This window comes from Eleutherodactylus coqui, chromosome 7 (assembly GCF_035609145.1).
Source record: "Eleutherodactylus coqui strain aEleCoq1 chromosome 7, aEleCoq1.hap1, whole genome shotgun sequence".
Taxonomy (NCBI): domain Eukaryota; kingdom Metazoa; phylum Chordata; class Amphibia; order Anura; family Eleutherodactylidae; genus Eleutherodactylus; species Eleutherodactylus coqui.
The window spans coordinates 139,413,341-139,557,519 of record NC_089843.1 but is presented as its reverse complement, the minus strand read 5'-3'; the positions used below and the strand labels follow the sequence as shown (position 1 = coordinate 139,557,519).

Here is a 144,179-nt window from a genome sequence, read left to right as displayed (position 1 = left end):
ACCTAACTGTATATTCATATGAGGCTCCAAAATATGTAAAGCAGGCTTTAATAATACACTGTTATACGTAACAGCTGTGCCTGCACTAGTGAGAACAGTGCAGGCACAGCTGGAGCGTCCTCTTCTGCTATGCAGTTAGGTAAAGACAAATTTGTCAGCTCCATCTTTAGCTAGCTGTATATCTGAAGAGGGGTCTTATACAAAAAAAATGTACAGAATAGACTTATAAAACCCTTTGCAGAAATGCTTAGAATCTCTAATCCTGTACGTTAAAAAGTGTAGTTACCCTTTAATTTTTAATAGATAGATGGCTGAGTCTGTTTTATGTATCTAGCTATGTGCTTTTTAATTACTGGTAAATCTTAGAAAAGAGCTTGGGATTATTTGGCAGTCTTGAGACGTAACACAATTCAGTTGAACAATTCGTGTTCTCCTTAGCTGTTACAGATTGCTCCCAATTTGTCTGCATCATTTACTTGCCATTGAAAACATTCTGGTTGTTACTCTGGTCGACCTGTTTTTTAGATCTACTAACACCTGAATTGTTTAAATTTACTAACCCAACTGTAGCATCCTTGCCTTGTCTCGACTGCAATTATCAAGAAAACCCACAGGGAACATAGAAAGCAATGTCCTCTATCACAAATAACCCTAATCAGGATACGTAATTAATCTGCAAGATTGTTCCTTATTGACGTTAATGTTTGATGGAGGATTTTTTGCCGTAAGCCCATCAGTAAGACTCACACATTTTCCTGTTAGTATTGGAGACTGCTTTTAATGGCAACGTCTTGTACTTCTTATTTACAATCCTAATCACATCATTGATTTCAGTAATCTTTTCTTCAAGAAGAGTGGTTATTAATTCTCTCAAAGTCAAGATCTCTCCTTTTTAATGTTGTAAACCAAGATAAAGAATATTAAGCTGAGTAATCCTTCTCCAGAGATCCTTTAGGGTGGCTAAACCCTCAATGAGTTTTTTGATAGAAGATCCAAACTTGTCACAATGCCCAGCAATGACTGATGATATGAAACTAAGTACTTTCATGTGAGATTTTACTATATTAGACTTAACAGGATGACACCAGCTGAAAATATATTTGATATATGCATTACAAATTATTCCATGACCAATATATCACAGTATAACATCATGTTCTATTGCTTAATTATTTGAAAAGTTGCCTAATTAAACTGTGCTTGAGGTTTATAAATATAAACCAGGAAAATGAAAAGCCCCGTCACTGTTTGAAAAGGACAACATATTTTGTGTAGGACAGTGATGATCTAGTGTTTTAATGTTTAATAAGACATTTCTATTTATCATAGGCCGGCCAGTGAAAAACTTGCTTTATTTATGTAGCAGTACTCCATTTTAGGGATCCTTCACACCGGCGAGGGTGATATCGGGGCGTGAATTATAGCCCGATATCCGCTTCGCCATCCATGTGAAAGCATTGGGATGTGAGGTGCTTTTACATGAAAACAGCCTTGCATCACTGTGGTGCCAAAGAAATCCCTCAGCACAGCTGTCACAGCGGTGGCAGAGAATCGCTGAGTTCTCCCATTAGTTTCAATGGGCCGGGTGCTGCTGCCACCTGCTCCATTGAAAACAATGAGTGACATTGCAGAAAGTTAGGACATACTGCAATTTTTTTTTTCCTGCATAGCATTGCAATGCGGTGCATGCAGGAAAATATCTCAAACATGAATAAACCCATTTAAAAGTAGTCATTGAAATGAATGGGCAGCATTAGCAGTGCTGCTGAAAACACGGTACAACTTGGTGCTGCGTTTTGGGCAGCACTAAACGCCAGTGCTAGCTGCACTACCAAAAGAAAAGTTACACTCACCGATGCTGCCACCGTCGAGTCCCTGGCACTGTTTTCTGGGGCTCCGGGAACTTGTAAGAGGATCTTTTGCTAGTGACGGGGTTTGAAGCCTCCAGCAAGAGATTGCTCTAATTGGCTAATCCAGCGGCAATCACAGCCAGCGCTGGATGCACCAATCCACCTGTAAGTGGATTACAAACAGCAGAAACATAGGAAAATCTACATGTAAAACTGAATTGATAGAGCTCAAACTGGATACAAGGAGCAGCAAAGCGGCAGCCAATAAAGACCTAGACTGCTTCAGAGAACAACCTGAAACCTGACCTGCAGCTATATGATTAAAGGGGTTATCCAAAGAAACTTTTTTTTTTCAAATCTACTTAGTGGTGTATTAACAAAGGCCATACTCGCCTCATCCACACCCTGGCTCTTCCCATTCTGCCTATGCCCAGTCCCCTTTTGGTCTTTACTTCATGATGCACACCATTGATGTCCTCAAACAGGAACATGTGATTGATGCAGCTAATCATCAGCTAAAGTGAACCAGTGACTCACTGCAGCGGTTACATGTCCATGGTTATCACTGTCTTACCGCAGCCCAAGATTAAGAGGACCAGCTGGGCTCAGGTAGAATGGTCATGGCGAGGAGCGTGTTAGGTAAATTGCAATCCTTTCATGTTGGTACATCACTGTGTGAAGCTTTGAAAACAATTTATTGCCCCTGGGTAACTTATAAACCTGCTGAGTTGGGAGGCTCTGAGAATCATCAACTGATTGGCAAGGCTTTGATCAGTCAGACCTTGTAATACATGCTGTATTAATAAAACTTAATAACTCACAACTTCAGTAATGATAAGCAATGATATTAACCTCTACAGTACTGTACTAAATGTATTAATCCATTCCATACTAACTGATGCCATACACTATATTCTGTTTTGTTAACCTTTATGCGCAAATTTAAAATGTATCTATGGAAATACTAAATGTCTACATTTCCTGAAATGAGAGCTTATCTTATTTTGTATAACCTGAGTATCCCAGTATACATTAATTTCCAATTAAGCAATGTTTACTAGATATAACCCCAAGCACACTGTCGGCTTTTATATTAAAGTATCTCTCGAAATGGCTATTGAAAACAAGACAGTGGTAAACAAAATTCTGCTGAACAGTATACCTCAGAGGAGAAATACGACTTGCAGAATAGTTGCTATTAATAAATGATTGTTGACCTTCAATCAGCCATATTTAGTAATCAAGAAAATTGAAAAGCATGACAAGTACTATTCACCTCACACAGAGAACACAAGAGGTGACTGGTGAGGATAAATATTTCAAGACAAGAGTGGTATATGGAAATGCTCCTGTGAGATAATAACATGCTAATCCATTAATGGGAGAGGTAGGATGGCATTATTTAAAGTCATTTACTCAAAATCCTAAAGAAGGTTTTAATGCAAAAGTCACATAAGCAGAAAAGAAATAAAAATGCAAAGCACTGCAGGAGTTACTGAAAATAAATGTGTCCGTTTTCAATAAAATCTAGGACAATACTATGCTTTCATATGACACAAATAATATCAGTGGTGGCCATTAGTAGGCAAACTACTGACTTTATACCATTTCCGGGATTTATTTCTCAAGAGTGTGTGTAATAGAACATGCTCTTAAGGTTTGCTTTCAATCAATGAACTGATTGCACTTGTGTAGACAGCACAGATTGAACTCTCCCCAGGGATGGTACGAGCTTGACCTACCTTGTAAACTTTAGTGACAGAGATCATACATTTGAAGTAATGTGTACTCTAGGTCTTTTCCACATTTGCAGTAGGTGTTTTATATGTGCTTCAAATGGAAATTAAAAAGAAAAAAAAAGTCTTTAGACCACTTTATGGTTATCTCATAAAATTGTGGTCCAATTAGACATTTTTTCCTGCTCCATCCGTCATACCTTGAATTGACACGCTTCCATCCTTCAATAATTGCTTCTATATTTAGCAGCACATCGAGGATAGTGGATAGACAGAAGCACAAATACCGAAGATAAAGGCCAAAATGAGTATAAATGTAGAGCGACTTACTGAGACATAGTAGAGGGAAATCAGTCAATGCCTCAAAATCATATTCTGGCAGTCATTTACTTCCCCTCCTAAAGCCTTATTCACACGAATGACTTATCGCGGCTATTTTGCCACAATAAAATGCCATCCGAAAATTTCGACCATCTGAAGCATTAAATTCCAATGCATTTGTTCATATGGGCGATTTTCCAGAGTGTACAATTGGCCGGTCGTAAAAGACAGCACTTACTCTGCTGATTACACATGGCTGGAAAAGATAGGTCTTGCCCTATCTTTTGGTCGCAATCAGCCAGCAGCTACCATAGAAGTCCATGGGAGATACTGGCAAGGGGAGGGGGAGGGAGTTTAGCACAACTAGAGCTGCTAAACTCTCTTCCCCTCTCTTTGTGAACAGCTCCAATAGGCTTTTATGGGAGCTTCTATTTCCATGATCAGCCGACAAAGGGCGGGGGAGGAGGGTAAGTGAGAGAGGGAAAGTTTAGCATCGCTAAACTCTCTCCCCCTTGGCTGTTGCAAAATGCTAAACTTAGCCACGACTTGGTTGCGGCTTTCTCTCGCTCATACGATTTTCGTCTGCCTGTATCACAGACAAAAATAGTAATGCCTGTGTGAATAATGCTTTGGCTAACTTCCCACAAGTGATCACAATAAGGGGCCATGAATTCCACCCACATATGACGCCCCCAACCATTTGAATTCCCTCAGGATGAGAGGCATTTTCATGTGAAAACAGCCTTGCATCACTTCAGAGATGAAAGAAATCCTCCACTGCGGCTGTCAACTGCTACGGAGGATAGCAGTGATTCTCCCGTTGCTGTCAATGGGAGACTTCACATCGCATTGCATGCACCTATCTCATGGTGCGATGCTGCCGCTGGCCCCATTGAAAACAATGAGCAGTGTGATGCAAGAGCAAGCAAAAGAATATGCCGCAATTAGTTTCCCTCTTAGCATCACATGGCCATGCAAGAAAACATCACTCATGTGTATGACCCCATCCAAAGGAATGGGTTTCATGTTTGTGCAAGATTTTTACATCTTGCAACGCACAAATTTCGCACGATTTTATCGCCTGTGTAAATTTGGCCTTAAGGCTCCTGCACACTGGTGACTTTGCGCACCAAATTGCTCATGCAAACCAGTGACAGTATTCATATTGTTAATTGATACACCTGAGACTATTTATGCTGCTGAGCCAGCTAAAAACAGCAGGCCCGGGAGCGCAAAAAAGTGCAGTAAAATGTGTGGGCATGCGCGCAATCACATCATCCTCTTGCAAGCGTATATGCGCATACGCTCGTGTGCAGGAGCCCTTAATAATTTTTTTTCATATGTACTAAGGCAGTTTTCTATTGACATCTCAGAAAATGATAGAAGACTATGCGGCTTTTTACACTTGTACCCAGTACACCTTGGTCCATGGTTGGCCAGATTCACACAAGCATAGGCGTATTTGCGCATGCATTTGCGCTGCATTTTTGTGCATCGGATGTTGCACAATAGTGCTCACAAATAAATATGCAAAGATGCTCTTAGCCATTGAAGTGGCCAATTAGTTTTATTACATCAAAATGCTCTTTCCCTGTGCAAATGTGCTGGAAAACAGAACATGCTGCATGCTAAATATTCGCTTGTGAACATACCCATTGAAATCAATCTTTTTGGCATGCAAATTTTTTGTGCACAAATGCGTGTGCAAATAAGTCTGTGCGAACAAGCCCTTACTCTTCCCAAATAGGTTAGTTCTGCAGCCTTGTGCTGTTATATGGTCTTAGGCCTCATGTCCACGGGCCTGTACAGTTTCCCCATGCAGAATCCTGCAGCGGAGTCCACCCGGCCCACAGACATGAGGCCAAAAAATACAGTATACTCACCTCCCTGTCCTGACAGCGCCTTCTGCACATGCGCACCAGACATCATACGTTGGTCGCATGCACAGAAGGGCTCACGCCGTGGGAAATTTAAAATCTCTCTGGCTCCTGACTAACATGTGTAGCCCAGAGCAGAGAGATACCATTGGAAGCTGCTGTATGTGGTTCCCGGTCACATGTTCGCTGTTATCGAATGGATAATAGTAAAAAAAAAAGTAGAAAAATAAGTTTAGAAAAAAATGTTTAAGTTTCATCTCCCCTCATGGATCATATCCATGAGGGGAGATGAAATTACGTACCTAAGGCCCCCCGGTTTTATCCACAGACCTCGCCAGCCGCCAAAATGGTGGACGCATGTGCAAAAGCCGTGGATTGCCAGGGTAATTTAAAATCTCCCTGCTCCTGGCTACCAAATATAGCTAAGAGCCTGAAGATTTAACGGGGGACCACAGTACATGGTCCCTGGTCACATGATCGCTATTTACTAATATAAAACAGCAATCATATAAAAGTAAAAAAGCTAAAGTTTCATCTCCCATCACAGATCTGCCTCTCTCCTCCCATCCGGCTGTTTGCAATGGGAGGGTCGGCTCCCACACCCTCCCTACCCCTTGTCTGCAGCCAGCAATGGGAGGGACGGGCAAAGCTTAGCCCTGTCCCCATCCCACCCCCTCCCATTGCAAACAGCCAGAGGGCAGGAGAAAGCCAGCAAGGGGGAGAATAAGGGGAAGACAGCTCAGATGGTAGCATATATAAGCTTGTGTAAGTAAGCCCTTTATCTGTGACAATTGTTAGATTATCATACAACCACCGCTGTGCTTTTACATTAAATGTTTAGATTGCTATCATTTGACTAAGGATTGATCTCTGACCTATCTGGATATGGTATATTACAGAACATGCTGGATCTTATAGCATTTTAAGAGCTGTTTTCCATCCAGGACTTTACAGAGAAACTTTTCATTGAAAACAAAATGCTTAAAGCTTTAGTTTATTGTTTTCTGTGCAAAAGTTGTATGATAGCACAACATAATTCCTGACAGTGTTGGTTTCACTCTTGATAAAGCCGCTCATGAAAAGTCACTCACAACGGCAATTAATGTGCACTTTCCTTTTTACGGCACAAAAGCACTAACACTAATGGATTTCTGTCCAAGTGTCTACTGAACATTTCTCATGAAAATATGGGAAATAGATCTAATTTCAAGCTGCTCACAAAGAAGTTATTTTATTGTAAACTGCAGCCTTCCTGCAACAAGTTGCCCTCCGACTAATTTCTATACAGTCCAGGAATTACAGTATTTCAGAGTTGGGTATTATCTGATTCCAAGCCGGCCAATAGCTATACATGTCAGTATGCCCTCACAGACACTTGCAGCTAAAAGTTCCCACCCTTTTAGCTCTTGTTGTTTTTTTTTAGAACTGATTATCTTATATACACTTAACTTCATATTTGATGTACATATTATGTAGTTTCAGAACAAACCAGTATGGTACATGCAAGTTATGGACACACAGTTGTATAGTGAATCTTCATCAAAACCTCTTTCAGGTTATTCCAGTACAAGTTGTACACACAAAGTCTTTATTTCTAGTCTTTAATGTGATGGTAAAGGAAACTAATTCTGTATTATCTTTCCTGCGACATTCGAGACAGTAGATCACCAACTCCTCCTCAGTATGCTCCACTCTATTGGCTTTCAGGATACTGCTCTTCTGGCTTTCCTCCTATCCCTCTGAAAGCTCAGCACTTATTCACATCAGCATATATCGGACTGTGTTTTCACGGGGGGGAAAGGGTGGGGAGGGGGGGGGGGTTGATATACGCTACCATGTGATGCACAGGTTCAGCGTATATGCCGTCTGGCGGGGTAAGACAACTTAGCTCTCCTAAGCTGTCTCCCCCTTCCCTCCCCCTCGCTGGTTCACCTCCTCTCTCCTCCGGCTGTTAGCAATGGGAGGGGTGGGGGGCCGAGCTAAGCTCCTGCCCTTTTCCCATCCCTTGTTCACAGCCAGCAATGGAGGGGGTAGGGAGGAGCTTAGCTCTGCCTCGTCCCACCCCCTCCCTTTGCAAGGGGCAGAGAGGAGAAGAGAAGGGGAGGGAACTTAGCAGTCACACTACTAAACTCCCTCCTGCCTCCCTTCTCCGGTAGCTGTCATAGGCTCCCATAGGAGTCTATGCAGCTGCCGCCGGCGTAAAAGTGCCCAGCCAAAATGCACTATCTTGGCCAGCCGGGCGCTTATAAAAATGCTCCCATGTGCACTGATACATTGTAAACTAATGCATCAGAGGGGCAGCGTGTATCGTCCGGGCGTGAAAACACGGCCAATATACAACCATGTGAATCCAGCCTAAATCCGATATTACCATTTCAGTGGCACAATCATAATACTTTAGCACTGTGCCTGCTGTATTGGAATCATACTGAACTCTGATCTTTGCTCCCTTTATTCAATCACTTTCCCACTCATGTCAACTGTACCTCAAAACACACCTCTAAAATCCATATTTTTCTTACTGTGAATCAAAAAGTCTTATCTTTGCTCTGCCTTATTCTCAACTAGGTTACTGCAACTTGCTACTGATAGGTCTTCCCCTTACTAAACTCTCCAATCTACGCTGAGTGCAGCAGCCAGGCTCATCTTCCTGTCCAGCCACTACACTGATGTCCACTATAGAATACAATTTATGCCGTTTCCACACAGGCGACAGTGATTTGGATGCGATAAAATGGCGTCGCTGCTATGATCTTGCAATTTTCTTGCGCAAAAGATGTAATTTTCTCGTGAAAAATCTCACATCACATCATATGAAGCTGCGATTTTCTCCTTTGAGATAATTAATTATCAGGCAGGTGTGCAATGAAATGGCTCTAATCCAGGCTATTCACAAGTCTCATTTAAGCAACACACCTGTATACCTTTACCTTTGGGTGTGTCAGTTGGAAACTTTCCCTGTGTGAGTGCATTTTGCAGTGTCGCACATTTAATAGTGTTGGAAATGTCGTTCAGAGGCAAGGAACTTCTGTTCCATTGGCTGCTTTCTCGATTCGGAGTCCATCGCAAACTGCGCTACAATTCTCTGCAAAATGCGAGGTGTATGTGGGTGCACCCGATCTTAGAGCAGCGCCTGGAGTATGGCCATTTCACGGCCCTCCATAATGACCATAATGACCTGAGGTGATTCCCCAAGAAGTTTCTGGCATTTACCAGGCTTACAATCGTCTCTTTTGATACCCTGCTGGAATAGGTGCGTGCTGACCTGACCTTTCAAGATACTAATATGCAGAAGTGTATTCCTCGAATGAGCGGCTATTGCTTATCTTATGGTATGTTACAAAAACTACCCAAAAAATCAAGTTTTCACGTGTCCATGTGGAAAAGTAATGGTAGTGGATAATTTTTTTTTCCACTTACATTCAGGACTATATAGAGCAATTGTCTTAGTTGAGGAAAGACATGTTTCTACTTTATTCAGGCCTTTTTTCTTTGGCCCATATTTGAATAATGCTGGCCCCATGTTACGCATGGACATTCACAGTGGATTTTGCCAGTAGCTATTGGTTTGTGCTGTGGAAATGTTTTTCCATTCTAAAGTATATTTCGGTACTGCTGCCAATACTTTAGGCTACTGCCCTACTGAGGTTACACAGTCCACAGGGTCACGTTTTGCATTGGCGGGTCGTAGTTCTTTCAATTATTGCACAACAACACAAACGTATAGTGTGGAAGCCATTCAATGTGCCGCCATAGTTCATTAGTGTTAATTGTCACTGAAATGCCTGTCACTACCTTTATCTTCCCACACCATTATGAAGAGTTTGTGTCTTTTTAAACGTTATTTGTTCGTTGACTGCTATTTTCCCTATTCTTTTTTTTTTTTTTTAATGGTGTCTTAATTATTTTCTTTTTTTTAGATTTCTTGCGATGGGAGAGCCCTATGTTCCTCTCCAATTCCAGTGTAGGATTGGCATATCCACAATTATGGAGATAGTCCCCCATACGTGCTTGGTACTTTGGTGCAAACTGATTCCAAAGGTAATGCCCTTCCCCACTACAGAGCAATGGAAATCAATAGCTGAGGGATTTATGGACAGAACATTCTTTTCAAATTGCTTGGGAGTCCTGGATGGGAAACATGTGCGGGTCCGTAAGTCTGAACATTCGGGTTCACGTTTTTTTAATTTAAATTTTTTTTTCCTGTGGTGCTATTAGCGATTGTTGACAGCCGATGCCAATTTGTCTTAGTAGACATTGGCATATATGGCAGCATGGTGGATGCACAGGCCTTTATGTGCTCCAAAATGCGGCAACGCCTTCAGGCCAGTGATTTAGGCATCCCTCCACCATGCCCCCTTCCGGGCACCAATAGCCTGTTGGTGCCGTACTGCCTAGTGGCAGATAAAGGTTTTTGACTTAGCCGCAATGTGATGCGACCTTACGTGCGAAGACAGATGATGGACTCCAGAAAAAGACTTAACTTCCGGTTGGCACGAGCTCGGCACACAGCCGATTGCGCATTTGGTCAGTTGGTATCCAGTTGGCGTGTCCTACAGGGAACGATACAACTTACTCCTGACAATGCAGTTGCACTTGTCCAAGCATGCGTAGTGCTGCATAATTTTTGTTTTCTGCAGATTACTCTAATTGGTTCCTTGAGTGCTGGCTGGATGAACCATTCACAGCCATTCAATTGCTACTGATTGGCAGGGTCTCTTCTAAGGGAGGGGGGAAAAAGGTTTTTAAAAAACTCCCCATACCACATTATAGCAGAAAAGCCTACTTCTCAAAAAATGGCCAAGAAACTTCTCCAAGAAAAAGGTGAACCACACTGTAAAAGGGCAAATTACATCTAGGCTGCACCTTTACATCGGTCGCTTGTTTTACAAACATTTTGCCGGGCAATTAATGAATAGCTAAGCGCTGCCTGTAATTGGCTGAGCCAATCAGCCAATCAGCACAGCCCTTTCAGGAGATGGGGATGTTTAAATCCCCGCTTGCTCAAAGTGCTGGACAGCAGTGCAGGGGAGCCAGCCGGAGGATGCGCCGGAACGGCGGAGAGGTGAGTAAAGTCTTTTTTTGTTTTTCTCACCAGCTAGGGATGAATTTGAGGGAAGGGCTTATATTTCAAGCCCTTCCCCGAAAATCATACTGCAGGGGTTGCCTAAAAACCACTGCTTTCAATGGGGCCGGCATCAGCGCCGACCCCATTGAAAGCAATGGGATAGCATCCTGGACTTCTGCCACAGCTGTCACAGCTGTGGCAGAAGTCTGCGGCATACTCCCTATGTTTTCAATAGGGCTAGCGCTGCAGACACTGGCCCCACTGAAAACACTGGCGATATTGCAGCATTTTTTTAGCGCTGTGAGGCGAGTGTTTTCACTTACTCTCATAGTGCAAGAAATAAAAACGCCAGTGGGTGTCCACCCTTACGCTTAGAACATAGAGACATGAAGCCTCCTCCACCCCGCGTTGCATATCAACTCCACACGCAATTTAGGATTTTGAGATATAAATCCTTTTTATTCTTGACTTTGAATGAGGGCGCCTACCCACTGGCGATTTTTTTTTCCTTTGCGTTTTGCGTTTTTTCTGAAGAGCAGTTAGTATAGAATGTGTTCTTGTCCATTTGCGTGTTTTTTTTTCGGTCCGTTGCAATTTTTCACATAGGAACTGTCAGTTGCATATGTGTCCTTATTTTTCTCTTAATGCACCCATGAATGTCAATGGCAATTAACGGAAAAGGCGTGAAAAACGCGCAGAAAACGCTCCAAAAAACGCTGCGTTTTTCACGCACGAAAATCGTCAATGCCAGTGGGTAGGCACCCTAAAAGTTACGTTTTAGAGACTACAATAGAACCCTCACTGTGACAAATTAGTTATACATCCAGGTGTTCTTCCTGCAACTGTGAAATCTAAGGTTCAAAAATGACATCTGCATGAAGTTTGTATGTTCTCCTTGTGTTTCATAATAATCACCTTTATTTAGATAGCATATACAATACTTTACATCACTTGATGCATTCTATATTTTCCTATTAGTATTTTTTTGGAGTGTGAGGGGAAATCCACACATGCAAAGTGCATACAGATATGGTTCTTGGTCAGATTTGAACCTAGAAACCCTGCACTGCAAAACAGTGCTAACCAGTGAGCCGACATGCATCTTCTTCCTCATCCCTATGGTGGATGCTATGGAGCTCTACGCAAGTTCTCCAGGGCAAGTTTTTAAGCCTCTCAGCTGGAAAGAGTGATTTCCCAGCAGCATGGGGTAAGGCCTGGAGACCTAAACAAACAGTGTGAGGAGAAGCAGCAGCCATTTTGTGTAAATGCCATCTCCAGGTGTTAACAAACAGCTAATGACTGGTCAGCTGCGCACCCAAATTGCTATCATAGCTATCATAGCTACCTGTCCACCACAGAGGCTGGTGCTGCCATTTTTTTATTTTGTTCCTGCAACTTCATTCTGGGGGAATCTGGGTTTATCTGTTTTGCCTAGTGATAGGATCGTCTATCTCCCCTTTTGATGAGGGGTATCTCCCTTTTTTGGGATTTACCGGTCACTTTGAAGCTGACCTTTTGAAATAGAATTTTTGTGGTTCCTGATGAGGCTACGCTATCCGTAGCGGAAACGCGTTGAACCCATCTATGAACTTATTTCGCAGTTTGATGCACTGCATTTAGGCTTTTGTTTGCTACCAGCCCACTAAGGTTTTGTTGAGCTGTAGCAATTTTTAGATGTCAGCTTTACATCTGTTATTCCCTGATATTCCCTAACTAGCCGTAAAAAGTGTGGAGATTCCCAACCTTTATACACACCTATGGCTCTTGATGAAATAGACAGCATTTATCAATAGTAGGAAGTTTGCACCTGCTCTAACGCTGGAGCCCTATATTTGTTACCTACTTATTGAATAGCTGCAGTATCTTTTCACTGAGGTGGGAACACTATTCCTATTGAGCCGACCTATACTTTATTTTCAACCTCAAGACATGTATGATTGGATTTTTGGAATAAAAAATTGGGATCTCCCTATTCCGATATTGTTGATATAAATACCTATCTAAAGGCGGCTCATATATCAGTTTCCCCATTATATGATAGGGGTTAGATTTTATTATTTTTTTGTTCGTGTGTCTACAAATTTAGGATTTTGAGATATAAATCCTTTTTATTCTTGACTTTGAATAAAAGTTACGTTTTAGAGACTACAATAGAACCATCACTGTGACAAAATCATTTTTGAACCTTGGACCCAAGCACTGCTGGGCAATAGCACTAACTGCTGAACCACAGAAACACTTCCTCCTTTTAGGTTCAGATTCGCTCCAAATCAAACTTTTAGCAGAGTCGACTGGTTCAGTTCACTCAACAATAGCCATTAGTGCAGCCCCTCTCTTCTCTACATTAAGGGGTTCAGAGTTAGAAAAGGATGGCTGCTTTCTTCCAAACGTAGTGCCACCATTGTCCATAGAATTATGTATAGTATTGCAGCTCAGCTCCATGGAAGTCAATGTAGGCTGACCTGCTTTATCATATAAAACCCACATACAATGGTGGTGCTATGTTTGGAAGAAAGTAGCCATGTTTTTCTAACCTTGGACAACCCCTTTAATAGAAAATATGCACAGAAAATGTTTTTTTTGTTTATTTGGGAAAAGGATTTCCTGTTCCCCACATAGGATTCAGTAATGCATGTGACCTTCATATAGGCTTTATTCATATAAACATATTAGAACTAAGGAAAGAGCAGTTTACACAGAAATCAGTATAAGCGGCTCCACCTTTCTAGTATGAGGATAGATGAAGCTGCACAGAGTATGTGCTTCTTATCAGCTTCTTTCCTCTCTGCTGCTTCTTCACAGCTGCTAGGAAATTGAATTTTAATACAGCTTATATAGCAAAGCATGAGCTCTGGAATGTAGGTTTACAACCTTTGTAATATAACCTCATACACCCTCTTCAGATTTACCTCCTTGTCATACAGAACAAACATAAGAATGGGTCATTGTATTTCTTAGTCAATCAACTGATGAATTTTTCAATACTTTCTTGAAGATAATGTTGAAATAATGTACCAGTTCACTATAAGGCTGGGTTCACATTTTGCTATAGTCTATACCTAGGAGGATTTCTATCATAGTTTTACTACACTATTGGGTACTAAAAAAATTATAGAAACTAACAGAAACCAAAGTTGACACCTGTGTTCTCCATTTGTCTTGTTGCTGTCAATTGTTTTGTCATGTTTCTTATTGAATACCATTTTTTGCCATTCCAAAGGAAACTGAAAACCATGGACGTAGACAACAATGAAGTGTGAACTCAACCTAAGTTAAGGCTGATTTACACGCAACGATTATTGCTCAAAATTCATCCAAAAGACAACTTTTGAGCGATAGTCGTTGCGTGTAAATGTATGCCCATCATGCACTTACCAAGCACTCCTTGGCCATCACTGAGTTCAGCTCAGCATACAAGCTGTCCGCCCTGATAAGAGGGACGGCATGCTGTGTTTTCCGCGGGCAGCGTTGATAACATTGTATGATTCCTGCTGCCCGCGGCAGAACAAAAGTGATGCATTTAGAGAACAGACCACTCGCTGTTCACTAAATAAATACAAATGAAGATAGTTAGTTACTTATGAGCTAATTAGCTCATTAGTACCTAATGCAAAATGATAACCCAAAACTGTCAGTTTCTGATGAATTTTCAGCTATCATCTTTGCGTGTAAATGGACCTTTAGAAATGCAGGTATACAATGTGATTTTATGAACTGTCTTGTTTACAGCATGTTTGCATTTTCACGCTGTATTGCATATTACCCCCGCAGCTTGGAAGAAAAGGGCAAATGTTCCCTTGAGCTGTTAACTGAACATGACAGTTGATTTGTATAAGGAAGTTACAGGTAACGTTCATAAGTTTTAACACAAAGATTAAGGAGATTTTGAGAACAGAGATATTTGATATTAGGCTTTGATCATTAGGGAGGCATATTTCATAAGCAGATCAAGCTTCCTGTCAGTAAACCTAGTGAAGGACACAGCAGGGAGCCTTTCTCTGCCAGAAATAGCCAACAATAGAGATCTTAACTTGTGGTATATTGGATAACAAGGTTCTCTTTACAACATTTAGAAAAGTCTTAAGTCCTACGATGTAGTGAGAATATTTACATATTCGAATCCTATATTTTTAGTTTAATGAGTGCTTCGTATAGGTGGATAATATGATGTATGTGGGAAATACAATTCCAAATTGTGAAATATTAATATAAAAATAATCGCAAAAATATATTGAAACATGTTAATATTAAATCGTAACTAGAGATGAGCAAGCATACTCGCTAAGGCAAACTACTCGAGCGAGCATTGTCCTTAGCGAGTACCTGCCTGCTCGTCTCTAAAGAGTCGGGTGCCGGTGGGGGAGAGTGGTGAGTTGCGGGAGTGAGCAGGGGGGAGCGGGGGGGGAGAGAGTGATCTCCCCCCCCCCCCCGTTCCTCCCCGCCCCCGCCGGCACCCGAATCTTTAGAGACGAGCGGGCAGGTACTCGCATAAGGCACTACTCGCTTGAGTAGTTTGCCTTAGCGAGTATGCTCGCTCATCTCTGATCGTAACACATCAATTTTCTGCAGCAGGAAATGTTGCAAAGTGTTGCAAGTTTAAAGTGCTTCCATTTTCTTAAGAATTGAAATGGATACGTTTTTATATAAAATGTTCACGGTACAGTTTTCCGTGAATGACAATTACAAATGTCCTTGTTGTAATTTGTGAGGAGGCCTTGAAAATAGAGAGCATCATAGCTCAAAAGTGGCTCAAACGTGCCCTTCCTATCTCTAGCTAATAATCAAGCAATGTTTTATGTATCCAGGTTGTTTAAGGAAAACCTAAGGGCCTGCTAAGGACAGAAAATAAATGTTTTTATTGGTCTTAATTATGGCCTATAATTGACACTGTTATAAAAAGTATTTACATAAAAATCATATGCAGTTTAAAGGCAAGTGAAAATTTCTTGGTTTTACCCACTACTAGAGATGAGCGAATATACTTGTTTCGAGTAATTACTCGATCGAGCACCGCGATTTTCAAGTACTTCCGTACTCGGGTGAAAAGATTCGGGGGCGCCGGGGGGCGGGGGGACGCGTGGCGGAGTGGTATGTAGCAGCGGGGAACAGGGGGGAGCCCTCTCTTTCTCCCTCCCCCCCACTCCCCGCTGCAACCCCCCACTCACCCACAGCGCCCCCTGAATCTTTTCGCCTGAGTACGAAAGTACTCGAAAATCGTGGCGATCGGGCAAAAAAGGGGCGTGGCCGAGTAGGTTTGCTCATCTCTACCCACTACCCTTTACCCTTTATAAACATAATTTTGTTTGTGTATTTAATTATTACTAGATTGGCCTGATATTCACAACGTAAACAAAAAATGTTTGGAAAAATGGTTGTAAATGTTTTAAGAATGGCTAAGCCAAGGATTTGGTTAGAACTGTTTACCATCTACGGCTTGGTCTTCAACATTTTGGGGACATGGCAACAGTCAAACTGGTAAGCACTTGATATGAACATCGCTTAGCAAGGCTTGACTCTCCCTAGCGGCGCTGTGGGCTGAAGCACAATAGCACTGCTAGACTTAACATAGGAACTTTGACCAGGCCTGACAGGTCACTCAATGTATCAAACTCAAATTTTATGATTTTACGGCGGTGGTGAAGATGTCACAAATCTAATGACACCAAAATCATCCACCAAAGGTCATGCAAAAGGGGTCAAAGTGTGGTACAGGAAAAAGCCTGTAGGTTTTTTTTTATATTAGATGAGCAGTTTACTGCATTCAGGCACTTATTCACAAACTGGTCATTAACATTTGGTAGCACTCTCATGTTCCTTCACAAGAAGTAGATGGAAGTAAACTTACTGAGATCTATGTTGTACTAATTATGTCACTGTTTCTGTAACTCTCATATAGTTGTATGGTGAGGCAGCTGATGTTCTTCACCAATGCTCTCAGGTCCTTACAAACTCTTCCTCACCATGGAGGTGCTAATATTGATAGCTGTAAAACTCAAGATCCTCAAACTAGTGATCGTGGAATTCCCCAGTAGTATATCTAATATCTTTGGTGGAAAAAATCCACAAAACTACCTGAATAATGTTTTTTTTATTTTTCAGCCTACATGTATTTTCATGCTAACATAACTGACTTATGTATGGGTTCGGTTGTACATCTTATAATGTCTTTGTTTAGAGTTGATTTGATTTAACACACTACAAACTATCCACTTTTGGCCAGGTCCAATGTTGAGTTGTACATGGGAAAAAATAAAACCTTTTATTAGATGTAAGTAGTATTTCTCTAGCAGATGGTTTTCATGTAGCTAACAGTAAACTTAGAACAGTCACAGTTCACTCTTGTAACTAATGAAATATTATTTTGAAGGCAAATTCAACTAAAATCTAACACGTTTCAAATTGTAATAGAAGGGACGAGTAGAAAAAAACAGAGAGGGCAGAGGAAATACGTCTGGCTCAGTGTAATTTTCACAGTTGGTAAAGTTCAGTATAATTAGCTTGGAATGGTGAAAAGATACAACAGGGCTGTGATGAGTGCTGGTGGCCTAGTATTTTTATCAGCCAAGGGACAAAAAAACATCCAAGACTAAAACAAAATGTAAACAAAAACCACTAGGGCTATGATGCAACCCACCCAATCGTGCTTGAAGTGAAAAAATGACTATATTGAAAGCCAGCATGTAATAGGATAGGGCTTAACGTAATAATTGGTGGAGGTCTGACCACTGGGACGTCCATTGACCACCAGAATGGGGAGTCCATGTCTCCCAGAGACGCTAGCAAATGAATGAAGCAGCAGCATGCATACTCTGCCACTGATCCATTCATTTCAATAGGAGTACTGAAAATAGCTGAATTCAAGCATGTCTCTGGCACTCTCATTAAAATGAATTGGCGCACTGGAGGTAGCCAATTGCTTGAACTCATCAATTTTCAGTGCTCCCACTGAAATGAATGGAGCAGTGGCTGAGCATGTGCCCTATGTTTTCCACACTCTGAGCATGCTCATAATGCAATGATGAACATGCCCTCTGTCTTCCTGCTTGCAGCTGGCAAGGACATGTGACTGCTGCAGCCAATCAGTGGCTAACGGACACTTTTGAGACAAGTCATTGGCTGCAATAGTCACAGGTCCTGGTCAGCTGCAATCAGGAAGATCAGAGTGGTCGTGAAGCAATTTTAAATTGTGGGGAAACGCCTTTATACTCAACATGCAGTCAATGTTGCAACTGTTAAACTTCTGATTTGATTTTTTTTTCAAGGTTAAGCAGCTTTAAGGCAGCTGTAATTTGGGAGCATTTTAGCAACTTTATTATGGCTATGATACCCAGGCCTCCTAGTGTTTTACTGACACAGAGCTTGGTGATTTAGATCAGCAGAAAAATGGAAGCTATGGATATTCAGACCATAACATGGACACATTGCAGTCACATTAAATAAAAAAAAATCAATATCAAATGAAGAAGTCCATTCTACACAATATAAAAGTCTACAGGCGATTCCATCATGTTCTAGAAGTTTCAGGATGTTCAATGTATCAGGGTGACTGTGTGGATTTTCCTTTTATTCTTCTTGACGTGTCACAGTGACATTAAAAGATTTAAATGGTGAGGAGATCTGTAAAGTACCAACACCTCTACAGTGTTAGAGATTTCCATAGATGGAAATCTCTGCAAATTACAGTGTAGTTCAAAGGCATCGTAGTTTGCGAACTGAGTAACTGAATACGTTTTGGCAATTTATACAGTGACACTGAATTTCCAATTTTAGTGTATCATTAGTTTTGGCAAAGCTGAGAGTGGCACAAAACAGAAGAGACAAAGGGTTTAAATATAAAGCTTTTAATTATATGTATCTGCCTTTTAGGATCAACACATACAGAAACTACACTAGACATACAAAAAGGTGAACATGATAACTAAAAGACACACATCAATCAAGCACAACTAAACTTAAGTGTAACTTCAATTACTCACCATATAGAATCTTTTATGACAGTTGTAAAGACACTTATGACTTATTTCTCCATAAAGAACACATAATTGATATGCGATTATAGTTGTCAGTATACCAGTAGTTTCAGGTGACTTTTCAGAATATGCTATTGTGTGTACACAAGGAGTAACACTATTTCAGGCCACTATATGACTTGTAGCTTGCATTTACCAACATCCCCCCCCCCTCCCCGCATGCTTCATCTCTAAATGCCTGTTTTTCTCAAGATAATGGACAGTAACTAGTTACTATGATGTCTCCTACGTACAATCAACATACAGAAGGGGAGATTTTGCTCCCCTAGCTCTTTGTAGCATTCCCTTAAAAGCAGCAGCCGTATGGAAGACATTAGATAGCAGTACTGAGCAGTGTAGCTGTGAATCCAGCACTGGCATGAGATAAAACACTTACTAGAGCCTTCAGCAGTGTCCCTCTGTGTCCTTCCTTCTCTCCCTAATTCAGCAGAGGTTTCCTTCTCCCCCTCACTTCTCCCATAGACTTCTGTAGGAAGCATTTAATAAGCTGATAATCTGAATTGAGTGCTGGATCACTGCAGGATGCAATGGGAGGACATAAAGTGACTGATAAGTGAAAAATGAGGCATTTTTACTCTTCGCCATATTACAAAGTTAAAAAACAATACACTTTCCATTGCAGTCTCAGGCCTCGGTCACACGGGCGTTTTTTCCCGCGATTTGAGGATCGCATAACGGATGCGCATCCGCAAATCACGAAATCACGTGACCGGGGCCGACGATTCGCTGAAAAACGCTGCACCTAGCAGCGTTTTCAGTGAAACTGCCCCGCACTGCCCGCTATCCTCTGCCACAGCTGTGGCACAGGTGTGGCAGAGGAGAACGATGTTTGCCCATTGAATTCCATGGAGCCGGCAATACAGCCAGCGAGCGCGGGATGAATTTTCGGGAAGGGCTTAAAAATATAAGCCCTTCCCTGAAAAACATTCTAAAATGTGTAAAAATAAAAAAATTTACTCACATTTCCCTGCAGACAGAGTTCAGCAGCAGCCGGCCGGCAGTTCTCCTGAACTGCTCTGTGTAGTATTCAGCCGGCCCCATTGAGCGCATATATAGAACACAGCGATGCGCAGAACGCAGATAGGTGCATTCTGCGAATCGTTGTGTCCTATAATTGATCGCACATCCGCATAAAAAGCGACATGTGACCGATCCCATTGGGATGCATTTGATCTATAGATCTGCAGATTGCAAGCGCGTCTGCCAATCGGACCAAAAATGGGTCGTGTGACTGAGGCCTCAATCTGATGGCTACATAATCTGAATGTGGCCAGTAGGAATAAATAGTTATTCAAAAATTCAAAGTGGTACTTTTGAATGACACTATTTGTGGTGCATGTTGAGAAGATTGAGTATACTGCAATAGTCAGAAATATGCAATAAATCCCAATAATCAATTTGTATCTTCATTCAAGTAACTTAAAACATACATTGCTTGAATACAGAAGCAAAAGAAGCTGACTGAGTAGTGACATTTCTAAAATATTTCAGAATAACTAATTTTGTGAATCATTTACCACAGTATTTGATTTAGGCCCAATGCACAAGGCCGGATTTGCATTGCGGAATCCGGAGCAGGCATGAGCCTCCGAATTCTGCAGTAAATTCCTAACATAAGCTGGTTTTCATGCCCAGAGGAGAAATAAATTGCGATTTTTCCACTCACAGGGGGAAAAAAATGGCAGCACGTCTATATTGAGCAGGATTCCGTGTGGACAGTTTCCAATTGAATTGACGATAGGACGCGAATTCCCCGGAAAAGCAGGAGTTTAAAGAAAGAAAGTCCACTGCGCATGTGCGGTGGTGCACCAGCGCTTCTGCACACATCCGAAGTGAAGAAAAGAGAAGACCTGGACGGGTACGCAGGGGTCCCTGGCTGGGCATCGGTCGGATTCTGCGGCAGGATCCCACATGCGGAATCCGACATGGCTGTGTGTATTAGAAAGAAAGTTTTTGGCAATGTGGCACGAGTAAAAAATTAATGCTGTGTCCAATTTTTAATAGCACTACAGTAACATGCAAATACTAAAATCCATTCAATTGAGATTAAAAATATATTAAAATCGTCATTACACAATAACATGAAAAGGTACTTTTCAAAGTTAAACTATACTTTTTTTTGTCTTGATTGTTCATTAAATGAAATTAAAGCAAAATTTTGAAAGGTATTTGACAAGAAATGTCTCAACAACACTTTTCATAAATCTTAACTATTAATCTCTTTTCATAATTGTAATGGAAATTTGTATTGTTCTGACATAGATGAAGTCTAAAACTAAAGTTCCTGTTACTTGTGAGCAGATGCATGACATTTATAGTGCTTGTAAAACATGTAATAAAGCATTTTGCTGTTTCTTAGGTTATTTAATATACATGTAAAGTTATTATAACGTTTATTACCTTCCAAGTCTTGTTTTCCCAATATAACTGGAGTAAGGCCGGGCTCACAAGGCAAGTCCGTATTCTGGCTGCGGAATCCCGCACGGAATCATACTCTGACCGCGGCAGGTGACCCTGCGTACCTGTTGTCTTTGCCCATATCTGTGCGAACATATCTTCTTTTGGCTTCTCTGTACTGCGGGGGGTCCGCACGGCTCACCGGCTCAATTGCGGACGGGCCACGGGTCCGTTTAATTCAATGGAAGCTGTCGCTGGAGGAAAATGGATCATGTTGCAATTTTTCAACCGCGAGCAGAAACCACAAATTGGTTTCCGCTCATGTGCATGAAGAATCATTTTTCCATAGCATGCTATACAGGGTTATTGTCAACCCAGAGGTGGACGACATCCGGGATTCCGCAACAAGAATCCACCTGTGTGCATGAGACTTAAGTAGGACAAGAGTAAACACTAAGGGCAGATTTAGATGCCAATCTAAGTGAAGGCTGTTCTGGTGTGAAGTATAGTAAGTGAATTACAGATCCAACAGAACGGCCTCTACATGGACATGCACAACATTGACAAGGTCCCACAAGCCTTGTTTAGAATGGATTAATTAAAGATGCATGCATTGTTGAATAAGGCCATATTCAGACAAGCTAGATTTCTCAGTGAATTTACAGTGCATAATTCCACAACAAATTACAGTAGAATACATGTAAATGAGCTTATAAATATTCAACAATGCACAGCAGGAAAAGCCTGCACTAATTACACTGAATAGTGTAGATTTTTTTTTAATTCACTGCATAGCTATTACTTTGTGGAATTGCTACAGGTTACAACGCAAAGGGTCGAGTCCACAGCAAATTTGCTGCAAATTCTACATGTCACACGTGAAATTATTTTTCTCTGCTGCATCAGCATGTGGCCTAATTACACAATCAATTGAAGTGAATATGCAGATGAGGGCAAGGAATCAAGCCCAAAACTTAGTCAATATATACAAGTTGCACAAAGTGATTCTGCTCAAATAAAGGAGAGTACAATAGATTAAGTATTACTAATATCAGTTGTTATTGCAACGTGTTATGGAGCTAATGATGAGAAATGGATTCGGGGGCAGGAATAATGCTTTGTATTGTATAAATTGCACTGGGACAGGAGGGTAAATGAACTTTATTAATGCAGCTGTCCAGTCAGAAGCTCAGAAATGACCTACAGGTAATACTTATCTATTTACTTTTCTCAGTGCTTGATCCTTGGCAGTTTTTCAGGTCAACTCCAATTAGAGCAGAGCTGCAATCTGTAACTACAGTTTGTGTACATGATCTACAGGGAGCGTCTGAGACACCCCCCCTCTTTTATCATTGGTTCAGGCTGCTGTTCTCTCTTCCCCCCTCTCCAGCTCTGCCTGCTCTGATTGGCTGCTGTGTATAAGAGCAGAAACTCAAATCTATCATGGACTCACCAGCAAGTCAGTGTATGGAGAGTATATTTATATTACAGCCCGGTCAGAATTATTAGTAATTAACAGATTACTAATCCACAGAAACAGCTAATTACCTGGAGACTGTGGGAGATATACTGAGGTAAGGGTGACATCATTTATGTGTGCAAAATTTGCACAGAGAATAGAGCCCATTGAATTCAATGGGTACATTCTCATTATTTGTTTTTGTGCACACATTTTGCACTGCAGCATCCTTAATTTTTGTGCGTATTTGCACACCAAATGCCCCATAGAAGTCTGTGGGAGGTGTACAATTTAATACCTGCACAATTGCGCAATTTCATAAGAAAAAGAAAACATCTGAAACTAATTAAGCCAAATAGCCTTTTAATTCACGGTGCAGGTATGTCCCGTGCTCATTTGAAATGGCCCTGCAAGCGCAAGAAGTATAGTAATATGCACAAAAATGCATCGTTCAGCATGCAAAGGCACTGCGCTTATGTGAGCATTTTTGTGCATACACTTGTGTGAGGTCGCCCTAAATGAGACTTAACAAGGGAGAGACTGGATAGATATTTAAGTATCATTAGAATTAACTACATGTAGGAAAGATAGGGCAAGTCCTATCTTTTCTGGGGTGCAGTATTCACACCTGAGAAAAAAGCTAGTGAAAATGAAACCATTGAAATCAATGGTTTTGTTTTGTCCCATTATGCGGCCGTGATTATCACGGACGCATAACAGGACTAAAACAAATCCATGTGTTTAAGCCCTAAGGGCCCGTTCAGACGAGTGTGTTTTTGCGCGCATATACGCGCGCACAAAACTGCGCTCCTATATAAAACTATGGAGTTCCTATGAAGTGTTCACATGGGCGTATTTTTAGCGCGTGCGAACGTGCGCAGCAACGAATAAAGGACATGCGTACCAGTTTGCTCCGTACTGCGCTGCTCTTAACATTGGCTCCTATGGGACACGCTGCATGCAGCGAACATCACATTTGCTAACACGCATATGTAAAGCACGGACCTTCGTTCACGCGCATTTTTGCGCGCACATTCAAACGCGCGCATGTGCGCGCGCATTAGCGCATACGCATACGCTCGTCTGAAAGGGCCCTAAGGGTTTAAACAGACGAGCGTTATGAAGCGAACCCATTGATATCAATGGGTTTGTTCTCTGAGCGGGTTTCTTGTGACAAATCCTGCATGCAAGATAAGATGAGTCCTATCTTTTTGCATGTTACGCAGAAAGTTACCATACAAGTCTATGGCAGGTTTAAAAAAATCAAGGTGAATGATGTGACTCTGCGAACAACCCTTGCTTATGTGTCAATACGCTTCATTGCGGCAAGAGTATTTGTATATATGCGCGAATCTGTGGAAGGCCTTACATTTTGCTTTGTAGCCCAACAATTTGCTAGTTAGGCCCCTATATAAGCTTGGTGACATCCTTTGGCTCTGTAATTAGTGGTTGTCCCTTATACAAAACCAGGAATTGTCATAGGTTTGGTCCAAAAAGAGTAAAGTTTACAATTAAATACAGCCAAGAATAATATATTTTTTTTATTTACACACATTTAAAAAATGCCTAAATCCCCAGATACTCCAGGAATAATATTAGAATAGCACCACCTACTGTTTCTGTTGAAGAGCCTTTCTGTGTCCCGACCACTTCAATAAATTTTCGTAGGTGGTCACACCTTCCTCAGCCTTGCTTCTCTCTCTGTTCCATTGGGTATGCGGATCGATCCCTGGTGGCATATATCTATATTACTCCCCAAATGCACACCATTTGCAACCTGATTGCTTGTTTGGATTTACTCATTCCCGGTGATTGGTTATTTGGGTTGCCTGATTCACAGTGATTGGTTATTTGAATTGCCTGCTTCATGGTGATTGGTTATTTGGTTTGGCTGGTTCAGGGTGATTGGTTGTTTAGGTTGGCTCGTGTAGAAGTGGGGAGTAAAAGGCTAATATGCTCCCTGGTGTGGCGAGTCAGCTGCTTCAGAGGCTGCAGTGTCTTCTCTGCTTGCCGGGGAGATTCTGAGCAAGTGATAATAGAGTGAAACAGTGTTTCTGCATTTGCACTTGCTCAGCATGTCTTCTAACAAGCAAAGAAAATACTGCAGCTTCTGAAGCTGCAAATGCAGATTTTGATGAGAATTTATCTCGCATTTTGTTAAAAACTCCATTGCAAATCCACTGTGGATTTTTTCATGGGCGACGCAATATCACAGCGAGAAAATCACAGTAATATTGCATCTGTGGTCTGTGCGATATCGCTGCTTTCTCTCGTGGCGATATTGCGATTTTGTGTTGCTACAAAGTCGCACATGATGCTATAAAGTCGAGTGACTTTGTAGCACCACGTGCAAGCATTTTCGAGAGGGGGAAATTGAAATATAAGCCCTACCCTGAAAACAAGCCCTAGCCGCATTAAAAGAAAAAAAGAATACATCATCTTTCAGGCACTGTCAGCTCCACGTGAGTTTTTTCTGAAGCTGCGGCAGACTTGCTAGAGGTCTTCTGTCATCACTTCCTGGATTGGAGGTTCAAATTCCCCGCCTCTAGGAAGCGCTGACTGTGATTGCGCTCTCCTGCACGAATGTAACCTAACATATGCAGATTTTGACACAGAATTTAATGCAAATCCATAGCAAACTTTGCAGCAGATCCACAACATGTGAACATGCCCTTCAGGTTAAAGCACTACCAAAGTCTAGATGCTTTTTATCACTTCTGTAGACTTTTTTAAAAGTGTGTATGACCTGCACATGAAGAAGAAAGCCATGCCAGGCTGTAACTCTTCTTCAGTGTTGCTGGAAGAACCTCGAACATTTATTATAAAAGAGTCACTAATGGGTATGGTTTCCTTCCTAACCCCCCCCCCCCCTGTCCACTGTTTAACCCTCTGTGGCCATCTTAAAGATGTCTGTATTGAAAGGTGCCATTATCTTAAGTCAATTGTGCTTTAAAAGAATTGATTTACAAGAAGCAATATCCCAGCTTACACCCCCAAACAAACTTTATTGCAGCTTATTACAACCTTTCAGAATTGTTACACTACTTCATACTACTTATACAAAGAGAAAAAATGAACAGGAATATGAATAGGTTTCTGTTATATGCGAAGCAACTCTCATTTACTGGGATAAGTCATTTCATGTTTGAGCATCACTGAACCTGTCACTTTCTTTCCTTTTACTGTCAGGTAAATATTTTTTCACCCACCATGAAGCTGCTTTCCCATTCCCAGTTAGATGTGATGGCTCAATAGTTCCTTACTTTTTTATAGCTGGTTTCCTGGTTTTACAGTATTCTGCTGCCTGCTAGAAAAAAATATTGGGAGAAAACCTGTGTTTCGCATTGAGACATCATGTACAACATTTTTCAATACCACAAATGACCTAGAGCTAACATATACAACATGTTCATGTATATACAGTGTTTATGGCAGCCATTATGTACACAGTGTATAGGTCTTGACAATTAGTGACATATACAGCGGGCATGTAGTGTACAGTTATTGATGATCATTGACACTACACAATATGCATGCAGTTCTTGATGATCATTGAAAATATGCAGGAGGCAAACACTGTACAGTTCTTGATGATCACTTCTATACAATATGCATACAGTGCACAGTTCCTGATAATCAATGATACATATAATGTATACATAGAATCTACAGTTTTGTTGATCAGTGGTAGATATGTAAGAATCCTTTTACATGGTTGATCATTGTTCAGATTCTCGCTGGATTGCAGGAATCGATGATTGTTTAGTGTAAATGCCCGCATTGACTGAACAAGGAAAAGTGGCAAATTCCCCTCTCAAGGCTTAAACGTGTTCAGTAGCTTAGGTGATTGTTTTTTTCTAACAGTAGTGTGATGATTGTGATTGCAGGAAGGGGGTTACTGCTACCAATCCCAGAGTAAAAGGAGACCCGTACGAAGAAGGATGTATTATGTATGAGAGCAGCATAAGAGGACGGGGGGGGGGGGGGGGGGGTTGTATGTAAGGAAGCACAAAGGGAACATTACAAAGTATGGAGGGCATAAAGGGGGACAAAGGGGGATTATTACTGTGTCGAGGCTCTACCGTGTTTCCGTGAAAATAAGACCCTGCCTGATTTTAATGTTTGCACCAAAAGAGGCACTAGGTCTTATTTTTGGAGGGTGTCTTATTATACTTACCTAGCAGGCTAAGTCCGGATCCTACCGCTACTCTCCGGAGCTCCACCGCATGTCCTGCAGTCTTCGGACACCCACAAAAGACCACTTCCTGGTTACGGGATTCATAAATCCCGCCTCCAGGAAATGATGGCTCTGATTGGTTCTCAAGTGCTGCTCAGCCAATCAATGCAGCACTCAATGAACCAATGCAATGGCTGTAATCGGTTCACCGAGATTTATGAATTGGCTGAGCCGCGGTAATTGATTGTCTAATTCATAAATCCCACCTCCACAATGCGATGGCTGTGATTGGTTCTTCAACCGCTACTCAGCCAATTAATGAAGTGCTCATTGAACCAATCACAGCCATCACATTGGTTCATTGAGCACTGCATTCATTGGCTGAGCAGCACTCGAGAAAAAATCATTGCTTCCTGGAGGTTAGGTTTATGAATCCCAGAAACCAGGAAGTGATCCTCTGTGGGTGGTTGAAGACTGCAAGAAGTGTGTCGGAGCTCGGGAGAGCAGAGGGAGGGACCTGGACTGAGCCTGCTAGGTAATTTATTTCTTTTTGTTATGTAATGCATTTAGGGCTTATTTTTGGGTTAGGGCATATATTTGAAGCCTCTCAGAAAGATCTGAAAAGGGTAGGGCTTGTTTTCTGGGAAACAAGGTAATACTGTTTGGGAGACACTATTACTGTGAGTGGAGTTCTGTATTGGCAAACTAGTGAAGCCATCATAGCATGCAGGTGGCTTTGAAGGTAGACACCATTTCACTGCGAGTGGGAGGTATTAGAGAGGTGTACAAAAAGGGTTTCTGTCTGTTTAGCATGGTTGTTCTTGACATTGTAAATGTAGTCAATATCAGTAACCAGCCACAGCTGAATGTAACGCATGAATTTTTCCATTAATTTACCTTTACAAATCATTAGAATGGGAGGCCATAGGCCTTCAATAGTCATGTATTTATCACTTAACTTCTGGTTAAAAAATACATGTGTTTGCATAAAGCAAGAAAGAATACATAGTGTTAGATGATTGCCTAGTAGCTATATGTGGTACTGTATAGCTATATAGATGGATGCATGGCTACACAAACCCTCAATAGATAGATGATAGATATAACCCCAATTCCAAAATAAGATGCTGTGTATAATGTATAGAGATGAAAAGAAAAGAATGCAATGATGTTGAAATCTCATATACTTCCCTGGCCCTGTCCTTTTTTATAGGGCTGATTTACAGCAAACATTAATTATGTTGTTTATCTATCTACCTACAACCCTAAGGCCTAATGCCCATGGTCGTGATGGGCTCCGCAAGCAGAATACCACAGCAGAGCCCGTCACGACGCCCCCCCAGAGACCCCATACTTACCTCCGGATCCGCTGCCCTTCGTCCCGCAAGACGCTCCGGCGCGCATGCGCAGTAGAGTGCACGATGCTCCGGCAGTGTCATGTGACGCGCTGGTCACGTCATATGACACGCCCACAGCATCACATGACGCACCGGCTGGTCACATGACGCACCGGCGGGGAAGCGTTTTCACGCTATCTTCCGCAGTGCTACAGCGGAAGATAGCGTGACGGACGGCTTCCATTGACTGCAATGGAAGCCGTCCGCGCGTATACCACGGGTGAGTACGGAAGAATTCACGGGGTGGAATTCCGTGGTGGAATTACGCACCGTGAGCATTGCGGCTCTGCAATTTATCATTTTTGGTTTCACACCTGTGTCAGGGGTTGTCTTTTCCTGCTCCGTTCAGGGAGCGGGAAAAGGGAATCCCTATGGCCAAACGGCTCAGTTTAAGGACATAAATGAACAGTGCCGAACGGACCCCATTGACTATAATGGAGTCCATTTGCTTTCTAGTCAGCTGCCCAGCTTTTAGCCAGAGGAAAAAGCGCTGTATGCAGTGCTTTTTCTTCTGACATTTTGTGCCCGATCTGCAATGGAACCTCTGACCAGATGTTCAACCACATATGTGAAACCACCCAAAGTGAGACATTTTCCATTTCATTTAAAAAAAATTAACTCATTTAGAAAATGAAGGCAGCAACACATCTCCAAAAAGTTGGGCTAGGGCCATGTCTGGGAAGTGAGGAAAATTGTTGGAGTTTTGGGAGAGGAATGTTGTCCCATAACAGGTTTGATTGTCCCTCTCCCCTTGAGTCTGCAGGACATGACATCCACCGTTTCCAAACAGAATTTCTAATTTTGATTCATCTGACCACATAGGTTTTCCATTTTGCTATAAATGAGCTTTGGCCCAGAGAAGACGCCAACATTTCTGTGTTGTGTTAATATATGGCTTCTTCTTTGTATGATACAGCTTTAGGGCTTATTCAGACGACTGTATATCAGACGGGTTTTCACGCCCGATCGATATACAGTGTCCCTCTCTGCAGGGGGAGAAGGCTGCAAGAGCCGGGAGCAGTGCACTGAGCTCCCGCCCCCTCTCCGCCCCTCGCCACTATTTGCAATAGTAGAGGGCGGAGCTAAGTCCCACCTCTTCCAGCCTCCTCCCCGTGCAGAGAGGGCCACCGTATATCGGCCAGGCATGAAAACCCAGACGATATACGGTCGTCTGAATAAGCCCTTAACCTGTACTTGGGGATTGTATGGTGAATTGTGTTAACAGACAATGATTTCTGGAAGTATTCCTGATACTATGCAGTGATTTGCATTACAAAATTAGGGATTTTTTTAATGCCGTGGCGCCTGAAGGCCAATAGATCTTGAGCATTCAATACTGACTTTCAGCCTTATCTCTTGTGTACATGTATTTTTCTAGATTATCTGAATATTTTGTACTGTAGGTGGTGGGATATTCAAAGTCTTCACCATTTAACATTGAGGAACATTTTTCTGAAATTATCCACAATTTTTAGACACAGTTTTTGACAGATTAGTGAATCTTTGGCCATCTTTGCTTCTGAGATCACCTGCCTCTCTAACGCACCCTTTTTTTTACAAAGTCATGTGACTTAGTAGGAAATTAACCCTCCAGCTATTTTTCATTAGTACCACTTACTTTTCCAGCCTTTTATTAACCCTGTCCCAATTATTTTGAGATGTGTAGCTGCCATCAAGTTCTAAATTAGTTATTTTTCAGATGAAATGGCAAAATGTCTCACTCTCAACTTCTAATATGTATTCTACATTCTATTGTGAATAAACTATGGCTATATTTCAAAATTATTGCACTTTTTTTGAAGATAGACAGATGGATAGATAGATAGATGATAGATAGATAGATAGATAGATAGATAGATAGATAGATAGATAGATAGATAGATAGATAGATAGATAGATAGATAGATATGAGATAGATAGATAGATAGATAGATAGATATGAGATAGATAGATAGATAGATATGAGATAGAGAGATAGATAGATAGATAGATAGATAGATAGATAGATAGATAGATAGATATGAGATAGATAGATAGATATGAGATAGATAGATAGATAGATATGAGATAGAGAGATAGATAGATAGATAGATATGAGATAGATAGATAGATAGATAGATATGAGATAGATAGATAGATATGAGATAGAGAGATAGATAGATAGATAGATAGATAGATAGATAGATAGATAGATAGATAGATATGAGACAGATAGATAGATAGATAGATAGATAGATAGATAGATAGATAGATAGATAGATATGAGATAGATAGATAGATAGATAGATAGATATGAGATAGAGAGATAGATAGAGAGATAGATAGATAGATATGAGATAGATAGATAGATAGATAGATAGATAGATATGAGATAGATAGATAGATAGATAGATAGATAGATAGATAGATAGATAGATAGATAGATAGATAGATAGATATGAAATAGAGAGATAGATAGATAGATAGATAGATAGATAGATAGATAGATAGATAGATAGATAGATAGATATGAGATAGATAGATAGATGGATAGATAGATAGATAGATAGATAGATAGATAGATAGACAACATTAATGTGTGTTATAAATCAGCTCTTGAATAAAGGACAGGACTAAGGAAATATTCATTGCTTTCCAATAACACCTATCATATTATAGTTTAATTCTGGGAATGCCAGACATTTAAAACTTTCTCTGCTAAATGATCCTGCAGAGATGATAGTTTCTAAAGGATTAAAGTGTGTAGGTATGCCCCCCGAAGGTGACTTCTAATTGAAATATCATTGTTTGTTGTCGCTGCCCCCTGCTTGCCTGATATGTGAACACAGCATGGCTGCTACACTTCAAGTCAAGATCCTTAGAATGGCTGAATGCTTGTAGCAGTGAAAAAACTATTGCAAGATTTGAACCTCTATTCCACCTCCTATATCTAGCAAACACAGGAAAAAAACCCGCCTATTCCCAAGCTCTGTGCACACAGTGTAATAATAAGAGGATTTAGAGTTAGATTGCTTTCAAGTCATTTTAAACCACTGCAAGCAGTCAGTTACCCATGCGTAGATAGGTTAACAAACCGTTCTCTTATCACAGGGCATAAAGAACAGCAATTGCATTATCTTATTTGTGGTAATGAATTCACAGAACATTTGCCAGCCTTGGTAATTTCAAGAAAAAATGATAATGGCATATAAAGCAGCATGGGTGGGTCATTTTAGGCTAACTTTTCTTAAACACAGAAAACTGTGAATTTGGAACAGCAAAGACCAGAACTGTAATCTGACATTTCTTTTAGAATGTACAAACAATATCAACGTGAAACTGAACATGAGAGAAGGGATCATGCAGGGGTGGGCTTACCATTCTGGGTGCCATTAATGTACCTTGTGGTCACAAATCACTGAGTCTTAACATGAATTGCATCAGCTTTATGATGCAGTTTTTAGATGCATGGTTTTTATACTTGAAACACGTGATTTTAACATGTTTTGTCTGTAAAAACGACGTCATGCAGAACACTAAGGGCTCTTCACATGACCGTATTTGCGGATGTTATTGCGCACGTAAAATATACACATGCAAAACACAGAGAATAGAATCCATTGACATCAATTAGTTTGTTTTTATGAGCATGTTTTGCGTGCAAAACCATGCTCAAATACAGTAGTGTGAAGAAGCATTTCACATGCGCAGAAAAAAAATAGACCTGCTCTATCTTTCTGCATTTTGGACAGAAAAGCCAAAAAAAGCAGACTATGGTAGGTGTGCAAATATACAAGGAGATGTGTGGAGCACTGCGCAAAACCACGAAAAAAACAACACATTTGGACCTCATTAAGTTAATAGCCTTTAAATCCACAGAATGGGTGTGTTATGCATGCATGTGAACTGGCCCCACGTGGGCAAAACGTACAGCACTATGCGCAGACATGCGCAAAAATGTACCTGATCCAATCTCATTCATGCACAAATACACTGCGCTGCGGAGAGTGTTTTTGCACATATGGTTGAGTGAAGAAGCCCTAACACCAACACTAAAGCCAGATTCACACAGACGTATTTGTGTGTGCAATACGCAAAGAATAGAAGCCATTAATTTCAATAAGATCATTCACATGTGCGTATTTTCCTGTGCATTTGGGTCATGCAAAAATGAAACTGCAGCATGCACCAAGAGTCCCCATGGGGATGCACAAATGCATGCAAAATATGCTAGGACATGCAGTGCGCAAATGCACATGCCCTTACATGCGGAAAAAGTACAGTAAAATATGCTGGTGCATGTGCAAAAAAAGCATTGTTCATTCCGCTAAAACGCTGCATTCATGCACGTGCAAATACGCATATGCTTGTGTGAATCTTGTCTAATAGTTAAAAAAATATGTATGAGATGGATGGTATTCAAAGGTGGCTAGTAAGCAGCTCATGACCATTACTGTCCAGATGCCCAGATAGTCCATTCCTGATCACATGACCCAATGTATCATGCTCCACAAAATACCATATTTACTATGGACAAGCAGTATTATATATATAATTTTGGCCACTTTTTTTCTTCACAAAACACAAAATCCCAACAATCCCCATGCAGTCCAAAAAGGAGTACTTTATTCACCCATGTATGATGCATCAATCCAATGTTTCAGCTGGCTATGTGGAGCTCTTCCCTCTCTATACATCAGCACTGTTACATGGAAGGGAGAATTAACTACCACTTCTTTGAATGAATTTGGTTTGTGAACATTGTAATTTTTCTGGAATGAATGACCATTATGCACACACAATATATATATATATATATATATAGTGTGTGTGTGTGTATATATATATATATATATATATATATATATATATATATATATATATAATCTTTATTTGTATAGCGCCAACATATATATATATATATATATATATATATATATATATATATATATATATATATATACACACACACACACACACTTGCCATTGTTGCTAGTTGCTTTGCACATCAGGGAGAGTGCATATTCTGGTTTTCTGGTTCTGATGGCACAGATTGAAATATGGTGTATGGGCTAACAGCTGAGGCAACTTCTACACCAGTGACAGTGTTAAAATATAAAAAGCATCAGGATACTTACCAGTTTTCTCCCTGCAACTATGTCTAAATAGCACCTGATGCCAGATCTGTGTGCTAGCATGTGACAGCCTTGCATATTATGCAGTATCGTATTCTCTAGTTATGAATAGCAGATTATTTCTGAACGTACAATCTACTGCAAGCATAATGTTTAGAATGGGCCAAGTATATGGAGGGTCAGTTGCACAGCACGCCTGGCATGTGGGTGGACAGCTAGATGGTTGAGTGCGGTGTAGATGTAACGAGCTTCATCAGTATCATCGCCTCCTGTTACAAGCAGCTCTGTGCCTCCAGATTGCAGCTCTCTCTCTCTGTCTCTCAGCAGAGCGTGAATGAGACTCTTCTTATTTCCCACGTATGTTTAACCTGCCTTGAGTGTATGATGTTGTGTTAGAACAATGTAGCAAACCAGAAATCGATCGTCCAGTTAATTACTGACAAGCTCAATCAACAGCACTGTCCTAGGAGGGGGATCACACTGCTTATTTCTATGGTATTTAGGGTAGATATGACATCTATAGCATTGCTAGAAGTAAGCAGGAATATGTATAAATATATAGACTATGATCAAAAATAATACATTCTAATGGCAATTCGATAGAATCTGTGAATGTCACAGCCAGCCCATACATTTTACAGAAACGAAGAAGGGTGGATTTATAGCCGATAAAGCTCACCTGAACCGATTAATGCATTTACATAAGCCCTGGAGAAAAGGCTTCAATAGAAGCAGAAGAGAAAAAAAAGAAGAAATGATCCCTAGAATAAAAATGAATTAGAAAAATGCATGCGGTGTACACGTTTGTACGCTAGAGGGAGCCTTGAATCCACAATTGCAAGCGCTGTATAAGAATGTCTGCGGCATGCAGCCTATGGCAGCTCCAATGGTAATCTCCAATCAATTGAATGCATTGTAAGAATTGTGAGCCAATATGAGCTATTCACTAGAGGGAGAAGTTTCACGAGGTGCATTTCAGAGCATATTGCGCTCATAAAGCGTACGTTTTTTAATATCAAGACATTGATTTGATCTTCCTTACTTAAATGTCGCCCTGTATGCAGATTGCTATCCCTATGAGGCGGCTTTTAATGAAACTTCCCTTTGGCAATACCTGTACTCGCGCTAATCACATCCATTATCTGCTGTGCTGTGTCGTTCCGGCGACTGGAATCTGATCGCAGTTTCCTCAACGCTTCAGCATTTCCAAAATAAACGACATCTGTCACCGGGCTGCCTTCCAAATCCGAGATCTGTTACTGCTGGGGCTTGTGGTTCTCCATCGGAGTCTCCCGATCTTTCCACCCTGTTGGTGTGTGATCTCACCACACATACACAGCTTGCTGAAATATCTGTTAACAGATCGAGCTTTTATGTATGATGAGTATGCAATAACTTGTAGTTCCACACTAGCTGGAGGAGAACTCTACTAGTAACACTGCACTGCCAGCTCCTCATATCCATTGCTATTCCCTCAGCAGCAGTCAGTGGCGGATTGGTTTGACAGACAAGCCGTATATTTTCCTCCTTCATATAAAGAATGTAGAATAATGTGCCCTGCGTGCCTGCTGCTCGGTGGCACAATATAGTGAGGTGTATATATCAATGTGTCAGGGGAGGTATAGCCGGGTGATAGCCGCTATTACTGGCTGATGATGATGTGTTAACCACTGCTGCACTGTGCCTCCTGATCAGCCTGACTGCACACATCATCCATGTGTTGTATGCTGTGGACTTAGCGAGAAAACTGACAAGTCCCACTCATGAGTCACCGGCCGGCTGATCGCTGCAGGATGATAGGAGATACACTGTGTACACCCATGCATATGCCCTTACTGTGTCTACCAGCCTGCTCTCTGACATTGTGAACAGTGGTCTAATGAATGCCAAAGCCAGGTCAACTATTGTAGGAGATGCTTAATCTAGCTCAGCAAGCATGGGTGACTGCCATGTATTATGAGCTCCTCTCTTACTTTCTGTTTTGATAGCTATAGTTACATGAGTATAGCTAATAAAAACATGTATACATACATGGAATGGGTGGGGAGGTGGATCGATGGATGAAAGGAAGGAAGGAATATATATATATATATATATATATATATATATATATATATACATATATATGTGTGTATATGTATGTATATATATATATATATATATATATATATATATATATATATATATATATATATATATATATATATATATATATATATAGTGGCTTGTGTTGCTCCTACACTGGATTTGTTCCTATCCCTCCACACTTTATTTCTTCCTAATATACATGTACTTGACCCTGCTAATAAAGGTTATTATAATTCATAGGTCAGCAGATGAAGGAGAAATGGATTAGAGGGGGATAGAGAACAATGGGGAAGGAAGGAAGGAAGGAAGGAAGGAAGGAAGGAAGGAAGGAAGGAAGGAAGGAAGGAAGGAAGGAAGGAAGGAAGGAAGGGAAGGAAGGGAAGGAAGGAGGAAAATGGAAGGAAGCATTTGGCCTTGCCAATAAAGTTTATTAGAATTCATAGGTGGAAAGTCAGTAGATGAAGGAAGATGGATTAGAGAGGGGATAGAGAACAATAGGTAAAGAGAGAGATTAGATAGATAGATAGATAGATAGATAGATAGATAGATAGATAGATAGATAGATAGATAGATAGATAGACACTTCTGCCTGTAGTCCACCATATTTTTGTATATTAGTCTGAGCATGCATCTTCAGTGTGGCCAGGTAACAATCCTATACCAGTTCAGATTTCCTGGCACTAGAGGGATTCCTCTCCTCCAACAGAAAACAATAGCTCCAGATTCACTGAGACACTCTCCAGACACCGATATCTCTCCAGTGTGTTACCTGGGCACCAGGTGATCTTAGCAGGAGCTTTCCTGACTGATGTAATAAGTCTCCAGTGGTAATAATTGGGGTTTCCCTCTTGTTAAACAGCACGTGAGTACCAGTCTCATAAGATAATCATCGCTATTTATGTTATACCCTGAAGACTGCTGGCATCAACAAGTGCCAGTGTTGCACCTTTTAATGTCGTCTGCATAATATCACCATGGTGTCTGTTACTGGGAAGATCCCACAGCCAGCAGTATCAATGGCTGCAGCAGCATACAATGTAACAACTTAATAGATGAAAACTGTTACCTGTATTTATAAAGTGAGTGTTTTATATACACCATAAAGAGGTTATGCAGCCTTTAAAAAATAATCGCCAGTCCTCAGGATGGGCAATATCTGATCAGTGGGGTCTGACACTCAGGACCCCTGCTGATCATCTGATTGAATGGGCCATGCTGGTCCTGTGAGTGCCCCAGTCTCTTCAATGTTTACATCTAAGCATGATCCTATTCTGACTGCATTATTTTAAGCGTCTGTTCTGAATACAGCATGCTTGTCCCAATCAAGTGAATGAGTACAGATAGCAGAGCTCATGTTTACAAAGATCTCATCCACACGCTGCGGACAGTCCGCTGAGGACAAGCCGTGCGGAAACTGACATGCGTCGCGGAATTCAAATCTGCGGCATGTCAATTGTATCGCCGTTTCTGCTACGGGCTTTCTCCTCTCTATGGGGGGAGATTCCCTCAGCAAAATACAGGCAGACAAGCCACTGCAAACCCGCGTGGAACTTATGGATTTTCCATGCAGTCCCGCTACGGACATTCCGCAGGATTTCCACCTTGTGTGAACTCAGCCTTATGGGATGACTTTTGAATGAACTGATCGCAGCCAACTATATTGAGAGGACAGAATACTTGGTGGCCAGACCCCTCACTGATGATACATTTATGGTGTATCCCATCAATATGATGAATGTAACTGCTGGTAAAATATTGGTGTAGGAGGAGCCCGAAACTGCGGCAGATGACTCGCTCCATATTTATCAATCTACGTGGTCGTTTTTAGATTTCATTGAAAATAATGCGTGGCCTAAAGGTACCTTTTACACGGGATGACTGTTGAGAGCGTCAGCACCCGACAGTTGTCCCAGCATCACTTCTGTGCTTTCACACAGGGGCGAGTATCTCTCAGTGAATGGAGGCGCAGTGGGCTGTAGATCGCTTTGCCGTCCTGCTTCCATTCGCAGTAAACGGGCTGATCGTCGTTTGATTTTTATGCCTGCAGAAACTGAGCAACAAACGAATTATCATTCATTATTCAGTCGGTGCCGGCATTTATACTGAGCGATTACTGTTCGGCTTTCCACGATCCGGCAAGAATCTGCACGATTATCGTTCACTGTAACAGTGCCCTAAGTTGGGGCTTCTTCAGACGACCGTATTTGTGCGCAATGTACAGAGAATAGAATCCATTGATGTCAATGGGATCGCTCTCATGAACGTGTTTTGCGCGGGCATCCTACGTGAGGTCCAAAAAATAGGACCCGGTCTACTTTCCTGCGTATTTGCGCACTAAGGGCCCAATATAATTCTACGGGAGGTGCGCAAATGTACACTCAATGTGCACACAAATGCGCAGTATTCCATTAAAAAAAGAATACATCTGGACCTCATTAGGCTAAATGCCCTTTTTAGCCACGGTGGGGAGTGCGGGTGTCACGAATGTATGTGCAAATGCGCACTCAATATGCGCAAAATGCGCAATATTTCATTAAAAAAGAACACATCTGGACCTCACCCATTTAAATGACAGAGGGGGTGTCACAAACGTATGTGAAAAGGCGTGCGCAAAAAGCGCAGTACTACACGCAAATCTACCTCATCAATCCTCATTCACGGCGCAAAAACATTGCGCTAAAGTGTGCGCAATTGCGCATACGGTCGTCTAAAGCCGCCCTATGGTGGGCATGGCTTATAAGTCACTGCCTGGGACCTACCTATGGAAATCCAACAGCATTTTTGCGTTGCGCAAGTGGAGCGCATGAGATTGCGCCCGTTATATCACACAACTAATGATTTATCATCAGCCCTAAATGACTGGGCTTTTATAAAGTCCGCAAACAGATGTTACTAAATCTGACCGAAAGTGGCGCCCGCCATCGTAGCCACCCCTATGTGTGCTCGCCATCGTAGCCACCCCTATGTGCGCCCGCCATCGTAGCCACCCCTATGTGCGCCCGCCATCGTAGCCACCCCCACTTGCGCCTTATTCCTGAAAGCAAATGACACTTTTTTTTCTGTTGAAGCGCTCTGCCATTTTTATATTGTTTGCTGAGGAAAGCGGGTTCTGGACAGCTAATGCCCCCAAAATACCCTGCGCCGGTTTGGGGGACATATTCTGCTAGTCATGTGACCTTTTGTGGAACGCTGTGACAAAAGCACCAATTTCTACCTGCCGCTCAGTAACGGGTTAACTTTCTGTCCCCATACCAGTGCAGCCAGGAGTGACATCTTCTCAGGCAGCACAGAGACAGGGAGAAGCTGCTCCGTCTCTCCTCACAGCTCTGAGGTCACAGCTATCGCCTTACAAGCCTTCCTTCCCTCCTCCTCCTTCCTCTCACCTTGCCACCTCACAAACCCCTGTGCCCCTCCATAACCACAACCAGAGAGCTGCCATTGTAATAACTGCATAGACTAGCATGGCCATATTACTTCTAGCAGCGAGCGGAGCTATTTATACAGAGAGCGCCTGTAATGTGCAGCCTGTGCTACGGGCAGAGGAGACGAGGAGAGGCGCGCTGCTCCCCTCACACTCTCCCGCCTCCACATGACGCCTCTGTGCTAATAGACTGACGTCCCCGCTAGACCCCGCCCCCCTGGTGTTTCCTGGCCTCCTATTGGTTGGCAGGAGGAGGGCGCTGCGCAAAAACAGCTAAACTGGGAGCTGGGAGCTCAGACACTGGCAGCAGAGATCACAGCAGCTGGAGCAGCCAGGAATAAAAGTCCCAGCACTGAGGAATCACTATGGGATGTGTGCAATGTGGAGACTACAGGAAATAAAGTGACAGTGGTCACCAGCAATCCTAATGTAGCCCCTTCTAGCAGAGACACCATGTGCAGTGGATGTAGCAGCTTGGAAATGACTATTTTATCACACTGACCCGGGACTGGGATTTATCGTTTGCTAAGGACTAAAGGAATAAAAAAAAGGGGGATTGATTGTCCTGGTGATGAGGGCTCCGATCCGCCTATGTAGTGGGAGCCAGTGCAAGGAATACTAACACAAGTGCACTTCTCTTCTCACATCTCTTATTTTTCTATTTTTGTACATTTGTTTTTCTTGGAGATGATTGTTTTATTCCTGCTGGCGTGCATAGTGGATGGTGTGCTCTGCCAGCTCGCCTACAAGGTGCAGGAGGAGAGGGACCATGGCACTTTTGTGGGGAATATCGCTGAGGATTTGGGCTTGGACATTACAAAACTCTCCAGCCGCAGGTTTCAGACTGCCCCCAACTCTAGGAGCCCCTACCTGGAGCTGAACCTGGAGAATGGAGTGCTCTACGTCAAGGAGAAGATAGACAGGGAGCTGATCTGCAAGCAGAACCCCTCCTGCCTGCTCCACCTGGAGGTCTTCTTGGAGAACCCTTTAGAATTCTTCCGGGTGGAGATTGAGGTGCTGGACATTAATGACAACCCCCCGACTTTCCCCGAGTCTGACATCCAGGTGGAGATTTCTGAGAGTGCCACCCTCGGTACCCGCTTCCCGCTAGAGAGCGCCTATGATCCGGACGTGGGCAACAACTCCCTGCGCACCTATGAGATGACTACCAACAGCTACTTCACCCTGGACGTGCAGACACAGGGCGATGGCAACAAGTTTGCCGAGCTGGTGCTGAAGAAGCAGCTGGACAGGGAGCAACAAGCACTGCACAGGTACGTGCTGACTGCCATGGATGGGGGCATCCCCCAACGGACGGGCACTGCCCTCCTGACCATCAAAGTGCTGGACTCTAATGACAATGTGCCTGTCTTTGATCAGCCCGTCTACACCGTCTCCATGCCGGAGAACTCGCCCCCTGGCACCTTGGTAATCCAGCTCAATGCCACCGACCAGGATGAAGGTCAAAATGGGGAAGTGGTGTACTCTTTCAGCACCCACAACTCCCCCCGGGTGCGGGAGATCTTCAGCGTAGACCCCCGGACGGGTCGCATGGAGATCACCGGGGAGCTGGACTACGAGGAGAGCAACATGTACCAGGTCTACGTGCAAGCCAAAGACCTGGGGCCGAACGCCGTGCCCGCTCACTGCAAGGTGCTGGTCAAGGTGCTGGACCTGAACGACAACGCGCCGGAGATCAGCTTCAGCACCGTCAAGGAGGCTGTGAGCGAGGGGGCGCCGCCGGGCACAGTGGTGGCACTCTTCAGCGTGACGGACCAGGACTCGGAGGAGAACGGGCAGATCCACTGCGAGATCCTCGGGGAAGTCCCCTTCAGGCTCAAGCTGTCCTACAAGAACTACTACACCATCATCACGGACGGCGTGCTGGACCGGGAGCTAGTGCCTTCCTACACTGTGACCGTGCTGGCCAGGGACCGGGGCAGCCCTCCGCTCAGCTCCACCAAGTCCATCCAGGTGCAGGTGGCTGATGTCAATGACAATGCGCCCCGGTTCTCGCAGGCGGTGTACAACGTGTATGTGACGGAGAACAACGTGCCGGGCGCTTACATCTCCGCCGTCAGTGCCAACGACAGGGACGACGAGGAGAACGCCCATGTGTCCTACCACATCCTGGAGTGTGACATCCAGGGCATGTCCGTCTTCACCTACGTGTCCATCAACTCCGAGAACGGCTACCTCTACGCCCTGCGCACCTTTGACTACGAGCAGCTCAAGGACTTCAGCTTCATGGTGGAGGCGAGGGACGGAGGGAGCCCCCCGCTGTCCAGCAACGCTACGGTCAACATCGTCATCGTGGACCAGAATGATAATGCCCCGTCCATCATATCCCCCCACGGCAGGAACGGGACGGCCAAAGAGCTGCTGCCCAGGACTGCCGAGCCGGGCTACCTGTTCACCCGGGTAGTGGCCGTGGACCTGGATGAAGGAGAGAACGCTCGCCTAACCTACAGCATCCTCAGAGGCAATGACATGAGCTTATTTCGTATGGACTGGAGGACCGGGGAGCTGAGGACTGCAAGGAAAATCACTAGTAAGAGGGACCCCCATAGACCCTTTGAGTTAGTGGTGGAGGTTAGGGACCATGGACAGCCACCTCTGTCCTCTACTGCCCTCATCCAGGTGGAGATCGTGGACAGCACTGTAGAGAAATTGAATGAGAACCACCGGTCCAGCAGCAGATCCAATGACACAGCCTTAGATCTCACCCTCATCCTCATCATCGCCCTGGGCTCTGTCTCCTTCATCTTCCTGTTAGCTATGATAGTGCTAGCCATCCGCTGCCAGAAGGAGAAGAAGCTCAACATCTACAGCTGCCTGGCCAGTGACTGCTGCGTGTGCTGCTGCTCCTGTTGTAGCAGACAAGCCAGAGCCCGCAAGAAGAAACTCAGCAAGTCAGACATCATGTTAGTGCAAAGCTCTAATGTGCCCAGTGCTACCCAGGTACCAGTAGAGGAGTCTGGTAGCTTCGGGTCTCACCATCATAACCAGAATTACTGCTACCAGGTCTGCCTGACCCCAGAGTCTGCCAAAACTGACCTAATGTTCCTCAAGCCTTGCAGCCCTTCCAGGAGCACGGATACAGAGCACAACCCTTGTGGGGCTATAGTGACAGGCTATGCTGACCAGCAGCCTGATATCATCTCCAATGGCAGCATCCTGTCCAGTGAGGTAAGACAGCCACTTATATATTGATGTCACGTCCACTTCTGCTGCACTCATTCCTAAATAGGTTAACAGTATAAAGAACTTTTCCCTTGTAACCAGATGTTACTGATCCCTTGTTATCTGCAAATCCCCTTCCACGCTCATTTATCCACAGGAAATCTCTATGTCCTGCTACATCATCTATTTCTAAGGAACCTAGTTCCATTTCTTTCCTATCATCTGCTTTCCTATATTGATTTATGTTCAAAATCCCGCAGTGCCAATCTGTAGTAATAGATTTTAATTTCAAATACTGTTATGCTCATCTTTACAATACACTTGGTAACCATATATTGAATATTGAAGGAAGCTAGATAGGCATGATGAGTCAAATTTTCTCTATTTAACAAAGTCTTGGCATTAGAATTCCCCTAGAAAACTGTTGCAGCCTCTTGCCCACACTGCTTGAATGTGAATGAGGCCAGACTGGTGCTGAACAAACAGGGAGAGATTTTCCTGCATAGAGCATTGTTTGCCAAATAAAATGCCAGTCTACTGATCTACAGTACTTTGTCAAGCATTTTAAGATAGTGGCCCACTTATACTGTTCATTGAAATTTCAGTGAAATATTCTGCGTAAATAGATAAAAAAAAACATAGCAAATGAGAGTATCCAATTAAATGCTGCATAAATAACCCCTGTCAGTTTAATGCATCTGTGTTAAATGGAAGCTGCTTGAATACAATGAGCAAATAACACATCCATTTTGCATTTGGCAACCCCTCATACATAACAATCATACAAAGTGGTATATAGTATACTTGAAAAACCCAACTCATGCTATGAGCACTGCAATAAGCATGTCAATCATAGGTTCAAGAAATGCTATTACTCCTTCTGGTAGAGAGGGGTGCCCTCTTATGTCAGTATATGTTCTCTAGCTGAACCTAGCACAGTGGATAACATGCACTCTCAATATTTGATGTGTTCCAACTGCTGGGGGCCTAGGCAGCTCTTCATACACATTTCATCAATCAGCCTAGTAGCTGTGAGCTCTTTCATGTTTCTTGCAGTGACATTTAGAGTCCAATTTTGTTTCATTTATTTTTTAGAATAAACACCAACGCACTGAACTCAGTTATCTAGTTGACAGACCACGACGGGTAAACAGGTATGAACTGTGTTTGGGCACCTTTTTTTTATTTCCTTTTATTTTACACAGTAAAGATTGTTTGGATAATGCGTGTTTTTCATGGTTTAGTCATTGAAAGAATGTCCATTCCATTGCAAAAAAAAAGAAGGGAATTTCCATTGCCAGAAGGGCTATTTAGATATATCTTTGCATGCTTTATATCTTTTATAAAGTAGTTACTGTGTATAACAGCAAGGGTGCAACATGAAATGTATCATTTTCGCCATTATTGTCTCTCACCTGCCTTTCTCTGTGTTACTGCTGAGGGGAATACTTGTATCAGTCACATACTGTAGGTATATAGCCATTTATTGCAACTCCCACTGTGTCCATAGGATGGCAGAAGAATATTTGATTTTCTATTTCTCCTCAATACTGTGCTGTTTGTATTTGCAGTTCTGCATTCCAGGAAGCAGACATAGTAAGCTCTAAGGATAGTGGGCACGGAGACAGTGAGCAAGGAGACAGTGATCATGACGCCACTAATCGAGGTCAATCCTCTGGTAAGTCTGATGAGAGCAGGAATCAGAATTGGTTCTTTATCCCCTTAGTGACAAGAGCTGCAATCCCAAAATACCTTATATCATATGCCAATCCAAATGTGACAAGTAAAGGAAGAACACTATTATTCATGTATTTGACATTTAGTTGAATAGGTGTAATGGAAAATACCAAAATATGTTCACTGTGACTTTTCTGTAACTCTAATCAATATATGATGATGTAAAATACAGAAGACTGAAGGATTCCAGAGAGCTCGACAAGTTATTTTAACATCTCAGGTTTCAAAATGTAGCAAAAATGTAAATTGTGATGAAGAGAGATAATAAATATAAACTGACAATTGATAGATAGATAGATAGATAGATAGATAGACAGATAGATAGACAGACAGACACAGATGTGGCTTGAATTCAATTTTTCAGGATACAAAGTCGATACATTCTTGCCTCAAACAATGATAAAATATATATGTTAAACTTATAGGTCTTTTTAACATAGCTTGCGGGCAATGGATGGCCAATGGATGGCATCTGTCACAGGTACACATTTTTATTTTGCCAGTCTTGCTACACCTTTTTTGCTACACTTATCTCAGGATATTTCAAGCTAAGAGAAGAATTCAGGGAAAATACATCTGTAGATAGACAGACAGACAACAAGAAACATAATCAATCTAGAAATTCTATACCCATAATGGCCCTGTACACTTCCTTTTTAACATTCCTAAAGTTTTACCCCATCCCCAAAACAAATCACACATTTTACAAGATAGAAGCACTGGCAGAAAGGTTGTTTGAAATGTATTTAAAAATCTAGTTCTATCAATTTTAGGAGGTGAAATAGATGTGGGATAGATAAATAGATATATTGAAAAGGAAAAAGTTGGACATCAATAGAAGGAAGAAAGAAATGAAAGAAAGAAAAGAAAAAGAGAAAGAAACACATAGCAACATATACTTTTTAAGTAATATGAAAACAATAGATTGAATAGCTCCTTTGTCTGGTATGCAATCTAGTATTAGTACTTATGTGGATTTTGACTTGGAAGACCCACTCCCATGATCTTGAATAGATCCCATAATTGGGGGCAATGTCTATAGAAATGCACTCCCCAGCTGTCTGCATGCTCTGAGTTCAGTGATATCCACACTATTACTGGTGCTGGCTTCTAGTAGACACCAGGCAGAGTTTATGGAGCAGACGTTGCTGGAGATATGAGAGCTTCTGTCTTGGCCTTTGCCTTGTGTGTAGTTTGCGGCATTGTATGGGAAATCCTTTCAATAGAAAAGGCTATACTCCCAGCCCCCTTCTATTTTTACAAGTCATTAATATGCAGGCCTAATGAGAGTTCAGGAGAGCCAAGAATCCCTGGAGGTCGCTGCGCCTTGTGGGACTTCATGCTAAAGTGAACAGAGCGTCTATTTAATGTCTGGGAACCCGCACACTAACTAAGGCTTGCCAGAAGTTTACATTCAGCACAAGGAATCCTTTATTTTTCCCTATATGTGGGGCTCTGATTTATTGTTGTCTTGACTTAAAGAGATCTGTCTCGACCTATTTTATTATAAAGCGGGTTATTAATGTAAGCATTTGAATAGGGCTTAGCAGCAGACAGTAGTCCTACTTTGTTGAATTTTTTTTCTCAGATTTTCAAAGCTGCTAACCCAGTGAAGCTTTAAAAAGGTTAGTTTACCAGCATAATGGTTTGTAATTAAGGAGCACAGAATATTTAATTGGCATCTGTTATGCAAATCGCCAATACTCAGACAATATATGCGTTTGACTAATTAAAAAAATATGTAATTAGACTTATGCAAGTCTCGTTTCCAGATGCCACAATAGGCAACAAGTCATTATACAGATAGTACATAGATACATATAAATAAATAAAAAAAATATGTTAAACAATGTAGATATAAAGTTTTTTATTTATTTTTATTTTCTTATGTCCTAAAAAGAAACTAAAAGGGAAAACAAGAAATAATCACAAAATGAAATACCTGATTATATTGATCTGGGGAGGGCTTGATTGATCTTAGTTAATATACATTGTATAGTCTTATCAGAATAGAATTTGTAATTCTACATGTAATTCGAACTCTTGTTTGTTCATTGTGAAAATGCTCCACATTGGCTCAATTGGTTTAACTGCAGTCCTGTGTAAAACAACGGATTCCTTTTTTTTGCTTTTTTTAATTCTGACTTTCTACATGATAGAGCTGTAATTTATAGATCTGCTATAGTAGAGTGTATCATTGGTCATAACGTGACACATAATCTGGGGATGGGCATGTCATATGTGCAACATGTGAACCTACACAAGGCCCGCTTAGTAAGGGAGCCCATTACTACACTTCCTTGCTTCTATTAAGCTGAGTGTACTGAGCAAATGAACTTCATGGCACACAGTAACTAGTGAATTGTTATAGTGATACAGTATAAGGAGTACACTGGGATAAACTATTCAAGAACTAATGGTGCTCTGCTGTCTATGTCCAACCTAAAACACTAAAGACCGATGGATCTATGTTATGTTTAGGTGCAGTTCCATTGATGTACTCTTTGTTGTTTTTTTTTGTGTGTGAAAAGTAAAAGATGTTTATGCAAAATAGAGCCAAATGGTGTTAAAAGAAGCTGAATGGGCATGTCTATAATCACCCATTTGTTGCCTTTGTTTACATTGCTAAGAAGAAAACAGTGAGAACTATTTGGCTGACTCCAAAGGATGCTGAGTGCCATGTGGATCACATTCTTGACTGTTACCAGTGTAGCTGATAATTGATATTTAGTGAAATAATGAAGAGATCATTATTTTCACAGAATATATTTCTTTCCATATACATGGCAGGCAGCACCACAGGAGACAAATCCCTAAACTTCAAACTTCATTTCATTTGAGAAGTGGTGGTTTACAAGTGGTGTTACGTGGTTACGAGTTGTGTTAACCTTGCCAGTCTTTATTTATAGGATGCAGCCAACTAGAACAGCTATGGTTGTAGCCATGATGTTGTAAAATAACTGACTTATTGCTTCTGTACTGTCAGTGATATTTGTTCTTTGAATATGCATGTGATGTGTTATCATTGATCACTGATAATTTACTGTTCTTGGCAATTTTATGGTCCATTTAGTGAGTGGACATTAATTTATAACTTAAGTCTACCTGTAGTCTCTCAATTTCTCTGGCCACTGGTCTACAGCTATAGTTTAATACGTTCAACATTGCAGTGGGTTATTGAACACCATGGTTGGTGATTTTAAATCAGACATGCTTTGAGGCCCACACACTGTGTATGGATTGCGGATTCAAAGATAAGGGATTGGCCTGCAGCTATCTTTCCCAACTGAGAATGAATATACTCTCTGCATAAATACCTTCACCGTAATGAAATGATTGAGTTAGACAACTCATTTGGAAATAATTTAGGTTTTACTCAGCCACTGATATGCCCTGCTCCACCACACAGGCTCACACAAGTTATTTCCATAATGTGATATTGCAGTCTGTGATTTGCAAGGCCATAAAGCCATAATATCAATCATTTATCAATGAGAAAACCAAAACACATTTTATAGCAATCACTAATAGACATGGTTAGTTTATCTGTTCAGCAGTAAAGTAGAATTACAGTGAGAGGAAGATAATTTGGGGGAATTAATTATAAAATAACAGTTGCTAAGCTACTTCACCAATTTCATATGATTATTTCATTCACTTCAAACACCATAGTCCACATAAGTAGGCCATATAAATTAAAGACAAATAAAAGTCACTTAACTCAGATGAAATTGATAATTGTTGGTCCTCTGTCTAATAAGTAAGGTTAGATGTTACCACCATATTAATAGATTGCTTGTCCCTGTGGAAGCAATCTATTAATACGTTAGTAAGATATATTGCTATGTCATTACCTTCTCACTCTTTCATTATATTTACAGTATACAGTCATATCTCCCACTTCCAACAGCATACTCCCATTAATAGTGTTAGATGTTTCTGTAAAACTTGCTCAACTGTAGCTAAGGAATGTTAATAAAATGTGACCTTTAAATGTCTTCTCACACTTATACTGCAATTCATTAAAGTTAGGAAGAGACTATAAATAAAACGACTTCCTAGTTTATTATCTACACGGCAATATTACCAATATATGCTGGGTGCACCTCGCATTCTAAACCAGTGCAATCTATTTTCCCACCGTCTACTTTACTAACATATTCAAGCCCTTTGCCCCTCTCCCATGGAGAAGGAACAATGTCTCATGAATACATGTCTCCTCTCACATCCAGTGCTATTCAGCGCTGGTTGATTTAAAATGTGTAATTTATTTCGGAGGATTTTGCATTCATTTCTTTAAAAATCAACAAAGTCTGACAGCTGATAAATAATCCCCTATCTATCTATCTATCTATCTATCTATCTATCTATCTATCTATCTATCTATCTATCTATCTCATATCTATCTATCTCATATCTATCTATCTATCTATCTATCTATCTATCTATCTATCTATCTATCTATCTATCTATCTATCTATCTATCTCATATCTATCTATCTATCTATCTATCTATCTATCTATCTATCTATCTATTCCATATGACTTACCTCTTTCAGGTTGTCTGGTCTATAGATTTAGATCCAGTTATATTTTTATCTCCGTTTTATCACTCTATTGCTAATAATTCATATTGGCATTTCTTCCAACAGGAGTATTAAATTTACACTAACCTGTGAATGATAAAGCATAGTCTATCACACTTTAGCAGAAACGTTTTCATAAAAAAGAAAAAAAGTTCTAACAATTATTTAATACGTTCTCTTCTCATTATTTTTATTTGCACGATAGAGTATTAAAGATTGAAGTTGTCGGCTTCTGTATAAAACCCTTTATGTTTCTCATATCCCCCTCCTTAGCCCTTCTCCAATTCTTTAATCCCAGCTGCAGTTCACGTCTGAATTCTTCAACAGCTCACTGATCAGTAATTTATTTCCAGACTTCTGCATACTTATTATCAATGGAAGGTTAGGATGGAAGGCACAGCCACTATGTGCTACATTGCTTCATTTAGAATAAAAGTCATTACAAAGTGAGATTAATCTGTAATAAAAGCTCTTCCATTTGCTGCCCTTTACCACTTGTTGATGATTCTGCTTTTTTTTTATTTTCACAAAGTGCATTTATGGCACTGAGATGACAGAACAGTTAACATTATGAATCTAATTATAACATAGGGCTTTAGTGGAATACTAAATGGATATTATAACTGATTGGGCAGGGATGCACTGACACAACATAAGATGCACTATTAGTTTATGAAAATCATTGCTCATGCATACACATATGGTATAGCAGGCAGCGTTTTGACATCTACTCTTCGAGAATCACATTTCAGTAGTTTTAACTGCAGCTTCTTGTAAAGCCATCAAGACTCAATTTGGAATTTGTCTAATACCTCTGCATGCTAAGTGACAAAAAAGTGTCTGCTATAGCTGTATCAGTACCATCAGATCACTTGTTGACCTACAGTTGTATGACTCGTTAAATATAAGGCCACCCCCACACATCTGGTTTTTACCGTGATTACTGTGGCATTTGGAATAACACTTCCATTGATTTCAATGGGGCCTTGCAGACATGTGCTCAAATGCGGTGCTTTCTAGCGTTGCGATTTTTTAGCTCTGTCTGCTCTATTTTGCTGTGTTTAGAGCACTTCATCACCCATCACAATGATGAGTTGCGCTAAAACCCGCTGTTGGAGGCAGGAACCTGCATCTGAAAATGGCAGTAAAATCGTGGCAAAACACCGTGATTGAAATTGCGGCGTTTTGCTGACGGCATGTGTAAGAGTGTACTTAGTTAACATTTACTTTTAGAGAATCTCCGCTGCTCACATTTAGGATGTTTATCTGGGGGTCTATTATCTTGATGTAACTTTAGTATCAGTTCTATTTAAAACCGTACAGAACATCATGAGTCGCAATGCCAAACTACACGATATTCTCAATCACAAAGCAAAAAAAACTAATGTCTATTGGCATCTATAGTCTTAAAAAAACGTTTTCCAATAATAAAATAATTATGGGGCCCTTTAAATAATTTATGCCACAGAACACATTAGGAGAATTATTTCTAGACTATCCCCACTACTCCCGTTTAGGAGGTTTAGATGTGATTCTCCTCCCTTGTAGTAATATTTATACAAAGCTTTGTGCACACAGTTGGTATGGGAAGGCTTATTAGCATACATATGGCATTGTGTACACAAGCATTACTGCACAATTATAAACAACCCCACAGTGCATGTCTGTGTGCAAATCAATCACAGGCCTGAGCCTCACACTCCAAGCATTTCATTGCTATTCTTTGAACTGAGCAAATGTTGGGCGCCAGTGAAACATTGAGGTTATGTATTGGAAAAACTCATTTCCGAGTATTATATGTTATTTATACACTATACCCTATGATATGTACTGTATGGCAAGTCACAACCAATAGCATGAGTACAAATATAAATGTGATGGAAATAAAAAGAGGAAAATTCATAGAAAGTAAAGAAGTCATATCACACTTGCTTAGAAACATAGATTAAAATCAATCAAAATGTCAAACGTCACTCAAAAATGCTTAATAGGTTTAGAGAACGTAGGAAAGAACAGGCCACAAGCTGGTGAGGACATGTGTTTCCTGGAAGAGATCTAGTGATTTGTCAATAGTATCAGCATCCACATCTCACATTACATGAGCACTGAAAGCATCTAATCATGGGCATTTGCAATTGAAGCTCAGAGAGCCTGTATAGAGGTTACAGGAGGCATGCTGCAGGCATGGCATACAGAAAGCAATAACCTGAAGATGGGAGATAAAAAGGACTAAGAGAAAAACGCTTGACAGAGAAAGACAAAAATGGTTTTCAGCGAGAGCATGAAATAAAAATGGGGAAAGAAGGAATTTAAAGGGAACCTGTTGCCAGGTTCGGACAGCATCAACCCAAGTCAGGTATGCACATTGCACCCATGTAGATTTTATTCTGCCCATATCATTTAGAGTGGCAGCTCTCTGCCTGTACACAAAAGGGGAGAGTGCTGTCACTCTACATGGTCCGGGTGAGGAGAGGTCAGTTCGACTCTGACTCAGAGCTCCATTGTGAGTTCTTCTACAAAGTATGTTTATCCTGAAATGAAGTGTTTTAGAAAAAAACATACATGGATGCAATGGGCATACCTATCATGGGTTCATACTGCCTATGGTTCTGGAGTATGTATGACAGGTTCCCTTTAAATTTATGAATGCTCTTTTTAACCAGTGGAAGTTATGATAGATAGTAGAATATCAGTTGCAGGGAACCTGTAAAAAATCTTGCACTTTCAATAAGTACTTCACCTTCATAATGTGAAAGCCCTACATGAAACATATTATGTATGCCCTCTGATGTTTCATACAAGGTTCACCCAATTAAATCTCATCAGGCTGGTGGACACAAGAATTCAGCTGTAGGGATGAATAAATCAGCTAGCAATATTGACTTTTTGGTTCTTCCAGACTTCTGACTGAAGAATACAATTTCAACATGTCTCACAGGCTAAAGTCCATGTTCTGAATTATACCAATCTGTGATCTAAACAGCATTTTGTCGAATTAGCTAATTGGGGAACTGGGAGTCGTCTCTCAACTTGATCTGTGGAGAATATGATGAAGAGTACTTTAAAACACACAACGCACTAACTAATAGCTCATTATCCATCTAGAGATTAACAGATCATCACACTGACAATTATGGGGGAAATTGATTATTTATGGCTATCAGTACATAAGTGTAAGTGCTTTTACATCTCCATTCATTGATTGTTGCTACTAGTCATCTTTTTTAGAGGTTTAAAGTATGAGAGGTTAATCAAGGCCTAAAATCAATAGTGTCAAAATCTTTCATTTTCTCATAGAAAGCATAAATATAAAAAAGTAACAGCTGCTTTGCCTTACAATGGATGTGATTCTGTTATTGGCTTTATTGAGTCCAATGTGCCTCCTACAGGAGCTGACCTGTTCTCCAACTGTACAGAAGAGTGTAAAGCGCTGGGCCATTCGGACCGCTGCTGGATGCCTTCTTTTGTACCTTCCAGCGATGGCCGCCAGGCAGCAGACTACCGCAGCAATCTTCATGTGCCCGGCATGGACTCTGTTCCGGACACTGAAGTGTTTGAAGCACCCGAGGTGCCTCCAGGAGGGGAGAGATCTTTTTCTACCTTCGGAAAGGAGAAGGCATTACAAGGGCTGGCAGGAGTAGGCAATGGAAATGGAGGAGGGAGTACACAGGAAAGAAAGGAGCTGGATGGCCTGCTTTCCGGGACCAGAGCGCCTTACAAGCCCCCATATCTGAGTAAGTACTTGGTATTACCTTTTCAGTTTAAATATATTTAGGGAGAATTATAAAAATATCTGAAGAGTCACTCATAGTAACAATTCAGGGTATTGCTTTCAATTTACAACATGTACGCAAAACTGTTGACTGATTGAAACTATTGGTATTGTCACTGTCTTTATTTGCACTAAATGTTTGTAAATCTCTCCTATCTATGGATAGGCTTGTCATATGATTACTGTTACATACTGTTCTACACATGTTGCTGTATTCTACCAGTTATAAAACACATGATCAGAGTAATGAAAGAGACATTCTTAACATTTTATTTGGCCCTGAGGACAGTAAACTTGGAAAAGTGACCAGAATTTTCTTTTTTTGCTTATTGTACATAGTGGCTGATTATTATATGGTTAATATATTGATTTTAGAATGTGTGGTACAGGAACTGGGATGTTCTTCAGAATTCTCAACTAAAACGGGTTGTGCAATGTAAGAAGTGAAATCAGAAAACTTACCATAATGGTGTCAAAATAGTTCTACTAAAACAGTTACAACAATTAACAGATTGGACTCTAATCCAGGCCTGCAGAACTTGGCAATAGGTAGGGCCAAAAATAAAATTGGCAAACCTCTTGCAGATAGGTTTTTAGTGGCTCACTTTGTAAGAAACTCACTGGCTTGAAAGCGCTGCGGAATAAGTTGGCGCTATACAAATAAAGATTCTTCTTATTATAGAAAGGTATTCTATAGTTTAAGGATTAAACTATTTTGTAAACCCCCGGATGCTGTATGATTAGTGAATAGATATGAACATGGACCTCAGTTGGTTCATGCTGCTTTTTAGGGCTCGTTTACACGAGCATATCTGTACCACATATCAAGTGCACAATTTTTGTGCCCATAATGCACAGTGAATAGAACCCATTTACCCTACAATGCACTAACTGCAGTATAAACATGGTTCAAATTACTGTAGGATAGGTTGAAAGAATCTGCTGCTCTGCCACTCATGTGGGCTGCAGGACCTTCCCTACCTTGAGCGCTGTGCAGCTTGGCTGGTCACATGACTGTCATTCGCTGAAGGTTCTTTACCCCGCACAGTCATGTCATTCTAGCTGCTACTGCTGCTAACCACTAGTGGTAAAACGTAGGCTTTACTGCTAGCAGTGGCTAGCATGACATGACTGTGCTGCGGACTGTGACATGACTATGATGTCAAACGGCTAGCGACTAGTCTCTTGACATCATAATCAAGTCACAGTATGCGAGCCACTGAAAATCCTCTGCTGAACTGCATGTGGTTCGCGGAACATAAATAATGCATGCCTGCTCTAATCCTTTATTAAATCCATTGTAGTGTCCGTGGTCATCAGTTAAAAGTCGTTTTTTAGGTTTGCTACAACCGTGAACATTATATATATATATATATATATATATATATATATATATATATATATATATATATATATATATATAAAACACTATCACCAAGATTATATATATATATATATATATATATATATATATATATATATATATATATATATATATATATATATAGGCGCACACACATATGTATGTTTATAGATTTTATTTTAGCAAGGTTTCAGTTGTTACTTTATTACGAATGATTAATTGAAAACTGAGTCCACAAAAGTATTATGAAATAATACAACAGTAATGTGAACTGATGTTTTAGAATTATTAAGTCAAGCATGACTGAATGTCTTTGTATTACTATATGTAATCAGACCCTGTAGCTACAGTATACTACATTTTGGTATGGTTGTAAAATGTCCAAACAGAAAAGAAGTAATTAGTGGCATACAGTTGTTTTTGTGTCAACGTGACAGTTGGAGTTGTCCTATTCCTCTTTCTTTTTATTGGTCTTGTTATCTCAGTTTCTTTTATGTTTTCTATTTCAAATGTTTTCACCATTTTTTTTACCTTGTCTGACAGTCCCATTCTTTCTATCTATCAATATGTACTGCTCTGGGCTCTTCCTTGTAAACCATTGATTTATTTCATCACTCTCCTCCCACAGGATGCCTTTGTTCTTCACACCCTTTGTTCTCTTGGAAAGTAAAGCTCCATCATAATCCCTTTTTATTTCTTTATTTTCCACCCACCCTCCTTTTTTAAACTCTATGCTTTGACCTCCTTATTACCCCAATTTCTGCTCTTTTTTTCCTTGTCAAAATTTTACCAAATTTTAGTTTTAAACCTTTTTTACTTTGCTATATAGTATGAGTTATACAGACTTTCTAAGCCATAAAAGTACCAATAAACTTTTACAGTTACTTATGCAGAAAAGTGTAGCGGAGTTGCATTCCATTATTTCATTTCCCCAAATAATTTGTTTGGGCATAATAGTAGCTCTGACAGTATTGTTATTCTGGTTTTCCATTTGTGAACTAGATCAGGATGGATGGTGGTATGCCCCCCCCCCTCCCCCCTACACACACACATAATATACAGAGTCTTCATACAGTCTGTATCAAAAAAGCTGTTCTTTATTGACCCAGTTTATGGTTAATACAACTGAATAACCCTAAGCATTCTACCCTTGATAATAAAAAATCCTATATTTTATTCTAAGGAATATCATGTTTGCAAATGAATGCATGCCTTTACTTGCTAATGACTTCCATAGGCTGCAAATCTTAAGACATTTAGTAGAATGCTTATATTTAGGTATTGCTGGGTGCTAGATTTCATGGAGTTATCTAGGGTTAAACACTTCTGACTGACAATAAGTAAAAAGTAATTTATCAACTTCAGATGCTTAAAGCCATAGTGTGTAGCGTGTGCATACTGACTAAGTGAAGGACCGGGCAAGTGTAAAAGAATGTGATGTCTATTGAGATACATTGAAAAAAGGTATATGTAAACTGACTGCTTATAGATGACAAACAAGAAGTGGCATAATTTGCTATAGAGAAGCTCCAAGTAGCTCATGCTTTTGGCATATGACTTTTTATAATATATAGCTATTATATTATTGATCAAGATGGCATTAAAATACATTAATAAATATCTTTTTGGCTATGTAAAGTAATAGCTCTAACATAACAATATGCAAATTCACACTTGATAAAACTTTGATTTTGAACATTTTTACATATATTGTAAGTAGTAGAATTAGGTAAGACTGAAATGAACACGGATTTTTCACACAATGTATGCTAATTTAAATAGACTAAATATGTATCATCAATCTCGTCATATACTTTAATTAATATTTTTTTTTGTTTTACCACTGAAAATCAAATTTAAAGTACTTACCACTAGGGGTCTCTCTTCCAGCACCTTGGCAACCCACTGCCTGTCATTAGGCATTTGGCTTCTCTAGTAACAGGGACATGGAGACACTGCTAGTTACTACATGCAGGAGAGAGGTGGGCATTCAGATGATGCCATGCAGCTATTTGGAGCAAAGCTACTCAAGGTAGCATGGAAAGTATGGGAGAGGTAGTCCCAGCCAGTACAGTACTGGCAGAGTGGCTGGCTTATGACATTACCCCCCCCCCCCCCCCCTCTTCACCACCACCACCTGTAAGTAGATTGCAAATGGAAGGGCAGCAGAAAAATAGGAAAATTTGCATGGAAAACTGAAATGATAGAGCTCAAATTCAGTGCAAAAAGCAACAAAATAGTGACCAATGGAGACCTTAGCTGTTTCTAAAACTTTATTGAAAATTTAGGTATGCTTTGAATATGTGTCAGAACTGGAGATATTGAAGATCCCCTAATACCAGTAATCACATTGAAGTGCTCTACAATAAGCCTTTCCCTCGGCTGAAAAGACTGCTTAAAGGAGCATTTCAGGGAAAATTGATATACTATATTTTGCTTAGTACAATGCCTAAAGAGGCAAAGCATAAAGATTCAAAGTAATCATAGAAATGAACTTATGCACTGCCAATTTATACCTAAACTAAGACAATGGGGAAGATTTACAACTAAAAATGTACCAGGTTTCTGGTGCATATTGAGCCACAAAACTGTCTTAGGGCTCGGTCAGATGAGCGCGGTTTACATGCAGCTAAGCAATGTGTAAACCACGCTGCTGATATGCAGGGATTATGCGTGTGAATGGGCTGCCCCTATCTCCTCGGAGCAGCCCGTTCACGTGTCTGTGATGCGGGCAGCCTGCTTCCACAGCTTCTATAGGAGGCTATGATAAGCACCCTGGACAGCGCGCACCACGGAGCTGACAGTCGATTCGCCACTCGCTATCCGTTCTTTTTTTTGGAAGCACAGGTTCTACATTTCTAAAAAGGGTCCATGTGATCACTACCATGCTATAGAAGCATGGTTTACACACTCGTCTGACCGAGCGCTTACGTAGTTTTCTGGTGTTTTTAAACACTTTTTGACACTTTTTTTGACACTCCAGATGACAAAGGCTGTGTGGTTTTGTATGAAGGCAATGTGGCCTTATGGGAAGGAGGCGTGGTCGAAGTGTGACATTGTGCATTAAAAATGTGCTACAATTTTGGCGCAAAAGAAGCTAAGTAATAAATAGTATAAAAGTAGACAAAAGTGTCTAAAAATGCTCCAGATTTATATTCCAGCATGAGCCACTATGATAAATTTAGCACATATGAAGATTGTTAAATGTTAGACGATGTTAACAATTCTGCCCCAGTGCATCAGTTTTCAGAGGAGTGTTTTGTTTTTTTAAACAAAAGATTTTTAAAGGCTTACATCTCTAAATGAAGAATATTCTTACCCCTTCTGTTTTCTGCCAGCTTTTTAAAATATGATTACAAAACATGGGGGTGGGGGCTATTTATGTGATTTTTATTTTTCCCTTATTGTAGCTTATTTCTGCTTGTTTATTACTTACTAATTCATTTTGGGGATTAATTTACACAGGGTGTCCACAACCAGGAGACCATTGCCAACTTAGAATACAAGTAAGAAATAGTTAAAACTTGTGCTACACATTAATTAAAATCCATTTTTTTGACAGTATAAAGGAGACCATAGCTTCTTTTGACACATTGACAAAAAACATTACATGTGGTATCTTACTGATTGGCTCAACTTCAGTATATCAATTTCTATTATTTATTTTACATGAACTATGCAGTATGTAGGGGTTATGATTAAAGGGTTTGTTTATTTGTAAACTATTGATGGCCTATTCTAAGGGTGAACTTCCTGGGACCTTGTGAATCAACTGTTCACCAGGCCAACAAGCTCATACACTGAGCTGATTTCTAGAGGAAGCAGACAGCTCAGTTCCCACTGTAGTGGACAGAATTTGTATTACAGGCAAAGTTCTCATTCACTTCAGTTGTAACTTGGCCTGCAATACCAAGCTTGGCCACTTCAGTGGGAAAAGAGCCTGGTGAACAGCTGATCTGTGGGAGTCCCAAGAGATGGCTTCCCACCAATCTGCTATCGATGGCCAAGCCTAATAATAGGCCATAAAAAGTTTACAAATGGACTATTACTTTAAAGCTGAGCTAAATATGATTACCAAATCACTTCAGTTATGTGGTACAATTAATACAGTAATAGTGCATTAAATTGTTGGATCATTCAAATTTGAATGATAACTGTTCAGTGTGAACATGGCCAACGATTGAACGGCAAGCAATAATTCATTAATTGATTGTTTGTTGTTTATTTTATGTAGGCATTAAAATTACTATTTGCTCATTACATGTAAACAGTGATTGTTCAGTAGTTTAGTGGTACAGTGAATGTGAATGACTGAACCATCAGAGAACAAAATGTCAGTGATTTATCAGCCTGCATAAATAGTTTGCATGAGTGAACGGGCAAAATCTGTCATTGTTCGCTTGTTCTCTCGTGCGAACGATCTATCACTCCGTGTAAAAGGAGCCTTAAAGTAGATGCAGATGAAGATTGTTTTAAGACTCTAAACCCAAGGAAAGTGTTTTTTTTCAACCGTAAAAGGTTTGTCAACAATGAGAAGATCTAGGTCAGTGCTGTCAACCTATGAGATGTCTATGAGAATAACATTTGTTCTTATTTTCTGAGATATAAGATCCTCTTTGTACTCAGGGTGCTAATATTTAATGGACATACAAAGATAGTATACTGTATGGCACGAGGAAATCTACCTATAGGTTGTAATAAACACAAAATAATGTTCCATATATTAGTTTACAAATACAGAATTATTTTATGTCTAGTAGGAATTAGCATGTACCAATGACAAGTAATACATGGTAGTCAACTTAAGGTGAAATTGCTGATTGAGCTTTTGGCACATAACATGGAAAATGGCCTATTCTCTTGAGTATTATGATTTAATGAATGTAATACCTACTAAACTAATGCAAAAGAAACATAGGAGTAGACCATGCATACCAATCAGGGTGCTTCCTTTAATTTTCCAAAGGACCTTTGCAAAATGGTCACTGCTAGAGATGAGCGAGCATACTCGTCCGAGCTTGATACTCGTTCGAGTATTAGGGTGTTCGAGATGCTCGGTACTCGTGACGAGTACCACGCGATGTTCGAGTCACTTTCATTTTCTTCCCTGAGAAATTTGCGCGCTTTTCTGGCCAATAGAAAGACAGGGAAGGCATTACAACTTCCCCCTGCAACATTCAAGCCCTATACCACCCCCCTGCAGTGAGTGGCTGGCGAGATCAGGTGTCACCCGAGTATTAAAATCTGCCCGCCCGCGGCTCGCCACAGATGCATTCTGACATAGAGGAGGGAAAGTGCTATCTTGGTGGAGCTGCTATAGGGAGAGTGTTAGGAGTATTTTAGGCTTCAAGAACCCCAACGGTCCTTCTTAGGCCATAGAAATCGCAGATCGCACCTATGTGCGATCTGCGATTCCTGTTCTCTTCTCTATATGCGCTCAATGGGCCGGCGGCAGCAGCGCCGGCCCCATTGAGAACATATAGAAGACAAATCATTCTTCTCTGCCACAGCTGTAACAGCTGTGGCAGAGAAGAACGATGTTTGCCCATTGAATTCAATGGAGCCGGCAATACAGCAGGTTCCACTGAAAGCAATGGGCTGCCGGCGTGCGCGGGATGAATTGTCGGGAAGGGCTTAAATATATAAGCCCTTCCCAGCAATTCATCCAGAAATGTGTAAAAATAAAAATATATACCGTATATACCGGCGTATAAGGCGACAGGGCGTATAAGACGACCCCCCAACTGTCACCTTACACGCCGGGAATACAGCGGAGCAAAGAATAAAAATCATTACTCACATCCCCCGGCGGTCTGCGGTGCTGCTGCAGGCTGTCGCTCCCTCCTGGTCCCCGGCAGAGCATTGCTTTCTGAATGCAGGGCTTTAAATCCTTGCCTCCAGAAAACACACGTGCCTTCAGCCAATCACAGCCAATGACAATGATGTCATTGAATGGCTGTGATTGGCTGAAGGCACGTGTGTTTTCTGGAGGCGGGGATTTAAAGCCCTGCGTCCAGAAAGCAATGCTCTGCCGGGGACCAGGAGGGAGCGACAGCCTGCAGCAGCACCGCAGACCGCCGGGGGAAGTGAGTAATGGTTTTTATTCTTTGCTCCGCTGTATTCCCGGCGTATAAGGTGACAGTTGGGGGGTCGTCTTATACGCCCCGTCGCCTTATACGCCGGTATATGCGGTATATATTTTTATTTTTACACATTTCTGGATGAATTGCAGGGAAGGGCTTATATATTTAAGCCCTTCCCGACAATTCATCCCGCGCACGCCGGCAACCCATTGCTTTCAGTGGAACCTGCTGTATTGCCGGATCCATTGAATTCAATGGGCTAACATTGTTCTTCTCTGCCACAGCTGTTACAGCTGTGACAGAGGAGAACGATCTTTATGCTGACAGTGCGGGGGGGGGGCACTCTTGCCGCTATTGTGGCTTAATAGTGGGACCTGTGAACTTGACATGCAGCCCAACATGTAGCCCCTCGCCTGCCCTATCCGTTGCTGTGTCGTTCCCATCACTTTCTTGAATTGCCCCGATTTTCACAAATGAAAACCTTAGTGAGCATCGGCGATATACAAAAATGCTCGGGTCGCCCATTGACTTCAATGGGGTTCGTTACTCGAAACAAACCCTCGAGCATCGCGAAAATTTCGTCCCGAGTAACGAGCACCCGAGCATTTTGGTGCTCGCTCATCTCTAGTCACTGCCAATAGTTGGTTTATGAATATGCTCTAACTTCCCCTCTTCGGATATGTTGCATGTTATTTTTGCTGTATGTAGGTGACTACTTATACATATATACTACCTTCTCATGGTTTGTGACAGAATTAATTCTTGTTGTCTGCTTTTGTTACCATTTTGTGTAGAATCAGAGTATGGCTGACAGCTATGAAATAAACCCATCTTGATTTCTGGCACTTTGGTGTGTCAGAATGCCAATGAGTTCATTAAGAAGCAGAGAAAAAAGACAGTGTGAGAGAGCAAGTAAGGAAGAACATAGGGATTCCTGAAAAGAAGTCAAACTGTGCTAAGTACAGTACTTTGAGTGCCAAATGGTATTGTATCAACTGTGGCCCTCTATTAGGGATTTTTTTTACTAATAAATTTTCATTCTTGAGCTTCTACATTTCCATTATAATAGCAGCTTCTTGCTTCATGGCTTGGTCTAATCATACCCAAAATAAATATGTTACTATAATATATTACCAAATATAAAAGAGAAGTAATTCCCACATAATTGCTCGCTTTTCTCAAAAACCCCACTTCTGTTAGCTTCGTTGAGTTTTGTGAACTAGAGGTTATTCTATTCTTAGTATTTGCATATTTTTGTGGTAACTGTTTCTATGAAAATAATGAGTATGTTGGTCATTATAGATGCCACAGGGATTATCTCCCAGGTTGCTGAACATTTACACTTTTTAGCCGTAACAGTAAAATGACCTGCCTAAAATTGTGAAGATTCCCCTGGAGCCAAAAAAACAGCTGTGCCCTGTGGAGGCAGGGACTCCACAAGGTGTACTGTGATATATGGTAACTGTAAGCTGCAAATCCTGTAAACTGGGTCTTCACAGATCAGATTTGTTTTTCCAGCACATCTCACAGATGCAGTAGACATCTGCCGCATTTGGAGGCCAAGTCAATGTCTTGAAGTCTTTGTTGCATTACTCAAACCATTCCAGAGCTAGTTTTGCAGAATGGCAGGGCACCTTATCTTACTGAAAAACATCATTGCCATTATGGAATACTGTTGCCATAAAGGGGTACATTTGGTCTGCAACTATGTTTAGGTAGGTATTATATATCAAAATAGCACCCACATGAGTGCCAAGACCCAAGCTTTCCCAGCAGAACATTGCCCAAAGCATAACACTGCTGCCGCCATATACTGAGCTCGGGAGTGAAGTGCCACAGCGGGACTACCTGATCTGTGTGTGAGAGCCTGGTAGTTGCCAATCCTTATTGGTTTTTGGTCTTTTAGGGTCTTTTGTGTGGGATTCTTTTGTGGGTGTCTGTTTTTTTTGGTGAAGGGCCTATCTGCCCTGCTGCAGTCTATTGCCAATTGTTTTTTTCTATTTTACATGTACAGCTGCCTGGATACTATTTAAATTGTTTTGTTTTTTAATTAACTAACTAGGGCTTATTTTTGGAGTAGGACTTATATTTCAAACATCCTCCCAAATCCTGAAAGATCATGTTAGGGAGTATTTTCAGGGGAAACGGTATCACGCTTTACAATTAGGGTTTCATGTTTATTATATCAAATTTGTATAAATAAGAAAATGCATTTACTTTGTTACATGACACGAGGTCTAGATTTCCATGCCAATATTCACTGATTTGCTGTATAACATGACCACATAAAAAAGATGCTTGCAGCTCAGTGTATCTTATGACTTCTATAAATGTAAAGAATGTTCTCTTTGTATGAGCTGTTCTTCCAGAGGACGAGCAGTCAGTGCAAAATAAGGTCACTACAATAACAAACTGGATAATAACCCAAGTTTATCTCTAATTGCAGTTTTGGATTATGGAAAGTTTATTTACACAGAACCATTGCTACTGAGAAATTGGCACAGCTTTTAAATGGAAATGTACTCTGTAATATTGCACTTCTTTTAAACAATGAGATTGACTGCTATGTTTATTTGGTTTGACTGCGGATATGTTGGAACACTTGCACATCTGCATCGTAATTTGAATGGTATAAAAAAAGTTCTCAAGATGATTTCATTTTATTTTGTGAATGCAGTGACATTTTTCAAGTAGACATTCATTTTTCAATGTTCTAAGATTTATGATAATCATGAAGTATTTACAAAAATCCTAACAAGCTTGTTTCATTAAAATATTTTGAAAAGTCCCTAGACCTAAAGGTTAAATGGGAAGCTGGCTACAGAAGAAACACAGCTTGCTATATTTAAGCTTACAAGATCATACATTTAGCATTAGTCTGCTTTTTCTGTCTTTTGGCTTACTGCACATTTTATTTTGATTTTAAAGCATAATTTTTAGTGACGCAATTTGTAAAATTGGTAATATCAAGCAATAGCTGCATAGGCTCCAAAAACAAACAAAAAAAGAGCTGGGGTAGTTGTAAAAGAAGTGTCTGCAGATTAGTGATATAGGTTGGCGCTAAATTCGTGTTGTTTTGTAGATTAGGATTAAGATTTGGGGTATTTCAGGTGCAAAAAGCGGAGATTCATGACTTAAATGGCTTTTCTGGTTAAGGCAACTTCAAGAAAAAATATTCACTGTTGAGAAAATAAAAAAATGAAGGGAGATGCATTTATCGGAACCATCTTCGCAGGTCAGAATGGACCAAAGTTTAGGGTGCTTTGATGCAGTGCAGATTTTTTTCCGCAAGATGCAGAAAATTCTGCACCAAAATCTGCATGTATACATGTAGGCTATGGAACAGAAATCTGCAGCAACAGATTAAGCTTGTCTTGAACTGCGTCTTGCTCTATAATTCCATATTGTGTGAAAGCACCTTTAGAGGGGCTTACAGTAGCACATCAAATAAAACCATTGGACAACCCATTAATATAAATATATGCATTGCTCTGGGGAAATAGAGCACTGAGTGCCTGCCGATAATAGCTGATTGTAGGGGGTCCGAATAATGGACCATTTTGCTATGAGCTAGTCATTGGGGGCCCTATAAAATGAAAATGTGGTCTCTAAAAACCAGTCAACCACTTTATGTAGCAGAGGAAGGTATAAGAATAGACTAGTTGGGGTAAATTCATGGGCTAGCTTACTTTCAAAATGGTTTTATTTGTGTTATTCTAAATACACTCATCAGATATAATGTAACTCTGATTTTATGGCAGAAAATGCAAATACGTAACCATAGCCTCAATCATAATTTGGCTAATGAAACAGTTGGGAGCTGTAATTTTAGTATGCATTGCATATAACATCATTTTTTAATTATTCTAGACTGTTGCAGCATACAAAAGTTATCAGGCGTTTGTGCAGATGATCAAAATCATTGGCTTGTAGCATGTAAATAGCAATCTGCAATAAGCAGCTAATCAAGTATTCCTATTGTAGCAATTTGGATCCCAGCAAAAAAAAAAAAAAAATCTGCCTGTTTGAAACCGATCATCTCTCCATCTACGGCTAGCTAAATGCTTGCTTACTAAAGTCATTTGCTGGGCTTTTATTTGCATAATTCTAAGAATTAAAATGAATACAAAAAAAAAAATACAGAAACAAATAAAATATAGACTCCCTACTGTAAACTGGATAAAGGTACTTTGTGAAATAAAATGATTTGTAAGAAGAAGAAAAGAAGCTCTGAGTCAGGGGAATCTGCACCTGCAAAACGCAGCCATACCAAAGTCATAAGCATATTATGTAGTCTATGTGTAATGATCTCTCAATTGTGGAACAAATTAACAATTAACCCACTTCATTCTGTAAATTGAATAGTCTATAACATGATTGGCATTACAGAGCTCGTGGTGTCTGCCAAAGGGTTATCACCTGCTTACTAGAAGAAATACAAAGGCACCAAATGGCCAACCACATGCAAGCTCTTTCAACTTCGCCTTTCACTATTTGGTTTCGTTGTCACAGAATCTGCTAATTTACTGCAAATGGAGATTCAGTCCATTACAAGGATTATTTATATGTTGGGTGACCATAAACCTGCTCAGCAATTTAATGTAATGATTCATGTTATTTTAGAACAGACCATTATGAAATGTAAACTTGCATCAGATTGGTCACCATAAGCTACTCCATTGTTCCTGGTAATACATCAGAGTGGGTGTAGAAGAAGCTGTTTCATATGGGCACTGGTTTCTGATGGAGCCCAATGCTACCTCTGCCACATGCATTGATTTTACAAATGGCAGGTATGTAGGTCCTGGTATAGATTTTACTGTAGAGACAAGTTACACCACTGATAATATGTATAGGTGAAATGCCAGATGGGTGCAATACCAAGTGCTAGAGTCAAGAATACATTTTACTTTGTAGGCTTTTATTATTTGGTACATGAAAATTCTGCATGAATGGTGGTGGTGGTGGTTGTGGAGGGGGGAATTCATCTACCTGTTTTTTTTTGTTTCTTAATATAATTTTTGCACGGAAACATGACATTGCAAACTGTTTAATTCCTTTAATATTCTTTTAGTATTGTAGACTGTAGAGTCTTTGGCCTTTTTGTCGCTATACCACAGCATAATGTCCTACATTTCCACTGAGTTACATTTTAGCCTGTAGCTATTAGAATCTTGACCTCCTCTTCAAACACATCTCTCTAATATGCTTTTGTCCTGCGCACTGTTAAATCCCTCAACATATTTCAGAGATCACACTATATCCTCCCTCTCATTTAGCTTCATAGCGTCATGCATATTAAGGCACAGAGCAGTGTGCCTTATAGATTTAGTTACAACGAATGCTGCCCAGCTGCTGATGAGAGTTACACAAAAGGAACAAGTTATTCAGCCAGCACAAGTCATAATTATAGCTACTGCGCATTCGATAATGGCTTTATTGAAGGCCTCAATAGCACCAAGCGCACCAGCCAATAAAATTGTCAAAATGGTACTTAGTATCTGTCTACTGATTAATACTCCCAAGGCACTCATTACTTTTACTGTACTGCATGTTAGGAATGACGTTACAATTAAAATCACCAGTAGAGGGAGCACAAGGAGATATATTCTTCATGAGATTCAATAAATGTTAAAAATCAATTAAATCATAGTTTAATTATAGAAGTAGTGTCACAGAATAGCAAAAAGCATTGCTGCCCTGTCATTTGAGTGAAGCCAATTAATAAATAAGCTTGTAGAATTCAGTTCAGGTTATTTTTAGTATTTACTTTATTTTTCTATTAAGCTTGTTATTTTAAATTACTTGCCTGATTTTCGAAGTGCTATCCCATGTAAAATACTGTTGATTTGTTATTGGGTTGTAGTTGTTTTTCTTTTTGTTTGCTTCATTTTGTTTTATTAATTTTTTTAACTTCATTTATTGAATTGAAACAAATTGACTGCTGCACAAAATCTATATTTGTTCTATCAGTGATTCAGAAGGAAGAAACAACTGATGCCGTTGAGTCAGATCTAAAAATCGATCCATACATTTTCCCCTTAAAATCACTAGGCAATTATTGATATACAAATCAAGACTCACTGGTATATTAAATCGTCTTGAGAAGAATTAGCATAATGGTCATTTTCAGACAGTCATAATGCTGGTATATTTTAATGTCTGCATAATTGCCGCAAGACCAAACACCTGTGGCTCAAGTGAATCAGGCTTTATGTTCAATGGTGATCTAACTTTAGTTCAGATAGCGGCAGGTGGAAAACTTGATCAAGGCCATACACTCTGCAAAACGTATCATAGGTGTCCCAACATGAGCTCAATGAGGACAGAAACCTCCTATCAAGCAGCAGGACAGAGATGGTTGGGGAAGATTAGCTTGTAGCCATAATGCAGACGCCAGAAGATAGGTGCACTGTAGCTATCTGAAACAGGCTTAGGCGACCCTGGGTACCTGTTATTACTGTATTGCGAATGACCACATTGATTTGCTGGTGGTCATGCGCAGTAGAGGTTTTTTTTAATATATATATATTTGTATTCCAAGCGTCATTGGCCATGCATATGGGCTGCGGGTCAGACAGCCTTCACTGACATCAATGGAGGCCGCCCACGCAAAATCTGTAGCAAAATAGAGCTTGCTGCAATTTTTCTGCTGCTCGCGGAATATGCAATTCATATCCACGAGTTTGAACAAAAAAGTGGAAATGCATGCCTTTCAGTGTCTGCGTTTTACTGCAGATTTCCTATATGAGTGGTGACCGTGGAATCCGCAATCCAAATCCGCCCATGTGAGCCTGGTCTTAAAGTAACTAAAGTAACTTAAAGTAAAATTACAACTAAACTGATGTGTACATACTTGTTCTTTAGGGCTCAGTCAAATGGACATTTTTTACATGCGTTTATTCGCACGTAAAAAAAAAACGCACTGTGCACGTAAAAAAAAAAACACGTGACCACGTACATTGCCACACATATGTTCTATTTTTTGTAGGTGCAAATTTTATGTGCATGTAAAAATCGGACATGTGACCGTTGCCATTGAAACGCATTGGTTCTGTATAGATGCAGAACTGACCATTCTCTATCATGTAGCATTTGACTCCTGTAGTAAAATACTTCAATGACCAAAAGACATCTAAACCAAGGCTAGGTTATGGTTGATGTGTGCCTACATTCCACCTCTGGATATTGGTCATTACCTGCTCTCTATTGCAGTTACATATAGTAGAGGTGGCTATACATGTGTGTAATACCTTACTACCTCTTCTTGGTTACACTGGTCACAGAATAGCCATTAGGGATAGTGAATGGTGGAGGTGCTTTAGGTTCCTAAGAACACACCTGAAGGAGTAGGATGGTATCATGATATTATGATGTTCTGATTAGAGATGAGCGAACCTACTCGGCCACGCCCCTTTTTCACCCGAGCACCGCGATTTTCGAGTACTTCCGTACTCGGGTGAAAAGATTCGGGGGGCGCCGGGAATGAGTGGGGAGTTGCAGCGGGGAGTGGGGGGGAGAGGGAGAGAAAGAGGGCTCCCTCCTGTTCCCTGCTGCTACCCCCCGCTCCGCCACGCCTCCCCCACCCCCTGGCGCCACCCGAATCTTTTCACCCGAGTACTGAAGTACTCGAAAATCGCGGTGCTCGATCGAGTAATTACTCGAAACCAGTATATTCGCTCATCTCTAGTTCTGATACTTCATGCTATTTTTATATTATGCCCATTTGAACTTTTTTTTAAACTTGCATTTTGTAACACCGTCAAATTGTATGATCTATTCAGAATGACAAACAATTGTCACATTCTAAAATAGGTAGCATTTCTTTAGCAATTAAGTTTTCCCTGACACTTTTCTGAAGTGTTGCTTTTCACATATTCCTGTTTTTACCTAGGACTAATATCATTTTTATGTATGTCTCATAGCTATTTTTCTGCATAACCAATATAATTTAGATACCCCCCTTGCAGAGCAATAAAATGGCCCCTCTGATTTATAGCAATGTAATTTGGAGATATCCAAACATTCGATGCAAAGGAATATCTGCTACCGGTCTTGGCATAAAAACCTTTGATCACATTCCAGAATCTACATTCCATAAGTGAAAAAAACTAATTGGTTATCATGGGTAATGCCCCATTTTTTCTTTGCATTATTTTTCATAACTGTGTCTTGATGATATCCGCTGTTTTATTCCTTTTAAGCATACATTTGTATCCAAAGCTATGCTTAAAAATTGATGTTCATTGAACTTAATGCATCATGAAATACAGCTGTAGATGTCATGCCACCTTTCAGAATCCAAGCATATGTACAACTTCTAACACAGTACAGAAAACTATTTGTAAGCATCTGTTTAGGAGAACAACAAAACAAATACTATTCGTCAGCTTAAAAATATTTATTTATTTTCCACATTTTCATTTGTGTAATAGAAAGGACATTAAGTATGGGGCTTTTTATGATTCAAGGTTTCATATGATATACATATATACAATATTGGCAATTTATTTAAAATCGATGCAGAATTCAATGAAAACTTATACGTGAGTATATCTTAAAAATAGCAGCTTGTTTCCTCTGGTAGTTTTTTAAAAATACCATTATGTCTCAAAGAGTAGTTAGCGCACTTGTATGACAGTACGGTAGCTGAGAATATATCAGTCCCTAACTTGACAGATGTATTATTCAGAGGTCTGAATAGGCTAGGTGACAATCCCTATGAAAATACACACAAAAACAGCATGGGGATATTCTGCTTAACAGCAGGGGTTTATTCCTCTTCCTGTATCTATTTTTCAGCAATGTCTCTGCTTTTTTGTGAGAATAATCTCGCATCACGGCCGCTTGTGATAAAATCGTGCGATTTTTTTTTTTTTATTGCGAAAGTCAGTGGGACATTCTAATGTTAAAAACGAAATGCACGAAAACCGCAAGTTCATGCGATGTGATAAACAAGGAGGCTCAGTTCTGTTGGTTTACTATGCAATTTGCTTATAGCTACTCATGTAGCAACATTTTTGGTTGGTTTGTTTGTTTCAGCATGAGGGAATTCATCACCGTATCGCTGACCTCTGCTTGTGAAGCATCCACTCCTGTAACTCGTCCCCTCCAGGCTGTGTATTCTGCACTTTTCTTCCATCCTCCAGGTCACATGAATAGTACTGTCACAATGCTCTGTGTACTGCAGTTAGTGAAGCAGATTTATGACACTGCTTCAAAGAAAAAACGTTTTTGTTGCTCATAGCAACCAATCACAGAACAGCTTTCATTTTTTAAGAGTGAAATATGAAATGAAAGATCTGAGCAAGGAATACAGTTTTTCTTTTATACAGTTGTCATAAAACTGCCCCATTAAAAAGAATCTGTTACCTTGCAACAGCAGCATAAACTAAGTTATGGCGTTGTTTGAAGAGGTGACGGTGAGCAGTGGAATATATTTTTATATACTAATCCGTTATTGCGTTTCTATGCTGTCCCTTGGTGAAGTCTGCACGTGGTCTGAAAATCACACTTTTTAGACCACTGTGTGCACACTCTCCCATACACTTCTATGGGAGTGCGCACACAGAGAAAAAATTCAAATCTTCAGACCATGCGCATATGTCACTAGGGAATGATATGGGAAAGGGAGAGTGGGTGAGTATAAAAAAATACATTCCCCAGCTAATCATGACCTCCTCAAGCAGCATCATAATTTAGCTTATAGTAGTGTTTCAAGATTACAGGTTCCCTTTAACTGCAGCACACAGAGCATTGCCAGAGTGCTGGTCATGTGACCTGGATACCAGAATAAAAACTGCAGAATACACATTGATGAGGTGATTAGCTACTGAACTGTATTCTTCACAACAGAGGTCATTGATATTGTGATGGATCCTCCACCCCCCAAAAAAAGCACAAAAGCTGGAGTGCTACTTTAAGTTTCAGAATTCCAAGCTGCTTCCAATAGATGTTGCATTACTGCTGAAATCGATGTCTATGATAATGGGAAGTAATACTGTAACCAAAGTTCGAATCAAATAAAGTTCCTAATATCTTCAATTTTAAAAGCATTAGGTCCATCAATTTGTTATAGTATGAGAGGTAAATTGTCACTGAATTTAGGTCCATTTAGACGGGACGAATGATGGGCAAACGATGCTCGACACTTGTCCCTGTGTGCCCTCACTCCCGTGATGTTGCAGGGGAGCTAGTACCGCTGGCTCGCTCACGGAGCGGCCAGCAGAGGGGCGGGGAGGCTGCAGAAGATTTCTCTCCTAGTGCTCCCCCATCCCTCTCCATTGACTTAACATAGCGGCCATTCAATACTGAACGGCTGCTATTTACACTGAGTGATCAGCAATCATCTCATCATCCATCGTTTATGTAGCATAAATGATAGACGATGAGCAGATCACTGATCGCTTAGTGTAAATAGCAGCCATTCAGTACTAAACGGCCGCTATGTTAAGGCAATGGAGAGGGAAGGGTGAGCGCTAGGAGAGAAATCTCCTCCAGCCGACTCGCTGTGAGTTAGCCATACTAGCTTATGTGCAGCAGCATGAGAGCGAGTATGTGCGGGGATGAGTGTCTGGAATGGTTTGCTCAACATTCGTCCAGTGTAAATGGGCCTTTAGACACAACTCACACTGGCGGGCTACCTTGGTCTACAAGAGAACGTGTCCTGTTAAGTGTTGCTTACACATCTTCTAAACGTAGAGTATCTCATACACTAATTATATTGCATAATGTTATATTAAACAAAAGTATAAACATGCAAGGTTTTCAACAATTGATGGTTTGACCCCATGTGTTTTGGGGATTTTAGCCAAGTGGTGGTTTTGCTGCTCTTTTTTCTTCAGCTACCAAAATTATTTTTCCTGCATTTTTTGTGACATATAGGGCTATTCTTTAATATCTTTTTTCACTGATTTTTTTCTGTTCTTTCGTTTTATTGATGGTAACAAGCTTGATTTTTATTGAGGATAAAAAATGTTTATTTTTTTTATTTTTATTTTTTAAATTAGTATAATTATGGTAAAATAAAGTACAGGAAAGGGTTCATCTTTTTGTCTTGGACATTCTGATATATAATTTGTATAGTTGTGGATTACAGGGCGCATATGGCAACAGTTTTGTTTTTTATTTTGTGACTGACAGCTGAAGACCCGACCTGCTCCTGCTTGATTACAGGAGCAGGAGCTTTAATCCCATGCCATACTACTGCTATCAGTCGGGGTTAGAGCCCAGGACCAAGCGCCTTATACTGCGTTAATGAGTTAATAACCATATATTTTAGATGTCATTAGTACAATAAATCATATATGTAAAGAATAACATGCAATCTCAGGAGGGAACCTAGCTTTTTTTCTGCCTGAGGTTAACTATAGAAAGGCACTCCCCTCCTTCCAGGGGCGCTTCTACCATGAGGTGAGTTAGATCACTCACCTCTGGCAGAGCCGCCTTAAGGAAGGTGGTATAATTGTGTCGCCAAAGTTTACACAAAGCAGTGTCAGGGCAAATAGTTTATAAACAACTAGCCAGGATGATCCGCATATACAGCACTAAGGACAACATCTTTTGGATTGGTTGCTAACAAGCAGTTAACACTGATAAGGAAGGACTCATATGAGAGGAAGAGGGGTCAGCTGGGGGAGTATGGAAAGCAGTATAGCCAATGTTGTCTTAACAGCACTATGGGCCCCTGGGCAAAGCAATGTACTGGGGATGCTATGACAATTACTCACAACAATAAAAATGTAAATTGTTAATAAAATTAAACATATATTTGTTTTATTGGCACTTGGCCAACAAAATTGGCGTTGAAACATTAAAAACATACTGTGCAGCAACAACTAATCAACATGATTAAAGGGTTACTCATCTGGAAATATATACTATATTGGGGATGCGGCAGGCACGGGACGACGTCGAGAAAACTCGGGAGGATAAGCGAGTTAGTAACCGGTGACCTAGACCAGAGAACCGGGAGTCCAAGTCTCTGGGGTCCATTTTCCTCTTGCACTGTAGACGTCTCTTTGTTCATAGTGCCAGGCTACTTTACACTAGAAGGTAATGAGACGATGTACTACGCTTCACAAGACGATACATACATCCATTCAGCGGGAAAGCTCTCTTTTTATTATAGAAATTATGGATAATTTACAAAAGGAATTATGGTTAATTTACTAAAGGAATTATGGGTAATTTGAAAGTGAAACAGAAAGTGACAAAATTAAAGTCTTCAGACATGGCAGAGAGATTGCAGCCTAGTTCTCATCCCAGCACACAACATTATCGTATATGATACAAGGTGCATTGAAATGTTAACATACATAGATTTGTATTGGGCCCCTATGTTTGTGGGGCCCCTGGACAAGTGGGTGAGTGTCTTATAGGCTGTGTCTTCAGCACAGCCCAATAGATTAAGTGTAAAATGAAAGGCAATATGTATAATGCCATCGTATACTAAGTATACCAAAATATTATTAAAGTGATCTAGTGGAACTAGAGGAATTGTTAAATAAAAGTTATTAATTCTTTAAACATTTACGCTGTAAATAAATAAAACTATTTTTCATGAAAAGTGGTTTTATTTATTAAAGTAAAAAGACTGTATACAATCATATGGTATTGCTGCAACTGTCATGTCCTGAATAGATTTTCTTTTTTTCATTAGATGTGCTATTTTTGTGCAAAAGCAGTAAAAAATAAAAACTGCAGATACTTGGTATTGCTGCAACAGTAGTGACTAGAGATGAGCGAACGTACTCGTTTTGAGTAATTACTCGATCGAGCACCGCGATTTTCGAGTACCTCCGTACTCGGGTGAAAAGATTCGGGGGGGTGCCGGGGGGCGGGGGAGGCAGCGGGGAACAGGAGGGGGCCCTCTCTCTCTCCCTCTCCCCCCCACTCCCCGCTGCAACCCCCCACTCACCCACGGCGCCCCCCGAATCTTTTCACCCGAGTACAGAAGTACTCGAAAATCGCGGCGCTCGGGCGAAAAAGGGGCATGGCCGAGTAGGTTCGCTCATCTCTAGTAGTGACCCATAGAATAAAAGTACCACAATAGTTACACTGCACAGTGAATGGCATAAATTTAAAGTGCAAAAAAACAACTGCTGAATTGTTGTTATTTTTCTATTTACTCTCCCAAAAAATGTTAAGCAATATGTTATACATATGTTAATTAAAATGGTTCTAATAAAAATATTATTCTTCAAAAAACATGTCCACATATGGGGTGTATTGATGGAAAATAAAAAAGTTATGGCTCTCTGAATGCAGCAACACAAAAACTTATGTCACTGCATCCACAGATCTTCCCATGAGAGGTGCCATTATGGTGCAAAAAAAGGAAAACAAAAAGCCAAACAAGAAAAAGGATAAATATTTGGTATAAATGTAGCATACTGCATGTTGAACTGCACAAAATTTAAACAGCAAAATTAATGGTTGAGTTTCTGATTTTTTTTCCATCTCCACCAGAAAGAGCTAAAAAAGTAAACCAAGAAGATATATTTATCCTAAAATTGCGCCATTTAAAAATACGAATGATCTCACAAAATTGCACAGACAACAACCTCATTGGAAAAATAAAAAAAAGTATGGCTCTCTGAATGTTGTTATGCAGAAATGAAAAAAACAAACAAACGTGGGCTTCCTTTACCATTTAAGCACCAAAATAGGCTTGATACTTAAGAGGTAAAGCATGTATGTTATTTATTTTTTTAAAGGTAGCAGCTTGTCTTCTACAATAGCTGCTGATAAAAGCAAGTAATTCAGCCAGCAGCTCTGTACTTTATCTGTAATGCCACCTCCTCTGTGAAGCTGTAAAGTGTTGTCTGAGGCCGGAGGCTCAACCTGCCTCCAGGTAGTCTCTGTGTGCTCTGGAACTTGATCATTTTAAAATGCTGATAATCAGCCAACAGGCAAAATGATCCCAATCTCTGATTTCCAAGAACTAGACCGGTGGTCTGATATTTTTGTGTTGGAGACTCAAGGCACTCAAACTGCAAAGACAATTTAAGACTTTTTCAAGAGTCCTTTTGCTTTCTTCTTAGACTATAGTCACTCTTGAGGTTCTATGCTCCACACTTGCTGCTGCATATGCTTATCGATGTCTATCTATTAGAGATGAGCGAACCTACTCGGCCATGCCCCTTTTTCACCCAAGCGCCGCGATTTTTGAGTACTTCCGTACTTGGGTGAAAAGATTCGGGGGGCGCCGTGGGTGAGTGGGGGGTTGCAGCGGGGAGCGGGGGGAAGAGGGAGAGAGAGAGGGCTCCCCCCTGTTCCCCGCTGCTACCCCCCACGCCGCCACGCCTCCCCCCGCCCCCCAGCATCCCCTGAATCTTTTCACCCGAGTACGGAAGTACTCGAAAATCGCGGTGCTCGATCGAGTAATTACTCGAAACGAGTACGTTCGCTCATCTCTTCTATCTATCTATCTATGATAGATATTTGCATATATATATATATATATATATATATATATATACACACACATATATATATATATATATATATATATATATATATATATATATATATATATATATATGTGTATCTATTTTAGAAATCCATAAAAGTGCACTAGACTTCTAACCAAGAGCAGCAGAGAAAATGTTTTACAGTTTATATCTCCCACACAGACAAGTAAGAAACTATTTAAATCAATGAACCGTGCTAGTTTCTGGCAGGTAAAGAAATTATTATTACTGTACTTTTTGTTTTAGGAGCAAAGATGTGCTTCTGTATTTTATAGCACACACTGGTAGTAATTATCTATGCTGTCACATTAAAGACCCAGAGGAAATAAATAATGCCTTTTACAAAATATCTACCACCTTCCCACCACAGGACTAGCTAGCAAAATACTGCTTCTTTTAATAATAAACATAATTTAAGACCCTTTAAAAATATGATTCTTATAGTGAATTATTTGCGAGCCATAAACACTCCTTGTATGGATAGTATATTTTAGTGCAATAGTGCCCTATGCCAACAGTCATGCGTCAGTACTATCATTGTTAAACCTGGTCATGTCTGCAAAAGTGAAATGCTGATTTTGAGTTCTCTCTAACCGATTATAAAATATACAGTATGTTCTCTTCCAAGCCCTGGGAAATTTATTTATTAAAAAAGTGTAAGGATGATCTGAATCTAACTGTTAAAATAGTTGAATATCATTTGAAAATCTCCTTCCAAAATATTATTAAGGATAATGAATTAGCATCTTACCTAAAATGTGCAATATGTTCTTTGTTTGATATAACATGCAAAAATTGACTTTCAGGAGTAAAATATCCAGCTGCTGCTTTAGCAAACAATATCCACAGAACATAGGCACCATTTGCAATGTCTATTTTCTGTCAGTAGACAGAGCTGAAAGGTGTCATGATGAATGTTAGTACATCACAAAATTCGCAGTCCTAATCATAGAAAGTACTAGAGTAGTATGAGTATCGGGGTATAGCTCTAGATTTGAAATCCCCGCCTGCTGTAAGAACCTCACTACACTGTTGGGGACCAAGCAAAGAAGTGGCGCCTGAGCCCCAACGGCGTCGGACAGATGAGTATATATATTTTTTTACACAAGCCAAAGATGATTTTAAGGGAAGTACTTATATTTAAAGCCCTTCCCTGAAAAATCACTGTAGTGGTTGCCTCCATCCTATTGCTTTCAATGGGGCCACAGGCAGCAGCAGTGGCCCCATTGAAAGCAATGGGAGAACATTGCGGTCCTCTGCCAGCTGGGGCAGGGAATTCTTTACTCCACATGGGGAGTCGCCTTGTCACTGAACACTGTGACAGTGCTGTCACAGTGTTCAGTGACAAGGGGACTCCCCGCCAGAAATATTGACGCACAGCATGGACCTATGGTGCACGCATGTCCTATGTTTTGCAGGTACGTGCGTTTGCATGCCTGTAAAGCATGGACATGTGAACAAACCATAGGGAACCAATGGTTCTAATACACGTGTGGCTATGTTTGCACGATTGTACTCACATAAACACGCTTGTCTGAATGAGCCCTTAACTTGCAACATCTACTTGCAGCAGTGCTAAGGAGCAGCTCCATATTATTGGAATACTTAAAGTATTTTCAAGAAGGAATTTAGTTCCAAAAGGGTTCCAAAAGCAGGTAATACTTGAGCAATCCCAAAAAAATGTGTTTTAAGGTTCCATTGCCACCAGAGCATCTCCAGCATTTATCTGAACTTGTAGGATAAATAGCAGCAAGACATATAGGAGTGAGATACCAACAATAGAGAAGCTTCCTTGTCAAATCTTAATCAGATGTACATTTTGAAATCAAGCTTGCTAATCCGAACGTTTTATTCCAGTTTTCTATCTCTATAGAGATACATAGATCAATGAAGTAAATAAGCTAGAGAGCCTTTTCCCCAACAAATCTATCCAAAATAATCGTACAAAGTCTTGAGATGGCTTTGGCAACTTTATGTAATTTAGAGAATGTTAATTCAAACGTAGTTTTGGGAAGGGAACACAAATTTATAACTCTGAGTGATACAATGGTGTATTCTGAAGAATTTATTAATATCTTTCTTAAGAATGTGAAGTTTAGCAGAAATGTCATTAAAGGACATTAGGTGATTACCTTCCCACATACCTGGGAATGAAATTTTCCTGCAGTTATCCATTTACTAATTGTGATATCTGGAGTATTAAATGTATCACCTGTAAAGGTATTTCAGGCAGTCTGAAGGGGATAATAGATTAGGAAATTATTATGCGCTTCCATGCTGCGATCCCAGCTTCAATAGTAATATAAGGAGATCTAGGTACAGAGTTATCAACCATAAGAACACATTAGCATTAGTGTTTGGAAACAATTTTTCCATATTAACCCAATGCTTTGAGATTGTACTGGCTTTTTAATGTCAGGCTTGATCAATTATGGTTGCATGGTAGTAATAAGAAACTTGTGGTAAGTCTAATCCTTCTTTATGGATGGGAAGATATAAAGTGTGGGCAGTCACACAGGGGCATTACTCTCTTCAAAAATATTTATTTAGAACTTTGTAGTTTATGGAGGTAAGACACTGGAACAGGGATAGGGTGATTCCTAAACATATATAGGATTTTTAGAATTATTAGCATCTTAAATGGTTTTCTGCTGACCTATGATGTTTCATATTTTAAAAAATTGGATAAATCATGCTTAATATCTTGGAGTAATGAAATTTAATTATCCTGCAAAACAATTTGCTTTTTAAACTTGAAATAACAGAGACAGGTAAATACATACCCAAGATCTGAGAAGTTTAGTTGGTAATAAGAGATGCTGCTAAATTTATTTAGTATTTTTAATACTGCAGGTAATGAAGATTCTGGTTTGGTAGGGGCTATAATTACGTTGTCCGCAAACAAACCAATTTTGTGTTTTCTTTCCCCTATAGTAATCCCAGATATGGCTTTTTAAACTGGAAACAACAGAGTCAGGTGTATATACATCTAAGATTTGCAATTTACTGATGTTTAGCTTGTAGTAAGAGATCTCTTTCCCCTATATTGATCCCAGATATAGCTTTTGTGTTCCTTACTAGAGATGAGCGAGCGTACTCGGCCACGCCCCTTTTTCGCCCGAGTACCGCGATTTTCGAGTTCTTCCGTACTCGGGCGAAAGGATTCGGGGGGCGCCGTGGGTGAGTGGGGAGTTGCAGCGGGGAGTGGGGGGGAGAGGGAGAGAGAGAGGGCTCCCCGCTACTACCCCCCGCACCGCCACGCCTCCCCCCACCCCCCGGCGCCCCCTGAATATTTTCACCCGAGTACTGAAGTACTTGAAAATCGCGGTGCTCGATCGAGTAATTACTCGAAACGAGTAGGTTCGCTCATCTCTATTCCTTACCTATTCCACTAAGGGCCCCATGACCAGAGTAAATATTAAGGGTGATTGTGGACATGCTTGCTGAATGCCATTGCAGATATTACATGTTTTAAAGGTGCATCTTGATGTTAGCACAGGATCAGACAGGATTATAGCGCCATTGTTGAGCCATATGCAACTCCAGATATCCCAGATTTGAGCAGAGTTTTACTTAAGTGTCCCCAATGGTTAAACACCTTTACAACATCGAGGGAAAGAAGCAAAGAAGGCATCCAAGTTTTTTTGATAAAGTGAATAATGTTTACAAATCTACGGGTACCGTCAACAGAGTACCTACCCATAACTTCTTAGTGACAAAGCCTGTTTGCGCCTTAAAGGCTCAGTCACACGGGCGCATCGGCACCCGTACACAGACGCCAATGCGCCCGTGTGACTGAGCCCTCACTGCAGGAAGAAGATGGCCGTACCTGAAGACGGACGTCTCTCTGCAGCACTGATAAAAGAACACATGACCGGCAATGAAGCCGGTCACATGTTCTTTCTCCCGGCGCTGCAGAGAGACGTCCGTCTTAAGGTACGGCCATCTGCTACATGCAGTAACACGGGCGCCGATGCGCCCGTGTGACTAAGCCCTAATGACCAACTAATTTTTCAGATTTCTTTCATTGTCGTATTACAGGAGCCACAACATTTTTATTTTTCCATCAATGGGGCTTTATAAGGAATTGTTTTTTGTGGGACAAGTTGTATTTTTAAATAGCGTTATTGTGGGTAAATATAATGTGCTTTATATAACTTTTAATAATTTTTTATGGGCATTGGGTAAAAGAAAGAAAGTCTGATATTTGCTTTTTGGATTTTCATTTTTACGGTGTCCAGTGCGCAAAATACGTAAATCATTATTTTGCGGTTCAGCACAATTCCGGTGACACCAAGTTTACACTTTTTTTTACATTTTGCTATTTTGCTGTTGTTGTACACAAAAACACTTGTTTGTTTTAAAGATTTGTTTTTGTGGTGCCACATTCCAAGAGCCATAACATTTTTCCATCAATGGAGCTTTATAAGGGATTGTTTTATGAGGGATAAACTGTAGTCTTCATTTACCCAATTTTTTGGAACACATAACATTTTAATTTCTTTTTCTTCCAATATTTTCTAAAGGAAATATTAACAAAATCAGTAATTCTGGAATGTTTTGGAATGTACATTCACCATAAAGTATAAACAATATGTTAAACTAATTTTGAAGGCCAGTATGGTTACATCAGTACCAAATTTATATATAGTTTTTTTTTTTTGCAAGTTTTTCACATTTTTTAAACTTATTTTTTGTTTATTGGTACGTTCAAAGACCCCTAACATTATTTTTGTTTTGTTAGTGGTGCTGTGTTTTTTGCGGGATAAGTTGTACTTTGTAATAGCACTATTTGTTGATCCATACATCATTTTGATCACTTTCTATTTCACTTTTTGTAAGGCAAGATTGGCAAAATTGTCTACTTAAGCCATGTTTTTTGTATTTTTTTTTCATAATATGCACAGCACAGTTTAAATAAAGTACTAACTTTTTTCTCTGGGTTATTATAAATGCAGCAATACCACATATTTAATTTATTTTATTTTATTTTTTTACATAGTAAAGGGGGAATAGTGTGATTTTGACATTTTTCTATTTGTTTCTATTTTTTACTCCTTTTTAACTTTTTATTTTTGTCTCACTAGGGAACTTGATCAGCATATTTTATCATTCTTCTAATACACTACTATACTTCAGTAAAATAGTATATCAGAAAGCCTACGAAGCTCAGCCAGTGGCTGAGCCTCATACACCACCATAACTGGCATAGCTAGAGGCTATATTCATGCCTCTGGTTCCATAGCAACCTATTGGGACCCTGTGATCATATAGAGGGAGTCCAATGGGTGACAGAAGGAGCCCTCTCCTCTTTCAGCTTTTTATATGCCATGGTCACACTCACTGTAACATGTAAAGACATAATCATTATGGATCCAAGGCTTCTTCAGTCCTTGGTGCAAAGCTGTCATATGACAACAAAGAACTTACACTCCCTGGCACAGCAGACCAGTGCCAGGCTTCTCATGCAGCCACTGTCAAAAAACAGCACTGCATAATAAAGCCCCTAAATGGCCACCAGCGGGTAAGAAATCCTTCCTGATCTAGATAAAGTGGTTAAAATATCCACCAACCTAGTGACTAAAATATTTAAATATATATTTTAAGTCTGTGTTAAGTAATGTAGGGTGGAAGTTCCAGGTCTAACTGGGATTTTTCCTAGTTTAGGCTGAGTAATAATCATGGCATGTAACATCTTGTTGGGGATCCTGACCATTGTTCGTGTATTGTTAAAAAGAGAAAGAATATAGGGGGAATAAGGCAGACTATAGATCTTTATAGTAATCATTTGTTAAATCATCAGGGCCAGGAGTTTTATGTCTTAAAATGACTTGATAGTACTATTGACTTTTGCTAGAGATATGGGGCAGATACTGTTTCTGAAGGTGCTATTATACAAAACAGTTTTTATTCAAAAAATCATTCAAATGAATGAAAGTGAAAAGTAATAATTTGGTCTAAACACAAGCCAATGATTGAATGATAAACAGTAATCATTAATTTTTTCATTCATCGTTCATTTTATGCGGGCTTAAAAATCATCATTGGCTTGTTCACTTATCATTTGGTTTAAACAGAACTCATATAATCTTTCACATGTGCTTATATGGCAAACGTAAAAGACTAAACGATTCTGAATGACTCTTGTTTGAACAGGCCAACAATGTATCTTCCTGTCTAAACAGGAATGAATGAGCTAGCAATGACAGAACTTGCTCATTCAAATTGTAGAGCCATTATTATATGTTTCAGAAATAATTAGAGAGATTGGCGTGTGATCAGACCAAGTAATTATACCAATTTTAGAAGATACTGCATGTTAAAATAACAGATTAAGTGAAGAACATATCTATGTGAGTGTAGGTCCTATGTGTGTGTGAAAACAAGGTGTAATTTTTTTTCAGTTAAGTTTTGCAATATTCATACATGAAGAAAATTTTCTTTTTGTAGCAATTGATATAAATTCTTGGTTTTGTCTGTCCAACTAGATTCATACAAGTCTAGGGATGGTCACCAAACTCTGTTTAAATCTCCTGCAATTAGGACAGATCTATTCATATAATAGTTTATTTTCTTGAAAAAAGTAGGATAAAACTTAGTTTGTTTTTTGTTTGGAGCATAAATGACTCCTATAGTATAATTTATATTATTTATTGCACAAACCAAGTTATATATCTTCCCGTAGGCTCTATAAAGGTCTGAATTAGAGAAAAAGCTAAAGTATTTTACACTGCAATGACTACTCCTCCTTTCTTGTTAATTGCTGACACTGTAAGAATGTATGGGGAAAGTTTGCGTCTTAACCAGAAAGTGTTCGGCTGATTAAGGTCCAATTCGTATATGCACAAGATATCTGCATTCCAGCTTTTAGCCTCTTTCCAAAGTAGAGATCTTTTAAAAAGACTGTTAAGTCCTTTTAAATTGAGCGAGATTATGCTGAGTTTTTCTAGAGTTTTTATAAATGCAATGAAACACCTTGTGACCAGCTAACGTTATGTGGGTATAGAATCTACTATACAAGCCTAGTAAATTGCAAGCACAATTCAAAAACTGATAGCAACATGAATTAACATCAATCAACACAAACGTAAGCAATGACCCTTTAGTGAAAATGCAAAGGGGGTTTAGTAGTTAAGGTCATATAACCAAAGCGTGCATACATGTCAGTCCTGGGTTGTGATGTACACATTATGTAAGGCATCCTGGTAAGGATACTCAAAAGAAACATAAAAAAAGCTAAACAAAATTTAACCACAATGAATTATGATCTAAGGCAAGAAATAGTTATTCCCCTCAACCCACACAAATGGGAGAAGGTGTGTGACTATTAAATGATATAATTTACATATTTAAGGAGTTGATTATGTCACCTATTCATCTTGCAGTCTCTAGGTAAATTTAGAACAGTAGTGCTTTCCCAGTCCTGGAGATGCTCTGTCAGCTTGGCAGGAGAGTCAAAAACTAGTTTCTTTCCCTCTATTGCTACCGCTAATAGGAAACTCCCATTTAAAGGAGATATTGTTGGCACAGAGAATTTTTGTGGCAGTAGCAAATTTGCAATGTTTTGCCAGAGTGGCTGCAGATAGATCAGTAAATATGGAAATGTCTTTAAATCTGTTTGGAAGGTTTTGTACATTCCTAGCTGCTAGTATCAGTTTATCTTTAAAATGGCAGAAATGTAAATGAAGAATAACATCTCTTAGAGTTGATGCAGGCAGAGGTTTGGGTTTTGGGCAATGTCTATTAACAGATCAATTTGACATTCTGGTGCTTCTGGAAGGACCGCAACAAAGAAATATTTTGCAAGCTTCTCTGCTTTAACTGTTTCATGCATGCTGTAAAATTGCAGATCGTTACAGTGAGATCGATCGTCCAAATCTGCTACTTGCAATTTCAGTGCTCCTACCTCCTTCTCTAGGACATTATTTATATCCACGGCGGATGCTTGAAGGGTCATCCCAGCTATTATCATTCCTGTGCTTTTACACAGGAATGATCAATGCTAGTGAATGAAGGCAAAGATGGGTGGCAAGCGGGCCAGGGATTGTTTTGTCCCGCTTGCCACCCATCACAGTAAGAAAGCAGTTGTTCATACGTGAACGACTGCCTGTTTATATGTGCCAATCTGTCGTTCAGTTTTCTGCATGCACGAACGAGAATGCCCTTTACACAGTAGTTCTCTAATTCCTCAGGCACTCTCCAGTGGAGGAGGGTGCCTTAAACAGACTGGGACCTGTCCTGATTGTCTGCTGACTGAAAAGCTGGATGCACACTCTGGCTCTTTAGGAAATGCAGTGACAGCTGTGTTGTGAACAAGATGTGAGCGAGGATTTGGCATCTGCCACAGATCACATGGGGACAGCAGCATCAGCTATGACATATGAAAGGAGGTAACAGACGCCATTAGCTATGGCTGGCAGCTGTAAAAATTGAATTGTATTATTTTTACATATCTTTTTTAAATAGAACAAAAGTTAAGTCTGGAGTTATTTTTACTTTATGCAGTCATTGATTCTCAAAATAAATATTAATTTTTCACCACTTTCCATGATTCATCATAAATGAATAGCAACAACTGGTTTCGTACAGGCAATAGGGTTAGACAGCCTATAGTTAGCCCTGCGGTGGAAACATGTTAACAATGGGGGATGTTTCAGCTCACATTTTATACAATCCATTAAACTCTACGTAAACTACATCTGACAGGAGTTGTCAAAATACAGTAGTATCCACAGAAAGCAATGGCATCAATTAGCAGTTGAGCCATCCCTTCTTTTAGAGTGAACCTAATGAAATATAACTAGCCTCCCAAAGAAGTACAAGGAATACAAGTATTTGTTGGTTTTTAACAAGTGTACTAAAGGCAATGTTGTTCAATACCGAGGAAGCTAAATTTCAACATGGAACACAAGCTCCTACACTGCTTTCTTTTTCATTGGGTTACCTTACCTATAATCACATTTTTTTCAGCTGTAAGATCGCATTCTTGTTATTTTGCTGTTTTTCTACACATGACAAAAGTAAATACAAAAGATTATAATTAGTGTTACTCATCTTGATCAGCCAGGTGGAAACCGTCGAAAAGGCAGCTCCACCAGTGAAAGAGGAAGTCTTACGGAGGTGCGGCATAGTTTTTTCATCCTGTCACAGTATGCCCCAAAAGTACAGGGTAGGACGGACAGTCAATAGCAGCACTTAGTCATGATGGTCTAAGATTATGTCAGCTCCCACGTGGATGTACTTAGACATGGCGTTGACTTCTTTGACTTCTGGATGTCTAAGCAGGACAAGTGGCTGGAGCTGGCACAATATGCTTTAGGGTTACTTGTCTGCCACGCTGTCAGCGTGCTATTAGATAGAGAGTTTAGCACAGCTGGGGGTGTGATAAATGATTGACGCTTCCGCCAATCCACAGATGTTGAATGCCTACTGTTTATGAATTTCACCTGACTTCTAGAACCCCATGGCAGATTCCACTGATTAGTTAGCATGCAGACAATTTTTACTCACAAATGACTGAGCAAAGATTTATATCAAAGACCACACTGTGTCCTCAAGGTGCTATTCTTGTTGTATGAGATGTAATGCTAGAGAAGAGATTCATGTCAAATAAGAATACAAGCTGCATAATTGTTTGCATTATTATTACTCACAGGTTTTCTATGGAAACTGTTGTACAGTGATACCTTGGGTTAAGAGTGTCTCAGCTTACAAGCTTTTTGACTTGAGAGCAGGCTCTCTCACGAATTTTTGCTCAGATTTAAGAGAAAAAAAACTTATGTTTTTGCTCTTAAATCAGAGGTTACGAGGGTTACGAGCCTTGCTCCCAATGGGGCCGCCACTGCTGCCGGCAACCCCTGCAGTGATTTTCATGGAAAATCATTCCTAGCTGTAGTAAAAAATATATACTCACCTGTTCACCGCTGCCGGGGCTCAGGCGTGTCTAGCCGCCGCTTGTTCTCCCTGCATTTTTAATCCCCGCCTGCTGAAAAGCTTCAGAGCAGTGCAGGGAGAACAAGCGGCTGCTAGACACTCCTGAGCCCCGGCAGACAGGTGAGTATATATTTTGTTTATTTTGTTACTACAGATAGGGATGATTCCCCGAAAATAACTGCGGGAGTGTCGGCGTCCTATGGCTTTCAATGGGGCACACGCCATCCCCATTGAAATCGGTGGGAGAGCTTCGCAATCCGGAACGGATTAATGGGTTTTCCATTCATTTCAATGGGGAAAATTGATTTGACTTAAGAGTGTTTTGGGTTAAGAGCTCCGTCACAGAACGAATTAAACTCTTAACCCAAGGTACCACTGTATTTTCTTATTTAGTACATTTTTAGCATTTTGTAATAAATAAATATATATGAGAATTAAATATTGTTAGAAACAGAAAGAAATATATTCTCATGCACAAAAGCATTATTCTTAACAAAAAAGTATGTCAGTAAAGCTTTTGCATTACTTGCTTTTATAGGCAACAAAGCTTGTTTTGTTAATTATTATTTTTAGTCCAATCGTATCAGAATAATATTACATAGGTTTTATGCCTCCAAAAGGCTTAGGCCACTCTCACACACGCGTTCCGAGAATGCCGTTTACAATCGCAGCAATTTTACCTTGATTTTGAGCTCCATTTTTGAACGCACATCCCAGCATTTGACAGCACTTTTTAATGCAGCTCATCATTATGATGGGTAATGAGGTACATTAAAAAGCGCGAGAATAAGCGAAAATAGAACAGACAGCGCTCGAAAATCAAGGCGTTATAAACACCATGTCCGAGCGCAGGTTTGAGCAATGGGAGCATTTTTCCACGATTATCGCAGTAAAAAGCAGCCAGTGTGAGAGTGGCCTTTAAGTAAGCCTCCGTGATGGACATTTTCTGTCATGGTGATAGCGATAACACAGCAACTGTGCCTACATGATCACTGTGGTAGACTGGCACTGACTGACAACCAGGCTCCTCCAGTAACTAGCAGAATGGGAGATAACTCTGATCCTGGCCATTTAACCCCTTAGATGCAGCTGTCAATGGTTGATAGAAAGAGGGGGCTCACTCTATTCTCATTGTCCCCATAATCGCAATCATGTACAGTATGGCAGTATTACCTTCTTCTGCATGGAGACTGTAGAGTAATATAAGAGCTATTTTATACATGGTGAAGTTAGCATTAAAAAACATTTTAACGTTAAAGACTCGTGAGGTTAGAATTCAGATTTTTTTTTAGCAACAGAAACATTGCAGTTCAGCCTCCTTTGTTTGGCATGGCACTGTAGCTATAAAGAAGTGGTTCTGTCCTTCTGGTCTCAAATAACCACTTTAAGATTATGTTATAAATAAGTTTACCTTCACCAGTTGTGTAGTCTTGGCATTCATCTGTTTGATATTTGTGGGGGTTTTAATAGAAACTGCTAATTAAGATAAAATTCAGAATAAACCATATATAATATATTGAAAAGCAAATGTACATTTAATGAGTCTCATCAGCCATCAAGCCAAGACAATACTAGATTTACTCTGAAGTATGTACTTGTGGACCTTGCTTGTTTAGATCTGTGCTTACAACTGCACAGCTAGATTTCATTCTGAAATGTTCTGCTTGAAGTCCCAGGGATATTTTAAAGGTTATGATTTGGCTTGGTTTTGCAATGGTTGTTATAATTGGTTTGAGCATATCAAGGTCAAGTTGTTCAAAAGTCTCTTGCTCAAAACACTAATGAAAACCATGTTTCCTCATCAAGAAGTGACATGTCACTTCTTGATGTTGAAATGCACAAAAACACGGTTTTCCGTGACGCCAGTCCACATGCAGATTTTGCCCACTTACAGAGCAGATTCCGCATGCAGATTCGTGCTAAAATCGACATTAAAAGATGTAGATTTTGACGCAGAATTTAGAGGTAAAATAGAGTTTAGAGTTTACTGTGAATTAGGCTGTGTGAACATAGTCTAAGGGTATGTCAATATCTTGTGGATTTTAATATGGATCTGCACTAAAATCCGCATTATATTTTGTGCTGCAGATTTTAGTGCAGACTCTCACCAAAAGCCAGGTCAAAATTTGCTCCATTTAGGGTTCATTTTGAAATATTTTTTGATGCACAGTTGCAGCAGATTTCACCCTTTCAATTGAAGGGGGGAATTCTGTTGCGGGTGCACACAGAAATCCATATAATGATTCACTATCCTCCTTAAAAACAATGCCTCACATCCGCAAGGGCATCGCATATTGGTGTTTCACGGCCCAATATTGCACTTACCTATGTGAAATAAGCCTTATTTCTGGAAAAAGAAGCCTTTTTTAATCCTAACCAACTACTCTCACTTTTGATTCATATACATATTTTGTACTAATTTAATAAATAAATAAAGAATCAGAGTCATTAGAGTTGAAATATAGATAGTGGTAGGAAACCTACATACTGTATAATGATCTCAAATATTTTTACTTTTTTAAAATGTTTAGAGCTTCGCAGATGAATATGTACAAGGTTGCACTGGATGATGGTGTATCCAGATTAATATGTCACATATCTTTAGCAACAGATTATAAAAATAAATTTATGTTATCTTTGGTATGTCATTAATAACCTGGCTTAAGAGGAATTTGACACCTTTTTTTTGCAGTCCTCTCTAGAAGCAGCAGATCAGGAAGTCTTGCCGATCATAGTGATATGTCTGTGGTATGTATCTGTGTAGTAGTTTTGTAGAAACTTGCATTTTATTAGTAGCAGCCACACAGAGAACTAATTCTTGATATTCATGAGCTGCAGGCTAGCCACACCCACCCACCCTCCAGCCAATGATTGGCAGCTGTCAGCTTATTACTTTACATACAGCTGTCTGCCTGTTACTAGGAAATAGCTGTTAATCATTGGCTGGAGGGTGGGTTGGATATGGCTTGCTTGTAGCATGTTTCTCCAAAACTACTGCACAGATACATACCACAGATATATCACTGTAATTAGTGGCACTGTCACTACCTTATTCAGCTTTCAGAGAGGACTGCAAAAAGATAGTGAGAGATTCTCTTTAATGAATTAAAATAAACTAAACTTGCTTGCATAACAAACATATGTATTCATGATAATCTATAGGCAAAACATTACCCTTAATGTGTAATGTATTTGACCTAATGATAATTTGATATGATGCATGCAGAAATAGATGTACCTAGAACAGAGATACTCAACTAGGTTTTATAAAGGATCATTTATCTAGGTGTGCCATCAGGTGAAGGTCGTAAAACAAGGCACATAATTGTAATTATGTATAAATTATGGTACTGTTATGGTGGTATCAAATATGTGTAGGCTTTTACTTCTTCGTACTCTTGCACTATAGCACACTTAACTCACTATATTCTGAGTGTCATAGCTTTTTACTTTCCCATCAACGCTGCTGCGTGAGTGCTTGTTTTTTGCAGTATGAGTTGATGTTTTCATTTATTCCATTTTGGGGTATATACGACTTTTCAAAGGTAGGATGAACAAAAAAACAGCAATTCTAGTATGGTTTGGTATCCTGTCTTCTATAGCCTTCATCGTGAAGGTTATATAATATGATAATAATTTGGGTCATAACGGACAAGGAGATGCCAATTATGAGTACTTTTCTTCTCTCTTAATTATTTGATAAATTAAGCATTTTTAATAGAGAAAAAAAAGTCTTTGTTTCTTTTTGAATACAAAATATAACACTTTATTAATGTTTTTCCATTTTTTTGGCCTTCCTACTGGACTTGATTGCTGTTATAATACATTACAGTACTTCTGTACTGCAGTGTATTATACTTGTTGGTGTAACACTGACAAGTATTTAGTTAGGCTGTGCAGTATACAAATATGGCAGACCTAGTGTCATTGTTAGCCTCCCGGGTGCTACAGCTACCTATTGACACTCTACAATAGCATCATACAGTTCCATGCAAAGAAACATCACCCCCCACCCTTCAACCCTAGCATACAGTCAGGTGTAAACACCACATGCTCCCTCCCATCATCACCTACTAAACTCCTGAGTAAAAAATCAACACTACTCCTGCTTTTAGACACTCAATTTACATATAGTGCCATGTAAAACATAGCTCTCCCCCTCCTTTCAGAAGCAGTAATATGCAGTCACATGTAGAACACATTACATACCCTCCCTTCTGCCCCGGAACTGGCAGTGACTCTTTCTCCTACTGGTCCAGACAGCAGCGATCCAGATAGCTGGTGGCCGCGTTCTGCATGCAGGCCACAGGCCGCCTGTTGAGTCTAAAAGTAGTGACATGATCATATTATCTGACCCGCATAAAGATTTATACAAGAGCAGCATGTAAGACATGAGTGGAAAGCAAACCTGATTATGAGGAATAACAGGGCTTTAATTAGCTGCAATAAGAATTTTTTATTTCATTTTCATCCCAGCAAAATAACTATGCATATAAATAAGAACCAGTGTACTGATAAATAATTCTCTTGACATCTGGCTAGATAATGGTGAATCATATTATGCAAACCCAGCCTTAGATTGCAGTTGTCTGCAGTACTTGGACATACAGTTATATAATCGTATGATACCCATGTACACTTATGTTGAAATCATACAATTACATGCAGTGAATTTAGATTTATGTTATATTCAACATTTTACTGCAATAGCAATTGTTATTTAAGATTTTTTTTAGATCCCTATAGGTTGGTGAGTAGTTCTTGTATTATAATTCTCCACTTTGTGAGATTAAAGAAAAGTAATGCATTTTTTTCCTTGGTATTTTTAAGGCTGCATACTCATGAGACACCATCATCAGCTTGTTTGATTCCACAAATGCAATAGTTGTCAAATTGGGTAAAATATGATTATCTGGATAACACAAATATGTCTTCAGATCATTTCTGATTTCAATTCTGCTCTGCCTTCTTATTAATAAATAGAGAGACTGGTACAATACAAATAGCTATAGTGATCAAATTCCTAATGCAGTACAGGTTGCTTTAGCCCTTACACCCATTGTTGTTGACTGAACATTGCACAGATGCCCTAATTGAAATGGAAAGTGTACAACTGGCAGGTTCCCTTTAAAACATGTGTCATGAACATGTTTACATTTAGTATTTACAATTTGTTACTATGTTTAACTGAAGCAACAAAGTAGCAACATAAAACATGCAGAATTAGAAGTTTTCCGCACTATTTTGAACAATGCAATCATGGAGTTAGGGTGGTTTCACATCTGCGTTGGAACCTCCGGCCAGAGGTTCCGTCATAGATGCAGCTGAAAAGCCGGCTAGCTGGGTGGAAAGTGAGCAGACCCCATTGTAATCAATGGAGTACGCCCGCTGCTGTTTGCCTCCATTCAGAGATGGAATCATTCAGTCACAGGAATTCCCCTTTCTTGCTCTCTGAATGATGTAGGAAAGTGGAATCCCCAACACAAATGTGAAAGCACCCTTACCTAGACACACATGTTTACAATGTACAGTATGTCAAGTGCAATACTTTTCCATGCATAGCTATTTTATAAAAATGATATAAGAGTTCCTGAAATTGCTAAAGTTCTAGTTCACTATAGAAATGACTAACTGGAAAGTATGTCAATAGATACGCTTAAAAATAGTTTCCTCCTACAGCATCTTGTGGTCCTAAAAATATTGTATGGTTCTTTGGAATAGCAGTTGGATCTGGGGTGTACATAAAAGTGAAGAGCCCAAAAGAAAAATTAAATGGGATCCTTTCCTGGTACTGAATAACACCACCCTCCCTAACCAAGTGGAACTGAGGGTTTAAGGTTACTCTATACCCATGACATTTTCAGAATCCATAGGGTTCTGCTTCACACGTTTCTTTGCTTGTTTGCTAACATTGTAGGACCTGTGCAAGCTTTCACCATCCGTTAAAATAGACAGAGTATACAGAACTATGAGGAGGAGGATTAATGTAGTTCCACAAGATACTGCCACAATGATGAAGAAGATCAACTGGCTGGGCAGACCTAAGGAGAAGTGACTGTCCCCAGGCTACATCACTTAGTGCCTGCAAGCTGGTAGCTAGTGCCCTGTGCGACCGCATAGTTCCCACATAGCTCAGGCCAGCCATGTTCAGCCAATCTGATCAAGGGCCCTTCACTTATCTAACTTCATAATAGCTGCATAAACTGTCTCTATGGTACTTAACTTATTGAGTATGACTTCGTATCCTGGACGATTGCTCACAACTATATAGTCAGAACAATTCCCTATAGCAGCAATACCCCTATGTATTAGACTGGACTACTATTATAATAATAATCTGGAGCCATAAAATATTCTCCAGACTACACACAACAATGGTGGTCAGCAGCCATCTGGTAGCTTTATTTCAACTCTAAGTTGTAGAAAAGGCAGCATGAGACAAAGCTCAAATGTTACAAAAAAGTATACTACAATTTAAGAAGAGTTCTATCCGTTGCTTATAAAATATTAACAATTCGGTTTCAAGTATCCATGTTGAATTATCTTTAAATTGAAATGCACTCATGTTTTTGCTTGTGTTGAACATTGTTAGTGCTATTACAGAGAGATAGATTTTATGAATATTCATTTAAGTGTTATATGTTTAGGTACCTAAATCCTTTTGATTGTTCTGTCCTAAACAGCCACTAATGTAATACCAAGGATTTTATTAGCACTGTACAGCAAGGGCATACATTTCATTTCCATGTAAGGAAATCCTTACTAATGTGCCATGCCAGGATTAAATTTGTGTTGTGGTTAGAAGGGTGCATAGATTTTCCGCTCCCTTTGAAGCTTGGTTATCTAAAGGAATTTGTTTCCATCCAGTTTCTATGCAGTGGTCGTAGACATTATTGCACATTAAAGTCAGGATTTTTAAACGGATTATTGCTATGAAAGTTCCCTGGTTCTGTCACAACATGAATTTGATGGCTTAGGCAGCATGGAGTCTTCATCTATTTCACACATTTTAAAGCAAAATGGATTTCCTGACACATGCATAAAACTATTTAGAGGAAAATAAATGTTGAAAACAAAAATGTAAGCAGCAGTGATTTCTCACTTTCCACATAATACAATAGGCTTCATTGCTGAAATCCCATGGAAGCAATGTAAAAAATATGAGCTACCATTTTAACTGTTTCAAGAAACTTACACATGCATTCCCCGTAATCTGCAACACTAAAGCTAAAGGACACCAAATTATATTTATAAATCCCCCTATCATTCCCTCTATTAGATATGGCACACACATTTTTGTTGAATTGGGGAAATAGAAGGAAACTAAGCTTACTGAAAAAGGGAAAAAAAATGCACTGGTTGAAGTTTAAATCTTTCAAAAATATATTCTATTAGTAGAGAAAAGATAGCATGAAAACCGTGGACAAATACAGCTGAATTGACTTATTTACACCAGCCAATTATTGTTACGATATCTGGGTGAACTTAAGAATTATTGCCCTTTTATTTATTATTAGTGTTGAGTGAACTGAAGTAGTGGAAGCCTGTCGCAGGTCAAACTTTGCTAAAAATCCAGTTCGGCACAAACCTAATCTGAGTTTAAAGTAAAGCTCGGCCTGAGACAGGGTTCTACTGGTTCAGTTCGTTCAGCACTAGTTCTGCACACCGGTGTTTAACACTGTCTAAAGGTTTGTTCAGACAAGTGCTGTTTTTGCGCTGTTAGCAGCACACAGAACGCTCTTCTAATAAGAACCAATAGGTTCCTATAAAAATGTTCACATAAGAGAATGTTGGCGCTGAATGAATGCACCTAACAAAAGATAGGACATGTAGTGCAAACTCGCATGTCGGCACCGAGGTACGCACAAAGATAGGACATCTTTGCTGCATGCTTTCCATAGGCTTCTATGGGGGCCTTGAAAGCAAGCACCTCGGATTGTGTGAATGGGCTACTTCACGTCGCTTGAAGTAGCCCTTTCGCGCAATCTTTTCAGCACTATAGCAGTGATCTTTTCTTGCTACTAGCAGCACAAAAACAGCAATAAGGGTCATAAAATCTTATATAAAACTATTACAGTATGATACAGGGCATTTATGTCCCTTAAACAGTGTTATACACCAGTTTTAGGGGTTTTGGTGAACTTCTGGTTTGGTTCACAGTAATTCGAATCAAACCAAAAGTTTGGCAAACAGGCCAAACCAAACTTTTCAAAACTTCACTCACTATTGTTTATCATGCATCTTCATAGATAATGATCTGTAAATGTAAATTCTACTTTGTAGCTGTCAAAAAATTTAATGTGCAGTTGTGAAATTATGCTTTATTTTGCACTGCTGAAAGTACTCATTAAAAAAAACACACGTAGCAAGATCGGGTGAATGCAGAGGGTGAGGCTAGGTAGTCATGCCATTTTTCATCAAATATTAAACACTCAGTGCTGTGTGGGCAGATGCATTGTCATGATGGAAGAACCAGTCACCTGTTTGCCCACATAGCGCTGAGTGTAAAGCAATGCCACAGCCTCCATATTCATCCAATCTCACTTGTAGGCCTTTTTTAAGGAATGCTTTGAGCAGTGGAAAAGAAAAGGAAATTTCACAGTTGCACATTTTTCATATGAATCAACCATCACAAAATAGGAGGAAAACGTAACAACTTATTGAAAAAAATCACTTGAGCAGAACACACCCTTCCCCAGCAACATCGGCTGGCATAGTGCCTCAAAAGGGATCCGCAGACATTCACCTACCAACAGAAGCCTGTACTAGTAACACCCTGCCCACCTAAAGAAGAAGATTCCTGTTCACCCCTATTGTTCAAGCTGGCATCGGTTTAATACTATATGTTATTATAATTATTATCAGCATTCTTTCTCCTTTCACAATTACATGTACTAGAGTATTCTCACATTCGAGAGTTACAGCCCTGTTCATCTTGAGCCTTGTGAGTCATGAATAAAAAAAATCCATACTGCCAGAACTACAGTGACATTTACACAGGCCAAATAGTAAACTAGAGAAGGAGCAGAGTGGATTTATACTCTGCCTTGCAGTGCAGATTGCCCAGGGTCTGTTAAACCTTGCTGACAAGTTTTCAGCCCCTGTATTGCATGCTTACTAACACTTGAATTGCAGTTGTGAGAGATTTGTAAGCCTCATCTGTATTCCTCTTTAGAACTCTCATTAACTGTAAGAAGCACCCTTTTAAGGCCCATACCCACAACATAGCGGGATATGCCCATGGTTTTACGCTGTGGGAATCCCACAAGGATAAACATGAAAGTTCCTGCTGGCAATCATGGAAAATCGCACTTTTAACCACGTTTTTCCGTGGTCTTTACTAATACTATATTATTGGAGACCTGTCGCCATGGAAAAACGCAGTAAAATAGAACATGCCATGATTTTTTTCCCACGGCGTAAATCCGCGGCAGAATCCCGCATGTGAGGACTGAACTATTAGGTTCAATAGAATCAATAGCTGCGTTATTTTGCTGCGGATTTAGGCCACAGGAAATGCGGCATTAATCCATCCGTGGGCATCAGCCATTAATGTCAAATTTGTACTAACCCAGTCTTTTTCAGACTTTTGGAAAGTATGTACAATAGCTTCCATTAGTGGAGGTTGCCTAACATTTGCTACCTAGGTATAAAAGAAAAATATCTCAGAAGAATCTGAATAGAATAATAGGTTGAGCTTGTCCACAATTATGTCTTAACCCAAGCATGAGAAGGAAAGGCCATCAGTTTTTCACATTTGGTGTCAGTTTTATGAGGTCGAATGTTTTGTATATGGGAGAAGTGATCAGTAATTGAAAAAAGAAAAACAAAAATTAGGGAGAGCGCCATAGCCAGAGGAAAAAAGATAATTATATGGGATTCTACTTACCAGGTGTCAGGCGGAGCAACAAAAAACTTTTTGTGTCCCGCCTGCACCGGGAATCCAAGTTCACCTTTTCTAGGGTTTCTTTGCTGGAGGGTCTTCTTGTTTTATCCAGAAGAGTAAATCTATGTGTATCTAATAGTACTCAACCAAACTGTCCTGGAGAGCAGCAGCTTATAGAAATTTTAACTCTCCAATTTGCTCTATACTCCATTAAACTCGAGAAGAAAACACATCAGTTACACACCATTCTCTTAAATAGGAGCGACAATCAAAACATTGATCAGATGTTAAGAAATGCCCACCAAACCTAAAAAATATGAATTTAATTCAACATATTGGTACTTGGATATGAAATGCTAATTCTGTAATTCCCCCTCAATCCCTTAATCTACTTTTAGCATCAGCTATTCCAAATCATTAAATAGATGTGCAGATGTGGTTTTCTTGGTTTTAAAAGTCCTGCATACATTTACACATTGGCTTGATGTTTACAGTGCTTTGTGCAATCTATCTCAATAAACTTGCATTTCTGGCTTGTCATAAGGACTTGTCATAGATCGAAACCACCTTCCACATGAGTGACCACAGTCTAGGTGACTTGAATACCAGTAGCCAGTATGTAGACATTGACACAGTTTGTGATTTCATGCAATGTCCTCCCACAGCACAGAAAATGTAGTTCATGGAGACATTGGAGCTGAGATACTGCATGAATAATGCAGGACTACGCAATTGTTATTTCTATCCATTTCGTTTTCAATATAAGCAAATTCTAATGTATTTTTTCTTTCATCTGCAGCACGGAAAAGGATATGCTAGTCAGATCTACAGGACTTACCTGAAGCAGCATGATTTGCACAAGTTGACCAACAAAAGCATCAACTTTTCAACTTCATTATCCTGGCCATCTAGTCTGGTATAAGAGAAGGAATAAAAGTCTGCTGCTGAAGGCATGACAAACTAAGGACCTTTCTGCTCTCAGCAGGCCTGAGAAATGAGTTGAAATGTGAAGAACTGTAGAAACTGTAGAGGCGACCGCCCTTGCCTCACTTAACAGTGTGTGCCTGTTTACAGCACTATATATCTTTCTTTCTCCAAAATGTCACTGAGCCCTTTAGATGTTTCTAAACACCACAAGAAGCCAATCGTACAGATAGAACATGCATTATAAATGCAATATCACTGTTTTAAACTTGACTGTTTTATATTATTTTTTTGTGTGATGAAGTGTTATCCAAATTATCCAAACTTTACAAGAGAGATTGTGATCATGTTATTTTCACCTGTGGGTCATAAAAGAAAAAAAAAAAAAAGAAAAAATATTGTTTATCCGCGACCCATGGAATATCAAGGACATTCTGTAGTTTATACACCGTGTTGCAAAGTGTTTACTGTACTATTTCAAAGCTTCTAAATAAATATAAAGTATATATATATATTATATAATTTTCTGAAAAAGTGGTACAATTTAATTGATTTATAAATGGATTCATACAGCCCACAAGATAAAACATGTAAAACTAATTCAGGTCCTAAATTATTTATTGTTGATAGAATTATTAAATAGAGTTTCATAATGATAGATTTGGACCAATTCCTGTTCACCCTGTTAAAAGAAGCTGTAAGCTACATCAGATTTGTACGGAACTTTAAATACCAAAGATGCAGCTTTCAAGATTGAGCACTATGACCTACTATGGCGTATTTTGATCTTCCTTATTTTATCCTGTGAATTTTAATTTTACAGCTAAGTTTTATAGAAAAAAATGGGAACTGATCTGTAAATGTTGTGAAAACAACACTGGATATTCTGTACAGTTTGAAATTGTAAAATATGTACCTGAAGATTACTATTTTGAAAGATTAGCCCCAAATCATATAAACTTACACGTATCTTTCTCTAGCATAGTTTTGTGGAAACTTGAAAAATATATATCTTCTAATCTTGCCTAGAAATGTTTTTTAATAGATGAATCATAAAACATAGTGTTTTCCAATTCATTTTTTACACAGCAAGATTTAAAATTAGGACCATTTCACATTATTATTAAACACTTCAATATTATCTGTGTCTATGATAATATTTTTTCATGGTATAATTGTAATATATCTATATATATATAAATATATATATGAAGAGTAATATGTTTTATTAAAGAAAACAAGTGGCTCATAAGGACAATCATTTTAAATTCAACATTTACTTCCATGTCAAAAAGTTCAAATATCATCAAAATATTAAAAGGTTCTTATTTTTATTTTATTTTTTCATATTCCAGCGTGTTTGTTGTAATTCTTTGTCAATATTTTTTTATCTGAATATATGTCACAAGAGTTGTCATTGACTAGATGTCATATTGAACATGTTTACAAAAGCAATCCTTTTGATTGTATTAGCAAATGGATTGGAATTCTGTTATAGATTCTATATGTAGCTTAAGGCTAGGGCTATATGGGGGACTCTATGCCATATTAACCGACCAATAAAAAGATCCACCATTATTTGAGGCCATGCTGCCAATTGACTGGAAAGTACAATGGATAATTTCTGCTGAATCCAATTATCAAAGGCTATGGATACCTTTGACTTGGAAAAAAACAAGTGTTATCTTGAGTTAAAAAAGTGTACTAAGTTTCAGATAGAAATCTCCATTCATTCATTAGTTTTCAGACCTCCTGTTATAGAATTTATAACCTGCTTCTAGTTTCATACTTTTCATATTTAGGCATGCCATTCTCAGTAATACATGCTGGATGTGAATTCTGTGGATCCAGCATGCTGCTGCCTTTACTATAGTAGCTCTCATACATCAGAATTGATGCCTGCACTGACTTTCCATCCTACAGCCCATAAAGGATCTACTTATCTACTCTCTACTTTGCTGACCAACACTGATACTGAACAGTATGTAAGTCCCCCTCTCCACCAGTAGGGTTTGCCATGATTTGCCCTATTTTCTCTCTACACAGATACACAACTTGTGTGAGTCACACCCTCCCCTCCTCTGCTCTCTTCTGCCTATCAACACTCTGATAGAATATAGACCCTATGATCTAGATATCCACTCCCTGAGGAGTTGGATGCTTTCCTCCCTCTTCACACTTGTATCTGCTATGTATAGCCTCAACTCTTACACTTTATTTAGAATTAATGATTATTGTTCAGAAAACAATTGAAATGAGTGAAACTGAATGATAATCATTCAGTTTTAGGGCTCATTCAGACTAGCCCGTTTCGCGCTGTTAACAGCGCATAGAATACACTTCTAATAGGAGCCAATAGTTTCTTATAGAAGCGTTCACATGAGAGACTGTTAGGCACACTGAATCAGCGCACCTAACAAAAGATAGGACATGCGAATGCAAACATGCATGTCGGCTCCGAGATGCGTGCAAAGATAGAACAAGTCCTATCTTTGCTGCATGCTTTCCATAGGCTCCTATGGGAGCTTTGAAAGCATGCAGCACACACCTCGAATCATGTGAGTGGGCTACTTCAAGTAGACCGTTTGAAGTAGACAACGACTGAACGATAAACAAGAATCATACTCTACTAGTTTGTCGTTCAATATCAACCGGCATAAAGATTACAGCCGACTAATTGGGCAGTTTAAACACTTATAGGAATATGAAACACAGAACAATTATTGAACAAGAACTGCATGATTCTCAATGAGAATCGTGTAGTCTAAACTGACAGCTTGAGCGCAAACAAGCTGATGATGATGTGCCCAGCTCGTTCGTGCGGGCAAAAGAGAATCGTGAGATTCTCGTGCCATGTAAAAGGGCCATTACATGCTGTTATCATTAAAATTGAGAGAAGGGAGGGGAGAGTAGAGAGCTGACATAGGCAGAGCTGTTAGATGTATGTCAGAAGTAGCAGCACAGTCAACTCTATGAAGGAGTTGCACAGACTAACACAGTAAAATAGTAAGAATTTTTTTTTTTAATGAATAATATTTAAAAGTTGCTTAGTTTCTATTTTACAAAAAAAGAGCAATTAAAAATGTAAGTGCCAAGGTTTCCATAGCCTTTAATATTATCAGCAATGTATCAATAGAATGGCTAAACACATAGAAAGGGTTGTCTTATCTCAAAAACTCATTTCAGTAATTTCTTATGGCATATTAACATTATAGAGCGAATCTATTACTCCAGAACTCCCTATATGAATCGTAGTGGAAAGATGCTTAGTAAAAGCCATGTATTGTTTATTTATATAAATGGCCTCATCTAATACTACACATGTGGTTGCTGCAGGGGAATAAAGCATCCACTGTTTGCCAGGGTTCATGTAAGCCCAAATATAAAGAGGTTTTTCTGTGGTTAGACAACCTCTTTAAATAATCGAATTTGACTTCTATACTTATGACTGATGCAGGTGTATTCATTGTTTTGCCAACATTGAAGGTTAGCTCAACAAGGTTGCCTAAACATACTATTCTTTTACCCGCTTAAACCATTTTTGTGCAGAAGAACGAATGAGATGCAGATGTAGTAGTACTGAATTTGTTATTTAACTTTGGTCGTATACATTCTTTATGATAACGCAGAAAGTTTACCTACAGTATGTAAAACTAGTAGATAACACAATGGAGCATATTTATGCAATAATACCAGTTTTCTGATGTACTTGCATTACTCATTCAATTCTACAACCAAGAATTACCCACCAAATTTTCAGAAGCCTAAAAAATCTTGAATTTTTCTAGAAAAAATGCGGGCCAATATTATGCCAATATTAGTAAATGTGCTCCATTCTATTATCTTAGTAACTCAGCTCTACTACATCCGTTATTGATAGGCTTATAAAGTTGCTTTACATTTTGTATGTTTATAAATATTCTGGTTTTAGTACTATTGAACATTACTTAAAACATAAATGTAAAGGGGTAAATATCTCTATGGGACATTTTTTTTTATATAGGATACATAACGAAGCGATGAGCTGAAAACAAATACTACCTTACTTTTTATATTCTCTTGGTATTCTCCAGGGTACACTAGTTTATTGTCACTACACTGGAGCTCAGGAACAGCCTGCCACCATGTAGTGTCATTTAACAGCTATACCCATAAGACATAATGATTATGAATGCTTGAAAGCAACACAACATTTTATAGATATAGGATGACATGGATAGAAGTATCAAAATTGTGCTCCCAAAACTACTCCCGAGAAGGATGCCTCTGTATGCCTATGTAGTTGCATACATCCGTCATTGGCTTCTATTATGAAAGGTACATGCCAAAATATTTACACATGGTGTAAATGTATATTTTTTTCAAAAGAATTGAATTATATAATATTTTTAAGGGATTCACTTCTTTTGAAATCATAGTTGTGAAAAAGGTACACTGGCATTTTGTATATTGGCAAACGAATGCTAAAAGAACTCAGCAGGTTGATGTATACTTTGGAAAGTGCTCCTGATGTACAGTATATAATGAATCATAGGTGAGATGTGAATACAGTAATACAAAATACTTTTTGAATCACATATGGGGAGATACTGAACGTTTCAAGATTAAATTAAAATTGAGCCTTTCACATACCTGTTTATCATATAGTTCATAGATAATTGTGTCCTTATGCTCATAAATAAGCAACACAAAGTCACAAAATACATACAGTAAGTGTAACCAAAAGAGCCACATTTTTGGAGTGATTGTGTCTGTCCTGTAAAAACAATTATGTCTTAGAAAATTATATCATTTTATCTAATTATTATTTTTTAATTAAAAATATAAAAAAATAAAGTGAAAAAAAAAAGTTGTATAATGAATAATACACATTTGTGTATTACAGAAAAAAGACATATACAACTTCAATATAATTTTGTTTAAACTGCTTTCTTTTGTACAATATATGTATATTTGCACATGATGCCAATATAATTAGATTAATTAATAAAATAATAACACTACTTCTTCCTCTTACCATCCAGGTTTTATATTGTGTAAATAAACACATTTATGTGGCCTTTGTCCTCTATTTCAGTCCAAATCACTGTGTTAGCAATCTTTTACAATGTAACAAATCAGACCAAGGAGCTTTTTCTGTATGTGTCTTAGGTACTGGATAGCCAGATGTGTTTTGTTTTTATGTGTGTTTTACACTTTTTATTTACTCTATAACATTGTTACAGCTTTCAAATTTATTCATATAAAGTAGATACAAAATAAGGAGTATACTTATTGCAAGCTGCTAAAACAGTACAATGTTCTATATTGTGCTCTTTTTTGACTGTATAAAATGCAGTGGGTAACCATATTAATAAATTAAAACTATACCGTAGTCTTAATTTGCAAGTCTAACTCTTAGAATTAAATGCTAAAGCATACTTGTTTACGATAATTCAAATAATGTTTCTTTTATTTGTTTAAAATTTTTTTTTTTTAGATTTTTGAAGCTGTAGAGCAGATGCCCTTCTTTTTACTGGGATTTAAAAATTTATCACTTGGATTCAAAATCGAAACTCCAGTCTTGTGCATCCCCTGCCACTCCTGTGTGTCCTCTATATATAATGACTTGATGTCTCTCATGATAGTGCTTCAGATGACTTTGGCAGTTAACTGCTACCCAAAGTTGTGTTATCACTATGAAGTTAAATGATTGCAGTGGTCACTTGACATGTCGTAACTAGAGATGGGCGAGCACGCTTGGATAAAGCAGTTACTCGAGCGAGCATCTCTCTTCTCAAGTAACTGCTTACTGGTCCATGCAGGCTGGGGGGGGTGGGGGTGAGCGGTGTGGGGTAGCGGGGGGAAGAGAGATCTCTCTCCCCCCCCCCACCCCCCCGCACCCCCCGCCACCCCCCTGAGCCTGCTTGGACCAGTAAGCAGTTACTCGAGAAGAGAGATGATCGCTCGAGTAACGGCTTTATCCGAGCGTGCTCTCTCATCTCTAGTCGTAACTATAGCTGTCATGCTAATGATAACAAAAGGCCAACTGAGGACAACATGAGATGATTATAGGGGCAGCATAGCAGAATTATTAAGGTAAGTATATTCCAACGTTTGTATTTTCTGTTTTGAACAATTGATACATTTTTAAATCCTGAAAACCTTTCAGTAGTACTTATTGAACTCAATGGACAAAGTGGTACCTCAAAGCCAGAGACCACATTGGATGTGGTTCTCGGATTTAAGTAATAGACAGAGGAAACCTCATTCTATTTGCTACCAAAATCGCATACTGTATCAGCGGATTGTATAAGCAGAGAAAGCTACTTTAGAAGCAAGCTTCCATAATTTTGTAGATCCAACATTCAAAAATAATTTGTATATTTAATATAAAAAACTTCAAATAGAAAAAATAACCCAATACTTCTGAAAAGTTACATTTACTAGATTTTCCAAACCAAAGATAAAAAAGTCAAATATTTTACTCCTGTCATAGTAGATTAATAGCTTGCTATCCTATGGTACTCAAATAGGATATATTAATTCATATTTCCAAAGGCTAGCATTGTGTTTTTCTTCTTAACAAGTATTGCTTTTTCCTGCCTACGCAGTTATCAGTTTCCTTTCATTATCTGAAAATGTTACTTTAGATTTGTTAATTATTGTATCCAAACTTTTCTCCTGCATTTCTATGTTCCATGTGATTATGTGTTAGAAGATTTCAAACTTTTACCTATAACTAGTGACATAATAATTAAATACACTTTTGCAATAAAGAAAGAAATATACAATTTGTCATTTAGATATTTTGCCTTTAGTTATCTTTCTGAACTGTCCACTTTATTACAGTATATAAATCCTACATTATAATGTAGGTTTTACAGTTTTGTAAATGTTTGAAACACCATAAAAGTACGACTGATTTATTAACTATTTTGTCTATCATGTTTATTTTAAGCAAAACTAATTGGATTAACGTGGCCTACGTATTACAAAAGTAGGCATTCAAACAATCCCCATAAATCTACTTCATTCTTATTGCTGAGTGCCATCTGTAGGTCACCAGAATCAAAACAACCCATGTCATTCCTAGTTTGACAAATTAATGATAAAAGACACATTTTCCCTGGCTTCTATGGCTGCATTGTATTATGGATCTCTTTAACACTTTGGGGGACAATTTACGTAAGAAAAAGAAGAAAAAATATAAATCAAGTAAAAATGGAAAAACAAGACCCTAGAAAAAAAATTGGCACCACTAATCCAAACTGCTGACCCATCGTTGACCATTGCAAAAAAATTTTTTTTTCATAAAACAGAATTGACAGGACTGAGAAACTGAAACTTTTTCTTGATGGTTTTGTTTACTTTTCCCTGTAAAATATGGTAGAAAACAAAGTGCTATTTATCAACAAAAAGGTGCTAAATAATTTGGATACCTAATAGTACCAATGTAAATAGCAAAAAGTCTTGGCACTCCTATGCTTTTCTTATCAACCCTCACCAGCTGAAACATGGTAGAAATTATTTTCCTATACTGCATTTGAAACAATATTGCCATATCTGACCTGAAAATTTTTCTAAACCTTTTGGATTACAACCTTACTTTTTCTTGCTTCTCTTACTTCCACTTTTTCCTACTCACTTAAACAATTTTGTAGTTTCCATATAAAATAAATGTACCTGAAAATGTCAAAAACTTTGTAAATGCATTTACTTGTATATGCCTTTACTTATCTCAAAGTGATCTTAAAATACAATCATATTATAATTCAGAGCTGCAATCATAATTCTGCAGGCTTCAGACATGAAAACTATAAACAGTTGATGGTTCAAGTAATTTGTAATCTTGCCACCAAGCATTGTACAGTAATGTGATTTAGAAAAAAAACTTTAATTCTCGCTAAATTATAAGAGCTTCTTAAGATACATTTACATGACACGGCCGTTGTCTAAACGAGTGCATGAGTGCATCACCGCTAGATGTTCGATACTCATGCAGAACATTTAGGCAGGCAGATCATCACTGAGAACAGCTCACATCTCATCTCACTAACTTCTCGCTCCGTGCTTCACATTCTATGTGAAACACTGAGCAGGGAGCGTTTAGATGCAGCAAGAGGTGAATGAATCAGCAATGATTTTTTAGCTGGTTGAAAGTGAGCGACAAATGAAAACTTCAGGATGGCTTTGCATTTAGAAGTAACGAGTATTGCGCATTTTTGTTAATTTGAACGACTTTTACGTGACAATCGTTATGTGTAAATACCCCTTTAGGCTGTTAGAAAGTGTTAACAAACTTTTTGGCTGTAATCAATAGAAAAAAAGATTTGTAAAAGCAGATCTAGGCTATATTCACAGAGGAAAATAAAATATCAGATGAGATGCAGAATGATGATGTAAACTCTCCACTAAATGTCACCACTCTAACCCAGGAAGAAGTGCAGAGCCGTCTTAAATTGATTAAAATAGACAAATCGCAGGATGGCATACACCCCCGGGTTTTTAGAGAATTAAGTTATGTGATAGACAGACCCTTGTTTCTTATATTTAAGGAATCAATAGTGACGGGGTCTGTTCCACTAGATTGGCGCATAGTCAGTGTGGTGCTGTTATTTAAAAAAGGGTCAAAAAGTGAAGCTGGAAACTACAAGCCGGTAAGTCTTACTTCAATTGTGAGTAAAATGTTTGAAGGGTTTCTAAGAGATGCTATCCAGGAGAACCTCAAGGAAAATAGCTGAAGAGGTATGTTTTACATTGGACCAGGGAGAGTTATTGGATCTCGTGCATCTGGACTTTTCCAATGTTTTTGATACTGTGACGCATAAAAGGTTGGTATATAAAATGAGACTGCTTGCTCTGGGTGAAAATGTGTGTAAGTGCGTAAGTAACTGGCTCAGTGATAGAAAGCAGAGGGTGGTTATAAATGATACATACTGATTGGGTCACTGTTACTAGTGAGGTACCTCAGGGATCAGTACTGGGCCCTATTCTTTTTATTATATTTATTAATGATCTGGTAGAAGGATTGTGCAGTAAAATAGCAAAATTTGCAGATAATATATTTCAATAAATCAATATTTGCACAAAGCTATGTAAAGAAATTAACCCAAGAGAGGACACAAGATGATCTGGATAAGTTGTGGGCTTGAGCAGAAAAGTGGCAAATAAGGATTAACACTGATAAGAGTAAGGTTATGCACATGGGCAAATACATGTCACCATTACACACTAAATTGGAAACCACTGGGCAAAACCGACATGTAAAAGGATTGGGGATTATAGTTAACTATAAGCTTAACTGGAGCAACCAGTGTCAGGCAGTTGCTGCCAAGGCAAATAGAATCATGGGGTGCATCAAAAGAGGTTTAGGGGCACATGACGAGAACAATGTTCCTCCTCTTTACAAGTCACTAGTCAGACCACACATGGAATATTGTGTACAGTTTTGAGCACCTGTACTCAAGAAGGACATATAAGAGCTTGAGCGGGTACAAAGGCAGGCAACTAAAGTATTAAATGGAATGGGGAGACTGCAATACCCAGATCGGTTATGAAATTGGATTATTTAGTTTAGGAAAAAGGCTGAGGGGCAACCTAATAACTATATATAAATATATCAGGGATCAATACAGAGATCTCTCCAATGATCTATTTGCAACCAAGACTGTGACTGTAACAAGGGGGTATCCTCTACGCGTAGAGAAAAGAAGATTTCTACACCAATATAGAAGGGGGTTCTTTACTATAAGAGCAGTGAGACTATAAAACTCTCTGCCTGGGGACTTGGTGATGGGAAATTTGATAAAAGAGTTCAAGAGGTGTCTGGACGATACAATTTTATATGTCACAATCATTGATAGCTTTTGGGGGAGGGTTGTTGAACCCGGAATTGTTCTGGTTGCCGAATTGGAGTTGGCAGGGAACTTTTTTCCCTTGGAAGGAGAGGGCTGGCTTCTGCCTCATTAGGGTTTTGTCTTGCCTCCCCTGGATCAACATTGGGGGATAAAAGGGTAAACTGGATAAACGTATGTCTCTTTTTGGTCTTACATACTATGTTACTATGTTGTTACTTACAACCAATGCAAGTTAATTAAAGGGGTATTTCCATCTCTGGAATCATATTTCAATATGTTTAAAATTGTAAAACTATGTACTCACCAATGAGATGCTTATTACCTAAATGCTCTGATCCCCAGATATTGATTCCTCTACTCTCTGGTTGCTTACTGCTTGTTGCAAGGAAAACAGACCACCTCTTTTATAAAAAGAAATAGCGGATCAGCCAGTGTTGCACACTTCATCATCTAAATTTGATGGCAGGGATTTCAGGAGCCGCTTGCGCACTAGCTTTTGCCCAGCCTAATACCCCTTTACGTGTTTAGAGATAAATACTGGCTATACCACTCTTATTTTATGTATTTTGCCAGTCAAATATATTTCTCAAGCCAACAATAGGCATAAAATAATTGTAGAATATAATCTTTCAACTTGGCTGGACAACTAGATGTAGGTGGGATTGATTGTGTCAGACAACTTGGACATCAATTATTCTGGGATAAACAATAGAGTTGGACAAGGCAACTTCTCACTTAGATTTTTTTTCCGAAAGTGGCCAGCAGACAAGGGATTAATAGCCGCTATACAGATTTACGTAATTTAGACAAGATCAGCTTTGCACTCAGGAAAACAGTTAGTCATGTCTATGCGCAGTTTTTCCCCAGCCGACGTATAAAGTAGGTAGGCAGACTCATTCAGATAAATTCATGCACATCTGTCTACTTGCTACATTTATAAGAGTCTGTTAATTTGTAGAGATGAGCGAGCACCCAAATGCTCGAGTCCGCGTTATTCGAGTCGAGCTTTTCATAAAATACGAGAGCTCTACTTGAGTAACGAACCCCATTGACTACAATAGAAGACTCGAGCATTTTTGTATGTGGGACGCCGGGTGCCGAGCTTTTCTTTTCCCCCTACGTTCGTCTCTCTCTTTCTTTTTCTCTCTCTTGCCTGCCAGACAAAAAATTTGCCAATGACGCACGCAGCTTCATTGTTCTGGCACAGGCTGTCAGCTGAAAACAATGTAATCTCCGACTCCTGTGCAGAACACAGTATGTGGTCTGTGTTATCTACTCTTCGCCTGAATGATGGATTTTAAGCTCACCTTAAAATCAAGGTTCAGCTGAAAAGTAAACAATGGTAGCATTTACATGCACCGATTATTGCTCATATGCCATCATTAGAATTAATTTTGAGCATGTAAATAGGGCTTTAGATTACCAATTTTTATGTCCAAAAGCGGTGACAAGTGTGAAGGCATGACACTATCTACATATGGAATTGACTAGCTGATACTGCTACTTAGCTGCTTATGAAGTTGATGACTTTGTAGCTATTTCACTAAACAGATTTTGACTATTTTCAATTCTGCATTCCACGAACTTGGTATATTTATTGAAATTAGAGATGAGCGAGCACCAAAATGCTCGGGTGCTCGTTGCTCGAGTCGAACTTTCCGTAATGCTCGAGAGCTCGTTTCGAGTAATGAACGCCATTGAAGTCAATGGGCGACTCAAATATTTTTGTATATGACCGATGCTCCGGTTAGGTCTTCACTTGTGAAAAACCAGAAAACATCCGAAATCCATGGAAACACCACAGAAACGGATAGGGCAGGGGCAGCATGCTGGGCTGCATCTCAGGCTCCCAGGTCCCACTATTAAGCCACAATAGGGGCAAGAGTCTGCCCCCCCCTAACAATTTTTACTTTGGACAAACCCTCATTAGCAAGGCACACCTTAGCAAAGCACCACACTACCTGCAACTAAGCACAATCACTGCCTGCGGGTCACACCGCTGCCTCTTCTCCTGGGTTACATGCTGCCCAACCCCCCCGCACGACCCTGCGTCCACAGCGCACACAAAAATTTCCCTGTCCAGCCTTTAGCTGTCCCCATGCCACACGCTCGCTTCATAGCTACACCACCCTCATGTCTATTTCCAAGTGCGTCTGCGATGAGGAGGAACCGGAGGCACACACTTCAGAGGCTTGGCAGGGCCAGGCAGCGACCCTCTTTGAAAGGGGTGGGCGATAGCCCACAATGCTGTTGAGAATTGATGAGAAATTGACATTCGATCTTCACGTAAGCGGGCCCAGGGTCAAGCTCGTTCCCAGCCTCCATCTTGTGTGACCCAAGGTGTCGCGAGTTACATAGCAATGGGGAATCCATGTGCCCACACATGATTCATTCTGTATTGGTGTCGCATAGCATAATCAACACCGCAAGGGGAAAGCCATCTGCACTCTGCCCCCTAGCCAAGTCAGACAGTGTCTTTGTGCCAGACAGGTAAATCACAGCAATGGGAAGTCTGTGTGCACCCACAGCATCGGTGAGTCCTAGGCGACCCAAGACATGAACCATGAAGAAATCAGAGTGCCCAAACATGGCAGACTTTCACTGCGCTGAGGACATAGGCCTCTGCACAAACCCTCAGCAATCGTGGGCATGAGGTGGACTTCGATGCCAGTTCAGCTGTGAACATCTCATTAAGGCATTAATGCTCCTCTTCTGTGGCCCAAAAGAGTTTCTCCGATAACTGTGGTAACACGAGAGAAAATACATATTGGCCTCGGCCCACAATTGATGCCCTAGTCAGTGAGTGTTTTTGGGCCAGATGGGTAAAACACCGCGATGGGAAGTCCGTGTGCACCTATAGTATAAGCAGACCCCTGTAACATTTCGGTTGCAGTAGCATAGGCAGACTCCAGTGCCATTTCTGTAGTAGAAGTATAGGCAGACCCCTGTAATATTTCGGTAGCAGGAGTATAGGCAGACCCCAGTACCATTTCTGTTGTAGAAGTATAGGCAGACCCCTGTAACATTTAAGGAGCAGCGGTAAAGGCAGACCCCTGTAACATTTACGTGGCAGAAGTATAGGAAGATCCCTGTAACATTTACGTGTCAACAGTATAGGCAGACCCCAGTAACATTCTTGTAGCAGAAGTATAAGCAGACCCCTGTAACACTTATGGAGCAGCAATATAGGCAGACCCCTGTAACATTTATGTGGCAGAAGTATAGGCAGACCCCTGTAACATTTATATGGCAGCAGTATAGGCAGACCCTTGTAACATTTACGTGGCAGCAGTATAGGCAGACCCCAGTAACATTCTTGTAGCAGAAGTACAGGCAGACCCCTGTAACACTTATGGAGCAGCAATATAGGCAGACCCCTGTAACATTTATGTGGCAGAAGTATAGGCAGACCCCTGTAACATTTATATGGCAGCAGTATAGGCAGACCCTTGTAACATTTACGTGGCAGCAGTATAGGCAGACCCCAGTAACATTCTTGTAGCAGAAGTATAGGCAGACCCCTGTAACATTTATGTAGCAGCAGTATAGGCAGACCCCTGTAACATTTACGTGGCAGAAGTATAAGCATACCCCTGTAACATTTACATGGCAGCAGTATATGCAGACCCCACTACCATTTCTGTTGTAGAGGTATAAGCAGACCCCTGTAACATTTAAGTGGCAGAAGTATAGGCAGACCCCTGTAACATTTATGGAGCAGCAGTATAGGCAGCCCCTGTGACATTTACGTGGCAGAAGTATAGGCAGACCCCAGTAACATTCTTGTAGCAGAAGTATAGGCAGACTTCTGCAACAGTTAAGTGGCAGCAGTATAGGCAGACCCCTGTAACATTTACGTGGCAGCAGTATAGGCAGACCCCTGTAACATTTTTGTAGCAGCATTATAGGCAGACCCCTGTAACATTTACGTGGCACAAGTATGGGCAGACCCCTGTAACATTTCGTTTGCAGGAGTATAGGCAGACCCCAGTACCATTTCTGTTGTAGAAGTATAGGCAGAACCCTGTAACATTTAAGTGGCAGCAGTATAGGCAGACCCCTGTAACATTTATGTAGCAGCAGTATAGGCAGACCCCTGTAACATTTCTGTGGCAGAAGTATAAGCAGACCCCTGTAACATTTTTGTAGCAGCAGTATAGGCAGACCCCTGTAACATTTAAGTGGCAGCAGTATAGGCAGACCCCTGTAACATGTATGTAGCAGCAGCATAGGCAGACCCCTGCAACATTTATGTGGCAGAAGTATAGGTAGACCCCTGTAACATTTTTGTAGCAGCAGTATAGGCAGACCCCTGTAACATTTGCGTGGCAGAAGTATAGGCAGACCACAGTAACAATCTTGTAGCAGAAGTATAGGCAGGCAGACCCCAGTAAAACTTCTGTAGTAATAGTATAGGCCAACCTCTGAAACATTGGGGTACCATGAGTGTAGGCGAAGGCCTGAAAAATTTGTTGGATAAGAGTGTAGGCGTGGGCCCGAAAAATTAGTGTACCAAGAGTTCAAGTCTGAAAAACGTATCAACCGAGAGGGCAGGTGAAACCCCTAAATATTTTTTGAAAGATACAGTTCGCTGTTGCTTAATTTGTAACAGAGCGTGGTGGCAGCCCTGTTGAAAAAATTGGTTCATGTTAAAGTATCAATACTTTTGAAACTTTTAAAAATTGTAAAAATATTGTTAGATGAGCCTTTTGGGCCGCAGAAAAATTGGCAGTTCAGCGCGATGACATGTTGTTCCTAGAGGAGGAGTAGCAGGAGGAGGACTAATATCAGAGACAGATTGACAAAGCTAAATGCCCCATTTTCCGGTGATAGAGAAGAGTGTTTTTATCTGCGGTTGCAGCGAAAAGAATCTTTAGGTTCCGCTGCTTTCCGCCGGTGGAGAAGAGAAGTCTAGGGAAATCCAGGCTTTGTTCATCTTTATTAGTGTAAGCATGTTGGCGCTGGCAGTTGACAGGCGGGTACGCTTGTCCGTGATGATTCCCCCAGCTGCACTAAACACCCTCTCGGACAAGACGCTAGCGGCAGGGCAAGCCAGCACCTCCAGGGCATACAGCGCAAGTTCGTGCCACGTGTCCAGCTTTGACATCCAATAGTTGTATGGAGCAGAGGCATCACAGAGGACGGTGGTACGATCGGCTACGTACTCCCTCACCATCTTTTTACAGTGCTCCCTCCGACTCAGCTTTGACTGGGGAGTGGTGACGCAGTCTTGCTGGGGAGCCATAAAGCTGGCAAAGGCCGTGCAGAGTGTTCCCCTGCCTGCGATGAACATGCTGCCTGATCTCCACACCTCCCCTGCCACTTGGCCCTCGGAACTGCGCCTTCTACCGCTAGCACTGTCAGATGGGAAGTTTACCATCACTTTGTCCACCAGGGCCCTGTCGTATGGCATCACTCTTGTACCCCTTTCTCTTCTGGAATGAAAGTGGAAAGGTTCTCCTTGTAATGTGGGTCGAGAGGGGTGTATACCCAGTAATCCATGTTGGCCAGATTGCGTCTAGCGCAAGGGTCACGAGAAACGCAGCCTAACATGAAGGCAGCCATGTGTGCCAGGGTGAAAGTACGCAAGACATGGCTGTCCTCGCTAGCATGATGACTTTCAGGATCCTCCTCCTCCCCTTCCTCCTCCTCCTCCTCCACGCTGAACAGATGAGAGGCAAGCAGCATGGGTACCCTCTGCAGTGTGCCCAGCTGTCTCTTCCCCCTCCTCCTGCTCCTCCCCCTCCTTCTCCTCCAAAATGCTTACTGTCATCCCCTGTCTCCTATTCCACTATTGCTATTTGCTGCTTATAGAGCCTGGCCAACATGTGCAGCGTAGAATTCCACCGTGTGGGCGCGTCGCACAGAAGTCGGTGCTCTGGCAGATTAAACTGATGTTGCAGGGTCCTCAGGGTGGCAGCGTCCGTGGTGGACTTGCGGAAATGTGCGCAGACGTGGCGCACCTTGCCGAACAGGTCAAATAAGTGCGAGTAGTTTTTCAGAAACCGCTGAACCACCTGATTGAAGATGTGGGCTTGTGCTAGTGACAGCTGGACGCTGCACTGAGAGACATTGCTGGATGGGGTTGAGGACAGCGGAGGTGAGGGTGTGTGTGCAGGCCGGGAGGCGCTCGTGCCTATGTCCTGACAGGGGGGTTGGATCTGAGTGGCAGGTTGGGGCACAGGGAAAGAGGCAGTGGTGTGACCCGGAGGCGGTGAACGGCCTTCGTCCCATCATGTGGGGTGCTTGGCCATCATATGCCTGCGCATGCTGGTGGTGGTGAGGCTGGTAGTGGTGGCTCCCCAGCTGATCTTGGCGCGACACAGGTTGCACACCACTGTTCGTCGGTCGTCCACGCTCTCACTGAAAAACATCCACACCTTTGAACACCTAGGCCTCTGCACGGTGGCTTGGTGCGAGGTTGTGCTTTGGGAAACAGTTTGGGGATTCTTCGCTCTGGCCCTGCCTCTACCTCTGGCCACCCCACTGCCTCTTCCAACCTGTCCTGCTGCTGCACTTGCCTCCCCCTCTGAAGACCTGTCCTCAGTAGGCTTAGCAAACCAGGTGGGGTAAGTCACCTCATCGTCCAGCTACTCTTCCTCCGAATCCTCTGTGCGCTCCTCCCTCGGACTTACTGCCCTTACTACGACCTCACTGATAGACAACTGTGTCTCATCATCATCGTCCTCCTTACCCACTGAAAGCTCTTGAGACAGTTGCCGGAAGTCCCCAGCCTCATCCCCCGGACCCCGGGAACTTTCCAAAGGTTGGGCATCAGTCACGACAAACTTCTCAGGTGAGAGAGGAACCATTTTTTCCCAATCAAGGCAGGGACCCGAGAACAGTTCCTGGGAGTCTGCCTGCTCATCAGAATGTGTCAATTTCATGGAGTGAGGAGGCTGGGAGGAAGGAGTAGCAGCACCCAGAGGATTCAGAGTTGCAGCAGTGGACGGTGTAGAAGACTGGGTGGTCGATACATTGCTGGATGCATTTTCTGCCATCCATGACAGGACCTGCTCACACTGCTGTGTTTGTGATAAAGGTCTACCACGTGGTCCCATAAATTTTGATATGAAGCTGGGGACCCCAGAAACGTGCCTCTCTCCTAATCCCGCAGCAGCCGGCTGTGATTCACCTGGACCAGGAACTTGGCCTGTGCCCACACCCTCACTTGGACCTCCTCGCCCGCGTCCACGTCCACGTCCTCGAGCCCTACCCCTACCCCTCTGCATGGTGGATTACGAATAGAGCAGACACAGAGTGGTGTAAATAATTATGGAATTATTGGCGTACAGTTTGAGGCTGAGAGCGGTATTGTAACGCTAACTCCAGGCAGAAACAAAGAATACGGAAGGCTGCAAACAGGCCTAGCTGTGCAATAGTGATGCACTACAACTCCCACCAGACACCCTGTAAATTTCAGACGGTCAGAGGTAGCCCAACGATGGAGCTTTTTTTCTTTTTGAAAAAGAATACAGGCTATATAGAGTGTATATGACTTTCCCTCTATCAGTGGCTGTGACCGTACACTGTGCGTTAAGTTCACTGCAGACACAGACCGGTGTAAATAACTATGGAATTATTGGCGTACAGTTTGAGGTTGAGAGCGGTATTGTAACGCAAACTGCAGGCAGAAAAAAATTATACGGAAGGCTGCATACAGGCCTAGCTGTGCAATAGTGATGCACTACAACTCCCACCAGACACCCTGTAAATTTCAAACGGTCAGAGGTAGCCCAACGAAGGAGCTTTTTGAAAACATTTTTTTGAAAAACAATATAGGCTATATAGCATATATATGACTTTCCCTCTATCAGTGGCTGTGGCCATACGCTGTGCGTTAAGTTCACTGTAGACACAGACCGGTGTAAATAATTGTGGAATTATTGGCGTACAGTTTGAGGCTGAGAGCGGTATTGTAACACAAACGGCAGGCAGAAAAAATTATACGGAAGGCTGCAAACAAGCCTAGCTCCTAGCTGTGCAATAGTGATGCACTACAACTCCCACCAGACACCCTGTAAATTTCAGACGGTCAGAGGTAGCGCAACAATGGATTTTTTTTTCTTTTTGAACAAGAATACAGGCTACATAGTGTGTATATGACTTTCCCTCTATCAGTGGCTGTGGCAGTATGCTGTGCGTTAAGTTCACTGCAGACACAGACCAGTGTAAATAATTGTGGAATTATTGGTGTACAGTTTGACGCTGAGAGCCGTATTGTAACGCAAACTGCAGCCAGAAAAAAATTATACGGAAGGCTGCAAAAAGGGCTGGCTGTGCTATAGTGATGCACTACAACTCCCAGCAGCCATGCAGTAAAATGCACATGGTCACAGGTAGCCCTAAGAAAGACTGTTGGGGTTCTTGTAGACAGGATCCTACACAACCACTGTCCCTATCTCAGCAGCACTTTCCCTATACTCTGTATTACAGACTGCAGACTTAGAACGCTATAGCTGTAATAGCCTGCACAGCCCGGTGCAAAACTGCTCCCAGCAGCCACAACAGATGGGAGCAGGTCAGATGTGGCCCTAAGAAGGACCGTTGGGGTTCTTGAGGACAGGATCCTCCACTAACACTATCCCTGAATAAGCAGCAGCACTTTCCCTATGCTCTCCCAGTGTATGTCTGAGGCGAGCTGCGGGTGGGACCGCTTTAAGTACTCGGCGGTTACTTGATCTCGCCAGCCACTCACTGCAGGGGGGTGGGATAGGGCTGGCACGTCACAGAAGGAAGTGGTAATGCCTTCCCTGCATGTCTATTGGCTAAAAAATGGCGCTAAACATGCAGGGAAGGAAATGGAATTGACTCGAGTACCGCGTGGTGCTCGCCTCAAGTAACGAGCATCTCGAACACCCTAATACTCGAACGAGCATCAAGCTCAGAGTGTGCTCGCTCATCTCTAATTGAAATCATATACTTTATCGCAGATATCTCAGAATTTACACAAATATACGTGTAGCTGTTGAAAATAACACTTGTAACTGTTTTTTATAAAGTCTGCTGCCTCTACAAGAAATGCTCCATCTAGACGAACCCCCTTGCCTGATAAAGATACTTGGCTATGCTTCCAGCTTTTTAAAATTCAGGCCATCAACACTTATCATTGCAGGATAAGCTGCCGCTCATAAATTGCATAACATCATCCCATTACAATGCATGGGTGACTATGTACTGTAGTACTTGATCCCATTGATTCTGCGAAACAACTATTATATATATATATATATATATATATATATATACACACACACACACAGGTGTAACAATATTTAACATGACTTTTAACCCTGTAATCCTTTAATGCATTATGATAGCTTCCTAAGCCACAGTTTGTTCACATTTGCAGTTACTTTACAATGCTTTTTGTCACGGAACATTTTCACAGACAAGAAAAACTTATATATATGTGTGTGTGTGTACAGTATATTTTTTTCACAACTAACTATGAAGCTGAGCTGGGTAGATCTACTGTGCAAGCAGAAACCAGTATTTAATGATAACCCATCCCTCTGTCTCTCAGTTTTTATTCCAAGTTCTAGAATTTTTGCTGTGCAGTACATTTTTGTGATTTTTCCCCTGTATGGTAATATGATAACATAACATGTTCTGCCTAACCTATGAACTCTGAAAAAAATGTGTTAGAACCTTAATCTATGGAGAATTCAACAATAAAGCACTGTCAAGATATGATGCTCCGTTCAACTCTACACAATTATTTTTAACTGTTAACACTGCTATTTCCAGAGTGCTCAATTTTTACAGTACAGTGCTAATGACTGGAAATACCAGACACCGGAGATATTAGACTTCATGTCTAAAGAATATGAAAATGCCAGTGATCTGCCAATTTATAATAAATAAAGTTAGTCTATTTAACCAGCAATTTAAAAATGTTTTTCACTACTGCTCAGTGGCAGATTAAGGACACAAAGGCCCAGGGCTGTTCACACAGCTTGGGCCACACACACATGCACAATCCATCAAACCAATGTGCAGGATGAATCAACAATTACAGGTCATGCTTAATGCCCATTTAGATACGACGACTATCGCTCAAAATTCGCTCAAAAGCCATCCTTTGAGTGAAAATCGTTGTGTCTAAATGTGCTGATCCTTCAGTTATCTGCACAATGGTTTTCAGTTCTGCTTGAAAACTATCGTTTGGCAGAACAGCTGATAAGCAGGCCCACAGGCTGTATTCTGCCCAGGGAGAGCTCATTACAGCTCATAACATTGTAGCTGTTCTCAGCTGTCGGCCCCACCAGCAGAACAGCTGATAAGCAGGACCGCATGCTGTCTCTGCTGTCCATGGTGCTGAATTCTGCATTAGGAGCTAGAGATTACATAGTTTTCTCTTAGCAGCCCTTGGCTGAACAATGGAGCTAATTACAGAGCTCAGACCTCCTGCTGAGTTCTGCAACAGCTCTCATAAGCTCATTTGCATGCAAATGAAGCTGATAAAGTACTAATAGCAATTAGTGCCTATTACCACTTTATGTAAAATGATCACTGATCTTTCAATCTTTTGAAATACTATCTGTGTGTATAAATGGGCCTTTAGAGTGGCTTCACACAGGTGTACCCTTAAATAGCTTGCGACAGCATGACTTTTAGCGCTGTGAAGGTTGTGCTATCGTGCGTGTTTTAGCGCATTTTACTGTACTTTTGCGCTGCCAGAGACCATTCACATCGGCAAGGGGCACACTCGTGGCCCTGATTTAAAAGGCTTAACAGCCTAATTAGTCCCTGTTTTTTAGATTTCTTAGCGAAATGTTCAATGCGCAATTTCACGTGGATCGGGTGCGCACCACCATAAACTCCTATGGTGCCTTAGGTGCATATATGCGTACAAAAATAAAGGTTTTTTCTGCACGTGAAATGTTCATGCAAAAGCTAGTGTGGATAAACCCTTTGAAAACAATGGGCTCTATTCTTTGTGCAATGCACACGCATCTGCAGCCATCCTGAGGGCTTAGTCACACGGGCGCATCCGGGTGCCGATGCACCCGTCTTCCTGCAGGATAAGACGGCCGCACTGCAGGTACGGACAATTCTCCACACCGCCAGCAGAAAGAACACATGACCAGCTCCATTGCCGGTCATGTGTTCTTTCTTCCGGCGCTGCTGAGAGTCGTCCGCACTGCCAATGCGGTCGTCTTCTTCGTGCAGGAAGACGGGCGCATCGGTGTGACTAAGCCCTTAGATGTAGTTATTACTGCACAGGGGGGTCACAACAAATGCTAAAACAAAAGGGTCACATATTTTTGCCGCTCACAGACACGTGAAATTGGATTATTTATTCAATAACTAAATACTAATATGTTTGACTCATTTGTTTGATTTGGTTCTCTATCTACTTTTAGGACTAAGAAAATGTGAAAATCTGATGTAGTTTTAGTACAAATACAAGCAGAAATATGGGTTCACAAACTTTCAAGCATCACTGTATATAAAGTTGCATATGTTTACTTTGCTGTATCGAGTAGCATATGTAAGTGCAAATAATATCAGCAAAAAGAATGAATATTAATAAGTATGAAACTCGTTACATAATTGTAGCTTCACAAAGCAAATAAAAAGGTCGTTCACTTCACAGTAATGCTTAATTGTGAAAAGGAGAAAATGATGGACCGTGGGCGCAACCATTGTAATGTAAAGCGCATAAAAGCAAAGGGATTAACACAATTTCTTCTTTATTAATTAAAACCGTGTTTAATGACATGGCACAATAATGCACAACTGTGATTTTAATGGTTTTATTATCACGCCGGTGAAGCAGGTACCATCCACAACGATAAATAGATTTGATATTTGGATATATACATTAAATACACTAGTGCCGCTAGCACTAAATAAGATCTTGGAAAATATCCATGACTAATATGTTAGTAATACTTTCAACCATTTCATATCATTAAGAATTTAAAAAAAAATCACTATATAATGATTTTTTTCAGAAACATAGCACTGAACCATACTATTAAGGCCTTAGTCAGACGGGCGATTTTTCACACGATTTGCGGATCGCATGACGGATGCGCATCCGCAAATCGCGTGACCGGTGCACGCAAGTCGCCCGCAAATCGCCCGAAAATCTGCTCCTAGCCGCGTTTCATTAGAAACGGGCCGGAGCTGTCCAGCGCATTGCATTCAATGGAGACGGCAATACAGCCGTCTCCATTGAAAGCAATGCGCTGCGGGCGAGCCCGGGATGAATTGTCGGTAAGGGCTTAAATATATAAGGCCTTCCCTGCAATCCATCCTAAAATGTGTTAAAATAAAAAAAAATTGTATACTCACCTTCTCCCGGCAGCTGGAGCTCCGCGCGGCCGTCCTGCAGTGGGTGTGCAGGGGGTGTGAGTCAGACCTGCCCCCTGATTGGCTCAGCGCTGAGCCAATCAGAGGCATGCCTCACTCACACCCATTCATGAATTCATGAATGGATGTGAGTCAGACCTGCCCCTGATTGGCTCAGCGCTGAGAGGCAGCAGTCACTCACCCATTCATGAATTCATGAATGGGTGTGTGAGTGTTTTCAGCCTCTGATTGGTCAGGGCTGTGACCAATCAGAGGCAGATCATTCAGCAGGCGGGTTTTTTAAAGCCCCGCCGGCTGAATAGTGCCAAGAAGCAGTTCAGGAGAACTGACAGCGGCCGCGGCTGGACTCCGGCTGCAGCGGAAAGGTGAGTATACAAATTTTTTTTATTTTAACACATTTTAGAATGAATTGCAGGGAAGGGTTTATATATTTACCCCTTCCCGACAATTCACCCCGCGCACGCCGGCAGCCCATTGCTTTCAATGGAGCCGGCTGTATTGCCGCTCCATTGAATTCAATGGGCAAACATCGTTCTTCTCTGTCACAGCTGTTACAGCTGTGGCAGAGAAGAATGATTTGTCTTCTATATGTTCCCAATGGGGTCGGCGCTGCTGCCGCCGGCCCCATTGAGCGCATATACAGAAGAGAACAGGAATCGCAGATCGCAGATAGGTGCGATCTGCGATTTTTTGTTCTATAATTTATCGGACGAGCGCATAAAAAGCGCTCATGTGTCCGATACCATTGCAAAGCAATGGTTTTAAAAAATCGCCGGACGCATGCGCAAATCGCGGCTAAAACGCCCGTCTGACTAAGGCCTTAGGGATCAGTTAGACAAGAGTTTTTTTTATCACGCATGTATAGGTGCGTTTAAAAAAACAGCTCTATTAGAACCAATGGTTTCCAATGAAAATAGTCACATGTCCGTTTTTTACAAGCGTTAAAAATTTGCATCTGCAAAAGATAGGACAGCGTTTTTCACTTCACACAGAACTTTGAAAGTAGGAAATCCTATTGTCAAAGCCCCTAAATAAGCCCTAGCTGCAGGAAAAAAACAAAAACATAACCTAGAAGCGCTGTCAGCTCATGCGCATGTTCTTCCCGGGTCCACGGCACTCTTCTTCTTCATTTTCTTTGGGCCAGGATTTAAAAAATGCCCACCTCCTGGAAGCACTTCCTCTGCTTGGTTGAGCACTTTGATCAATCACAGCCAGAAGAAATGAAGAATATCAGCGGAGAAGTAACGCCTGACCCAGACAGTGCTTCTAGGTGATGCATTATTTATTTTTATTTTTTTCCTGCAGCTAGGGGTTATTCTTGGCATATGGCTTATATTTCAAGCACTGTGACAGTGCCAATCAGAGGCAGCACTCAGCCATTCATTGAATTCAATGAATGGCTGAGTGCTGTCATTCATTGAATTCAATTAATGACTGAACGCTTCCTCTGATTGGCTGAGCGCTGTGACCAATCACAAGCAGTGCTCAGCTGTTATTCAATGGTTGAGCACTGCCTCTGATTGGTCACAGCGCTCAGCCAATCAGAGGCAGAGCTTTCTGGAGGCGGGGATTTTTCAATCACCAAAAGACATATGAAGACTGTCGGGAACGGGGAGAAGAGCTGCACAGCGCTTCTATGTGAGTTATTCATTTATTTTACTACAGCTAAGGATGATTTTTCAGGGAAGGTCTTTTATTTAAAGCCCTTCCCTAAAAATTACCACGGGGTTACCTGCATCCCATGGCTTTCAATGGAAGAACATTGCATTCCTTTGCCACAGCTATCACAGCTCTGATAGCTGTGGCAGGGGATTGATTTATCTCCGCGGTCCCAGTGGGGATAAAGGAATCTCCAGCTATAGCTGTCACAGCTGTCACAGTTGTGGCAGAGGATCGCAATCTTCTCTGCATGTTTTCAATGGGGCCGCGCTGCTGCCACCGGCCCCATTGATTACAAGGTGAAACCCCTGGATGTGACAGCATCCAGGAGTTTCACATCCAAGGAATCCCCTGCTGCAACTGTCACAGCCGCAGCAGGGAATAGCAATCCGCTCCCATTGCATTCAATGGGTAGGCAGTAGCACCAGCCCCATTGAAAGCAGTGGGCAAAGAGCTTCGGTCATGCGCATTTTGTACATGCATGAATCGTTTGTTTTTTGTTTTTTTTTGTGCACATAGGTGCGCAAAAAAAACACACTCGTTTGACTGAGCCCTTAATGTGCATGCTCCATTTAAAAAGAAAAACTCACCAACACCATGGGCATTAAAAGATTTTAATTTCCCTTCTCCCAAGAACCTGCCATTTCTTTTTTCCAGGAAATAGAGGACATGAATATACAATAACATACCTGGTAAGTCCAGTTCTGTTTTCTTTTCAGACACTGCTCATTTCACCCACTTCCAATTTCAATGCCTCTATTGTTATATAGCAGATGGCACTCTATATTATTTGCTGCAAGACCAGGAATTCTTCTTCTGTAGGATATTACTATCTGCACTCAGGGCCAATCTACAAGTGGATCGGCAGCAAAATCTGCAGAATTCACATATCATCATACAAAATCTCCGTTGCGGCAGGCTTCCGTTAATTTCTGCAATTCTGTGCCGGAAAGAAAAACACAGTTCACCATACTTTTATTTCCTGCATAAAATTCAGAAATCTGCTGGAATGGAGACTTATTTGTCTCCGTTTTGCCAGTTTTCTATAATGGCCAAGATAATTTTTGTCCAGGGCTTCCATTTTCGGGATTGTAAATGGGCACTCTAATGGGGCCCCTGAACACAGCTGAAAACAGGATGTGAATGAAGCATGCCTCCATTGCTGGTTCAAAATTATAATAGTACAGAGTAACCCACTGCCAAGGAATTCATGGACAGTCTGTAAGATAGGGGACTTTTTTCCAGTGTTGATTAAAAATAAAAATAGCACATCTTTGATTTTTTTTCCAGGCTGGTGGTAACCAGGTTATCATGACAGTGGTGACTATTATGATTATAATGATTGTGAACAATGGGCGTACGGTTATTATACTATTGGTGATGGTTGCTAAAAAGAAATTTAATAAGAATTATTGAATGAATCATTGCTACATAATGAATATTGAATGTGTAAGCAGAATATTAAAATAAGAATACATACTTGGTACAAAAGTGGAGTGGACATTATAAAACATGAGTATTAGGGATGAGTGAGCACCAAAATGCTAGGGTGCTCGTTACTTGAGTCAAACTTTTCGTAATGCTCGATAGCTCGTTTCGAGTAATGAACCCCATTGAAGTCAATGGGGGACTCGATCATTTTTGTATGGGACCGATGCTCCGCATAGGTGATGACTTGTGAAACACCTGAAAACATCAGAAAGTCATGGAAACACAACAGAAACGGATAGGGAACGGCAGAGGCAGCATGCATGGCTGCATCTGAGGCTCCCAGGTCCCACTATTAAGCCAAAATAGGGGCAAGAGCCTGGCGGTCACCCCCCTAGCAATTTACTTGGGACAGACCATAAGCAGCACGGCACCAGGGCCCTGTGGTATTGCATCACTCTCGTACCCCTTTCCTCTACGGGAATGAGAATGGAAAGGTTTTCCTTATACCATGGGTCTAGAAGGGTGTACACCCAGTAGTCCGTGTTGGCCAGAGTGTGTCTAACACTAGGGTCACTGGAAAGGCAGCTTAACATGAAGTCAGCCATGTGTGCCAGGCTCCCAGTACGCAACACATTGCTGTTCTCACTAGGAGGATGACTTTCAGGATCCTCCTCCTCTTCAGCCCGTACTTGCTGAACAGATGAGAGGCAAGCAGCATTGGTACCCTCTGCAGTGTGGCCAGCTGTCTCTTCCCCCTCCTCCTTCTCCTCCCCCTCCCCCTCCTCCAAAACACGCTGAGATATAGACATGAGGGTGGTCTGGCTATCAAGCGACATACTGTCATCCGTCTCCTGTTCCAACCGCAAAGCGTTGGCCTTCATGCTTAACAGTGAACTTCTCAGCAGGCAAAGCAGCGAGATGGTAATGCTAATTATTTCCGCATTGCCGCTCACCATTTGGGTAGACTCCTCAAAGTTTCCAAGGAACTGACAGATGTCTGCCATCCATGCCCACTCCTCTGTGAAGAACTGCAGGGGCTGACTGCCACTCCACCGGCCATGTTGCAGCTGGTATTCCACAATTGCTCTGCGCTGCTCGTAAAGCCTGGCCAACATATGCAGCGTAGAATTCCAGCATGTGGGCACATCGCACAGCAGTCGGTGCTCTGGCAGCTGGAACCGATGTTGCAGTGTCCTGAGGCTGGTAGCATCAGTGGTGGACTTGCAGAAATGAGCGCAGATGCGGCGCACCTTGCCGAGCAGGTCAGACAAGTGGGGGTAGTTTTTCAGAAACCGCTGAACCACCAGATTGAAGATGAGGGCCAGGCTGGAGGCTCAGCGGTGAAAGCCAGAGGTCGGTCTCCTCCGTCAGACCCAGGGGCCATGTGCCTCTAGTCACCTGAGCTGATTAGTTTCAGCACGGCTTCCTGAAGCTTCCCCACTGCTGAGCTGCCGCACCGCGCGCTACCGACTGCTGGCAACGTGCTCACACTTCTTAATTGAGAGGTGGAGGTGGCGGAGGAGGAGGAGAGGGGGGGTTGGAGGAGGTGGCATAATACGCCACCCAGGACCTTGGCCTGTGTCCACACCTTCACTTGGACGCCTGTGCACACGTCCACGTCCTCGACCCTTACCCCTACTCCTCATCATCTCGGATAAAGGATAGAGCTGGGCCCAAATAAATTACCCCACTATATAGCACAGAGAACTGGGGCTAATTCACAGCACACAGAGACTTGTAGATACCGGAGGCTCTATGCTGTGACAGAAAAAATTAACCCACTGTCTTGCGCTGATAACTAGGGGTAATTTACCGCTCACAGAGACTTGTATATAAGAGAAACAGCAAACTATTAACCCAGTGGATAGTGCTGATTACTGTGGCTACTTCACCGCACACGAGGAAAGTGCATTGTGAGATGCTCTGCACAGGGGCAGAGACCTATTAACCCAGTGGATAGTGCTGATAACTGTGGCTACCTCAACGCACACAGTGAATGGTAGATGTCAGATACTCTACACAGGGCCGAGAACTATTAACCCAGTGGATAGCACAGATAACTGCAGCTACTTCACCGCACACAAGGAAAGTGTATTGTGAGATGCTCTGCACAGGGGCAGATAATTAACTATTAACCTAGTGGATAGTGCTGATAACTGTGGCTACTTCAACGCACACAGTGAATGGTAGATGTCAGATACTCTGCACAGGCACAGAGAAATATTAACCCAGTGGATAGTGCTGATAACTGCGCTACTTCACCCAACACAGAGAATGGTATAGGTGAAATTATCTGCAGTGCCCCAGGAAAAATTAGCGTACTGTTTAGTGATGAGAACTCTGCCTAATGCACTGCACACAGAGAATGGTATAGGTGCAATGCTCTGTACAGGCTTGAAAATAAAAATTGGTGCACTACTGCTCCCAGCCAGCCACAAAAGTAATGAGCACAGTGAGGAGTAGCCCTAAGAAGGACTGTTGGGTTCTTGATGTCAGGATCCCTGCCTAACTGCTTCCTACACTAGCACTTTACCTATCTTAGCGTCAGCAGCTCTTTCCCTAACCTCTGCCAGCATGCGTCTGAGGTGAGTCGCAGGCGACACCAGTTTAAGTACTCGGCGGTCACCTGATCCCGTCAGCCTCTCACTGCTGTAGACGTGTAGACGTCTGGCACGTCACAGCAGGAAGTGGTAATGCCTTCCTCGCATGTTTATTGGCTAGAAAATGGCGCTAAACATGCGGGGAAGGGAAATGAAATTGACTCAAGTACCGCGTCGTGTTCGACTCGAGTACCGAGCATCTCGAGTACCCTAATACTCAAACGAGCATCAAGCTCGGACGAGTGTGCTCGCTCATCTCTAATGACTATGTAAAGCATTTATGATCAATTAATAAATGATGCAATACAATTCTTATCTCATAAAAAATAATCATTAGGACATGCTTTTAATGAAATACACGTCCCCCAGTCTTATACAAATACATTTTAGTTCTACTAAATAATAAACTGATTTTATATGTATTTTTTACATTTCTTTCCCTATTTTGTTATACTTACATCACAGAAGGGGAAATAAAAAATTAAAAACAATCACAGAAAATGGCCGTTACTTACTGAATGAGGAGTGCATATAGATGCATCCTCCTCTCACCATGCAGGTAGCTGACTACCAAATGGAGGAGCCAATAACACCTGTGCAGGACACCAATAAGATAACCACTCACACTGCCTCTTGATAATGAGGGGGGTGGCTGCTTGGCGTACACTCCCACACATAGTGGATACAGGGTGCCAGACCATTCTGATATATGTAGTTCACCATGCAGACCAGCAACCTATTAATGATGCCATGATAATTTGGCGGGTTGCCTTGCATTTCCAACAGTGAACCAAATTGGTACTGCCACCCTGGGCTCCCCCTGGAGTCTTAATGCCACGCTGCATGGGAATGATAGATAATAAATGCAAGGCATTGGTTGAATGTTGGCCAAGATACATCAGCCCACTAACCACTTCATGGTTCCTTGCGTTGTAGTGGGTCCCTACACTAATATAAATGCATCACAGAAGGGGAAATTAAAAATTAAAAACAATCACAGAAAATGGCCGCTACTTACTGACTGAGGAGTGCATATAGATGCATCCTCCTCTCACCATGCAGATAGCTGACTACCAAATGGAGGAGCCAATAACACCTGTGCAGAACACCGATAAGACAACCACTCACACTGCCTCTAGATAATGAGGGGGGTGGCTGCTATACTTAGTTTAATTTTAACAAACTTTAGTTTTTTAGAGCTATTCATAATATGCACAAACAGGATGAAATCCACTTTGTAACAAAAATAAAATGAATTGTTTTTTTTAGATATATCAGCCATCCATTATGTATTGAACTATGTACACACTTTCATGTAGATACATTATATAGCACCATCATACATCAATTGTTATTTATTATTTATTTATTTAATTTGCCATATATATTTTTTTTCTTTAGTTCTTATTTTCTCCTTATATCTATTTTTTTTTCCGTGGATTTTATTTGATATGATTTATGCAATCCCTCACATTCCTGCACTCTACCACTCAATTTGATACTGTGTCACCCACTCATGCATAGTGTATTCCCAGCAAAGTACTGAGGAAGGTGCGCCACAGCCCTGAAATGCATTTGTGTATTCTGATCTAAAATAAAAACAGAAGAGTTGAGCTAAATATAATGTTTGGTGCCTCTTTGAAAAAAGGCTGCGCCAGCACCCATTTTTTCCCTTTGTTAACCCTCCATAAAAAACTTTTGGCGGTCCGTGATTTTCAGATAAATAATCGAAAAAATAAAAAGGAAAAATTCAGGTTGGCAATCCTGCTATAGTATGAACACATCACTTTCCACAATGATCTGCATAGTGCTTGCTAGATTGTTGGAGCGACATGTGACCATGTGCGTAATTCCAATGGATTGAACACCTAACATGTGCCTAGCTGCCATTGAGAATGCACAATTATACAAAGAAATGGCCTTGTAACTGATTAGCTTTATGGAGCCCAGAAACAAATTTTGTTAAGAAAGTACTATTCAGTTCCCAGGTACTGCCTGTACAGATCCAATTTACTACATAAGAGACTTGTGATACATAACATTCCAATTTATTGCCATACACAACCCAGATTCACATACAGTACCCATATTCTGCCCACATAATGCTTGCTAAGAACTTATTTACTTTGCTTACATAAGCCATATAGTGCAAAAGTTCCCCGAGCATGTTATCCCATTATGAATTCATGAATGGGTGAGTGAGAGCTGCCTCTGATTGGTCAGGCTGTGACCAATCAGAGGCAGTTCATTCAGCAGGCGGGGATTTTAAATCCCCGGCTGCTGAATACTACAGAGAGCAGTTCAGGAGAACTGAAGCCGGCCGCGGCTGAACTCCGTCTGCCGGGACCAGGTGAGTATATATATTTTTTTTATTTTTAACAATTCTGGATAAATTGCAGGGAAGGGCTTATATATTTAAGCCCTTCCCGAAAATTCATCGTGAGATCGCCCGCAGCGCATTGCTTTCAATGGAGCCGGCTGTATTGCTCCGGCCCGTTACTATTTATTTTTTTTACACATTTTAGGATGATTTTCAGGTAAGTGCTTATATTTTTAAGCCCTTCCCGAAAATTCATCCCGCGCTCGCCGGCAGCCCATTGCTTTCAATGGAACCGGCTGTATTGCCGGCTCCTTTGAATTCAATGGGCTAACATCGTTACAGCTGTGGCAGAGGAGAATGATCTTTATGCTGACAGGGGGGGGGTCTCACTCTTGCCACTATTGTGGCTTAATAGTGAGACCTCGGAGCCCGAAATGCAGCCCTGCATGTTGCTCCTCGCCTGCCCTACCCATTTCTGTGTTTTTTACATGACTTTGGTGATTTGCTAAGATTTTCACAAATGAAAACCTTAGCGGAGCACCAGTCATATACAAAAATGCTCGAGTCGCTCATTGACTTCAATGGGGTTCGTTACTCGAAACGAACTCTCAAGCATCACTGAAAGTTCGACTCGAGTAACGAGCTCTCGAGCATTTTGGTGCTCGCTCATCTCTAGTGCTGAATAATAGACAGATCAGTAATTAAAGGAATTCTAGGCATGATTGCATCATTTTGATTCCCTAATCAGTCAACAGTTTTTATTAATTTCTGTAGTACATACTGTTGCATTAGTTTTCATCAGTGTGCAGTTATGAAAAAAGTACCTACAAAAGCACCCTAATGTGGATGAGCCAAGCTGTTAGGATTCATTTACTGTATTTGTACACTGGTCTAATTAACAAATAACCAAATGACAAGACTGAAATAAATAGGCTGGTGAGGATCCAACATTCATGGTACACATTGGCACCAATGACAATGTTAGGGGCGGCTTGAAATATAAGCTCTTCATGGAAAATAAGCCCCAGTTGCTTCACATATAAAAAAAGTACATTACCTAGCAGGCTCAATCCACGTCCCTCCCGCTGTTTCCCGGAGCTCCAGCATGCTTCCTGTAGTCCTTGGCCGCCTACAGAAGATTGCTTCCTGGTTACTGGATTCATGAATCTGATTGGTTCTTGAGCACTACTCAGCCAATCAGTGCAGCGCTGCATGTACCAATACATTGGCTGTGATTGGTTATGCATCGATTGCTTTTTCAAGCAATGCTCAGCCAATCACAACCATCGTGTTATGGAGGCAGGATTTATGACTTGGCCAATCAATGCCACAGCTCAGAGACCTGGACCGAGCCTGCTAGCTAAATATAATAGGACATCCCCCCAAAATAAGACCTAGTGCCTCTTTCGGGGGAAAAAATTAATATAAGACGGGGTCTTATTTTCGGGGAAACACTGTATATGTGAGGGAAAAGAACATGTGGAGTGTCTCAGAGTAGAAAGACATAGAGGGGACAACAATAATAAATCCTCATATGGGTGGTTTCTAGACCACCAATCAACGGAAGCCACTGAAAATCTATAACTAAGGGTGCATTCACACGAATATATATCGGCTCGGTTTTCACGCTGAGCCGATATACGTTGTCCTCATCTGCAGGGGGGGGATGGAAGAGCCAGAAGCAGGAACTGAGCTCCCGCCTCCTCTCTGCCTCCTCTCCGCCCCTCTGCACTATTTGCAATGTGGAGAGGCGGAACGGGGGCGGGGCTAATTCTCTGAACCTAGCCCCACCCCTGTCCCACCTCTCCCCATTGCAAATAGTGCAGAGGGGCGGAGATGAGGCAGAGGAGGGGCGGGAGCTCAGTTCCTGCTTCTGGCTCTTCCATCCCCCCCCCCCCCTGCAGAGAGAGACAAGGTATATCGGCTCGGCGTGAAAACCGAGCCAATATACGTTCGTGTGAATGCACCCTCAGGCAAATAGATGAAGCAGCAAATCATAATGAGGTAATTATATTGGGGATCTTTAACTATTCAGATATAAACTGGGAAGCTGTAACCTGTGGATCTCATTAAGAGGAGATTTTTTTAGCTTAAATGTGGAAAATTGGCTTCTACCTCATTGTTGTTTTTTTTGCCTTCTTCTGAATCAACATTGGGGGCAATAGGCTGAACTGGGTGGACATATATCTTTTTTCAGCTTAACATACTATGGTACTATGTATGAATGAACAGAAGCATGGCGGGAGATAAGAAATGATGGCTTCCATGACTAATCAACTTTAAAATAACCCAAGTTATCTATTGAGGAGCATATTGCGTTTATTCTTAATGTTTTTGTGTCCTCTACTAAGGATACTTTAATACTTTATTCATTGTTTATGCTCCTTTGAGCATTGCTTATAATTTTTTTTTTTTTGCACACAAGGACATCAGCTGTTGCATATTAACCATTTCTCTATTTCAGACACATTACTACTAATGAGCTACATTGATTTCCATCTGTAGTTGAACAAAATCGTCTTTTTAATTGAAACAAATGTCAGAAGATTGAAACTATGCACATGAAAAATAATGGATTCAAGCTGAGCCACACATTATGTAAAGATAATTAAGGTTGTTTTTGCTTATGTATTTCTCTAAATAGATATAATACTATATCAGAATCAGTACAATCAAATTACAACTCAGACCGATTTTTAAAGCAAGAACATAAACTTCATTTAAAAATAATCACATTTCTAAATGTAAGCATTAAAGCATTAAAGCATGCACCACGGCTGAAATATGGAAAGTGATTCATCCACAACAGTCTTTACATCATGGAAGAAAAACATTATTATGCCCTTTACAAACATCACATGAGTAGCAGAACCAGAACAATGTAAAGTACCTCTTATATGGGACGGAATAGGCAGCACAAGGCACTGCAAGCTGCGCTAAATTCCACATCAGAATCTGAAGGCTAGCTGCAGATTTTGATGCAAAATTGAAAATGGCTTAAAACCTGACTGCAATTCCGCATCAAAATCTGCATATGTAATTTTACAGCTGTAGATTTGCCGGCATTCTGCAGGGTAATTCTGTCTTGTGTGAAAGGTTCCTTATGGGACGGATATAGAGAGTTTGCACGTGCATCTTAGTAACACACTATGGCTGCATGCACAAAGACGAATTATGGGTCCTTTTTGTATAAAACTGTCACAGGTCTCCAATTCTAGTGCATGTGGCATTTAGGGACCTTTCACACAGGAAAGAATTAGTCTGTGTGGACATTTATGCATCATAATGTTATCCCTATGAGGCTGGAATACTTGTTAAAAGTTGCACGTCTTTACTTTAAAATGGCAAAAGTTTCTGATGTGGAATTAAGGACGTCTTGCAGAATTGTTGTTGCAGATTTCTAGCATACAGGAGATATAATTCCACAATTAAAGGGCTTATTTACATGAGTGTATATCGGTCAGGTTTTCACGCATAAGCTTCCATCTAAGCAGTTTCCCCTTCCCTCCCCCTCACCGGCTCTCTGCCTCTCTCCTCCACACCTGCATTTGCAATGGGAGGGGGCGTACCTAAGCTCAGCTCTGTCCCACCCACTCCCATTGCTGGCTATGGACAAGGGGTGGGAAGGGGGTTAACTCCACCCCATCCCACCCACTCCTATTTCAAACCGCTTGGAGGGGAGGAGAGAAGCAGAGAGCTGGTGAGTGGGAAGGACAGCGTATATCAGCTGAGCGTGAAAACCTGGCCAATAAATGCACGTCTAAATAAGCCCAAACTCTGTATAATAAAAAAGATACAAATTATTTGAGACGCTGCACAGAAAGCATTTCGCAGTTAAGGGTTCAGTCAGACGAGCATTTTTTTTTTTGCACTCCTATGCTACAGCCGCCGGCTGCAATGGGATGCAGGCAACCCCTGCAGTGATTTTCAGGGAAGGGCTTGACATATAGGCCCTTCCCTGAAAATCATCCCTAGCTGCTGTAATAAAATAAAATAAATATATGCTCACCTCTCCACCGCTGTCGGGGCTCCAGCGCATCTTCTCTCTTCCATGCCGGCACTATACTGAACCAACTGTGTCTGATTGGCTGAGTGCAGCATGGACCTTGCCGCTGCACGGATGTCCTATCTTTTGCAGGTGCAAAGATTTTGTGCCTGCAAAAGACGGACATGTGAACACCCCATAGGAAACCAATGGTTCTATCAGTCGTGCTTTTTTTTTGCGCACATAGGTACGTGCAAAAAAACGCTCATCTCACTGAGCCCTACAAGTGCAACAAAATCCGCATCTGCTCTCCGTCTTGCAGACAATTCCATCTCCTGTGAATGGTCAGATTTCAATTACATCTCGTGTGAAAGTCAGGGCAAAAATACACAGGCTTATGCGCAACTATGCTCCCCGCTAAGGGGCGTACTTGCGCAAAAACAGAGTTTATTTTTTCTTCTTGGGCTGTTCAAACTCTGCGCCATAGCATAGGAGTTTTAAAAAAATGCGGGAAGATCGATCCTGGCCGGTCTTTCCACATGCGCTTAATGCTATCATCGTACTGTCATCGGGCAAAAATACCGCTAATGAAAACAAATCCATTAAAATCCATGCTTTTGTTTCGGCCCGTTATGCGGCCGTGATTATCACTCCCATGTGTTTAAGCCTTCATGCTGTTGTTTTTCTGTCAGATTCTGCACTAAAGGCTCCTGCGTGCTTGCAGGAGCATGGCGTGGTTCTGCTATGAAGAGAGTGCTATCACGGGCTTTTTCTGGTGTATCCCCACTTTCTACTGTACTTTTGTATCCTGTCGGTCCTGTTCATATACACATGATTATTCCCTGGTGTTATTGATTAACATCGCAAAATAGTGCACATGGTACATTGTTCACAAAAATAGAGCATGGCGTGTAAATTTTTGCGTGTGCTGGTACCCACATCATCGCTAAGCAACGGCGTGAGAAACACAAATGAAAAAAGCTATACTGTGCCCGACTGCCTGTGTGCATATGTGGTAATTCGCAATACAGTTACGCACCGTACGCAGGGTCACTGGCATGCGGCATCCAGCCCGGTTGTATGAGCCCAGCCTTCCACATGCATTTTTTAAAGCAGAATAAAAACTAAAAAACAATGGATGCATATGGGTGAATAACACTGGCTGATAAAAATACCCCTCAGAGCATTTGAAAAAAATATACTGGAAAGCAGAAAAAAAACATGACAAGTGAAGAAAAACATCATTTAAAAAATGGTATTGCATTACATATTTCCCTTCTCCAGTATGTGGGATAAAACGCCAGTAAAAAGCCACAAAAACCTGAAATCTGAGAAAAAAAAACATTTTACGTGAAACCATTCATAGGCTTCTTTCCCACGAACGTATATTGGCTGCTGTTTTCACAGCCAGCTGATATACGCTGTGTTGGGAGAGAAAAAACTGTGGAACTGGCGCACAAATCAAACGTTTGTGCGCCCGATCAGACGGCATGGGTCCCGGCGCATATTTGCCAACACTACCATGCTGTTGCCCCTTTTCCCTCCCTCCCGATCGCAGACTCACCTCTCCTCTCCTCCTGGCTCGTTCTTTGCAATGGGAGAGGGTGGGATGGGGGCGGAGCTAAGCGGCGGCCTGCCAGGCCTCCTCCTGTTGATGGCTATGCACAAGGCGTGGGAAAAGGGCGGGAGCTTAGCTCCGCCCCGCCCTGCCACTTGATCACAGCCAGCAATGGGAGGGGGTGGGATGGGCCGACGCTTAGCTCTGCCCCCTCCCATTGCAAAGAATGAGCGGAGAGGAGAGGAGAGGTGAGCCTGCATGGGGGGAGGAGAGCAGAGGGAGGTAGATTAGCAACCACGCTGCTAAACTCCCTCCCACCCATAGGAGCCCATGCAGTGACCGACGTATTCCGGACCAAAAGATAGTTCCAGAACTATATTTCGGGCCCAACGTAAAAACACCCAGTGCTATATTGGCCTGGCCAGGCACTTTTACGCCTCAGGAATACGGCCAAGTGATCTGATGCATTGGAATCCAATGCATCAGAGCACAACATATATCAGCGGGCAGTAAAAACAGCCGACCGATATACACTTGTGGGAAAGAGCCCATATGCAGTAAAAGCAAATCTCTAATTTGTACTTGTCTTCCTGGAATTTTCCAATTAAAAAAAAAAAAAGTAAAGAAGCAAAACTTCTACAAAAATATCGATACAAAGATAAATAAATATCTGGCTTCTACGTCAGTAATAGCCCTTTAACCCTTTCCAATCCACTGTCTAACATCTAAAGACATTCTGACTGAAGGCTGTACACAGCTCTGATGTCAGAAGACGTCCAGCAAGGTATTCTTACTGTATATTACTGGCTGCTCAGTTGTCGGGGGTCTCTACAGCATGTCACATACCGCAGTACTGGCTCTAGCCAGCAGATAGCGCCATTGTATAATGGCAGAAAGAGAAAGCCCCCTAGGAAACCCTGAATCCTAAATTGGATTGCAAAGGGTTAATAGAAGGATTTTCCATAAAACAATGTTCATTTACAAAAGAAATGTCTCTTTCTAATGAAAATGAATTTCAAACTAGGTCATGTGTTAATTATGAGGGATCTTTGAGTACCGTAGCATCGATTGCGGTAATCAAATTAGCAATGAGCTGGAGAAATTACTTTTCTGAATATTCTGAAAATCATTTACTTGCAAAAATAGTAGAGAGGTGCAGAACATGGACAAACATAATATACATACTGTACAACACAGCGAGGGCAAGATGAAGATGAACCGAGCAACAGCTGAAGGAAGTTAGAAAGAACTTGCCACATTTTAATTAGTGTTTTCCACAATGCTTAGTGTGCTGTGCAAGTGAAGAAAAATAATACCTAAGTAAAGCAAAGACAGGCAAAATACTGTGATGTTGACGTAAATGAAGAGACTCAGTGTGAGAGTCAAGCCACCTTATGTATTATGTATGCTCCTAGTTGCCTTTTTTACCACCTGCTTTTCCTTGTGAGACACAAATTCATACACTACAGTAAAATGATTAGTGTTAATGTATTCAGCTAGAGCTATTTTAGATGTAGACTTTATGATATATATATCAATAAATTGAATCAATTCAACATTTTTGCATATATATATATATATATATATATATATATATATATATATATATATATATTGTAGGCAGTTAAAGGGTGAAGTTGTGGATGGAGTATATCTCCCTCCCAGGCTCTTAGTCTGGACAGGGTGGCGGTCCAGTCCACAACTTCACCCCGGTTCTCAGGAGGCTCAGCTAAAGGCACTAACCCTGTTAGTGGAGGCATACGAGACTGCAGCTCCCAAGGAGTCAGTGTATGTTAAGCTGAGGAGGGAGAAACACCTCACTACATGGACCTGAGCACCCTGCATGGGTTTTTGAGAGGACTTCTCTGTTTTTGCTTTTTCTGGACTTTACGTTAAAATAAAACTGAAGCAAGTTTTATTGACTTTCCTGGTCCAGTGTGTCTTTGCTGCCCCACCCCCTGGAGGACTTTCATACTATATATATATATATACAAAAATGTTGCATTGATTCAATTTAAAGAGGTTCCCCAGCTTGTTGTGTGTACAGGACAGGCAGGCACTTCTGGTGAAATATACATTCTGGTTGTTGTTAAACATCTGAAAGATATTTTAAGTGGCTATGCAGGCAGAAAAAAAAATTTGAATCAGCTTGTAGTGCAGGAAAAAGCAAACAAAAAAGATCCGGTTCTGTGGTCACATGTCCTCTGCTGGTCTTCTCTTACAGCTGCAGCAATGATGACATCCCGACAATCGGACAGTTGACTGCTGCAGCTAATCATCTGTCAATGTGAAGTGTGGCAGGGGATCGGGCACCGACAGAATGGGAATGCTGTGGGATTAAGGGCTTAAACAGATGGGCGCATGCGCTAATATGCTCGCCGCTACGGAGCGTATTAGTGCATGAACCAAGGCCTGTTTTCATTATGACTATTGAAATTCCATGCTAGTGCACACGAGTTTGCAAAAAAAAGTGGGAAAACAGGAAGTATTAACTACGTGCCAGAAAGAGAGGCCAAGTCCTATCTTTCCTTGTGCCTACTATTAGGCCTTAGTCAGACGGGCGTTTTTTCGCGCGATTTGCGCATTGCATGTCGCATGCGCATGCGCAAATCGAGTGACCGGAGGCGAAAAATCGCGGGAAAAATCTGCACCTAGCCGCGTTAATCGTCGCAGCAAAACGCCTGTCTGACCGGAGAAAAATCGCAGTGCGCGTCAAAATGCGCATGAAACTTAGACTGGCCGGCGAAAAAAACGCAGCTAGCTGCAGTAAATGATTTTGGTGCGCACATAAAACGCCGAACGCAGATAGGCACGATCTGCGAATCGTCGTGTCCTATAATTTATCGCATATCCGCATAAAAAGCGGACATGTGACCGATACCATAGCGAACCATTGGTTCTATATATGCGCGAATCGCATGCGCATGCGCAAATCGCGCGAAAAAGTGTCCGTCTGACTAAGGCCTTAATGTGCAAGAATCCCAATAGTGAAAACAAAACCATTGCTTTTCATGGGCGCATAAAGTGACTAAAACACACCCATCTGTTTAAGCCCTAATGCTGTCTATTGGTTACTTGCAGGTTGGTGTGTTGGAAGATAAGTGAACGGCTCCAGTTACTGTCTTGCTTGGACTAAATTCTGTACTTTACATGTTCAGGGATTTTTTTCTTATTTTCTTGTGTTAGGTTTTAAACACATGCCATAATTTTGTCCGATTATGCAGCTGTGAAAATCACAAAATGGGATGAAACAAAACCATTGATTTCAATGGGTTTTTTTTCACTAGCGGGATTCTCAGAGTTTTTCTGCATGTGAGAAACATAAGTGGGATCTATCTGATCGCTTCTTTTTTTCAAACTCGCACGTAATAGCGCAAAGTTTAATTAGTAAAAAAAAAATATGGTTCATGCGCTAATAAGCTCTAAATAAAATAGGAAATAGTGGACTGTATGTCACATAGGGAGTTTATTGTGTTGTACTCACCGCTCTCCTCTACAGTTATGATCTCTTGCATTCTCAGTGCACCTGGATCGGGACTGCTATGCATACGCTGAAGACATTGTTGGTTAGAACATCCAGTCACTATGAAAACTGGACGTCATTAGATCACAGTGGCCTGTTTAGGCAGACAAGATCCTTTAGATATTGTCTGAGCATCAGCATAGCACAGTACAGTTCCTGACCATACTGCAGTCCAGTCCTGCTGGCTCAACTCCTGGTTCTACTCCCGTCTTGTCCTCTGGCCTATTGCACCCAGTCTGTACTGCTGTCAACTGGTGACTATTCTGCGGGCTGCAACCTGGGCATCTTTCTACAACCAAGTCCATAGCTTCTTGACAATTAATGTGGCGATCCCTTAGACTCCGCATCCGAGTCAAGCCTGAGCCAAACCAGTTGCAACTCCATAAGGATCCATTTTCTAGTAATGAGAGTCTATAACCTGTATAGAAAGTAAACAACAGCTTTGTGCAACTTTTTAATAGATGCTATTGATTAACACATTTTATACATATCAAACATCATTTGCTAGGTTAATTACTACAAATAGAGTCAGTGAATGATCAACAAGTTCATGATTACTCAATACAGATTGCATAAATGTCACAAGTTTGAATGACTTTCCTGTTATGTCAAATAACTGACCAGGCTTTATAGCTCACCTTGAAATGTGGCCAAGTGTGTAGTTGAGTGCATATGCTTGAGGTTTCCTTTTTTTTCCCACATGCTAAATCGATGAAGTCAGATCAATGTGTCTGTTCAACTCTGTCAGTGACTCCTTGATTCTCATAGATTGTGAAAATAGCATTACAAGGTCAATGATGGACTCGTCATTTGAATAAAAAGGAACCATATTGGCAAATGCTGTGTATTGTGATATGCAAATTAGGGAGTTTTAAAAGTTGTTTGATCAGTCCAAAAATGGTTGAACTATATAATGTTTTGGTACTTAATTTTATATACTCTACACATTTATTCATTCAATTGTGGATGATGGACAGAAGCCAGATTAATCTTAACTTCTAGGAAATTACAGTTACAGAAATAATTTGAGGTAAACTGTGAACCTCAGTCAGAGGTTATTTAATCCATTTAGATGGAAATTGCACTGTTAGAACAGCAGCAACCTATTTGAGTCAAAGAAAGTCACAGACCAGGAAGAGCCCATGATAAAATACAATAAATAAGAAGATATTTTAGATATTCATTGAAACAAAAGAATATAATATGTTCACTTTGTAGACACACAAATATATTGGTGTACAATACATATATATATATATATATATATATATATATATTTTTTTTTTTTTTTAATTTTATTTACACCAATAGGCAGTTTTGGGAAATACTACAAATTACAAATTAAGAATTCGTTTCAAAAACAAAAAGTATTGAGGGCTCAGTCACACGGGCGGATCGGCACTCAAACACCGTCACCGATGCGCCCATGTGACTGAGCCGTTACTGCAGAAACAAGACAGCCGTACCTGAAGACGGACGTCTCTCTGCAGCGCTGATGAAAGAACACATGACCGGCAATGAAGCCGGTCACATGTTCTTTCCTCCGGCGCTGCAGAGAGACGTCCGTCTTCAGGTACGGCCGTCTGCTACCTGCAGTAACACAGGCCCCGATGCGCCCGTGTGACTGAGCCCTCGCTTCAAATTTTTTTGGGGACAACAACCCCAAGCATGAAGCCAATGTCATTAACAACTATTGTCAGTGTAAAAAAGAACAAGGAGTCCTGGAAGTGATGATATGGTTCCCAGAGAGCCATGATGTCAACATCATCCAATCTGTCTGGGATTACATGAAGAGCCAGAAGGATTTGAACAAACCTGCATCCACAGAAGAACATTGGTTTGTTCTCCAAGATGTTTGAAAAAACTACCCTTCAAAAACTGTGTGCAGATGTACCTAGAAGAATTTATGCTGGTTGAAGGCAAATGGTTGTCACACCAAATATTGATTTGGATTTCTCTTTTGTTCATTCACTTTGCATTCGGTATTTGACAAAAATAAACTATGAACACTTCTATTTTTGAAAACATCCTGTAATATATATATATATATATATATATATAATCTGACCATCTAATTAAACACACCTACTCAACTTTTCATCATCCATTTAAATCCTTCATGCAGTACTATGTTAATTAACATCTGATCTACCATGGGACAGTATCAGAGATAACTGTGATCCAAGGTATTTAACGTGATCAGTGCTTATTGTGACATGTAAATTCAGAGGTCAGAGGGGGGAGGTTCCGTGATTGCCCCCTCGCAGCAAGATTGTGTAATGCTGTTTAGTTGCCATAGCACTCTGGAGCCTTAAAGGGGTTGTCCCGAGGCAAAAGTGCCATTTTTTTTTCTGCCCAGTCCCCCTTCTAAATCAAACATTACAATGTACACGTGTAAAGAAGGTTTAAAGAAGGTTTCTAGCGTTTCATCAACTTATAAAACTTCTTGCAAAGATGGCCGCCGGTCCTTTCCCAGGGATGCACCGAGGTTTTCTCCCATGGTGCACCGCGGGTCTTCTCCCATGGTGCACCGTGGATGTCTTGCGTTCCACTGCCGATTACAGCCACCTAATTGGCTGATCGGCACCACGTGACGGGGCGGAGCTACGCGATGATGCGTAGAAGGGGGCGGGGCCAGAACGCAGCTCGTGCCCCGACCGACCAGAAGGGAGAAGACCCTTCTGCGCAAGCGCGTCTAATAGGGCGATTAGACGCTGAAATTAGACGGAGCCATGGAGACGGGGACGCCAGCAACGGAGTGGGTAAGTGAATAACTTCTGTATGGCTCATATTTAATGCACGATGTATATTACAAAGTGCATTAATATGGCCATACAGAAGTGCATAACCCCACTTGCTTTCACGAGACAACCCCTTTAATATCTATCTCATATCTATCTATCTATCTATCTATCTATCTATCTATCTATCTCATATCTACTTATCTATCTATCTATCTATCTCATATGTATCTGTGTATCTATCTGTCTCATATCTATCCATCCATGCATCTATCTCATATCTATCTATCTATCTATCTATCTATCTATCTATCTATCTATCTATCTATCTATCTATCTATCTATCTATCTATCTATCGCATATCTATCTATCTATCTATCTATCTATCTATCTATCTATCTCATATCTATCAATGCATCTGTATATCTATCTATCTATCTATCGCATCTATTTTCCTATTTCATATCTCTGCTTCTATCTATATCACATCTACCGTATGTCTCCATCTTTATCTGTACATTTTCATTTCTGTGCTCTTGAGATCCTCCCAAAGCAGAAGTACTTTCAGTCAATAATATTGAAAGCTGAAACTGCAGGATTTTCTTTGAAGCGTGATGTGGACAGATTGTAAAGGAAATAGTGAACTTGCGTACAGCATTACTTAAGTTATGTACAAAGCTCTGTGCAGCGACTCCTGTAAAATACATCGCATCTTGTACAATTGGTACAAGATAAGTCCCCATCTGGAACCTTCACAGCAGTAAAGAACAAACAGTGATCTCCTTTAAAACAAACCACAACTTCATATCACTTTTATCATCATACGAATACTAAGATAGATGGAATTTCATGTGATCCCTACAGAGATGTGTAAAGAACAAATAGTTCTTTAAACTGCAATCATATGAGACACTATTAGTGTTATTCCTTTTTAGTCCTGACATAAGTCTTTAAATTATGAGCACTGTAAGTTTTAACAGGAGATGCCATTCATAGATTCAGAATAAAATAAATAACACATGATACATAGATATACAACAACCACATGATAAAATAATTTAAGTGTATGTGCTGTGTAAATATCCTAAGGGACCTTTCACATGGGATGAAAAATTCAACAACAGCATTGCAGAATGTGCTGTCCCGGAATTCTGCACTAAAATCTGCACTCCTAACTACAGATTTTACTTTGGAATTGCCAGGAGGATTCTGCTATTTTCAATTTCGCATCAAAATCCGCACATTAGCAAGGTATAATCTGTTACACTGTTGTCTCTAAGGGCTCTTTCCCACGAGCGGATATACAGTGACAGCGGTTTTACGTTTTCAGGCCTGCTCCGTATAAGCGCATGAATGTGCGTTTTTCTGCAATCACGGCCAGCGTTTTCTCATCCATTTACGGTTTTAGTGAAAAAATACGCCGCTCCCCGGAAAACCCTCACTTTGCCAAAATCCTTGGAATGCTTTCCAGTGCTTATATAGAGGCACTTGTAAGCTTTTTGCAGTGTTGAACGCTGCAAAAACGCCTCCCCCTCCCTTCTCTTTCCCTGCTCCCATAGAAGTCTATAGGACACACCGGCGTATATTGGCCAAAAGATAGTTACAGAACTATGTTTTGGCTAAGCGTATATGCGCCGGACGCATATATGTTATTTTTTTCACGCTGCTGACATATTTACGCACCGTATAATCGCCCATATGAGCGAACGCATTGTGAACCAATGCCTCACATGGGTAGCATATATACGCCCGGGTGTGAAAACGCACCGTATATGTGATCATGGGAAAAAAAAGCCGTACGCATTGTTCCCTACCAGGGTTCAGCTATGTATATTGGAGACATCATACCTATAACATGGCAAGCTGAGATACAGTGACTCAGCTATAGCATACATCTAAATAATGAAGTCCCCATTTAAGGGCTCGTTCACACAAGCATGGTTGTAGCGCATTATAGGTGTGTGAAAAGATCGCGTCTAATTGAATCAATGGTTTCCTATGGAAACGTTCACATGAAGGAATTTTAGATGCGCAAAAAGCTTGCACCTAACAAAGATAGAACATGCATGTGCAATGCTCGCATCTAAGGTCCGTGCTGCGAGAAAATATAGGACCTATCTTTGGTGCTTTATGCGCAGCAGTTTCCATAGACCCCTACGGGAGCTGAATAACACAAACCACACAGCTCCTGATCATGTGAATCGGGAATTTCACTGCTAATTAAGCTCGAGATTTAAAAATCACTGCAGGGGTTGCCTGCAGCAGCGGTGGCCCCATTGAAATAAATTGGATAACATTGCGATCCTTTGTCACAGCTGTAGCAGCTGCGGCAGGGGATTTTTTACTCCCGTAGGGAGTGCCATCCATACTGAAGACCTATGGTGCACACATGTCCTATCTTTTGCAGGTGAGCGTGTTTGCATATGAACACACCATAGGGAACAAATGGTTCTAATAGATGCTCGGTTTTGTGCGCACCTATGTACGCGTGAACAGACACTTGTGTGAACGAGGCCCAAATTGGCCTGTGTGAAGTCCACTTAAACGGGTGCCAATTTTGTTGATTAGTGCTGGTCATTGGAATAATATCTTGTAGTATAAAATGACCCTTAATGTCTACCTTCACTTTCAAATGACTGATTTTCAGGGAAGGGCTCATATTTAAAGCCCTTCCCTGAAATCAATTAGCAGCAGAATCTTCTACAGCAGCTGACATGTGTGACAGCTGCAGTAGAGAATTGAAGAATTCCTCTGCTGCATCTGCCACAGATGTGGCAGATGTAGCAGCAGGGAATTCTTTTAACTAGCGGGGATGAAGGAAACATTGTGTTCTTCATCCCCGCGGGGGTCACAGCATGTAAAGCCCTTCCCTGAAAAATAAAGCAGGGGTGCCGGCAGACCATTTTTTTCAATGGAGCTGCCAGCAGCAGCCGCGGCTCCATTGAAAACAATGCTTGCATTCCCAATGGTGCGCGCATGTCCTATCTTTGCAGGCACACGCCTGTAAAGCACAGACATGTGCACACACCATAGGGAATGCAATGTTGCAAATACAAGCATATGTTTGTGCGTGTGTATGCATGCACAAAAACACGCTCGTGTGAAGCCACCCTGACCCTTTATACAGGTGGGTGGAGCAATGATTGGGATTTGAAAACCAGAATCCATACATTGATAGCTGTTTCAGGGTTTTTGTCCTTCATCAGTGTGCAGTAGGATGCTGGCTTGGCTAGTGAGAGGCCTATGATGTGGGTCAGGAGGGGCGATATCACTCCTTAGGGAGAGACCATGAAGAAGGTGAGTGAGGAGACTTATAAGGCCATCCATGCTCCTCTGGGTAATATGCAAATAAGGGAGATGGAACAGCACTCTCACATTGGAAAGAATATTCAGCAGGATATAAATATGAATTGTGATGCAGAATTGCCAGCAGAATTCTGCCACCTTCAATTCCACATCAAAATCCATATGTTAGACATGTGGATTTTGTGTGAAATTGAATATTTCGCAGGACAGAATCTTTCGCAGTGTCTTGTGAAATATTCCGGCCTGTTTGAAAGCACTCATAAGCCTCATACATTTTCTTAGAAATATTTTTTGTGTGTTGAAAAAAGTATTGCAGGAGCTTCATAAATATGGTGTCCAGTTTAAAAACTGTTGGAAATACATTAATATATACACCCCAGTTTCTTTTCCCTTTGTTATAATAATAGCACCTAATTATGCTATAAAACTAAAGATTTCACATACTTATTCCAACAGGAACTAGGCTGAAAGTGACCATTTTATTGCCAGTTGTGCTGCTGAAACCATGGTGTGGGAAATAGGATCATTATAGTTCTTAACCACACTTATGGATGGTCATGAAGCTCAGTGCTTCAGCACATTGAGCTGTATCATTCCTGCGTTGCAGATGATTATAGATATGAGTGTGTGCTTATGCATTTTTGACAGCTTTGCACAAGATTTGTCCTCCAAAAGTTCTTGGATTTACGTAAACTTGTGTAGGAACCTTTTTTTGCAAGCACAGCATGAACAGCATCCATAACTACTATATATGCCACGTGAGTTCTAGAAAAAATGTCCTCTGTGCCAGGAATGTGAATCAGGGTGCTACAGGGTGTGGACAAAAAAATGGAAAACACCATACAAAATGCATGACTTAAATTAAAAAGACTAAGAGATCACTCCTACATTTCTTCCTAATAGCAATGAGACAAATTATCCTCAGAAAATGGAGATCCCTCACAAGACTGATGTGGTTCGAGGCTATGGATAATCTTAAATACATGGAGGAGTTGTGTGTGGGTGGCGAAAATAAATTTTCTAAACATTATAGAATCTGGGCAACTTGGATTCAGTTCCGCTCTGTGTCTAAGTTCTATAGTGGAGTTTCAACATCATAATTGGTGGGCTAGGTTTCAAAGCATCATTTAAGAAACTTCTATGATTGTTGTTTGGAGAAGGGCTCACACTGGGTATTCTTCTCCCCCCCCCCCCCCCCCATTCCTCCCTGTTTCTCTTTTCTTTTCCCTTTCCCCCCATCCCCAGGATATGAATATCCTCTCTCTAAAAGTCACTCTTATCTGCCTTTCTCTGTTCTCGCCATAGGCGTTTACTTCGCTTTTCCAATTATTCGTACCTTTTTGGTAGGTGTCTTATTTTATTTGGTCCTTGTCTCTCATATAGAGATATGGTTCAAAATCATTACGCCAGTGTGTCTATTTGTTATTGACGAGGTAAAAACTGGATTTCTTTGTTATATCTCTCTTTATTTTATGATGATTAGTACTGTATCATTTTTACACAAAGTGTTTGTGACAGTGTATGATTGAAGCAGTGACTTTTGGCGCTTGTAACAATAATAATAACAATAAAATATTTTCAAACCTAAATTACATGAGATTATAAATCATATTTCAATAAGACATGTAGAGACCCATTTTAAGTGGAGGTAATGTGACACAGATGTTGCCGAGCATAAGTAAACATCTGCCCGAGCACCAAAGTTCATTGGTCAGGGGTTGGATCCACTCTGCGGCTGTTACCAGCTGGCTTCCAAAACCACCCAGAGCAGGGCAAGAGGTGAAGTAAACACAAGTTTGTGGGAAAGCTCACAGTCAAGGAGGGGTCTAAAGGCAGCTCAGTGCTAATGAATGAAACCCCATGCATTTCGTCAGGTGTTTCCATATTTTTGTCCACCCGCTGTATATCCACATGGAAGTAAGTTCTAATGTAAATTCTGAGAACTCCATACAACCAAGGTATTGAACCTAAGTACAACCTAAGTATTCAACCTCACTGAATTACCAAGACTAAATTCTCTGATGGCTTGATTGAACTTTAGACCTTTCACACAAGATGGAATAGGCCACATGATGCACTGCAAGCAGCAGTAAATTCTGCACCAAAATCTGCAGGCTACCTGCGGATTTTGATGTGAAACTGAAAATGGCTTAAAGCCTACCTGCAATTCCGCATCAAAATCCACAGTTAGACCTGCAGATTTTGGTGGTAAATTGCACAGCTGCAGATTTGGCTGCGTCCTGCGGCGTAATTCTGTCCATTAATGGCACATTAGCTGCATATTTTGGAGCTCATAGTTTGAGTCTGCATCCTAGGTATTTTACTTACTTTTCAAACTCTCTTTGAGGTAGGCAGACAGTTATTGTTCTCTTGTGAATGTATTTTATTTGCCTGACAGCTAATAGAATTTTTGCTCTAGTTAGTAATACAATCAGTTTCCGTGGCTGTTATCAAGAACATTTATCTATTGTCATAGGATCTGCTTCACATTGATTGCTCCATTAGTATTTTCTCGACAATGTTACACTATACGGTATTTAAAGAAAATATATTTTTCTGCAGATTTTAATTGAATGACTTTTGGACAGCAATCGAGCTGTAAGACGAACACTCTCTAATGTAACTATAATCATAGATGTTATTCAAGGCAATGGAGAGGAACAAGCAGCTGAGCTGTTTCAGTCACCTATTATCAATGTTGTGATTCTGTGTTGATAGTCATATGAAATGTGTGAGGAAACAAGTAGTGGCATGCTGTATCACATGCACATGTATTTTGCCCTATAAGCAAGAATGGTACATCACAGAGGCACTATGTGGCAGTATACTGCTGTACATGATTTATGCACATGATTTGTTATTAGCCTTTGTACTTAAAGGGGTTGTCCCGTGAAAGCAAGTGGGGTTATACACTTCTGTATGGCCATATTAATGCACTTTGTAATGTACATTGTGCATTAATTATGAGCCATACAGAAGTTATCAGAAGGCATTCACTTACCTGTTCCATTGCTAGCATCCTCGTCTCCATGGTGCCGTCTAATTTTCAGCGTCTAATCGCCGGATTAGACGCGCTTGCGTAGTCCGGTCTTCTTCTCTTCTGAATGGGGCCGCTCGTGCCGGAGAGCGGCTCCGTGTAGCTCCGCCCCGTCACGTGCCGATTCCAGCCAATCAGGAGGCTGGAATCGGCAATGGACCGCACAGAAGCCCTGCGGTCCACCGAGGGAGAAGATCCCAGCGGCCATCTTCACCAGGTAAGTAAGAAGTCACCGGTGCACGGGGATTCAGGTAAGCACTGTCCGTTTTTCTTTTTTAACCAGTGCATCGGGTTTGTCTTGCGCCGAACGGGGGGGCTGTTGAAAAAAAAGAAAACCCGTTTCGGCGCGGGACAACCCCTTTAAAGGTGTTCAGTAAGGTCAGATAATGGGGAGTGAAGAAACAAAAGTCATTAGGTATCACTAGCAGATGTTGTATAAACGAGTTTTCTACCCTTGATCTATTGATGACCTATCCTCAGCATAGGTCAACAGTAGTTGATTGGTGGTAGTCTTCCACCTTGGACCCTCGCCAATCAGATGTTCACTAGACTTCTGCTATAGTTTTTGGAGCTGATGTGTTGCTGGAAAAATACAGCTCCACACATCGTTCAGCGGCCAACAATAGTATTGCAGGCACTGTTCCCATTCACTTGAATGGGAATTTTGTCTACAATACCATTTACGTCCTCTGCACTATGTACTGAGCTGTGTGTTTCTAGCAACACATCAGCTCTATACTCTAGAGCAGGGGACCACTCAATAAATGATTGGCGGGGGTCCCAGACTGTGGGCCCCAGACGATCAACTCTTGATGACCTGTGTTGACAGTAGGTCATCAATAGTACAAAGGTGGAAACCCCTTAAGAACCCCATAAGCCTTTCTCAAGCTTGAAAACAATGAGTCTAAGCTACATTGTGTGAACATGATCTAATAAAAAAGCATTATTATCTGATTATATTATCAATTATTAGGGGGAC

General features: G+C 40.7%; 1 protein-coding gene across 2 annotated transcripts; it reads left to right on the top strand.

The window, feature by feature from the left end:
- Positions 1-39,250: 39,250 nt before the first annotated feature.
- On the top strand, positions 39,251-100,250 carry PCDH10 (protocadherin 10). Of its 2 annotated transcripts, XM_066573745.1 has the most exons (5): positions 39,251-42,124; positions 43,214-43,272; positions 43,690-43,796; positions 51,831-52,175; positions 94,752-100,250. In XM_066573745.1, exons 1-5 carry the CDS (start codon positions 39,623-39,625, stop codon positions 94,769-94,771), a joined length of 3,033 nt encoding a protein of 1,010 aa, XP_066429842.1. In that variant the 5' UTR covers positions 39,251-39,622; the 3' UTR covers positions 94,772-100,250. The 2 variants fall into 2 exon arrangements, with proteins under 2 accessions (XP_066429842.1, XP_066429843.1); XM_066573746.1 differs by lacking the exon at positions 51,831-52,175.
- The last annotated feature ends 43,929 nt before the right edge of the window (positions 100,251-144,179 follow it).

Bases quoted from the DNA above. Each gene is read 5' to 3' on its own strand.
- PCDH10 (XM_066573745.1), top strand. From the start codon at position 39,623: ATGATTGTTTTATTCCTGCTGGCGTGCATAGTGGATGGTGTGCTCTGC. The intron at 42,125-43,213 runs GTAAGACAGCCA...TTTATTTTTTAG, and splicing joins GCAGCATCCTGTCCAGTGAG to AATAAACACCAACGCACTGA. The intron at 43,797-51,830 runs GTAAGTCTGATG...TGCCTCCTACAG, and splicing joins TAATCGAGGTCAATCCTCTG to GAGCTGACCTGTTCTCCAAC.